Here is a 132599-nt window from a genome sequence, read left to right on the forward strand (position 1 = left end):
TCTAGACTGTGTTCTCTGAAATTAGCATTGAAATCTGTATAGAAAATATCAGACACCCAAGTTTCCAGCCTTGTAGAAGAGGAAACAGATGAGAAACAAAAACTAAAAATCAAAATCCTGTCTGTTATTGCGTTTCACAGGGTGAAGAGAAAACAGTTGCTAGTTCTTCTTTTTGGATCCAGTTGAGCATTCAAAGTTCCTCAAGGAGACATGGCAGGAGATGAGATAGCCCAGAGATGGGACCACACACAAATCAGTGTTCAGGATTTCTCCTATAGGTGGACCATCAGCAACTTCCCTTTTATTGCTGAGGAAGTGCGACAAAGCATTACAAGCCCAACTTTCTCAATAGGAGCCAATGACGAATGGTGTTTGAGAGTATACCCGAACGGAGTCAATGAAGAAAGTGCAGATTACATGTCAGTTTACCTAGTGTTGCTCAACTGTCTGAAGAGTCATGTTTGGGCAAAGTTCCAGTTCTGGATCATAAGTGCCGAAGGAGAGAAAACCAAAGTCATAAGGAGCCCAAGAGCCTTTAGATTCATGCCAGGCCAGGACTGGGGTTACAAAAAGTTTATTCTTCGAGATTTTCTCTTCTCCCGTGCGTTTATGCTTCTTCCAGATGACCAGCTCACCCTTGCCTGCAAGGTGAGCATGGCCCAGGTCTCTTTGAGCCTCTCTGACCAGAACAAGAAGCCAGGAATTCTGGTCCCCAGATGCACATTGGCTGATGAGCTAGGAGAGCTGTGGAAGAATTCCCAATTCACAGACTGCTGCCTAGTGGTAGCTGGCCAGGAATTCTGGGCTCACAAGGCCATCTTAGCAGCTCGCTCTCCAGTTTTCAGAGCCATGTTTCAACATGACATGGAGGAGAGCAGAAAGAATCGCGTTGAGATCCCCGACCTGGAGCCACAAGTCTTCAAGGTAATGATGGACTTCATTTACACAGGAACAACACCAGTCCTGGACAGCCTGGCAGCTGCTGTGCTGGCAGCTGCTGATAAGTATGGCCTGGAATGTTTGAAGGTCATGTGTGAGGATGCCCTCTTCAGGGATCTCTCTGTGGAGAATGGTGCCCACACTCTTCCTGGCTGACCTCCACAGTTCAGGGCAGCTGAAAACCCAGACACTGGATTTCATTACAGCTCATGCTTCTGAGGTCTCTGAGACCTCAGACTGGAAGATAATGGTGGGCTCATATCCCCATTTAGTGGCTGAAGCATACCGTTCCCTGGCTTCAGCTCATCTCCCTTTCTTGGAGCCCCCTTTCAAACGCTTGAAGCGATCCTAGGACCTGGTCAGCTGTGACCTACACTTGTCTCCCAGAAGCCACTGTTGTTACCAATGACACCCGGATAGACTATAGGATGTGTGGAGCATTTCCAGTGAAACTGGGGAAAGACAGCATGGTGGCTCAGGCTATAATACAGCTGCACTGGAATCCCAAATACCTCATGTATTCTAACTTTAAGCCTTGGTTGTCTGATAAAATACAGGAGTTTATTCCATTTTTTTTTATGTCTGCTTAGATTTGCTTTGTGTCAGAGTATGTGGTCAGTTTTAGAGAAGGTGTCATGGGGTTCTGAGAAGACACGTTCTCTTGTGTTTGGGTGGAATGTTTGTAAATGTCTATTAAGACCAGTTGAGTCATATAACATCTGTTATTTCCCTTATTTCTCTGTTTAGTTTCTGTCTAGTAGACCTGTTCATTGGTGAGAGTGGAAAGTTGACGTCTCCCACTATTAGTGTGTGGTTTGATGTGTGATTTAAGCTTTAGTAATATTTCTTTTTCATATGTCGGTGCCCTTGTGTTTGGGGCATAAATGTTCAGAATTGAGACTTCATCTTGATGGATTTTTCCTGTGATGAATACATAATGTCCTTTTTTGATCTCTTTTGATTAATTTTGAAGTCTATTTGGTTACATATTTGGATAGCTACACAAACTTGCTTCCTAAGTCCAATTGACTGGAAGGACTTTTCCTACATCTTTACTCTGATGTAGTGTCTGTCTTTGAAGTCGAGGTGTGTTTCTTGTATGGTATGTAACATAAGGATGGATTCTGTATTAATATCCATTCTATTAGCCTGTGTCTTTTTATAGGTGAATTGAGTCCATTGATATTAAGAGATATTAATGATGAGTGATTGTTAATTCCTGTTATTTTTGTGGTATTGTTGTGTGTTTCCCTTCTTTGGGAAATGTTGGTGTGGGATTATCTATTGCCTGTGCTTTCACGGGTACATCTAACTTCCTTGGGTTGGATTTTTTCTTCTATTGCTTTTTGTGTGGCTAGATTTTTGATAGGTATTGTTTAAAGCTGGTTTTATCATGGAATATTTTGTTTACTCTGTCTGTGATGATTGGAGTTTTGCTGGGTTGGCCTCCATGGTCTCTTGGTGTCTGCATAACCAGGATCTTCTGGCTTTCAGAGTTTCCATTCTGAAGTCAGAGGTTATTCTGATGCGTCTGACTTCATATGTTACTTTGCTTTTTTTTTCCTTTGCAGCTCTTATTATTTTTTCTTTATTTTGTACATTTAGTGATTTTATTTTATGTGGTGAGGAGACACCTTTTTTTGCAGTCTATTTGGTGTTCTGTAAGCTTCTTGTATCTTCATAGGCATTTCATTCTTTAGATTGGGAAAGTGATTCTTCTGTGATTCTGTTGAATATATTCTCTGTGCCTTTGAGGTGATATTCTTCTCCTTTTTCTATCCCTATTATTCTTAGGATTGGTCTTTGGACTTCTCATGGTGTCACAGATTCCCGGGACATTTTGTGTTATGACTTGGCTAGCTTTAATGTTTATTTTTTTTACTGATGCATATATTTCTTTTATATCTTCAATGCCAGAGATTCTCTCTTCGAAATGTTGCTTTCTGTTGGTTATGCTTGCAGCTGTACTTCCTGTTTGTTTACTCTGATATTCTGTTTCCAGCATTCCCTCTCTTTGTGTCTTCTGTATTGCCTCCATTTCAATTTTTGAAGTCTTGAAGTATTTCTTTTACCTGCTTGATTGCTTTTTCTTGGTTTTCTTGGCTTTATTTAAGGGATTTATTGATTTCTTCCAATTTTTTGTTTGTCTTTTCCTTGATTTCTTTAAGGAAAATTTTCATTTCCTCTTTAAAGGCCTCTATCATTGTCTTAAAGTCATTTTTTGGATTGTTTTCTTCTGCTTCTTATATGTTGGGATTTTCAGGTCTTCCCGATGTAGAACCATGAGGTTCTGGTGGTGCCATATTGCTCCTCATGTTGTTTAATGTATTCTTTCCCTGGCATCTACCCATCTCTACCTCCAATCAATGCAAATGGTGTCCATGTCTCAGGGAGCCACTCTTGGTCCAATTGAAGCTGTTGGAGTCTGTCTCAGGGAGCAGTTGTGGTCTCAGAGGATGGGTACTTTTGGGGGGTGAAGCAGGGCTTATAAGTTATAGGTTCCAGTGGGAGATGGTGGTAGTCAGGACTGTCTCCTTAGTTCTGCCTGCTGGCCTGTACCTGGGGATGCAATGGTTGGGGGTCTGGGGTCACTAGTTGTGCCCCTGGAACTAAAGCCTAGAGGCTGGGGTGATCTGCTAGTAGAACAAAGACTCACCTCTTGGTCCAATCCAAGCTGACAGGGAGCAACTGCTGTCTCAGAGGATGGGTGGGTTTGGGTGGTGGAGTGGTCATTGTAGGTTACAGGGTCTGGTGGGGATGGTGGTAGTCAGGCTTGCCTGAAGGAATACTACCTGGGACATATTGTTTCTGATTTATGTTTTATCTTGGTGCCCTTTTCCTTTCATGTCTGTGAAGTATCTTTACTTATTTCTCTGATTAGCCCTTGGCTGAAATCTATTTGATGAGATATAAAAGCAAGTACACAGTTTATTTCTTAGATCCATTTGCTTGGAATATCTATTTCCAATCCTTTACCCTGAGGCAATCCCTACCCATTAGGTTGAGGTGTGTTTCTTGGATGCAGCAGAAGGGTGGAATCTGATTTCATATCTACTCTGTTAGTCTGACTTTTCACTGGGGAATCAAAACCACTGATAATGAGAAAGATCAATAAACAATGATGGTTGATTCCTAATATTTTGTTGTCTATTGTTTGGGTGGTGGAGGAGTCTGTGTGTATGTGTGTGTTTCCCTACTTTTGCTTTTACTGCTCTCGGATTATTTATTCCCTGTATTACTCATGGTTGTAGTGAATCTCCTTAGGTAGGAGTTTTCCTACAACAACTTTCTACAGGATGGGATTTGTACACAAATATTGCTTGAAGTTGGCTTTATGGTGGAATATCTTAAATTTCCATCTATAGTAATTGGCTGGGTATAGTAGTCTGGGTCTGTATCTGAGTTCTCTTAGAGTCTGCTGCACATCTGTATAGGTTCTTTTAGCTTTTAAATTATCTTCAACCCCTGAGATTCTCAGGCTGCCCCTCAATAGTTTTGCAGTTTCCACTGAGATTCCAGAGATAAGACCTGAGATACCAGGGTTCTCAGAGCAAGTCAGAGAAAAAAGAGTGTGGTGGCCAGTGAACTCTTGGAATAGTACAACCTGAGTTTCAGGTCCCCAAGGGTCCCTGTGACCAGTCTCTGCCTAATGCTTTGGAGGGATCTGACACCTGCACCTGCTCTCTCACCTCTGCATGAGGAATCGGATTGACACATTCTGTTTGGACACATAGGAGAGTTGGCCATGGCCAGCTGATTCAGTGTCCAGAATATGTGCGAGATGTCACCATATTCCATGGGGGAAGTACCACTCAGGCTGCAAACTCCATCACCTACACAGCACCAGCTGCCAAAACTAAAACAAGGGTCTAATCCATTAACATTCATAGTGATGGAGAAATGCTAAAGGTTCTAATCCCACTGTTTGGCTTCATAATTCTTCTTGTTAACACAATTGTGTCAGTCCAGAATAAGAAATCTGTGCTTGAGAGCCTATCCTAGATGGTACAGTGTGTTCCTTGGTACAGTGTGTTCACAAACACCAAGTGTAATTGTCCACCTGTGAATACAGACTTTCTATTGGATTAACTCCATGTCCCAGCAGTCTTCTCTGGTTGCTATCCTACATTTCTGAAGGTTCCACTGAGATCCCAGAGACCAGAAACAAATACAGTGGGGTACTCCAAGCTCTATGTAATAGGGATGAGTATGGAGTCCAAGGAGCTCCTAGGGTGTGCTCATCCTCAATTCCAGGCACCCAAGACTCCCTTTGATCAATTGCTGCATTACACTTCAGAGGAATGTGACACTTCCACACAAAAATGAAATAGATTAGAAAGCCATTTGGTCTCTCAATCTGGAGGAATGTCTGGTAAATATACTTTCTGTATGGACACACAGGAGAGGCTGATGAGGCTCCTATCCATGGTTTAGAATTTGTGTGAAACTTTACCAGATTCCCCCTGTGTCTTCAAGTTTAAAAATATTTGTAAGACAGTCCTGGTGGTCTAGTGTGTGTGTGTGTGTGTGTGTGTGTGTGTGTGTGTGTGTGTGTGTGTCATTGTGTTTCTCTCAATTTTATTTTTCTATTATGAATATTATCTCTCTCAGGTAGAAAGATATCCTACTCCAGGTTTAAGATATGTGCCACTTACTGTTGGGGATCTGAGTACATTTGGCTCTGTCAAGTCATCCCAGCACATCACTACCAATGGGAAAAAAGAAAAGCTACACCGTTTCTCTCCATTAATAAGAAACTTTATGAACAAAGCCTAAGCCTACTGCCCAGGGGTTCAAAGTTCCTCTGTGGACAAGTCACTCCTGCCCTCCAGGAGCATGCCCATTGGAGCACAGAGCTCACAATTTAGAGAACTTTTCTTAGAAACAATGGGTCTTGAATTGATCACCCACAAACCCTTCAAATGACAGATATGAAGCTGGGGTACCCACCACCCTGACCCTGAACTCCCTGGTGAAGAGTCACCTATGCTACTAATCAGCCATGTGCTCAAAGTCTACTAAAGGAATCTAAAATCAAAGGATCAAAACCAATTGATTGATTTATCCTGTATTGACAGATAAGCAGTGTTGGAGCCAGACTTACAGAAGAGCCAGACTGGGAATGGCTGAGCTGATTGAATCTGAACTTATTTCTGTGTCTTCTAGGTTTAGAGTGTCTCTCCAAGGCAGGATTAATTGGAGAGAGATGAGATGAAGGGAGCATATTGCTGATCACCCTACAGAAGGGGATCCATCCCAAAGCCCTTCCTCTATGGTTTCTGTTCAATATATTCTGCATTTTATGGAAACAAGAATAATCTCTCACTTTTAAGAAGGAGCAGAATAAGCATCACAGTTCTAAGGATGAAGAGGTCAGAACCTAGCAGTGGAGGATGAAGAATAGGAGCTAATGAGAAGCCAAATCTGGTCAATCTAAGTGGTTGCAAACCATGCCCTTAGGTGGCTCTGGAGGAATGCTTCCAAGTAGAATTATCTGAGAGGCAGGGGAGAAACCACCACTAACGTTTGTTGGAGTCCTCCTGGGACTGTGGGTCTGGATGTAATAAAAAGCAGGAAAGAAGAGATTCATCTTCAAGGGGTTCTTGGTTCTGCTTCCCACTCACCATATGTGAGTTCTTCACCCGACTGACATGTTGTAAAAACTAAGACCACAGAAAAGTTAAAGAAAATACCTCTTCCCTGATGGTTTTTATAGCAGCAATGATTGTAACATCATCACAAGAGTAAATAATAGCTGTGCAAAAGTTGACATGATCCCTCATTGATAAAACATTAACCACAAGAAGCAAAACACACTTGAGATGGCAATTCTTGGTTCTCAACTTGACTACATCTGAAATTAAGGAAACCCAAAAGTGGAGAGGACACCTGTGAGAAATTATTCCTTAAGTTGAAGTAGGTAAACATACTTCAAATGGGGGAATTTTGAGGAAGGGAGACACACACCTTTAATCTGGATCTAGAGACTGAGAGATACACCTTTAATTGGGCCACTTCATTTTATTAATCACGACATATTATTCACCACTTACATATTCTCGCCGATGATCATGTCTCAGCTCAATCTTGCTTGAAAAATTATGCTCAGCCTTTGTTTTGTTTTTTCTTTCATTTAATTTTTGTTTTGTTGGATTTGAGAAATTAAACCACTTAAGAAGGACAGCCTCGACTTCAAGGAAATGTGTTTCCTAGGGTTCCCTTAAACTCCCTGTATATTCCAGGCTGCCACTGCAGATAGCCTTTGCCTCCTGAATATAATTGCAGAAGGACAGCCCTGTTTGCAGTTTCAGAATCTGTCCTCTGGGAAGGGAGTAGTATTAGAGGGAGTGGAATTTGAGGGGGTCTTATGAGTTTGTTTTGGTTTTGGAGACAAGATATCATTTGGTATACCCAGATACACCTTTCATACACCCAGCATTCCTACTGCCTCCGTTTCCCAATTTAGGTCTAAGCTATGGAGGACTACTTAGACTATCACATTTATTACATAAGTGGAGAAATCAGTTACTTTGATGTATTTCTAGATGGGATATTGAATTCTTGTTCACAATGACCTCCTGTAAATATGCAGTTCTCCTAAGCCAGTCAAGGGTATCTTGAACTGCAGTGGTTAACCAACACAAACACAATGAAAAACATCTTTTAGCCTGACTTGGGTTCTCTTTTTGTTTCTGAAAGGGAGTGTCCTTTTATAGCATTGGCTGTCTTGGAACTCACTCTATAGACTATGCTGGCTCAAATATGTAGAGATCTGTCTACCTCTCTCTTCTGAGGCCTGGGCTTAAATGCTTGACTTCTTAAATCATAAGAGAGACAATAATAAGAGGATTGTCAAGGATTTCAGAGATACTGAAAAAGTATTTTTAGGGGCTGGAGAGATGGCTCAGAGATTAAGAGCACTAACTGTTCTATCAGAGGTCCTGAGTTCAATTCCCAGCAACAACATGGTGGCTAATAAACACCTGTAATGAGATCTGGCACCCTCTTCTGGCCTGCAGCCATACATGCAGGCAGAATACTGTATACTTAATAAAATTTAAAAAAAAAAAAGAAAAAAATAATTTTTTAAATGAGGGGAATGTATGTGGTAGCCCCTATGAATGGTGACATCTCTGGGGCTCTGTGTTGGTCTCTGATGTTGGCAGATCTGGCATTCAGCAGCATCTGTAACCATGTCACTCTTGAAAAATGGATATCCATGTTGTTAATTACATGAATAACCCCTATCTCAGCTACCGTGGCTACTTTGATCATGGGCCCATGGAGCAATAACAAGGATGACTTGGGGAAGAGTTTGACTGTCCGACTAATGGGTCATCCTATCTACTTGATTATTGACCTCCTCCTCTGCTGAAGGCATCTTTCATGGGCATTTACTGGGGACAAAAGGATCTTCACATTCTTTGTTCCTTTCCAGATCTGTCCAAATACTTCTTCCTTAAATGTCTTTCCAACTTTTCATTATTTTTTCCTCTTTGTTTTTATTTTTAATTATGTCATACAATACATCCTGAATAGTCTCCCCTCCCTCCACTCCACATAGATGTACTACTCCTCTGATTCCTTTGAGAAAAGCACAGGTCTCCTGGGGATATCAAATGAATACAGCATAAGAAGATGGAGTAAGGGTAGGCACAAACCCTCATGTCAAAGCTCAAGGAGCCAACCCAGAAGGAAGAAAAGGTTCCCAAGATCAGACAAAACAGTCAGAGACTCCCCAATCTGCCTTTGTTAGGAGCTGCACAAAAGCTTTGAGCTAAACAACCCCAGTATGTATACAGAGTACTTAGTATAGACCCATGCAGGCTCTGTGATTGCTTCTTCAGTCTCTGTGAAGCCCCATGAGCTGTGTTTAGTTGAATCTGTGGGCTCTGTTCACCTGATGTTTTGATCCCTCCTACCATCCTGCCTTCCAGTCTTCCTTGAGGTTCCCTGTTGCTGTGGGATGGTCTGTATGGCAAATGTGTTGCTGATTAGTCAATAAATAAATCACTGATTGGCCAGGGGCCAGGCAGAAAGTATAGGCAGGACAAACAGGAGAATAAAGCTGGGAAGTGGAAGGCTGAGTCAGAGAGACACTGCCATCCGCCACGATGACAAACAGCATGTAAAGATGCCGGTAAGCCATGTGGCTAGGTATAGATTAATGGAAAGGGATTAAGTTAAGCTGTAAGAACAGTTAGCAAGAAGCCTGGCATGGACATACAGTTTGTAACCAATATAAGTCTCTGTGTTTACTTGGGTGGGTCTGAGCAGCTGTGGGACTAGTGGGTGACAGAGATTTGTCCTGACTGTGGGTCAGGCAGGAAAACACTAGCTACAAATGGCGCCCAACGTGTGGCAAGAGTTTCCACCAAAAAACTGAGAAAAAAGATTCTAAAACGGAGCTAAAAACAGTTCCTAATTGTCTCTCTCAAATGAGCGGCAGCTGCCGGTTTGAGCTACTTGTGGGTTCCTAGCATGCACCCTCGACCTGCAGTATGGTGGGAATGAGGCCTCTGCAAGTGGCACATTAAGCTATGTGGTGGATTTAGTCTTTCCTAGTCCAAAAAAAAAAAAAAAGAGGTTTCTGGACTACACACTGCTTGGATAAAAGCATAGACCCACAATAGCTCCCAGAGCTGGTGGTAAATGTACCACCGCCAAGTTGGGAAGCTGAGTTGGGCGGAGCCAGCAGCCATAGCTGCTGCAGTTTAAAGCAATAGATTCACAATAAGACAGATTCAGATGTAATAGTTGACAATGTGTGTAAAATATATGTAGGCTTGAAAGAGACAAAAAGGGTGATATATACAGTCATATAGAGAAATACATAGTTTTAAAAAATAAAGTCTTTAAAGAGACAGTATAATTAATATAAAAAATAAGCCACGTAAAGATGAATATTACACAGAGAATCTGGATTGTGTTGTCTTTGCGATTTTTAACTGCAGAAAAACATTTGATCGTAAAAGATGTTGAGTTAAACCAATATGTATATTTTAAAGATACCTTGACTTCAAAATTTGGATGGAAGGATGTGTTGCTCTGGAAAGGAGACTCTGCTTTTGTTCCCACAGAAAGCCAGAGGCTATGGATTTGATCCAGATTAAGATACATCAGGTTTGACCAGCCAAGATGCCCTGAAAGGTCTCCAATGACACCATGGCCCAGATGATCCAACATCCAGAATGGTTTGAAGGCAAATGGCTCAGACAATACAACCTCATAGACTATTCCATAATCCTAAAATTTTCTTTGTGTCCCCATAAGATACAGCGCCCCCCCTCCAGCAAGCAGTAGTAAGAGAAGCTGTGCCCAAATTCCCAAATTATATGTAATTTTACTTTGTTAAAGTTAAAATCTTTCTTTTTGAAAAAAAAAAAAAGAAAAAGAAAAAAAGAAAAGGGGAAGTGCTATGGGATGGTTTGTACTGCAAATGTGTTGCTCATTAGTCAATAAATAAATCACTGATTGGTCAGTGATCAGGCAGGAAGTATAGACAGGACAAGGAGGAGAATAAAGCTGGGAAGTGGAAGGCTGAGTCAGAGAGACACTGCCAGCTGCCACGATGACAAACAGTATGTGAAGATGCCGGTAAGCCACGAGCCATGTGGCAAGGTATAGATTAATGGAAATGGATTAAGTTAAGCTGTAAGAACAGTTAGCAAGAAGCCTGCCACGGCCATACAGTTTGTAACCAATATAAGTCTCTGTGTTTACTTGGTCGCGTCTGAGTGGCTGTGGGACTGGTGGGTGACAGAGATTTGTCCTGACTGTGGGTCAGACAGGAAAATTCTAGCTACACCCTGTGCTCTGCCTAATGTTTGTCTGTGGATCTCAGTATCTGCTCACATCAGCTGCTGAAGAAAGCCTACTGTTGACTGTAGCAGGAATCTTAAAAGCTCTCATTAGTAAAATCAAGCCTGGAAGCCAGGTATTGGGGTGAATACTGGAAGATCAGAGAGACAGAACAGCCACAGCTACCTCATCTTGCCAATTCCTCAGCTGATCCTATTTCCTCAGACTGGAAGCCTCTGAATCCTTATCCAGAATGAATCTCAGCTGAACTGTTGCTAAAAGCCTAAAAGCTTAGCCAGCCAAAAGCTTCTAGTTTCTGGTCTTCACGCCTTATATATCTTTCTGCTTTCTGCCAACACTCCCTGGGTTTAAAGGCTCACTTTCTGGTATTAAAGGCATGAGTCACTATGCCTGGCTGTTTCCAATGTGGCCTTGAACTTACAGAGATCCAGAGGAATTTCTGCCTCTGGAATGCTAGGATTAAAGGCGTGAGTGCCACCATTTTCCAGCCTTTGCATCTAGTGGCTGCATCTAGTGGTCCGTTCTCTGACCCCAGATAAGTTTATTAGGGTGCAAAATATTTTGGGGAACACAATACCACCAAAGTTGACGATTGGGCTAGGTACCAATCTATGAACATAACAAAATTTCATTAGGTTTCCTTTCATTGACACGTGTGTGTGTGTGTGTGTGTGTGTGTGTGTGTGTGTGTGTATGTGTGTGTGTGTGTATGTGTGTGTGTGTGTGTGTGTGTGTGAGTGAAGACACTGAACAAACTTCTGTAGCATGAATCTTAAAAATTCTTATTAATGAAATCAAACCACCGGGCGGTGGTGGCGCACGCCTTTAATCCCAGCACTCGGGAGGCAGAGCCAGTCGGATCTCTGTGAGTTCGAGGCCAGCCTGGGCTACCAAGTGAGTTCCAGGAAAGGCGCAAAGCTACACAGAGAAACCCTGTCTCGAAAAACAAAACAAAACAAAACAAAAATAAAATAAAATAAAATCAAACCTGGGGCCAGTTATTGGGGTCAATGCTGGTAGATCAGAGAGACAGAACAAGCCACAGCTATCTCACCTTGCCACTTCCTCAGCTGGTCCTGTTTCCTCAGACTGGAAGCCTCTGAGTCCTCATCCAGAATTAATCTCAGCTGAACTGTGTTGCTCCAAAGCCTGAAAGCTTAACCAGCCAAATGCTTCTAGTTTCTGGTCCTCACGCCTTATATACCTTTCTGCTTTTTTTTGTTGTTGTTTTGTTTTTTTGTTTGTTTTTCGAGACAGGGATTCTCTGTGTAGCTTTGCCCCTTTCCTGGAACTCACTTGGTAGCCCAGGCTGGCCTATACTCAGAGATCTGCCTGCCTCTGCCTCCCGAGTGCTGGGATTAAATGCATGTGCCACCACTGCCCGGCCTTACCTTTCTGCTTTCTGCCACCACTCCCTGGGATTAAAGGCTTGCTTTCTGGGATTAAAGGCGTGATGAGTCACCATGACTGTCTGTATCCTTGAACTCATGGATTTCTGCCTCTGGAATACTAGGATTAAAGGTGTGTGCTATCACTGCCTAACTAGTACCTTTTCTGTTCTCTGACCCCAGATAAGTTTATTAAGGTACACAATATTTTGGGAAACACAGTACCACATTTCCTCTTTTTGTCTAAAATTTAAAAAAGCTTATAACTAATACAAGAAAAATTATGTCCAATAAGTATATACAATATACACAGTGAAGATTACATTAACGATGTCTAGTCCATTAACATTTGACAGATTCAGATAAAAACTCCTTTATGTATATTAACAATGTCCACTCCAGTAACATTTGATAAACTCAGACCAAAAAATTTTCATTACTTCTTATTTAAAACCAGTAGTTCCTTTTTAAAGGTATGTTCCATAATCTCCCTTTTTATCTTATCATATCCATATTCTCTCTTTTTTCTTTTCATAATACATTCAGTAGTCTACCTTTTGTCATTTTTATATCTTCCCCTTTTTCTTCAGTGTAGATTCAGTAATCTACCTATTTATCCTATTATTTCTTTATCATTTTTCTCAGAGTAGATTCAATGATCTATCTCATCTTATTCTCTTTTTCTTTTTTCTTTCTAGGGGTGAAGATATCTTTAGGGAATCTTGAAAAGAAAATTTTTGGGTTAATTGTCAAGTCCTGTATCATTTGTCCAGTCTCTGCGTAATAGGAAAGTTCAGGGCTTGTCACAAGTCCTTGCTCGAGTAGTCTGTCAGGCTGGATCCTCTCAGCTAGTCATCTTGAAATTGTCCTGACCAGTTTGTAGTCCAAAGTCAATCTTTCCATGGTGTTAATCGGCTTAATGGTTTTATCATAGTCTATGTGGAATCATTGTTTTGGAATTCTGTCATCTTTTTGAACATTTCAAAGTCGCTGTTAGGCGTGGTCATGGTTCCCTGCAGACATTTTTTTGTGTGTGTGCCTCCTCTGTGGTTTGGAGCAATCACAGTCTGATAAATGTCTGTCTCTTTGAACCATAAATGTTCTTCCCTAGAAGAGAATATCTTCACAGCAATCTCTCCCAACCATTTGTCTTGCCAAACATTTCCAAACTGACCTTTGCTGATGCTTTCTTGTAACACGATGGTCCTGGCAATCCTTCTCTGAACAAGCAGTGGTAAACCTTTCTTCCCAGGTAGCAACATCACTGCAGTCATCAACATGATGAGAAGGAGCTGGCAACGTGGAGCAGTAGCCACTGCCTCCATGGTCCCACTGCTGTTTGTGGTTCAGTCTGGGCTGAAGCTTCTCCCAAGCCTCCTAGGCTGGCCTCAAACTCAGGATCCTCCTGCCTCTGCCTCCTTCAGTAAATCCTATTGGCATGCCACCACAAGTGGCTGAGTGTAGCTCGGGCCGGAGCTGGGGCCCACAAGTCCAAAGGCAAGAGGCTTTTTCATGAATTCGTAACACAAACGTTGGGCGCCAGATGTAGCATGAATCTTAAAAATTCTTATTAATAAAATCAAATCTGAGGCCAGTTATTGGGGTCAATGCTGGTAGATCAGAGAGACAGAACAAGCCACAGCTATCTCGCCTTGCCACTTCCTCAGCTGGTCCTGTTTCCTCAGACTGAAAGCCTCTGAGTCCTCATCCAGAATGAATCTCAGCTCAACTGTGTTGCTCCAAAGCCTGAAAGCTTAACTAGCCAAATGCTTCTAGTTTCTGGTCCTCACGCCTTATATACCTTTCTGCTTTCAACCACCACTCTCCTGGGATTAAAGGCTTGCTTTCTGGGATTAAAGGCGTGATGAGTCACCATGCCTGTCTGTATCCTTGAACTCATGGATTTCTGCCTCTGGAATGCTAGGATTAAAGGCGTGTGCTATCACTGCCTAACTAGTACCTTTTCTGTTCTCTGACCCCAGATAAGTTTATTAAGGTACACAACATTTTGGGAAACACAGTACCACAAACTTCAACAGCTGAGCAGATCTGGATGGACTAAAATGGCTTTCTTTAAACAAAAACACTACTGGAATCCACAAGCTGATTTTAAAATTTTAATTCATTTTGTATTTTGGGGGGGTTAGGTACTGTCTACAGAGATGTTTGTGCCCATAGAGACAAGAGGAGAACTGTACAAGGATCCTCTACAAGAGCAACAATTGCTTTTGCCAACTGAGTCATCTCTCCATTCCCACACACTGAGTTTGGAGAAAAATGTCTTCATTCTCTTCCCCTTCTCTTATAATCAAATATTCAGGTTGTTTTTTTCCTTTCTGAGTCCTTGACCATATGTTCTGCTCAGTCTAATTCAGACAAGTTTCTCCAAAGAAACCCTGTTGTAATGTGCTTGGGGCCAGCAATTAATATGAATTCCAGTTTACAACTCATTGGACAAAAATCAAACCAGTACAGCAGCAGGGAAAAGGCTGAGTAGATTGTACCAGAGTCCAGACCTTCCCCTCCCCCAGCCTTCCATTCAACTCATTTCCACCTGTATTAAAGTTTCATCCACCATCTGTCTTTCCCCAGATTCACTGTAAATGCTACATAGGTCCCATAGTCTACCCAGGTGTAATCAATAACTACACTGGCTGCTGCTTCTGGGAGACACATGTAGGTCACAGCTGACCAGGTACTAGGGTTGATTTAGGCGTTTGAGGTGGGCTGCCGGAAAGAGCGGTGAGCAGAAGCCAGGGAATGGTATGATTCAGCTAGCAAGTGGGGACATGACTCCACCATTTTCTTCCAGCCTGAGGTCTCAGAGACCTCAGAAGCATGTGCTGTAATGAAATCCAATGCCTGGGTTTTCAGCTGCCCTGCTCTATGGAGGTCAGCCAGGACAAGAGTGTGGGCAGCATTCTCCACAGAGAGGTCCCTGCAGAGGGCATCCTCACACATGACCTTCAAACGCTCCAGGCCATACTTGTCAGCAGCTGCCAGCAGAACATCTGCCATTCTGTCGAGGTCTGGTGTTTTTCCGGTATAAATGAAGCCCATCATTGCCTTGAAGACTTGTGGCTCCAGGTTGGGGATCTCAAAGCGGTTCTTTCTGCTCTCCTTCATGTCATGTTCAAACATGGCTCTGAAAACTGGAGAGCAAGCTGCTAAGATGGCCTTGTGAGCCTGAAATTCCTGGCCAGATACCACCAGGCAGCAGTCTGTGAATTGGGAATTCTTCCACAGCTCTCCTAGCTCATCTGCCAAGGTGCATCTAGGAACCTGAATTCTTGGCTTTCTGTTCTGGTCAGAGTTGCTCAAAGAGTCGTCAACCATGCTCACCTTGCAGAGGAGGGTGAGCTTGTCATCTGGGAGAAGCCAAGGCACAAAGGACAAGAGGAAGTTTCGAAGGATGAACTTTTTAAATCCCAGTTCAACACCTGGCTCGAACCTAGAGACTATAGTTTTGCTCTCACCGTGGGTTGTCTCTCCATCGGTGCTTAATATCAAGAACTGGAACTTTGCCCAAACAGGACTCTTTAGACAGCTGAGCAACACTAGGTAAACTGACAGGTAATCTGCACTTTCTTCATCCACTCCCTTCGGGTGTATTCTCAAACACCATTTGTCATTGGCTCCTATTGAGAAAGTTGGGCTTCTAATGCTTTCCTGAATTTCCTCCAGAAGAAAACAAAAGTTGCTGATGGTCCACCTGTAGAAAATATTCTGGACGCTGATTTGGGTGTGGTCACATCTCTGGGATGTCTGGTCCCCTGACATTTCTGGAGGTAGTTTGAAGGTTAAACTGGATCCAAAATGAAGAACTAGCAAGTGTTTTATCTTCACTCTGTGGGATACAATAATAGACCTGGTTTAGATTTTTAGTTTCTATTTTTGTTCCATCTTCTATGAGGGTGGAAACTTGGGTCTGAAATTTTCTATCCAGATTTCAATACTAGTTTCAGAGAAGACAGTGTAGGCTACTAGGGACTCTTACATCACTCCATTTTTTTCTAGATTAAATCTTGGGTCAATAGGTACCCAGTTTTCATAATTATAGATAACTTTTGAAAATTTGGAACATTTTGTGCACTCATATCAAAAATGTTATACTAGGGTTCTGCAGAGTAACAGAACATATATAATTAATCTTTCTGTGTATGAACAAAGGGGATTCATTAGAATGACTTAGGGCTGCAGTCCTGCTATTCCCACATTGGCTAGCTGTGAAGGGAAAATCCAAGGATCTAGTACTTACTCAGTCCAGGAGATTGGATGTGTCCCTGGGTCTTCAGTATATGCTGGAATTCTGAAGGAAAATTCTCTAATGCCGGGGAAGGAATGGTCTTGCTACAAGGTGAGGGCAAGCAGGCAAAGAGCAAGAGCTTCCTCCTTCCATGTCCTTTTATATGCTTCCAACAGAGGGTGTGGCCCAATTTAGGGTGTGTCTTCCAGACTCAAGATCTGGATTAAAGGTGTGTGTCTTCAGGCCCTGAGATTCGGATTAGATGTTTGTTTCTTTTAACTTTCAAAGTCTGTATTTGAAGTGTATCTACCTACTTCAACTTAAGCAAAACATTTCTCACAGTTTTGCCCTCCATATTAGGATTTTAGTTAATTCCATGTCTAGTTGGGTTGAGAATCAAGAATAATCACCAAAAGTGTATTTTGCTTTCTGTGGTTCATCTTCTGTAAAATAAGGGTTTGTGTCCATTCCACAGAGCTGTTATCTATTCTTATAGGGGTTTTACACTAATTCCTGCCACTAACATGATCCAGGAGAGGTGTTTTCCTTACCCTGTCAGGGGACTCAGGGTTCACAACATGGAGGTCAGGGAGTAAGAATTCATATACGGTGGGTAAGAAGCAGAGACAGGAGGGAACCCTGAAAGTGACAGTCTTTTTTCCTGCCTTTTATTCATCCAGACTCACAGTCCCCAGGATGGCACTACCAACTTTCGATAGTGGTCTCTCCCTCCCCCTCAGATAATCCTCTTTGGAAACACTCTTCCAGATCCAGTTAAGGGTGTGCTAAGTGCTTCTCAACTCCATCATGCTTACTGCCAAGTTTCAGCTTCTTAATACCTCATAATTTTCATCCTTCACTGGTGAGTTCTGTCCTCTTTAAACTTTCAACTTCCATGCTTACTTTGCTAGGACTGCAAAGAGAGATAGGATAACAGGGTGTGGTATGTAAAATGAAAAAAGAAACTTTAAATAAGTAAGCAAACCATTTTTAAAAAGTGAGACCACATTCTGGTTTCCAAATAGTGCAGAAAATATTCAACAGTTACCAAAGAAGTGGTTTTGAGACTGTTCCCCTTAGAATGTGATCTGTTAAATGCTCCCCACATCTATCATCTCTCTCCAGTTCATCAGGTCTGGAGAGATTCACTAAGCCTAGAAGACATGAAGATACCTCAGTGATTCAATCAACTCAGCAATTCCCAGCCTAGCTCTCCTGAAAGTCTGATTCCAGTGCTGTTCATCCCTCAATACAGAATACATCTATCAACTGGTTTTGATGCTTAAATTTTTGTTTCCTCTTAGGAACCTTTGGCAGGTGACTAACTAGTAACATCAGTGACTATTCTCCATGTGGGTTTGGGGTCAGAGTGGCAGATACTGCTTCCCTCAAATTCTCTGGTCCTGGGCTTTTTTTGTTTTCTGGTGGGGAGACTTTTAGTGATTATGCTATTTTACTAAGTTTGTTTAAAACACATGTCTGACCTTGATTCCATTTTGCTAAGTGGGACCTGTTTTTTTTTTATTTTGTTTATCTTGGTGCCCTTAGATGGATCTGGAAGACTGTTTCCAAGTAGGATTATCTGAGAGGCAGGGGAGAAACCACCACTAAAGTTTGTTGGAGTCATCCTGGGACTGTGGGTCTGGATGGAATAAAAGGAGGAAAGAATAGAGTCACCTTCAGGGGTTCCTGGCTCTGATTCCACCTTACCATGTATGAGGTCTTCACCTGCCATCCATGTTGTGAAAACTAAGACCACTGACAAGTTAAAGAAAACACCCCTTCCCTGATAGTGTTTATAGCAGCAGTCATTGTAATAACATACAAGAGTAAATAATAGCTGTGCAAATGTTGACATGATCCCTTACTGATGGAACACTAACCACAAGAAATAACACACCCTTGTGATGGCTATTCTTGGTTCTCAACTTGACTATATCTGGAATGAACAAAAGACCAAAATTGAGAGCACACCTGTGAGAAATTATTGCTTAAGTTGAAGTAGATAGATCCATGTTAAACAAGGACTTTTGAGGAAGGAAGACACACACATTTAATCCAGACCTAGAGGCTTGGGGATACACCTTTAATTGGTGCTACTTCATTTTTTTGTTTTTGTTTTTTTTTTGTTTTTCGAGACAGGGTTTCTCTGTGTAGCTTTGCGCCTTTCCTGGAACTCACTTGGTAGTCCAGGCTGGCCTCGAACTCACAGAGATCCGCCTGGCTCTGCCTCCCGAGTGCTGGGATTAAAGGCGTGCGCCACCACCGCCCGGCTCATTTTTTTAATAACTACATATTATTCACCACTTACATATTCTCCTTGATGATGATGTCTCTGCTAAACTCTTGTTTTAAAAAATTAAACTAGACCTTTGTTTTGCTTTCTCTTACATTTAATTTTTGTGTGTTTGGGTTTTTGAGTTTAAGCCACTTAAGAAGGACAGCCTCAACTCAAATGAACAGTTTCCCAGGGCTCCCCTTAAACTCCCTGTGTATTCCAGGCTGCCACTGCAGACTTCCATTGCCTCCTGAATATAATTAAAGAAGGACATCACTGTTTCCAGCATCTGAATCTGTTCTTTGAGGACAAGGACATATTTAAGGGTGTGGACCTTGACTGGGGTCTTATTGAGTTTCTTTTGGCTTTGGAGAGAAGTTCTCTTTGGTATGCCCAGACAAACCTATCAAACATCCAGGATTCCTACTTCCTCTGTTTCCCAATGCAAGCCTAAGCCAAAGAAGGAAGATTAAATTATACATTCATTACATATATGGAGGAAATATAGTTAATTTGACCTATTTCTAGATATTTTTCACAATGACCTTCCTGCATATAAGCAATCTTCCTAAGCCTGTCCCACGAGTATCTTGAGCTGTATGGGTTAACCACACACACAATGAAAAGTAACTTTCAGCCTGATTTGGGTTCTTTCCCTTTCTGTTTTTGAAAGGGAGTGTCCTTCCACAGTCTTGACTGTCTTTGAACTCATTCTATAGACCAACCTGGCTGAAAAATAAAGAGATCTGCCTACCTCTGCCTTTTGAGGCCTGGTATCAAATGTTTGACCTCTTGAATCCTTAGAGAGACAATAGAAAAATGATTGGCAAGGGCAGGAATAAGACATACTGAAAAAATATTCTTTTTTTTTTGTTTGGTTTTTTTTGGGTTTTCGAGACAGGGTTTCTCTTTGTAACTTTGTGCCTTTCCTGGAACTCGCTTTGTAGACCAGGCGGGCCTCGAACTCACAGAGATCTGCCTACCTCTGCCCCCTGAGTGCTGGCATTAAAGGCCTGCACCACCACCGCTCGGAAAAAAAATATTCGTTAATTAGTGGAATGTAGGTGGTAGGCCCTATGTACTCTAGCACTCAGAGACTTAGGGAATGTAATCAAGAGTCCTATGGCCTGGGCTGTATACTGAGTTTCACCACAGCATGAAGAGATGGAAGAAAACAGCAGGGAGACAGTAAGACATTTCTCTCCACCTTTGAATTTGGCTTGATTTTCTCTTGCCCCCTGCCCAAAGCAGAATGAGATTTTTCTCATGGTCTCTATGTCTCCATATATGTATATGTATTTACTTCATTGGTTTGTTTTTATTTTAAGACTATCTTGCTGCAGAGCCAGGCTAGCCTTGAACCTACATTCCTTTCACCTCATCTTGGCAGGTAAGAAGATTATGCATGAGCACCACCCATCCTGACTCTAGACCCCTTTAAGGAATGCTCTGGAGAATAAATAAATCTTAAATATTCAATGAGTCTCTGACATCCTCTACTTGATCTCCAGGCAGCATTCTTCTCTCCGTGGTACTATACATATACATGCTGTCATCTGTGGGCAGCTGCATCTGTGTGTTTTGCAGGAGATAAAGTCAGGAATGTCCAACATGTTAGGCAAGTTCTCTACTTCTGAACTATATTTTCACACTTTACCCTCCTTGGGCCTTCCCTTCATTTCTTCCTTTCTTAAAGCTCATCATCACTGTCCCAAAGAGAACTGGTTCGAGCAAGGACACAGAACACTTGGCACTGTAATTCTGAGATGGATGTTACTCATTCTTTGTTGTATGGGGATGATAGACCCCAGACCCAGGGTACTACCTTCTTGGTTGGGCGCCCCAAGAACCCGGACTCCGGTCCAGTTGATGCAAACAGCAAGAGGTTTATTGATGCGGCTGTACAGTCAGTCAGGCTACTCTCCTCCCAAGAGCAGGAGTCGAGCCTACTGTAGCCACATGGGTACTTTTAAAGGAAAAACCCACAAAAGCCGTAAGATTACAATTCCCATACAATTTCGCTTTGATTGATTTATGTCTAGAGGCTAATTTCACAAGATCATGGCCTGATCACAGGGTGGGTACAGTCACATCCGCATGCACATTCTTCCCAAAACCTCAAGGAGGGTATCAGGGTGGGAGTGAAGTTTACACAAAGGTTACAGTGGTCTTTCCTGGAACACTTGCAATTATCCCAGTCACAGTTGAGCACATCTCTTAACAGAAATCTCTTTACATTGTTACATTGTGGCAGGGGTGGCTGAGTCAGTTTGCCCTTGGAACTAGCTTTTTAGTTCCTCATTCTCCTGGGGCTTGGTGGGGTGTGTAAGCCTGAAGGGTTAGGGTCTTTCAGGGACATGGGGATTCACATCTCTAATCTCTCAGCACTCACAGAGTGTAAGACTTGAGGACCAAATTAATAGTAATAATAATGATGATGACGCTTTAAGTATACTAATAAAATAATAATAATGATAATAATAATAATAAAGCCTTGATGTTCTTTATTAATGTTAAAGACAAGTTTTCTATACCATTTGCTAAAAACTAACAGTGTAGTTAAGGTAATTAAATAGAAATTCATGAACTAGGCATGATGTGGTAATGGCTTTAACCACAGTAGTCTGAAGGCAAAGGCTGACTCAACTCTATGTATCTGAGGCTAACTTGGTCCATAGAGCATCTTCTAGGAAAGCCAGACATGCAGAGTGAAAAGCCATCAAAAAAGAAAGAACAAGGGACATAGGAAAGAAATCATGACTACCTACCTCTTTGTGGGAGCCTATAGAGGTTTCCTAGTGAGATCCGTGCTTGCTTTACCTAGCAGGACTGCATAAGAAGATGACTGGACCATGGACCTGGATGCCAGGTGTTTGGAAGGGTCTATACTTGGTTGTATCTAGCAAAGGGGAGGTCTTTTTCTCCTCCCCTTGGCATTGTTATAAAAAGTCATTTTGAATAAAGTTCTGGGCCTTTGGGTATTGACCCAGGTCCTCCTGAAGCTATCTTGTATTTCTGTCTTCCTTCTTCTCAGCTAGGCCTTTCACTCTAAGTTCTGTATTCCTCTCTCCTCCTCATAGGAACCCTGTAAAAGGTGAGGGCTGGTCCCCCACACCTCTTGAATTCCTGCTAAAATATTTCAGACTGCCAAAGCTTTAGAGAACAAAATAGTTTTTCAGAGCTATTCCATCATCTTGGCTGTCTGAACCCAATCTAAAGAGAAAGCTGGGCTCAAAAATGCAGAGATCTGCCTACCTCAGCCTCCTGAGGGCTGAGATTAAATGCTTGGCTTTTTTTAATTCAATTTGTTATTGATTCTTTGTGGGTTTCACAACATACATCCCAATCTCCCTGTTCCTTCATAGCCATCCTCCACCCTTACAGCCTCTCCCACAAAACAAAACAAAATTCAAAAGAGAAACAAAAAAATCAAAACAAAATCAACCAAAATAACTACCATACAAAAATAAAGTCCCAAAGTAGAGGCTGTAGTGTGACATAGTGAGTCCCACAGTGTACCCTTTAGTCCATCTTTACTTTACTTTACATCTTTACTTGTAAGTGTTCATTGCAATGAGTCATTGTTCTGGTCTGAGGTCTCTGGCTTCTCCTACATGGGTCCTCACTGGGACTCCTCTTGGATAACCTTCGTTGTTGCCTTGTGTCATAGAGATCCTTTGTGTCACAGAGATCCTGCAGCTTTGGATCTGTAGGTCTGGCCATTTCACATGCTCCAGCAGTTCATACATGAGGTGAATGTTGGATGAGCCACCTCATAGTCCTGGTTCTGGGCTTGGGTGGTAGCTGGGTTGGTCAGCCTCCCAGCTTTCCCTCATGGACACCAACAAGGTGAGTTCTCTAGCATTGCCATTGCTAGCTCACCCACTGCAGCAGGCAGCAAGGAGTACACTCACCTCTCCTGTCCTCTCACCCTCAGGCTGTCTCACCTGCACCACCACCCCACCAACAAGGTCAGATCTACTTTGTTGTCCTTGTGAGGTATCAGAACTGGTGTCCTGGTGGGGTGTCAGAACTCATTCTCTGGCTTGACGAAGCATTGAATGACTTGAGCTAATCCTCAATACTCACTTGATCTAGGGGACGCCTGAGATTGTAGTCTTGGATCACGTTTGCTTTCTTATTTATTTTTTCTCTCTGCCGTGGTCATGGGAAATAAAGCTTCCCACTCTATTAGCCCTATATCTCCCCTGGATGTCTTCTGTAAATTATCTTTTTTATGGTTTTTCAAGACAGGGTTTCTCTGTGTAGCTTTGGAGCCTGTCCTGGAACTCACAGAGATCCGCCTGCCTCTGCCTCCCAGTGCTGGGATTAAAGGCATGTGCCACTAACGCCTGGCTGTCTTCTGGAAATTCTTAAGCCTCTCAGCTTAATGCCTTACTTGAAGACCTCTAAGCTTGTCTGCCTTTGTACTAAGAAAAGGTCTAAATATCCCTTAGATAATAATAAAAAATGGCCACCTAATGGCTCCTTAGACCCCGATATTTTACAGGAATTATCTAACTTCTACCAGAGAATGGGCAGATGGAAAGAGTTACCTTATATCCAATCTTTTCTTACCTGAGTTCTAAACCCTCCCTTCTTGATTCCTTCTCTCCTTTCCATATGCCCCAATACCTTCTAATAACCTGCTTCCTGAGGAGTGCAGACAAGTTTGGGAGCAGGCAAAGATACATGCAGACAAGTTTCATCAAACTAATGCTGCCCATCCACCTGGGGCCAAGGCTGTTCCCGATCAGGACTCATTGGAATTACAATACCCTAGGTGGTTCTCTAGTTAGGGATTGGTTTACAACCTCGCTCCTGGCAGGTCTTCATAAAGCTGTCCTCAACCAGTAAATTATGAAAAGCTAAAAAATGTAATTCAAGATAATAAAAAAAATCCGTCTCACTTTGTAGAACTGCTTACAAAGGCTCTCTTACACATACGAGTCTTAATCCTAAGAGTCCAGAGGGCAGACAGCTCCTTATGACCCACTTTGTCTCCCAGAGCTTCCCTGACACTAGGGCTAAACTTAAGCATCTGGAGAGAGGGCCTCTGACCCCACACGCAGAAGTCTTAGTGGTAGCATTTAAGGTGTACCATGGGAGAGATGAAAAAGCCCATAGACGTGACTGCCAAATGCTGACAGAAGCTTTCTAACCAGCTGCCTGAAGGCCTCCGGGTCCCTGTATTAAGTGTGGTAGAGAAAGCCACTGGGCTCATGCCTGCCGTGCCCCATGCGGGCCACCTTGTCCAAAGTGCCCCCATGAGGGACACTGGTCAGCTGACTGCCCGTGTACACCTCGTGGCATGGGGACATCAAACAAAGACCACCTGCCAGCCCATCTCCTAGGTTTGGCCATTTGCAAGGATCGAAGGTGCCCTGTTCCCTGCCCAACCACAGGCATCTCTCACAGGGAACCTAGGGTAGCCATTATGGTATCGGGGTGATCCATTTCCTAACTTTTGACACTGGAGCCACTCAATCCTAAGGGAGTTTTGGGGTCCCACCTCTCCTCATCTCCCTATGTCAAGGTAGGGAGATAGCCTTACCTACCTAACCAGACCCTACCATTTAGTTGTATTTTCAGGGGTATCCCTTTCACCCACACATTTTTAGTTGTTCTAATCTGCCCTGTGCCCCTAATGGGAAGAGATTTTCTCGCTAAGGTAGGACCTTTTATTTTGTTTGCTCCTCCCATTTGACTTACCTCAGACTTGTCAGAAGTTCCTTTCCTCCTCCTCCTAGCCACCCATCCTACTAGCTCTAACATTTCACATCCCTTGCCAGCTTCTCAGGTGGACCCCAAAGTCTGAGACACCCAGAACCCTTCTGTATTATCCAGTTGCAAGACCCTACCAGGTAAGTTACCCAAGCTCAGTACACTCTCTCACTCCAGATCCTTAGGGGACTTAAGCCTGGCATTTCTGACCTTCTCAGAAAAAAGCATGTTCCAGCTCCCCCCTCTTGCTAACACTAACCAATAAAATTCTGATAGCAGAGTACTAAACATTATATCATGACTACCAGCTCAAGATTTTAAATTCCCTGTGGCTGCTTCTTAATATGCTTAAAATTTTTTTCAAGCTCCAGAGCCAGCTTGAATCCACCTGGACAAGTCAGATCCACTTCAGATAAGTATAATTCAAACTTTCCTGGTCCTGAGACCCTCCTCCCTCACCCTGGGACCCCATAGGACCCCAACCAAGGTAAAAAAAAATTCTAAACTCCCTCTTCTGCCCTGCCAGCACCTTGTCAGACCCAAACAGTCACAGAGCTTGAAGGAGTAGAAGGCAATGAACTTTTCCCAAAGCAGCAGAGGATAATCCACTACGTCAGGACATCTGGCTACCCCAAAAGCCCTCTTCCCTACTCCCAAAAGTTAACTGATGCTAACCGAGTCAACTGGAAGCAGTTTCAGGAGACACAACATCCCCATTCCTGTTTACCCACCATTTTTTTTTTATAAAAATACAGAGTCTGGAATGTTAGACTGCCTAGCCACTCCCCCAGCTACATGACAACATGCACCTGGCAAGATGCTTAGTCATCCCAGGGCCTTGCACAATACGTAATCCATGCACTGTGTGATCATGTAATTTGCATGAACATGTAATCTATGCACATGCATGGCATAGCTACTTAAGCCCATATGCACATATGCGGGTGAGGGGGACCTATAAAAGTGGGTTCAACTTATTCCTCGCCTCTTCCTACACGGTCATTCCATAGGCCTATGCACATCTTTCTCATTCCCTTCCCTTAATAAACTCTTATATTGGGTTTTGTCATACTTTGTGGCTTTTCTCACAGAGTAAACAGTGCAGCTTAATATTGCACCTTGTAATAAATAGCACTGAGATTCTGAGGTGGATGTTACTCATGTTTTGTTGTATCAGGGCATGGGGGTTCATATCTCTAATCTCAGCATTCCCAGAGTATAAAACTTGGGGGCCAACCTGGTCTACATCAATAATTCTATGCCTGAAAAACTACCTAGTGAGATCATATCACAACTTAATAATAATAATAACAACATAATTATAATAGTACTAGTAATAATAATACTAAAGTCTGTTATTTAAATTAATGTTAAAGACAAACTTTCAATATCATTTATAAGACTAATAATGTGGTTACTGTGATTAAAAAGAAATTCATGAACCAGGCCTGATGTCATAGTCTATGGCTTTGATCACAGTAGTCTAAAGGCAGAGGCTGACTCAACTCTGGGAGTCTGAGTTAACTTGGTCCATAGAGCACCTTCTAAGAGAGTGACAAGTTGTCAAAAAGGAAAAAGAATTAAAGAAACAAAGCAAGCCAGGTGGTGGTGGCACATGCCTTTAGTCCCAGCACTTGGGAGGCAGAGCCAGGCAAATCTCTTTGAGTTCAAGGCCAGCCTGGGCTACCAAGTGAGTTCCAGGAAAGGCGCAAAGCTACACAGAGACCCTGTCTTGAAAAACAAAACAAACAAACAAAAAAAAAAAAACAAAGAAAAATGCATGAACCAAATTACCACTTGAATTCCTGCTGAAATATTTCAGTTGCCAAAGCTTTTGAGAATGAACTGGTCTTTCAGAGCTTTTCGTCATCTTTAAGAAAGTAATTGTGATAGAATGGAGAAATGGTACAGCAGTAAAAGGTGTTAGATACTTTTCCAGAAGACTGGCATCCAATTCACTGTATGCTCAAGGCAGTTGACAATAGTCGGTAACTCCAGTTATCCAGGGGATCCAACAGCCTCTTCTGGCCTCTGAGGGCACCATATGCTCATGGTGCACAGACCCACCTGTGTAACAGGGCCCAAGTGTTAACAGGCTCCCATACCTAAGTACAACTGTCTCCATGATGGAAGTACCATTCAGGGTATAAAACGCAACACTTGTGTAAAAAAACAGCAATCCCTGCCAAAAATAAAACAAAGGCTTAGTCGACCAAAGTCCATAGTTCTCAGAATACCTTAAAGTGTTCAAATCTTGCTTGAAATACAGTAACATTTGGCTTCTGTGGTGCCATTTCTGGCTAATTGTTCTTGTTAACTGAAGTTTGTCCACCCAAAATATGGTTTTTGTGCTTAAAAGCTCACCCTGAGAAAGGCTACTTGCTGCACTGGAATCCCAAACACCTCATGTACTTCTGCCAGCTGGCTAATAGATTTTCTATTGGCTTAATTCCAGTTCAAGCACTACCTCATTCTCTCTCTCTCTCTCTCTCTCTCTCTCTCTCTCTCTCTCTCTCTCTCTCTCTCTCTCTCTCTGACTGTGTTTGCATTTGTGTGTGCTTTTATGTCTTTCTGTGTGTGTTCTGTCAGTTTTGTTTTCTTTTAAGGACCAGTGGCTTTTTCTGGTATGAGGACACTCCTGCCGATTAAGATTTGTGCCTCTTCCTGTTGGGGACCTGAATCCTTTTGGCTGTGCCAAGTCCCCCAGAGAACCACCTACCCGAAATAAAAGTTCTACCTACCCCATTCCTGGAATGAGAGGCTATATGAACAGAGCCTGTAAATTGAGCCCCAGGTGGTTCTCAGTTTCCACATGGGAAGCTGCTCTCAGTCTCCAGGAGCAAGTTCATGGGAGCTCTGGGCTGGCAAGGTAAAGCATTTGCTTTGCAAATGAGGGGTCTTGCAGAAATTGCCTACCTTCATTTCAAATTACACATTTGAGGGAAGCAGTACCTGCCACTCTGACCCTAAACCCACATACAGAATAGTAACTGGGGCTACTAGTTAGCCACCTGCGAAAGGATCCTAACTGAGGAACCAAAAATTCAGAGATCAAAACCAGTTGATTGCCAGGCTGTGATGGCACATGCCTTTAATCCCAGCACTTGGGAAGCAGAGCCAGGCTGATCTCTGTGAGTTCAAGGCCAGCCTGGTCTACAGTGCAAGATCCAGAATGTGCACCAAAACTACACAGAGAAACCCTGTCTCAAAACAAACAAACAACAACAACAACAACAACAACAACAACAACAAAAAACCCAGTTGATTGATTTATCCTGTATTGAGGGGTGAGCAGCATTGGATCCAGACTTTCAGGAGAGCTAGGCTGGGAATTGCTGAGTAGATTGAGTCACTGAAGTTATATTCCTGTTCTCTAGGCTTAGTGAGTCCCTCCAAACATGATGAACTGGAGAAAGATGATAGATGTGGGGAACATTTTACATATCCTCGTTTCAAAGGGGAACGGTCTCAAAACCTATACTTCAGGAACTTTTGAATATATTCTTCTGGAAACCAGAATACTCTCTCACTTTTAGGGCCCTGCAGAATAAGCATGGAAGTTCAAAATCTGAAGAGGACAGAACTCACAATTTAAAAATATAAAATACAAGGTATTGAGAAGCTGAATCTAAACAGTCAACATGACTGAATTGAGAAGTATTTAGGATCTGCATCTAGCACAATAAACAAAATACACTTGTGATGGTTACTCTTGGTTCCCAACTTAATTAGACACAGAATAACAAAAATCTGAACATGGAGGGCAAACCTGTGAGAAAGTTTTTTTCTTAAATTGAAGTAGGTAGATTCACTTCCAATATGAATTTAGAGGTAGAAAGACACAAACATTTAACCCTGATTTCAAGGCCTGAAGACAGACACCTTTAATACAGTCTTGAGTCTGGCAGACACACCCTAGATTGGGCCACACCCTATACTTGAAGCATATAAAAGGACATGGAGGAAGGAAGCTCTTTCTCTTTGCCTGCTTGCCCTCACCTTGCACAAGTCCATTCCTTCCCTGACCTTAGAGAATTTCTCTTTGGAATTCTAGCATTTACTGAAGACCAGCCAACACTTCCAACCTCCTGGACTGAGTAAGTACCTGATTCTTGGACTTTTTCTTCACGAACAGCCAATGTGGGATTAGTGGGACAGCCTTAAGACATTCTAATAAATCCACTTCCTTCATACCCAGAGAGATTCCGTATACATGTGCTGTTACTTTGGAGAACTGAAGTACATTTTTGATACGAGTGTATAAAATGATCCAATTTTTTAAAAGTTGTATTTAATGGTCAAAACTAGTTACCTATTGAACTAAGATTCAATCTAGAAAAAAAAAATGGAGTGATGTAAGGGTTCCTAGTAGCCTAGACTGTCTTCTCTGACTCTACTATTGAAATCTGGATAGAAAATTTCAGAGACTCAAGTTTCCACACTCATAGAGGAAGGAACAGAGGAGAAACAGAAACTAAAAATCTAAATCTGTGTGTATTCTTGTGTCTCACAGGGTAGAGATAACACAATTGCTAGTTCTTCATTTTGGATCCAGTTGAACCTTCAAACTACCTCCAGGAAAAATGTCAGGACAGGATAGCCCAGAGCTAGGATTACACACAGATCACCATCCAGAATTTCTCCTACAGGTGTACCATTAGCAACTTTTGTTGTATTCTGGAGGAAATTTGGGAACACATTAGAAGCCCAACTTTCTTAATAAGTGCCTATGACAAATGTTGTTTGAGAGTAAACCCGAACGGAGTGGATGAAGGAAGTGTAAATTACCTGTCAGTTTACCTAGTGTTACTCAGCTGTCTAAAGAGTCATACTTGGGCAAAGTCTTAAACACTGAAGGAAAGAAAATCCAAGGTGGGGGAGCCAGAAGGGCTTTAGGTTCTTGCCATGCTATCACTGGGGATTCAAAAAGTTCATCCTTTGAAATTTCCTCTTATCCCATGCTTCTTTGGTTCTCGCAGACGATGGGTTCATCCTTCTCTGCAAGGTGAGTGAGGTCCAGGGCTCCTTCAGCATCTCTGATCAGAACACAATGGCAGGGATGCAGGTTCCAAGCTGCATATTGGCAGATGAGCTAGGAGAGCTGTGGGAGAATTCCCACTTCACAGACTGCTGCCTGGTGGTAGCTGGCCAGGAATTTCAGGCTCACAAGGCCATCTTAGCAGCTCACTCTCCAGTTTTCAGAGCCATGTTTCAACATGACATGAAGGAGAGCAAAAGTAGCCGAGTCGAGATTCATGACCTGGAGCCGCAAGTCATTAAGACAATGAAGGACTTCATTTACACCGGAAAGGCACCAGACCTGGACAGCATGGCAGATGTTCTGCTGGCAGCTGCTGACAAGTATGGCTTGGAGCGTTTGAAGGTCATGTGTGAGGATGCCCTCTGCAGGGAGCTCTCTGTGGAAAATGCTGCCCACACTCTCTTCCTGGCTGACCTCCACAGCTCATGGCAGCTGAAAACCCTGGCACTGGATTTCATTACAGCTCATGTTTCTGAGGTCTCTGAGACCTCAGGCTGGAAGATAATGGAGGGCTCATACCCCCACTTGGTGGCTGAAGCATATGGCTCCCTGTCTTCTGCACAGGATACTTTCCTGGAACCCCCACTCAAACGCATGAAGCGATCCTAAAACCTGGTCAGCTATGACCTATACTTGTCTCCAAGAAGCAGTCAGTGTTGTTAACAATGACACCTGGGTAGACTATGGGATTTTTGGAGTATTTTCAGTGAAACTAGGGAAAGTGAGATGGTGGTTCAGGCTTTAATACACCTGTTAATGTGTTGAATGGACAGTTAGAGAGAGGCAGAGACTGGACTCTGGCATATTTTGTGGTTTGATAATTTGTCTCATGAGTTGGAAACTGCAATTCAATTTAGTTGCTGGCTCCATGGACATCCCAATAGGGCTTCTTTGGAGAAACCTGTCTGGATTGGACTGAGAAGAACATATGACCAAGGGCTCAGCAAAGGACCAAACAAAAATGAATGTTTGCTTACAAGAGAAGTAGAAGAGAATGAAGACTTTTTCTCTAAACTCTGTGTGTGGGATTGGAGAGATGAGTCAGTTGCAATAGCAATTGTTGCTCTTGCAGAGGACCCTTTTTTCAGTCCTCCTCGTCTCCACGGGCACATCCATCTCTGTAGACAGTACCTACCCAAATAAAATATGAAATTAATAAGAATTTTAAAATCAGTTAGTGGATTCTGGTGGTGTTTCTGTTTGAAGAATCCTATTTTAGTCTATCTAGCTCTGCTCAGCTGTGGAAGTTTGTGCTGAGTCCTTACTCCTACACACACACAAAATTCAGTGAAATGATCCCTAATGAAATTCTGTTATACTCATAGTTTGATGCCTCGCCCAATCGACATCAGTTAGGCTTTCTCCAGCTTCTGATGAGAACAGATACTGAAGTCCACAGCCAAACATTAGATAGAGCTCAGGGAACCTCAAGGAAGAAAAGGCATGACTGTAGGGTGAATCAAAGGTATCATGTAAAAGGAGCACAGAGATTCAACTAAACAGGGTCCACGGAGGTTCACAAAGACTGAAGAGGGAATCACAGAGCATTCATGGGTCTGTACTAAGTTCTCTGTGTACACACTGTGCTTGTTTAGCTCATGGGTTTTGTGGAAGTCCTAGCAGCAGGAGTATGGAGAGTCTCAGAACTATTTGTCTGATCTTGGAACCTTTTATTCCTTCTGGGCTGGCTCCTCCAGCCCTCATAAGAGGGTTTGTGCCTACTATTATTACATTTTGTTATCTTGTGTTCATTTGATAGGCCCTGGAGACCTGTGCTTTTCTGAAGGGAAACAGAGGAGTAGTGCATATATGTGGAGTGGAGGGAGGGGAGACTATGTTCAGATGGGATTGTATGAGAGAAGAAAAAATAAAAACACAAAAAAGAAAGAACTATTAGAAAGACATTTGGGGAAGAAGTATTTGGACAGAACTGCAAAGGAGCAAAGAATGTGAAGATCATTTTGTCCCCAGTAAATGTCCACAAAATTTGTCTTCACTTTTAACCTGATTACAGTTGCTGCTAAATGCCAAATCTGCCAGGAGGTATCACCGTTTCTTCAGCCTGGCCACCCAACTACTTCATGACAGGATGACTACATTGGGCCACTTCCTCTGTGGAATGGACAACATGGGATAGGATTTACCAGGAAGTATTTTTCTCCAAAGCCCTGACTTGGATGTAGGCACCAGGTGTTAGAAAAGGAAATAGAAAAGAAATCAATCAATCACTATCACCCCTAGTGACATCTTGGGAAAAAAATTGTTATCTGTTTCCATGATTTTAAGTTTTTCTGGCCTGGAAGTTTTGATTCCAGTGTGAGTGGTCAGGTGGGGGCAGTGCTCCTGTTTGGAGCCAGAACAAACAGTTCATTGACCTGGAAGCTCAGACTTCTCCCAAGCCACTTTGAGCTCCTGATGTCCTTAATCCAACAGGCCAAGAAGGAAATAAGTGGGACCTATTCTTTCTGATTTTGCTTATCTTAGTGGTTAGATGCATTTGGAAGTGTATTTCCAAGTAGAATTACCTGAGATGCAAGGGAAAGATCACCACTCTAGTGTGCTGAGTCAATTCAGTACTGTGGATCTGAACGGAATAAAAGACAGCAAAGAAGAGAGTCATCTTCAGGGGTTCCTGGCTCTGTTTCCCACTCATCATGATGAGCTCTTCACCTGTCTCCATATCTTAAAGACTAAGACCACTATCAAGTTAAGAAAAACAAGGAAAAGTGACTACTGAACGTTGCCAAGACAGGGTAAGATTGTCTTTAAAAATTCCTGCTTCTGAAAATGTTCTGTCAGATATTCTAGGTCTGTAGACAAATTGGTTGCCATAATGATGCCAAGGAACTTTAGGTGACTGTCCAGGCTGCCAGCTGTTTCTGTCTATTCTCACAAGAATTTCAGAAAATGCTTGCTTGCATTTTTTTGTTTTCTCTGGTATTTTATGTTTCTTCTCTGGTCTTTGATAGAGTTGAAGACTAGACAGTTGTGGTTAAAATCTTCTCATATCATAGCTATAACATATTAGTACTCGAGTTAGAATCTTCAAGACAGGAGTAATCTCTGTAATTTGGCATTTAACCATGTTCTTGACATTTAGCATGTCTTTCTTGCTTGATATTATTCTTGTTGGTTGTAATTCCAGTTTTGTTTATATTATTACTCTTTGTTTTTCCTGAACAATACTTGATAATCATTCTTATTGTATATAGTTTGCATTAAGATTTGAACCTTTTTATTTAGACTTTAAAGGTTAAATTATATCAGGATTGAATTATACAGTTACAGAGAGACAGCCTGTTTTCCTTTTTCTTTTTTGTTTTTCAAGACAGGGTTTCTCTGTGTAGCTTTGCACCTTTCCTGGAACTCACTTGGTAGTCCAGGCTGGCCTTGAACTCACAGAGATCTGCCTGGCTCTGCCTCCCAGAGTGCTGGGATTAAAGGCGTGCACCACCACTGCCCGCTAGACAGCCTCTTTTCAAACAACCAAACTCAGCAACCTTACAGGTACTGCCAAAAGCTCATGTGAAAGCTAACCTGACTCCAAGGGAAATGTTAGATTTAAGGAGATTTAAAGAAGCTATAGTATCATACGGCATGCATTTTCTATTTATAAAGCAGATGTTAAATTTGTGGTCAACTTGTAATAAATATAGCCCTCAGGACTTGACAGAATTAATTATAGCTGTTCTAGAGGCCAGTCCACAGTTACAATGGAGAACCTGGTTTAAAGAGGAGGTTAAAACAATTGAACAATGATGCAGGGATACAGGTGTGGAAATTACCCAGGATCAGCTTCTTGGAGAGGGCAATCATGCTGATATACAAAGACAATCTTTATATGATAACCAAACCCTAATTCTATGCCACATGGCAGCCATGAATGCATGGGGCAGAAATGAGTAAGCAAAAAAAAAAAATTTGAGTCATTTACCAAAGATATACAAGGCCCCAAAGAATCCTTCACAGATTTCTTACAAAGGTTGTCTTCAGCAGTAAATAGAACAATGCCAGTTCAGAAGCTAGACAGATAATAATTGAATGTTTGGCTTTTGAGAACATGAATGCAGCATGCAAAAGAATAATTAGGCTATTAAAGTCAAGATCAGCATGCTTGGAGGATTGGAATAGGGACACAATTAATATTGAGTCCCATGAACATGATATGTGGATAGGAGGGTGATGTCAAAAGCTTTGAGGAAAAGGAATAATGTCATAAGTTTTAAATGTGGTAAAAAAAGGTCATTTGAAACGAGAGTGTAAACAAGGCATTCCTAGAAACAATGTTTTCAAGGAACAATGGCAAGAGACTGACCATACCTTCTGAATTATGCAGAAGGTGTAGTAAGGGTAAACACAGGACTAAGGAATGTAGATCAGCAAGGGTCAGAGGAGGAAATCCTTTGCCTCTGCTATTGGGAAATTCCCTGGGAGGCCTCATGCAGGCCCCATGGCAAATTCAGTTCAGAACTTTGCTGCCATTGTGGGAGAAAACACTTCTCAGAGCAATTAAATAACCAAATGCAATAGATAACACCACAGCAGTAAACCCCAAAGAGGAGAAGTACACACATACTACCACCAAAAGATAACAGGAATGAACAATCACTGGTCATTAATATCCCTTAATATCAATGGACTTAATTCATCTATAAAAAGACACAGGCTAACAGAATGGATACAAAAGTAGGACCCTTCTTTCTGCTGCATACAAGAAACACACCTTAAATTCAAAGATAGACACAAAGAATAAAAGGCTGGGAAAAGATTTTCCAATCAAACGGTCTTAAGAAGCAAGTGGGTGTAGCCATCCCTAATATCCAGCAAAATTGATTCAAACTAAAATCAATCAAAAGGATCAAGAAGGGCATTACATACTCATCACAGGAAAGATCCACCAAGATGAAGTTTCAATTCTGAACACTTATGCCCCAAACACAAGGGCACCCACATATGCAAAAGAAACATTACTAAAGCTTAAACCACATATAAAACCCCAAACATTAATAGTGGGAGACTTCAACACCCAACTTTCACCACTGGGCAGATCTACAAAATTGAAACTAAACAGAGAAATAAAGGACTTAACTGATGTTATGACACAAATGGACTTAATTGATATCCAGAGAACATTCTATCCTAACCAAAAAAAAATATACCTTCTTCTCAGCAACCCATGGAACCTTCTCTAAAATTGACCACATACTTGGCCACAAAGCAAATCTCAACAGATACAAAACAATTGGAATAACCTCCTGCTTTCTATAAGACCACCATGGTTTAAAGTTAGATTTCAACAACAATAAAAACTACAGAAAGCCTAAAATCTCATGGAAACTGAAAAATGCTCAACTAAATCACCAATGGGTTAAGGAAGAAATAAAGAAAAAAATAAGAGACTTCCTAGAGATCAACTAAAATGAATATACCACATGCCCAAACTTATGGGATGCTATGAAAGCAGTGCTAAGAGGAAAATTCAGGGCACTAAATGCCCACATAAAGAAATTGGAGAAATCTCACACTAGTGACTTAACAGCACACCTGAAAGCTCTAGAACAAGAAGAGGCAAACTCACAAAGGAGGAATAGATGCCAGGAAATAATCAAATTGAGAGCTGAAATCAATATAATAGAAATAAAGAAAACAATACAAAAAAATAATGAAACAAAGTGTTGGTTCTTTGAGAAAATCAACAAGATAGACAAGCACTTATCCAAACTAACCAAAAGGTAGAAAGAGAGCATCCAAATTAACAAAATGAGAAATGAAAAGGGGAACGTAACAAATAACACTGAGGAAATCCAGAAAATCATCAGGTAATACTTAAAAAACCTCTAAGCCACAAAACTGGAAAATCTAAAAAATGGATAATTTTTTGGATAGGTACCACATACCTAAGTTAAATCAAGATTGAGATAAACTATTTAAATAGTCCAATAACCCCAAAGGAAATAGAATCATTCATTAAAAGTCTCGCAACCAAAAAAAGCTCAGGACCAGATGATTTCAGTGCAGAATTCTACCAGATCTTCAAAGAAGAGTTAATGCCAATAATCTTTAAAGTGTTCCACACAATAGAAACAGAAGGAACATTACCAAACTCCTTCTATGAGGCTACAATTACCCTGATTCCTAAGCCAAACAAAGATGCAACAAAGAAAGAGAATTACAGAACAGTCTCCCTCATGAACATTGATGCAAAAGTATTCAATAAAATACAGGCAAGCAGACTCCAAGAACACATCAAAACAATTATCCATCATGATCAAGTAGGCTTCATCCCAGGGTTACAAGAGTGGTTCAACATACAAAACTCCACCAATGTAACACACCATACAAACAAACTGAAAGAAAAAAAACCACATGATCATCTCACTAGATGCTGAAAAGCATTTGACAAAATGCAACACTCCTTCATGATAAAGGTCTTGGAGAGAACAAGAATACAGGGAACATACCTAAACATAATAAAGGCAATTTACAGCAAGCCAGCAGCCAACATCAAATTAAATGGAGAGAAACTCAAAGCAATTCCACTAAAATCAGGAACAAGACAAGGCTGTCAACTCTTCCCATACTTATGCAATGTAGTACTTGAAGTTCTAGCCAGAGCAATAAGACAATATAAGGAGATCAAGGGGATACAACTTGGAAAGGAAGAAGTCAAGCTTTCGCTATTTGCAGATGACATGATAGTATACATGAGTCACCCCAAAAATTTGACCAGGAAACTCACAGCTTATAAACACCTTCAGCAACACAGCAGGATAAAAGATTAACTCAAAAAAATCAGTAGCACGCAGATACACAATTGACAACCAGGCTGAGAAGGAAATCAGAGATACAACACCCTTTACAATAGCCACAAATAATATAAAATACCTTGGGGTAATTCTAACTAAGCAAGTGAAGGACCTATATAGCAAGAACTTTAATTCTCTGAAAAAAGAAATTGAAGAAGATGTCAGAAAATGCAAAGAGCTCCCATGCTCATGGGTAGGCAGGATTAACATAGTAAAAATGGCAATCTTACCAAAAGCAATCTACAGATTCAATGAAACCCCATCAAAGAACAATACTCATCTTCATATGGAAAAACAAAAAACCCAGGATAGCCAAAAGAATCCTGTATAATAAAACAACCTCGGGAGGCATCACGATCCCTGACCTCAAGCTCTTGTTTAGAGCTACAATAATAAAAACAGCTTGGTACTAGCATAAAAACAGATATGTGAAACAATGGAATCAAATTGAAGACTCTGATAATAATCTGCACATCTATGAACATATAATTTTTGACAAAGTAGCCAAAACTGTACAATGGAAAAAAGAAAGCATCTTTAACAAATAGTGCTGGCATAACTGGATGTCAACATGTAAACGGCTGCAAATAGATCCATATCTGTCACAGTGTACAAAACTTAAGTTCAAGTGAATCAAAGACCTCAATATAAATCCAGCTACTCTGAACCTGATAGAAGAGAAAGTAGGAAGTAGTCTTGAACACATTGGCACAGGAGATCACTTCTTAAATATAACAACAGTAGCAGAGACACTGAGAGAAACAATCAATCAGTGGGACCTTTTGAAACTGAGAAGCTTTTGTAGAGCAAAGGACACGGTCAACATGACAAAGCCACAGTGTACACAATGGGAAAAGATGTTCACTAACCCAACATCTCACAGAGGGCTGATATCCAGAATATATAAGGAACTTAAGAAATTAGACATCAAAATGCCCAACCGTCCAAATAAGAAATGGGCTGTAGAGCTACACTGAGAATTCTCAACAGAGGAAGCTCAAATGGCTGAAAGACATTTAAGGAATTGCTCAACATCCCTAATCATCAGCGCAATGCAAATCAAAATGACTCTGAGATACCATTTTACACCTGTCAGAATGGCTAAGATCAAAAACACCGAAACAGCTTATGCGAGAGGATGTGGAACAAGGGGAAATCTCCTCCATTGTTGGTGGGAATGCAATCTTGCACAGCCAATTTGGAAATCAATATGGAGCTTTCTTAGAAAATTAAGAATCAATCTTTCCCAAGATCCAGCTATACCACTCTTGGGCATATTCCTAGGAATTCTCAATCATACCACAATGGCACATGCTCAGCTATGTTCATAGCAGCATTATTTATAAAAGCCAGAACCTGGAAACAACCTAGATGCCCTTCAACTGAAGAATGGATAAATAAAATGTGGTACATATACTCAACGGAGTACTACTCAGCAGAGAAAAACAATGACATCATGAGCTTTGCAAGCAAATGGATGGATCTAGAAAAAATCATCTTGAGTGAGATAACCCAGACTCAGAAAGACAAACATGGTATGTACTCACTCATAGGTGGATACTAGATATAAAACAAAGAATGACTAGACTGCTACTCACAACTCCAGGGAGGCTACCTAGAAAAGAGGACCCTGAGAAAGACACAGGGATTGCCCAATGACAGAGAAATGGATGAGATCTACATGAGCAAACTTGACATGAGGAGGGGTAATGAAGGGCAAGGGTTGAGGAAAAGAGAGTTTAGTGGAGCATGAGAACCCTGCTAAGTCAAGAACAGTGATGGAGAACAAGGAAAAAGTGACCATAATAAAGGAAGACCCCATGGGAATAGGAAGAAGCAAAGTGCTAGAGAGGGCCCCAGAAATACACAAAGATACCTCCACAATAGACTACTGGCAATGGTCGAGAGATAGCCCGAACTGACCTACTCTGGTGATCAGATGGCCAAACATCCTAACTGTCATGGTAGAACTCTCATCTATGACTGATGGAAGTGAATGAAGATCCATGGCCATGACCCAGGTGGAGCTCCGGGAGTCGAATAGGCAAGAAAGAGGAGGGATTGTATGAGTGAGAATTGTTGAGACCATGCTGTGGGATGGTCTGTATGGCAAATGTGTTGCTCATTAGTCAATAAATTAAACACTGATTGGCCATTGGCTAGGCAGGGAGTGTAGGCAGGACAAGGAGGAGAATAAAGCTGGGAAGTGGAAGGCTGAGTCAGAGAAACACTGCCAGCCGCCACGATGACAAACAGCATGTGAAGATGCCGGTAAGCCACGAGCCATGTGGCAAGGTATAGTTTAATATAAAAGGATTAATTTAAGCTGTAAGAACAGTTAGCAAGAAGCCTGCCACGGCCATACAGTTTGTAAGCAATATAAGTCTCTGTGTTTACTTGTTTGTGTGGCTGTGGGACTGGCAGGTGATAGAGATTTGTCCTGACTGTGGGCCAGGCAGGAAAACTCTAGCTACAAAACCATGATTAGAAAGAGCACAGGGACAAATAGCCAAACTAGTGGAAACGCATGAACTATGAACCAGTAGCTGAGGAGCCCCCGAATGGTTCAGCCCCTCTGGATAAGTGAGACATTGGGATTAGCTTGAACTGTTTGGGAGGCCCCTAGGCAGTGTGACCAGGACCTATCCTTAGTGCATGACCTGGCTCTTTGGAACCTGGGGCCTATATAGGGACATTTTGCTCAGCCTGCGTGAAGGGAGGAGGGAACTGGAACTGTATGGACTGGATCTACCAGGCTGAGCTGAATTCCCAGGGGAGTCCTTGCACTGGAGGAGATGGGAATGGGGGTTGGGCTGGAGGGAGGCGGGGGTGGGGTGGTGCAGTAGGAGGGAGGACAATGGGAATCCGTGACTAATACGTAAAATCAAATTAAATTACAAAATAAAAAAAATTTAAAAAACCATGAGACAAAGAGAGAGAAGGAGAGAGAGAGAGAGAGAGAGAGAGAGAGAGAGAGAGAGAGAGAGAGAGAAATAGATCAGTGGAGGGTCTTCCCACAGGGAATGTTAACTAGCCCAACCCTGTGCCAATATTTTGTATGAGAGCTATTGGAAGTTTGGAAAGTTGATTTAGGAACAATTTCCTAAATCTGTAATATATCATTATATGGATGATATTTCACTAGCTGATTCAAATGCAGATAGAAAGAATTTTGGAAGAAGTAAAGAAAATTTTGCCTTGTTGGAGATTACAAATAGCTCCTGAACCTGGCAACAAGTCAAGGAAATTGTAAGGATATGTACTACTTGTTCTTTTTACAGTCAGACTCGGCTACCAGTAGAATGTAACCCAAAAGGGTACTCAGAGGAATGAAATTTGGCAGATGGATGTGTTTCACTATGCCTAATTTTAAATATTGAAATATGTACACCATAACATTGATACTTATTCAGGATTTCAGTGGGCAACTGCTCTGAGTTCTGAAAAAGCTGATTTGGTAATCATGAATTTGCTGGAAGTTATGGCCATTATGAGCATACCTGCACAAATTAAAACTGCCAATGTTCCAACATACGTCTCTGGTAAAACAAAATTTTTTTTGCTTATTACAATATAAAGCATAGTACAGGTATACCACATAATCCTACAGGCTAAGGAACCATGGAAAGATCAAATAAAACTCAAAAGGATATGCTAAATAAGCAAAAAGGGGTAACAATCTCACCCAAAAATAGACTGTGTAATGGTCTATTAACTTTGAACTTTCACGGTGCAAAAGAGAAAGGAACAACAGCTGTGGAGAGACATTGGATAGTAGAAAAAAAAACCCAGAAAATTAAATGAGCCTGTATACTTTAAGAATATGCAGACCTCAGAATGGAAACCAGGATATGTGTTACATTGGGGATGAGGTTTTGCTTTTGTTTCTACAGGAGAAGAAAAGCTGTGGATACCATCAAAATTGATAAAAGTTCAATTGGAATAAGACAACCTCTTAATTAGAAGAGGTGATAGAACATTAACCAGCATGACCATCCAATTTAAACTAACTTATACCACTAACAAATCCCTTTTCATTTAATCAGATATAACTTACCAAAAGGGAACCTCCCCAAAGTTAGGTTTGGGGAAGGGTTTTTGATTTTGACTTTCAGGAGAATGAAGGCTCAGGAATCTGAAGAACACTAGACCAATGGACATATTCATCACAGGAAAAATCCATCAAGATGAAGTTTCAATTCTGAACATTTATGCCCTAAATACAAGGGAACACACATATGGAAAAGAATCATTACTAAAGCTTAAATCACACATCAAACCCTATGCACTGATAGTGGGAGACTTCAACTCCCCACTCTCACCAAAGGACAGGTTGACCAGACAGAAACTTAACAGAGAAATATGGGAGCTAACACATATTATGACTTAAAAGGACTCAATAGACATCTACTGAACATTCCACCCAAACAGAAGAGATTATATCTTCTCCTCAGCACCCCAAGGAACCTTCTCTAAAACTGACCACATACTCGATCACAAAGCAAATCTCAATAGATATAAAAAAATGGAATAATATTCTGTATTTTATTGAACCACCACGGCTTAAAGTTAGAATTCAACAACAACACAAATTACCAAAAGCCTACAAAATTGTGAAAACTGAATAATGCTAAACTGAATCACCACTAGGTCAAGGAGGAAACAAAAATGAAATTAAAGACTGCTTAGAATTCATAGAAAATGAATATACAATATACCCAAAGTTAGGGGACACCAAAAAAGCAGTACTAAGAGGAAAGTTCATAGATCTAAATGTCTACATAAAGAAGTTGACACTAGACACTTAACAGCACACCTGAAATCTCTAGAAGGAAAAGGAGCAAACTCAACCAGGAAGAGTAGATGCCAAGAAATAATCAAATTGAGGGCTGAAATCAAATAAACAAAGAGAACAGTAAAAAGAATCAATGAAACAAAGTGTTGGTTCGTTGAGAAAAACAAGATAGACAAGCCCTTATCCAAACTAACTGAAAGACACAGAGAGAGAGTATCCAAATTAACAAACCCAGAAATAAAAGAGAGACATTAAAAACAGACAACAAGAAAATCCAGAGAATCATCAGGTCATACATCAAAAACCTGTACTCCACTAAATTGGAAAAACTAAAATAAATGGGCATTTTCTGGATAGGTACAATATACCCAAATTGAATCAAGACAAGGTAAGCAATTTAAATACCTATAACCCCCAAGGAAACAGAAGCGGTCATTAAATTCTCCCAACCCAAAGAAGCTATGTGTCAGATGGTTTCAGTGCAGAATTCTACCAGAATGTCAAAGAAGATCTAATATCAATATTCCTCAAATTGTTCCACATAATAAAAACAGAAGGAACATTGTCAAACTCTTTCAGTGAGGCTACAGTTACCCTGATATCCAAAACACACAAAGATGCCACAAAGAAAGAGAAATACAGACCAATCTCACTCATGAACATTGATGCAAAAAATACTCAATAAAATACTAGCAAACTGAATCCAAGAACACATAAAAAAATCATCCATCATGATTTTGTAGGCTTCATCTGAGAGATGCAAGGTACAAAAGTCTGTCAATGTAATCCATCATATAATCAATCTGAGAGAATAAATCCCACATGATCATCTCATTAGATGCAGAAAAAGCCTTTGACAAAATCCAACACCTCTTCATGATAAAGGTCCTGGAGAGATCAGGAATGCAAGGAACATACCTTACCATACCAAAAGCAATCTACAGCAAGCCAAAGGCCAACATCAGATTAAATGGAGAGAAACTCAATGTGATTCCACTAAAATCAGGAACAGTATTCCATTGTGTATATGTACCACATTTTGTTTATCCATTCTTCAGTTGAAGGGCATCTAGGTTGTTTCCATGTTCTGGCTATTACAAACAACGCTGATATGAACATAGCTGAACAAGTGCTCTTGTGGTGTGGTTGAGCATTCCTTGGGTATATGCCCAAGAGTGGTATAGCTGGATCTTGGGGGAGATGAATTCCCAATTTTCTAAGAAATCGCCATATTGATTTCCAAAGTGGTTGTACAAGCTTGCATTCCCACCAGCAGTGGAGGAGAGTTCCCCTAGCTCCACATCCTCTCCAGCATAAGGTGTCTTCAGTGTTTTTGATCTTAGCCATTCTGACAGGCGTAAGGTGGTATCTCAGAGTTGTTTTGATTTGCATTTCCCTGATGATTAGGGATGTTGAGCAATTCCTTAAATGTCTTTCAGCCATTTGAGTTTCCTCTGTTGAGAATTCTCTGTTTAGTTCTATAGCCCATTTCTTAATTGGACTGTTGGGCATTTTGATGTCTAATTTCTTGAGTTCCTTATATATTCTGGATATCAGTCCTCTGTCAGATGTGGGATTGGTGAAGATCTTTTCCCATTCTGTAGGCTGTCGCTTTGCTTTGTTGACCGTATCCTTTGCCCTACAAAAGCTTCTGGCATCCTATTTACTGCATTCATAGGGTAGCTGACCACAGTTGGTTACGCCAGTTTACACTTATTCAGGGGATCCAACAGCCTCTTCTGACCTCTGAGGGCACCATATGCTCATGGTGCACAGACCCACATATGTAACAGGGCCCAGACATTACCGGGGCCTCACACCTAAGTACAGCTGTCTTCATGACAGAAGTACTATACATGGTGTAAAACCCAGCATTTCTGGAAAAAAAAAAACAAAAACAGCAATCCCCTGCAACAACAAAAAAGAAGGCTTAATCCATCTAAGTGCACAGCTCTAGGAATACCTCTAAATGTTCAAACCTTGCTTGAAATACAGTAATATTTTGGCTTCTGTAGTGCCCCTTCTGGCTAATTGTTCTTGTTAACTGAAGTTGGTGAACCCAGAATATGGGTTTTGTGCTAAAAAGCTCACTCTAAGAATGGCTGTTTGCTGCACCAGAATCCAGAATATGTCATGTGGCTGCCAGCTGGTGAATAAAGACTTTCTATTGGCTTAAATCCATGTTAAAGAAGTCTCTTCTCTTCTGTCTCTGTCTCTGTCTCTGTCTCTCTGTCTCTGTCTCTCTCTGTCTGTCTGTCTGTCTCTCTGTCTCTCTGTCTCTCTCTCTCTCTCTCTCTCTCTCTCTCTCTCTCTCTCTCTCTCTCTCTCTCTCTCTCTCTCTGTGTGTGTGTGTATGTGTGTGTTTGTTTGTCTCCAAAACTTTCTATGTGTTTTGTTTCTATGTCAGTTTCGTTTTGCTGTATTGACCGTTGTCTTTCTCGGTTGTGTGAACGCCTAGCTGCATAAGACTTGTACCTTCTCCTGCTGGGGACTTGAATCCTTTTTTCTGGGCCAGGTCCTCCAGAGAACCACCGACCTGAAATAAAAGATCCACCTGTCCAATTCCTGGAATGTGAGACTATATGAACAGTTCTATATTGAGCCCCTGACAGGAGTCTCTTCCCTGATGAGAGAATGCTCCTACTCTGAAGTACCTGCTCCCCTGATCCTAAATACATAAAGAAGAGTCACTGAGTCTACTAGTTAGCCACCTACCAAAGATTCTTAAATGAGGAACCAAACTTTCAGATATCAAAACCAGTTGATTGATTTATCCTGGATTGAGGGATGAGCAGCATTAGAGACAGAATTTCAGGAGAAGTAACCTGGGAATTGGTGAGTGGATTGAATCACTGAAGGTATTGTCATGTCCTCTAGGTTTAGTGAGTCCCTACAGACGTGATTAACTGAAGAAAGATGATAGATATGGTGAGCATTTTATTGATCACATACAAAGGGGAACTGTCTCAAAAGCCCTTTTGGTAACTATTGAATATACTCTGCACCTTTTGGAAACCTGAATACTGTCTCACTTTTAAGGACTAGCAGTGTAAGCATGCAAGTTCAAAGTTTAAAGTAGATAGAACTCACCAGTGAAGGATGAAAATTATGAGGTATTGAGAAGCTGAATCTTGGCAGTCAGCAGGATAGAACTGAGAATCATTTAGAATCTTCTCATAGCACATTCTTAAGTGGATCTGGAAGAGTATTGCCGAGGGTTTGGGGAGGGGCAAGACCACCAATGTAAGTTGGTAGAGTTATTCTGGGGAATATGAGTCTGGATTAAAATGACTGCCACATTCAGAGGTACCTGCCTGGTTCTGCCTCTTGCCCACCGTGTGTGAATTCTTCCATCCTGATCTCCAAGTTGTGAACACTGAGACCCCTGACTGAGAAAGGAAGACACCTCTTCCCGGATCATGTTAGTAGGAAGATTTAGTGTAAAACCCTGAAAAGAGGAAATAACAGCTGTGTAGTAATGGACACCATCCCTATTTTATTTAAGATGAGCCACAGTAAGCAAAATACACTTGTAGTGGTTATTCTTGTTCCCAACTTATGAAGACATGGAATTAACTAAAACCCTAAAATGGAGGGTACACAAGAGAGAAGTGTTTTCATTCAATTGAAGTAGTTAAGATCCAATTCAAGTACAGACTTTGGAGGTAAAAAGACACAAATATTTAATCCGGATCTCAAGGCCTGAAGACACACACCTTTAATCCAGATCTTTGAGCTGGAAGACACACCCTAAATTGGGCCACACCCTCTATTGGAAGCATATAAAAGGATATGGAAGCAGGAAGCTCTTGCTATTTGCCTGCTTGCTCTCACCTTGCAGCAAGTCCATCCCTTCCCTGGCATTAAAGAATATTTAGAACTCTAGTATACACTGAAGACCAGTGGACACATCCAACCTCCTAGACTGAGTAAGTACTGGAATATTGGACTTTTCCTTCACAGCTAGCCAATGGGAGATTAGCAGAGATGGAGCCCTAAGTCATTCTCATCAATCCCTTTCCTTCATACACAGTGAGATTCCTTGTATATGTTCTGTTACTCTAGAGAACCTAGCACAACATTTTTGATGTGAGTGTATAAAATTTTCCAAAATATTCAACAGCTGTGTTTAATTGTCAAAATCATTTACCTATTGACCTAAGATTCAATCTAGACAAAAAATGGAGTGATGTAAGATTTCCTAGTAGCACACACTGACTTCTCTGAAATCAGTATTGAAATCTGTATAGAAAATATCCGAGATCCAAGTTTCAAGCCCATTCTAACAGAGAATCCAGGAAAAACAAAAACTTAACATCTAATTCATGTCTGTTATTGTTTCACAAGGTGAAGAGAAAACAATTGCTAGTTCTTCATTTTTGGATCGAGTTTAACCAGGAGAAATGGCAGGAGATGGGACCGTCCAAAGATGGGACCACACTCAAATCAGCTTTCAGAATTTCTCCTACCTGTGGACCATCAGCAACTTCCATTCTATTGTGGAGGAAAGGCTAGGAAGCCTTAGAAGCCCAACTTTTTCAATAGAGGCCAATGACAAATGGTGTTTGACAGTAAACCCGAACGGACTCGATGAAGTAAGTGCAGATTACCTGTCAGTTAATCTAGTTTTGCTCAGCTGTCTAAAGAGTCATGTTTGGGCAAAGTTCCAGTTCTGGATCATAAGTGACAAAGGAGAGAAAAAGCAAACCAGGAGGAGCCAAACAGCATTTAGGTTTGTGCCAGGCCTTAGTTACGGATTCAAAAAGTACATTCTTCGAGATTTCCTCCTGTCCCATGCACCCCGTCTTCTCCCACATGATCAGCTCACCCTCCTGTGCATGGTGAGCATGGTCAAAGACTCCTTCAGCATCTCTGACCAGAACAGGAAGCCAGGGATTCAAGTTCCAAGATGCACATTGGCAGATGAGCTAGGAGAGCTATGGGATAATTCGAGATTCACAGATTGCTGCCTGGTGGTATCTGGCCAGGAATTTCAGGCTCACAAGGCCATCTTAGCAGCTCGCTTTCCAGTTTTCAGAGCCATGTTTCAACATGACATGGAGGAGAGCAGAAAGAATCGCGCTGAGATCCCCAACCTGGAGCCACAAGTCTTCAAGGCAATGATGGACTTCATTTACACAGGAACAGCACCAGACCTGGACAGCATGGCAGATACTCTGCTGGCAGCTGCTGACAGGTATGGCCTGGAACGTTTGAAGGTCATGTGTGAGGATGCCCTCTTCAGGGACCTCTCTGTGGGGAATGCTGCCCACACTGTCTTCCTGGCTGACCTTCACAACTCAGGGCAGCTGAAAACCCAGGCACTGGATTTCATTACAGCTCATGCTTCTGAGGTCTCTGAGACCTCAGGCTGGAAGGCAATGGTGGGCTCATATCCCCATCTAGTGGCTGAAGCACAACGTTATCTGGCTTCTGGTCATCTCCCTTTCCTGGAGCCCCTTTTCAAACGCTTGAAGCGATCCTAGGACATGGTCAACTGTGACCTTCAATTGTCTCCCTGAAGCAGCAGCCAGTGTTGTTACCAATGACACCTGGCTAGACTATGGGATTGGTGGAGCATTTCCAGTGAAACTAGGAAAAGTCAGCATGGTGGCTCAGGCTTTAATACAGCTAAAAATGAGGTGATTATCAGGTTCAGGGAGGGGAAGCGCTGAGCTATGTTGTATACACTACCCTGTTACTGTAATGGTTTGATTTTTCTCTCCAATGAGTTGAGAACTGGAATACATTTTAGTTGCTGGTCCAAAGCACATTACAACAGTGTTTCTTTGGAGCAACTTGTCTGTATTGGACTGAGCAGAAAATATTGTGAAGGACCCAGAAAGAAGAAAATAAAGTGAATACTTGGTTACAAGAGAAGGGAAGAGAATTAAGGTATTTTTCTCCAAACTCAGTGTGTGAGACTGGAGACATAACTCAGTTGGCTAAAGCAATTGTTATTCTTGCATATGACCCTTGTTCAGTCCTCCTCTTGTCTCCATGGGCACATCCATCTCTGTAGGCTGTACCTGCCAAGTAAAATATCAAATGAATAAAAAATTTAAAATCAGCTTGTGGATTCCAGTGGTGTTTTTGTTTGAAGAATGCCATTTTAGTCCATCCAGCGCTGCTCAGCTTTGGAAGTGTGTGCAGAAATCACACACACACACACACACACACACACACACACACACACACACACACGTCAACCCCCAGTTTGCTCATGGATCTCTCATCCATTTCTCTGTTGTTGTTGGGCAATCCTTGTGTCTTTCTTAGGGTCCTGTTTACTAGCCTCCCGGGAATTGTGAGCTGCAGTCTGGTTATCCTTTGTTTTACATCTAGTATTCACTTATGAGTGAGTACATACCATGTTTGTCTTTCTGAATCTGGGTTACCTCACTCAGCATGATATTTTCTAATTCCATTGATTTGCCTGCAAACCTCATGACGTCATTGTTTTTCTCTGCTGAGTAGTACTCCATTGTGTATATGTACCACATTTTCTTTATCCATTCTTCAGTTGAAGGGCATCTAGGTTGTTTCCAGGTCATGGCTATTATAAATAATGCTGCTATGAACATAGGTGAGCATGTGTTCCCGTGGTATGATTGAGCATTCCTTGGGTATATGCCCAAGAGTGGTATAGCTGGGTCTTGAGGGAGGTTGATTCCCAATTTTCTAAGAAAATGCCATATTGATTTCCAAAGTGGGTGTCCAAGTTTGCATTCCTACCAACAGTGTAGGAGTGTTCCCCTTGCTCCACATTTTCTCCAACATACGCTGTCTTCAGTTTTTTTGATCTTTGTCATTCTGAGGGGTGTCAGATTGTATCTCAGAGTTGTTTTAATTTGCATTTTCGTGATGATTAAGGATGTTGTGCAATTCCTTAAATGTCTTTAAGCCATTTGAGCTTCTTCTGTTGAGAACTCTCTATTTGGAACCTGGGGCCTATGCTGGACCACTTTGCTCAGCCTTGGTGTAGGAATGAAGGGACTGCACTGCCTTGGATGAGTCTACCAGGCTGAGCTGACTCTGCAGGAGAAACCTTGCCTTGGAGGAGGTGGGAATGGGTGTGGATTGGGGGGGAGACTGGGGGCTTGGAGAACAAAGGATGAGGGAATGCATGGCTGATATGTGAAATTAAGTGAGTTATAAAATTATATACATATATATATATGAAACTAGCAATAACACATAAAAAAACATGCAAACACCCGCCCCCCAGACACAGAGACAGAAACACAGAGAGAGCAATACTCAACTTCATATGGAAAAGAACAGATACTCAATTTCATATGGAAAAGAACAATACTCAACTTCATATGAAAAAAAGAAAACTTAGGATATCTAAAATAATCCTTTACAGTAAAGCAGTTTCGGGAGGCATCACCATCCCGGACTTCATTCTCTGTTATAGAGCTATAGTAATAAAAAAAAAAAGCTTGGTTTTAGCATAAAAACCGAATTGAAGATCGATAACATTGGCTTCTGGTGAGAAAGTTCAGTCAACAAGCTACACTTGTTCCATTCCTGGAGTGAGAAACTATATTAAAAATCTTGTAATTGAGACCCAGGCAGGAGTCAGTTCCCCATTGAGAGAATTGCTCCCACTCTGCAGAAGCATGCTCATGGAAGCTCAGGACTTACAGGTGGAGCACTTTTCTTACAAATGAGGGTTCTTGCAGGAATTGTCTACCTTCATTACAAATGACATATTTGAGGGAAGGGGTTTTCTGCCACCCTGGCCCTAAACACATACAGAAAAGTCACAGAGGCTACTAGTTAGCCACCTGCCAAAGGCTCCTAAATGAGGAACCAAAAATTCAGAGATCAAAACCAATTGATTGATTTATTCTTGATTGAGGGATGAGCAGCATTAGAGCCAGATTTCAGGAGAGGTAGGCAAGGAACTGCTGAGTTGATTGAATCACTGAAGGTATTTCCCAGTCCTCTAGGCTTAGTGAGTCAGCTTATGGATTCCAGTGGTGTTTCTGTTTCAAGACGACCATTTTAGTTTATCCTGCTGTGCTCATCTGTGGAAGTTTGTGCAGTGCTTCACTGTTGCATACACACACACACACACACACACACACACACACACACACACACACAATCAATGAGACAATACCTAATGAAATTCTGTTACACTCAGATATTGGTGCTTAGTACAATGGATATCAGCTGGGATTTCTCCAACAGCTGTTGGGAGCAGATACTGAGATCCACAGCCAAACATTAAGCAGAACTCAGTGAACCTCAAGGAAGAGGGGAAGGCAGATTGTAGGAAGCATCAAAGACACAAGGGGAACAGAACTCACAGAGTCAATTAAACAGGGTTCATAGGGAATCAGACTGTAGAGGCAATTACAGAACATGCATGGGTCTGTACTTAGTCCTTTGTTTACATGCTGTGGTTGTTTAGCTCATGGGATTGTGGGAGTCCTAACAGGGGGAGTGTGGTGAGTGCTGACCTGTTTGTCTGATCTTGGGAACCTTTTCTTCCTTCTGGGTTGGTTTTCTAGTCTTGATATGAAGGTTTGTGCCTACTATTATTACATTTTGTTTTGTTGTGTTCAGTTGATATCCTCCAAAGACCTTTGGTTTTGTGTAGGGAAATTGAGGAATAGTACATCTCTGTGGAGTGGAGGGAGGGGAGACTGTGTTCAGATGGGAGTGTATGAGAGAAGAAAAAATAAAAATGAAAAAGGAAAGAAAGAAAAATTGGAAAGACATTTGGGGAAGACGTATTTGGACAGATCTGCAAATCAGCAAAGAATGTGAAAACCCCTGTCCCTTTAAATGCAGATGAAAGATACCTTTATCAGAGGAGGAGGTCATTAATCAAGTAGATAAGATGACCCACTATGTGGACAGTCAGACTCCTTAAGTAGCCATCCTCATTATTACCCAATGGGCCCATGTTCAAATTAGCTGAGGTAGCTGAGATATGGATTATGCATGGAATGACAACATGGATATCCACTCATCAAGAGTGACCTGGTTATAGCTGCGGCTGAATGCCAGATCTGCCAACAACAGAGACCAACACAGAGCCCCAGATATGTCACTGTTCCCCAGTCTGACCAGTGAACAAGGTCATGAAGGATGAATACATTGGACTACTTCCTCTGTGGAATGGACAACACTATGTCCATCATGGAGGAGATACTTATTCTAGTTATATATTTGCATTTCCTGCCTGTAATGATTTTACCAAACCTACCACGCAGCGTCTAACAGAATGCCTTCTCAACTATCATGGTATTCCACACAGTATAGCATCTGACCAGGATACTAAATTCTCAGAGAGAGGTACAACTCTGGCCCACAATCATGCATTCCACTGGTTATTCCAGATTCACAGACTTACTGGAGCAGCTGTTATGAACTTTTGAAGAGAAAGTTACAGAGCCAATGAAGTGGCAGCCACCTGGAGGGTTGGTGTAAGATTAGTCAGGAGGCAGGTTTCTCCATAGCCCAGATCCATGGGACCAGGCACCAGGTGGTAGAAAAGGGAATAGTACCACTCACTATCACCCCTGGCAACCTCTTGAGAAAAAATTTCTTCCTGTTTCCATGACCTGAAGTTCTTCTGGCCTGGAAGTTTTGATTCCACTGTGATAGGTGGTGTGAGCAGTGCTCCTGTTTGGAGCCACAACAAACAGATCATTGAACCAGAAGCTCAGATTTCTCCCAAACCACTTTGAGCTTCTGATATCCTTAATCCAACAGGCTGAGAAGGAAATAACAATGTCAGGTGGGGCGATTGATCAAGATAAACATCGGCCAATTGGATTCTTTCTCCACAATGGAGGTAAGAAAGATTATGGCTGTCAGGTAAGAAATCCTTTATAGCTCCTCATGGTGCCTCATTTTCCAATGATTAAAAGAGGATGGGAAACTGTAACAGCCTAATCCAGGCAGATGACAAAAGGTACAGACACACCAAGAATGAAGAAACATATCACAACTCCAGGAAAGGGGCCAAGATGGGTAGTGATATTCCCACTGAAGGAAAGAACACCAACCCAAATATTTTGAGTCAAATTAAAGAAGCTTTATTTTCTGCCATAATAGGTTTTCTCTCTAATCCCAGCTTTGAGAGGATTGCCAGGAAGATAGGAGATGTGGGGTTTTCATAATCCCAAAAACGCAAGGATAAGTGTTTTCCAACAGTTGGTTAGGTCCAGAGGAATTTTGATGACATAGGACCTTGACTGAACTTTCTCTTCAGGAGGCAATGACTAACAGAAATAGGGTTTGAGGGTATGCATGTCTGGTCGATGAAGAAACTGAAGATTACCTGTCAGTTTACTTACTGTTGCTCAGCTGTCCAAAGAGTCAAGTTTGGGCAAAGACCCTGAATGCACTGGGGCCATTGACACAGACATAGCCCTCAGCAGCAGTCAGGGCCTGGAGGTCTCCACACTCTTTAATTACTTTTATTATACCTTTGAGGTATAATTTGGAATCAGGAATGGTGATGCTTACAGCAGTTCTTTTATTGTTTTGGAATGTTTTAGCTTTCCAATGCTTTCTGTATTTCCATATGATGCTGAGAATGGTCTTTAAAGATATGGAAAGAATTGTGTTGAAATTTTGAAGCAGATTGCTTTGAATCTGTAGATGGCTTTTTGTAGAACGGCCATTTTTAGATGTTAATATTACTAATTCATGAGCATCGGAGAACTTTCCATTTTCTGATATCTTCTTCAATTTCTTTGTCAAAGACTTGAAGTTTTTTTTAAATTTAATTTTATTTCACTTAATTTTTTTCCATAACAGTTTATTTATTTCTTAAAATCAGGTCATTTTCAATTACATTGTGAGTTTGACATTTTTGAAAACCTTCTCGAAAAAACTCACCCAAATAACAAACAACAACAACAACAAACCAACAAAATATTCCCAGCTAATAGAAGTATATGCTGTAATCGTTGTTTACAATGACCTTCCTGTACATAAGCAATCCTCCTAAGCCAATCTCGATGGTATTATGAGATGCAGGCATTAATCACCACACACAATGAAATACAGCTTTCAGGCTGATTTGGGTTCTTTCGCTTTCTGGGGTGATCTCTCAAGCACAGATTCTATATTCTGAATTGGCATAATTCTGTTAATAAGAACAGTTATAGAGGCCAAACAGTAGGGGTAGAATATTTATAGTTTCCCTATCAGTATGGATGTTGATGGATTAGGCCCTTGTTTCTGTTTTGGCAGGTAGTGCTGTGTACGTGATGGATTTTGCAGCCTGAGTGGTAATTCCAACATGGAATATGGTGACAACTCACATTTATTCTGGACACTGAAGCAGCTGGCCATGGCCAACTCTCCTATGTGTCCAAACAGAATGTGTCAATCAGATTCCTCATGCAGAGGTGAGAGACCAGATGCAGGTATCAGATTCATCTAAAGCATTAGGCAGAAACTGATCACAGAGACCTTTGGGGACCTGAAACTCAGGTTGTACCATTTCTAGAGTTCACTGGACACCACACTCTTTTTTCTCTGATATGCTCTGAAAATCCTGGTGTCTCAGGTCTTTTCTCTGGAACCTCATTGGAAACTGCAAAACTATTGTGGGGCATATAATCTCAGGGTTTGAAGATAATTTAAAAGCCAAAACAGCCTATACAGATGTGCAGCAGACTCTAAGAGACCTTCATGCAGACTCAGACTACTATAGTCAGCAAAACTTTCTATAACCAGAGATAGAAAAATTAAGATGTTCTACGACAAAACCAAATTAAGCAATATTTGTGAACAAATCCAGTCCCATAGTAAGTGGTTGAAGGAAAACTCCAACCTAAGGAGGTTCACTATAACCATGAGTAATACAGAGAACAAATCATCTGAGAGCAGTAAAGGCAAAAGTAGGGAAACATAAACAAAAACACAAACATCACCACCACCACCACAAGAACAATAAAGACAAAAAATATTAGGAATCAAACCACATTGGTCATTGATATCTCTCAATATCAGTGGCTTGATTCACAGTAAAATGTCACAGACTAACAGTGTGGATGTGGAAACGGACTGCATCCTTCTGCTGCATCTACAAAATACACCTCAACCTAATGGGTAGAGAATATCTCAGGGTAAAGAATTGGAAATGGATGTTCCAATAAATGGACCTAAGAAGTAAGTAGTAGTTGCTTCCATATCTAACAAAACAGACTTCACAAAAACTAATCAGAAGACATAAGTCCTCAATAAAGGAAAAGGGCACCAAGATAAAAAAAAAATCAGAAACAATAGGTTCCGCTAAGCAAAATGAAATCAAGATCAGATATGTAGTTTAAATAGACCAATAAACTCTATTAAAATTGTACAATAGCTAAAAGTTTCTTCACCAAATAAAGACCAGGACCAGATACATTTGGCACAGCTATCTACCTGCCATTGAAAGAAGAGTTAACGCCTGTCCTCCTCAAATTATTCCAGAAATTAGAAACAAAGGATCATTGCCCAATTTATTTTATGAGTCTAAAATTACACAGAAAACTAAGTCACACTCTAATTCACTTATGAACACTGCTGCAAAAATACTCATCAAATAATTACAAACTGATTCCCAGAATATTCAAAGAATATTTACCATGATGAACTAGATTGTATCCTAGATATGTAGGGATGATTAAATATGCAAAAATAAAAGAAAATATAATTGACCATATAAAGCCCCCAAAGACCAAACCCGGAAAGACGTAAACCTCATGATGATATCATTATATGGAGGAAGAACTGTTTTCAGTATCTAACACTCTTTTATGAAGAAACTCAGGGAGAGATTGGCACACAAGCGACATACCTAAATACAATAATGGCAGTTTAAAACAAGTCCATAGTCAACATCAACTTAAATAAGAGAAACTTAAACAATTCCACTAAAATCTGGAACAAGGCAAGGTTTGACTCTCTCCATATCTATTCAATATAACAAGTGAATTCTTAATAAAAATCATAAGGCAACTGACAATAAAAGGGACACAATTTGGAATGGTATAAGAAAGAATCTTTACTTGTAGAAGATAATATAATACACATAACAAGGAAATTCCTATAGCTAAAAGCTTTCAGAAAATAAAGTTGACCAAAATCTATGGATGTCTTCTTTCTCTTCCCTGTCTCTTGTTAGCAAACATTTATGTTTGTTTTCTCATTTCTGAGTCCTTGACCATATCTTCAGCACAGTCCAATCCAGATAGGTTTCTCCAAAGAAACCCTGTTGTAATGTGCTTGGGGCCAGAAACTAAAATGAATTCCAGATTCTAACTCCTTGGACAAAAATCAAACCAGTACAACCAAAGGGTAGAGGCTGGGTAGATATACCAGAGTCCAAGGCTCCCCATCCCTCAACCTGAAATTGACTCCTTTACATGTGTATTAAGCCTCAGCCACCATGCTGTTTTTCCCTAGTTTCACTGGAAATGTTCCACACATCCCATAGTCTAGCCAGGTGTCATTGGTTAAAAACATTGGCGGCTGCTTCTGGGAGACAAGTGTAGGAAAAGGCTGACCAGAGCCTAGGATCACTTCAAGCATTTACTAGGTTGCCCCTGGGAAGGGCACTGAGTAGAAGCCATGGAACCATAAGCTTCAGCCAATAAGTGGGGATATAAGTCCACCATTGTCTTCCAGCTGGAGGTCTCAGAGACCTCAGAAGCATGAGCTGTAATGAAAGCAAGTGCCTGGGTTTTCAGCTGCTCTGAGCTGTGGAGGTCAGCCAGGACAAGAGTGTGGGCAGCATTCTCCACAGAAAGGTTCCTGCAGAGGGAATCCTCACACATGACCTTCAAACGCTCCAGGCCATACTTGTCAGCACCTACCAGCAGAGCATCTGCCATGCTGTCCAGGTCTGGTGCCTTCCCAGTGTAAATGAAGTCCATCATTGCCTTGAAGACTTGTGGCTCCAGGTCAGGGATCTCAAAGCGGTTCTTTCTACTCTCCTCCATATCTTGTTCAATCATGGCTCTGAAAACTGAAGAGCGAGCTGCTAAGATGGCTTTGTGAGCCCAGAATTCCTGGCCAGCTACCACCAGACAGCAGTCTGTGAAACAGGAATTCTCCCACAGCTCTCCTGGCTCATCTGCCAATGTGCAGTTGGGAACTTGAATTCCTGGTTTCCTGTTCTGGTCAGAGATGCTCAAAGAGACCTGGACTATGCTGACCTTGCAGACGAGGGTGAGCTGGTCATCTGGGAAAAACTGAAATGCATGGGACAAGAGGAAGTCTCGAGCAATATATTTTTTATAACCCCAATTGCTGCGTGGCACGAACCTAAAGGCTCTTGGGCTCCTCCTGACTTTCATTTTCGCTCCTTCGTTGTTTATGATCCAGAATTGGAACTTTGCCCAAACATGACTCTTTAGATAGCTGAGTAACACTAGGTAAACTGACAGGTAATCTGCACTTTCTTCATCGACTCCGTTCGGGTGTATTTTCAAACACCATTTGTCATTGGTTCCTATTGAGAAAGCTGGGCTCATAAAGCTTTCTGGCATTTCCTCAACAATAAAAGGGAAGTTGCTGATGGTCCACCTATAGGAGAAATCTTGAACGCTGATTTGTGTGTGGTCCCATCTCTGGGCTATCTCATCTCCTGCCATTTCTCCTGCAGGTCGTTTGAAGGTTCAACTGGATCCAAAATGAAGAATTAGCAATTGTTTTCTCTTCACTCTGTGAGACGCAATAACAGACAGGATTTTGATTTTTAGGTTTGGTTCTCATCTGTTCTCTCTTCCATGAGGCTGGAAACAGGGTCCCTGAAATTTTCTATCCAGATTTTATTACTAATTTCAGAGAACACAGTCTAGGCAACTAGATACTCTTACATCACTCCATTATTTTCTAGATTGAATCTTAGGTCAATAGGTAACTTGTTTTGACAATTATACACAGCTTTTTGAGAGTTTTGATCATTCATTCTATTAATTCATGTCAAAAATGTTGCACTAGGGTTCTCTAGAGGAACAGAACATATACAAGGAATCTCTCTATATATGACCAAAGGGGATTTACTAGAAGGACTTTGGGCTGCAGTCCTGGTAATCCCACATTACCTATGAAGAGAAAGACCAAGATTCCATTACTTACTCAGTCCAGGACGTTTAGATGTGTCCACTGGTCTTCAGTATATGTTGGTTTTCCAATATTCTCTATTGCCAGGGAAGGGATGGACTTGCTGCAAGGTGAGGGCAAGCAGGCAAAGAGCAAGAGGTTCTTGCTTCCATGTCCTTTTATATGCTTCCAGCAGAGGGTGTGGCCAAATTTAGGGTGTGTCTTTCAGACTCAAGATCCGAATTAAAGGTGTGTGTTTCAGGCCCTGAGATCCAGATTAGATGTTTGTTTCTTTTTACTTCCAAAGTCTGTCCTTGAAATGGATTTACCTACATCAAATGAAGCAAAACACTTCTCACTGTTGTGACCTCCATTTTAGGGTTTTAGTTAATTCCATGTCTTGGTAAGTTGGGAACCCCCAAAAACCACCACAAGTGTATTTTGCACATTGTGGTTCATCTTAAATAAAATAGGGATGCTGTTCATTCCTACACAGCTGTTATTTCCTCTTCTCAGGGTTTTATACTAATCTTCCCACCAACATGATCGGGAAAGAGGTGGTGCCTTACCCTGTCAGGGGACTCAGTGATCACAACATGGAGGTCAGGGTGGAAGAATTCCTATATGGTGGTCAAGAAGCAGAGCCAGGCAGCAACTCTGAAAGTGGCCTCTTCTTTCATCCAGACTCACATTCCCTGGGATGGCTCCACACACTTTCATTGGTGATCTTGCCCCTCCCCCTCAGATAATTCTCCTTGGAAAAACTGTTCTCAATCCACTAAGGGTGTGCTATGAGAAGATCCTAAGTTCTCAATTCCATCATGCTGACTGCCATGATTCAGCTTCTCAATACCTCATAATTTTCATCCTCCAATGGTGAGTTCTGTCCTCTTTAAACTTTGAACTTCCATGCTTACTGGGACAGGCCTTAAAGTGAGACAGTATTCTGGTTGTCAAAGGATACAGAATATATTCAACAGTTACTGAAGAAGGAGTTTTAAAACAGTTCTTCTTAGAATGTGGTCTGTAAAATTCTCCCCATATCTGTCATCTCTCTCTAGTTCATCATGTCTAGAGAGACTCACTAAGCCTAGAGGACTGGGAAATACCTTCAGTGATTCAATCAACTCAGCAATTCCCAGCCTAGCTCTCCTGAAATCTGGCTTTAATGCTGCTCATCCCTCAATCCAGGATAAATCATTCAATTGGTTTTGATCTCTGAATTTTTCTATGGCAGGTGGCTAACTAGTAGCCTCTGTGACTTTTCTGTATGTGTTTAGGGCCAGGGTGGCAGATACCTTTTCCCTCAAATTTGTCATTTGTAATGAAGGTAGACAATTCCTGCAAGACCCCTCATTTGTAAGAACACTGCTCCACCTGTAATCCTGAGCTTCACGAGCATGCTCCTGCATAGTGGGAGCAATTCTCTCATCAGTGAACTGACTCCTGCCTGGGTCTCAAGTACAAGAACTTTTCATATAGTTTCTCATTCCAGGGATGGACTGTGTGTAGCTTTTATTTCAGGTATGTGGTTCTCTGGGGGACAGGGCACAGCCCAAGTGATTCAGATTCCCACTAGGAGAAGGCAAAGTCTTAAGCAGCAGTGGTGTCCACACAACAGAGAAAGCCAACAGTCAATACAGCAAAACAAAACTGACAGTAACAAGGACAGGTCCAAGCTCCACTTCCTGGGGGCCTCCCAAACAGTTCAGGCTAATCAACTGTCCCACTTATCCAGAGGGCTCGCTCCAGTTCAATGGGGGCTCCTCAGCCATTGGTTCACAGTTCCTGTGTTTCCACTAGTTTGGCTATTTGTCCCTGTCCTTTTCCCAATCATGGTCTCACTATCTCTTGCTCATACAATCACTCCTCTCTCTCTCACAGATTGGACTCCTGGAGCTCCACCTGGGGCTTGGTGGTGGATCTCTGCATAGGCTTCCATCAGACACTGGATGAGAGTTCTATCATGACGGCCAGGGTGTTTGGCCATCCGATCACCAGAGCAGGTCAGCTCAGGCACTCTCTTGACCATTGCCAGTAGTCTATAGTGGAGGTATCTTTGTGGATTTCTCAGGACCTCTCTAGCACTCTGCTTCTTCCTATTCCCCTGGGGTCTTTTTCATGGTATCTCTCTTCCCGTTCTCCTACTCAGCTCCTGATCCAGCTAGTACCTCTCACTCTCCTAAGCTCTCTTTCCCCTGACCCTTGTCCTCCATTCTCCCCGCCCCCGACCCCCAGTTTGCTCATGTAGATCTCATCCATTTCTCTGGCATTGAGTGATCCCTGTGTCTTTCTTAGGGTCCTATTTACTAGGTAGCCTCCCTGGAGTTGTGAGTTGCAGTCTGGTCATCCTTTGCTTTACATCTAGTATCCACTTATGAGTGAGTACATACCATGTTTATCTTTCTGAGTCTGGGTTACCTCACCCAGGATGATTTTTCTAGTTCCATTCATTTGCCTGCAAACCTCATGATGTCATTGTTTTTCTCTGCTGAGTAGTTCTCCATTGTGTATATGTACCACATTTTATTTGTCCATTTTTCAGCTTAAGGGCATCTAGATTGTTTCCAGGTTCTGGCTATTACAATTAATGCTGCTATGAACATAGTTGAGCATGTGTCCTTGTGGTATGATTGAGGATTCCTTGGGTATATGCCCTAGAGTAGTATAGCTCTGTCTTGAGGAAGATTGATTCCAATTTTCTGAGAAACCACCATATTGATTTATAGAGTGAGTGCACAAGTTTACATTCCCACCAACAGTGTAGGAGTGTTCTCTTTGCTCCACATCCTCTCCAACATAAGCTGTCTTTGGACAACCCCAACATCCACATTGTAGGGAAAAGGGATCAGCTAAAGAAAGCTACTCTGACCTAAGGGACCCTTAACCAGTGAAAAAAAAACACATCCTAGATTTGGGACCTGAGCCAGTGAGAGAAAAACTTTATCCCTAAAGCTAGAAACAAAGAAACATGCCCTGACTCTGATACCAGTGCCAAATAAACACACTATCCCTAGATTCAGAGACAGTGAAAGAAATATGCCATGGCCTTAGAATTAGAGCCAAAAAGCTAAGAAAAGCCAGTGAAAGAAAGACAGTTTGGCCCTGAAATCAGGGACATCTCTGCCCCTGACCAATGAAACTAACTAATCCCTGAGCAGAAAACCTTGTCCCTGGAGAAACTCTATGCCTAAGAAATCGTATATAAACCACCTCCCTGTTTATTTGTCAGCTGTTCTTTCCCAACCTGGTGGAGGCAGCCACTCTTTTGGATTTCTTGTTCCCAAATAAATCTCTTTCTCAAAAACATCTTGTGTGTGAAGATCTTCATTGACTGGGGGAGAGAAGATAAACCTTGCTAAGATGTCCTGTAGAGGACTGAGCACAAAAAACCTTGCAGAGACATTCCCTTAGGGGGCTAAGTAAGGCGGAGAAGAACAGAACCTTGCTGATACATACCAAGGCAGAGCAGAAAAATTAACAACTTTTCACTGGAGCCAGAGTAGATTGGTAAATTTCTGTAGGGGTTTCCACTTTAGCAGAGTAAAGCAAAAGAAGTAACATCTTGGGCCTCAGAAGAAGCAGAGCTCTGCTGGGAAGCCCTGATAAGTGGGGGCTCAACAAAGCTCAGTTGTAGCAGTTCTCCAGAGGATAGCAGGATTCCTATATCTTGCTGGGAGACCATCCCCCACTACACCATAACTCAAGGTATAGCTAGAGCTATCCTAGCAGCTCAAGGTATAGCCTGACTGTATGAGCATTCAAAATACCATTTCTTTTACAGCTAAATTGTTCCATTACAGCTCCAGCCACCACAGCTGTCTTAGCAGCTCAAAGTATAGGCAGACTCCCCAAGTAGTCAGGATACCTGCACCTTGTCACCCCCAGAGTTGCAGCAGGTACTTACATACCTCATGTATGAACTGTTAGACCATGTGAAGGGCCTGGACCTGCAGATTCAAAGATGCAGGATCTCTATGACACAAGGCAACAACGAAGGTTATCCAAGAGGAGTCACACTGAGGGCCCAGTATTGACAGTGTAGCAGAAGCTAGAGATCTCAAAGCAGAACAATGACTCATTGTAATGATCACTTACAAGTTAAGATGTATGGACTAAAAGAGTGTACAGTGTGACTCTCTGTATCACACTACAGCTTCCACTTTATGACTTTATTTTTGTATATTAGTTAGTTTGGTGTGGGAGACCAGCCCCCACACTTATTTAACCCAGGAACTCTTGAGGATTGAGGAATAAGAAACTTAGTTAGAAATAGAGAAGAGAGAAACAGAAAACACAGGATAGACTCGGGTGGGCCTGGATCCTTATCCAAAGGGGCCCTGACTGTCTCTGACCCAGGGTATTTATAGAGATGCCTAGGGGTAGAGCAAAAGACCTGACCCCACAGCAGAGCCAAGTGCAGATCATTTCAGACACCTGCACTCAGGTGGTCCTAATCATCCTCAATGCGGACCTGTTGGGTAAAGCCTCAAGGAACCTGAAAACAGGCACCCACAGTTTGGTTGTCTTTGTTTTGATTTTTTTGTTTCTCTTTTGAATTTTGTTTTGTTTTGTGGGAGAGGTTGTAAGGGTGGAGGTGAGATATGAAGGGTCAGGGAGATGGATGGATCTGGATTATGATGTGAAACCCACAAAGAATCAATAAAACACTGAATTAAAAAAAAGAAGTCAAATTTCTTGAGTTCTTTATATATTCTGGATATCAGTCCTCTGCCAGATGTGGGGTTGATGAAGACCTTTTCCCATTCTGTAGGCTGTCACTTTGTCTTGTTGACCGTATCCTTTGCTCTACAAAAGCTTCTCAGTTTCAAGAAGTCCCATTGATTGATTGTTTTTCTCAGTGTCTGTGCTACTGGTGTTACTTTTAGGTAGTGATCTCCTATGCCAATGCGTTCAAGACTACTTCCTACTTTCTCCTCTATCAGGTTCAGAGTACATGGATTTATGTTGAGGTCTTTGATCCACTTGGACTTAAGTTTTGTGCACGATGACAGATATGGATCTATTTGCAGCCTTCTACACGTTGATATCCAGTTGTACCAGCACCATTTATTGAAGATGCTTTCTTTTTTCCATGGTACAGTTTTGGCTTCTTTGTCAAAAATTGTATGTTCATAGGTGTGTGGATTAATGTCAGGGTCTTCAATTCAATTCCATTGGTCCACATGTCAGTTTTTATGCCAGTACCAAGCTGTTTTTATTACTGTAGCTCTATAGTAGAGCTTGTGGTCAGGGATGGTGATGCCTTCAGAAGTTGTTTTATTGTACAGGATTCTTTGGGCTATCCTGGGTTTTTTGTTTTTCCCTATGATGTTGAGTATTATTCTCTCCAGGTCTGTGAAGAATTGTGAAATTAGACATCAAAATGCCCAACAGTCCAACTAAGAAATGGGCTATTGAGATTACAGGATCTGCTGTGGGTCTTAGAGAAGGGGAACGCTCCTGGTGGGGGTGGAGTGGATCCTGCCTGATGGCCAGAACCTGGGGCCAAGTTGGGCAGGTCTTCCCCAGAATGGCTGGTGCCCAGGGATGGGATCTAGGCTGAGCCTAGGCACTCACCTCTTGTCTAGATTGGAGGTCCGGGGCAGCAGAGAAAAACAATGACATCATGAGGTTTGATAACAAATGGATGGATCTAGAAAAAAATCATCCTGAGTAAGGTAACCCAGACTCACAAAGACAAACATGGTATGTACTCACTCATAGGAGGATACTAGATGTAAAACGAAGATGACTAGACTGCTACTCACAACTCCAGGGAGGCTACCTAGAAAACAGGACCCTAAGAAAGACACAGGGATTGCCCAATGACAGAGAAATGGATGAGATATACATGAACAACCTAGATGTGAGTAGGGTAATGAATGACAAGGTTTGAGGGAAAGAGAGCTTAGGGGAAGGGGAGATCTCAGCTAGATCAAGAACAGAGAGAGAGAACAAGGAATAAGAGACCATGATAAATGAAGAGCACATGAGAATAGGAAGAAGCAAAGTGCTAGAGAGGTCCACAAAATCCACAAAGATACCTCCACAATAGACTACTGGCAATGGTTAAGAGAAAGCCCAAACTGACCTACTCTGGTGATAGGATGGCCAAACACCCTAATTGTCATGCTAGAAACCTCATCCAATGACTGAGGGAACCAGAGGCAGAGATCCATGGCCAGGCCCCAGGTGGAGCTCCAGGAGTCCAATTGGCAAGAAAAAGGAGGGTTTGTATGAGCAAGAATTGTTGAGATCAAGATTGGAAAAAGCACAGGAACAAATAGCCAAATGAATGGAAATACATGAACTATGAACCAATAGCTGAGGAGCCCCCAACTGGTTCAGGCCCTCTGGATAAGTGAGACAGTTGCCTAGCTTAATCTGTTTGGGAGGCATCCAGGCACTGGGACTGGGACCTGTCCTCAGTGTATGAGCTGGCTGTTTGGATCCTGGGGCTTATACAGGGACACTTGGCTCAGCCTGGGAGGAGGTGACTGGACCTGCCTGGACTGAATCTACCAGGTTGAACTCAATCCCCAGGGGAGTCTTTGCCCTGGAAGAGTTGGGAATGTGGGGTGGGCTGGGGGGAAGGCGGGGTGGAGGGGGTGGTGGGAGGAAGGAGAACAAGGGATCAGTGGCTGATATGTCAAATTAAATTAAATTATAATTTAAAAAAAAGAAGTCAAGCATTTCATCACAGAAAGAGAAAGAAACCAAATCAGCCTTAAAGCTGTATTTCATTGTGTGCGGTGGTTAATGCCTGCAGCTCATGATAGCATGGTTATTGGCTCTGGAGGACTTCTTATATACAGGAAGGTTATTGTAAACAAAGTTTCAAGATCCTGTCTAGAAATAAGTCAAAATAATTATGTTTTCTCCGTGTGTGTAATAAAAGTGATATTGGGCCTGTATTAGGAAACAGAGGCAGCAGGAATGCTGGGTGTTTGATAGATATGTCTTGGCATACCAAATGAGATCTCGTCTCCAAAACCGAAACAAACTCAATAAGACTTCCTCAAAGTCCACATCCTTAAATATGATCCCCTCCCCAAAGGTCTGACTCCTAACCCTAGGAAGATATCATGATAGCTAAAATCTCTTCAGTAAATAAAGCCCAGGACCAGATACATTTAGCACAGATATCTACCTGCCATTCAAAGAAGAGTTAATGCCCATCTTCCTCAAATTATTCCAGAAATTAGAAACAAAGGATCATTGCCCAATTTATTTTATGAGTCTAAAATTACACAGATACTTAAATTAAACTCTAATTCACTTATGAACACTGCTGCAAAAATACTCATCAAATAATTACAAAATGAGTCCCAGAATATTCAAAGAATATTTACCATGATGAACTAGACTATATCCTAGATATGTAGGGATGGTTCAATATGCAAAGATTAAAAAATGTAATTGACAGTATAAACTCCCAAAAGACCAAACCTCAGAAAGACACAAGCCACATGATCATATCATTATATGGAGGGAGACCTTTTTTCACTATCTAACACACTCCTTTATGAGGAAACTCAGGGAGAGATTGGCACACAAGTGACATACCTAAATACAATAATGGCAGTTTAAACAAGTCCATAGTCAACATCAACTTAAATAAGAGAAACTTAAACAATCCCACTAAAATCTGGAATGAGACAAGGTTTGACTCTCTCCATATCTATTCAATATAACAACTGAATTCTTAAGGAGATCTTAGGGGAGCGGGAGATCCCAGCTGGATCAGGAACAGAGAGGGAGAACAAGGAAAGAGAGACCATGCTAATGAAGACCCCATGGGAATAGGAAGAAGCAAAGTGCTAAAGAGGTTCCCAGAAATCCATAAAGATACCTTCACAATAGACTACTGGCAATGGTCGAGAGAAAGCCTGAACTGACCTACTCTGGTGATCGGATGGCCAAACACCCTAACTATCACAGTAGAACTCTCATCCAATGACTGATGGAAGCAGATGCAGAGATCCATGGCCAGGCCCCAGTTGGAGCTCCAGAATCCAATATGCGAGAAAGAGGAGGGACTGTAGGAGTGAAAATTGTTGAGACCATGATTGGAAAAAGCACAGAGACAAATAGTCATATTAGTGGAAATACACGAACTATGAACCAATAGCTGAGGAGTCCCCAACTGAATCAGGCCCTCTGGATAGGTAAGACAGTGGATTAGCTTGAAGTGTTTGGGAGGTCCCCAGGCAGTGGGACCAGGACATGTCCTTCATGCAGAGCTGGCTCTTTGGAGACTGGGGCCTGTGCGGGGACACTTTGCTCAGCCTGGGTGAAGGGAGGAGGGAACTGGACCTGCCTCCATTGGATCTACCAGGCTGGACTGCATCCCCAGGGGAGTCCTTGCCCTGGAGGTAATGGGAATGTGGGGTGGGTTGTGGGGAGGGGGGCAGTAGCAGGGAGGACAGGGGAATCTATGGATGATATGTAAAATTAGATTAAATTATAAAATAAAAATAACAACTGAATTCTTAATTACATCATAAGGCAACTGACAATAAAAGGGATACAAATTGGAAAGGAAGAAGAAAGAATATTTACTTATAGAAGATAATATAATACACATAAGTTAGGTAAACAATTCAACAAAGAAATTCCTATAGCTAATAAAAACTTTAGAAAATTAGCTTGAAAAAATATAAGGGAGTGAAAACTTTGGTTGGGATGCATTGAATGACAAATCTATTTTCAGTAATATTATAATAATAAAAAAATAGTTTACCGATGTACAAATGAGAGACAGACTTGGAAAAAAATCAGAGAAAAACACTTTCAAAGTAGCATCCAATAGTATAAAATATCTTGGGGTTAACGCTAACCTAGCAAGTGAAAGACTTCATAAAAACTTCAAGTCTTTGAGGAAGAAACTGAAGAAGATATCAGAAAATGATCTCCCATGCTCATGAATCAGTAAGATTAACATCTAAAAATGGCCATTCTACAAACAGCAATGTATGGATTCAAAGCAATCTGCTTCAAAAATTTCAATACAATTTATTCCATAAATTTAAAGACCATTCAAGCTTCATATAGAAACACAAAAATCATTGGATAGCTAAACAATTACTAAACAGTAAAAGAACTGCCGGATGTATCACCATTCCTGATTCCAAATTGTACTTCAAAGCTAATAAAATAAAAGCTAATAATAAAAGTAATAAAAGAATATGGTGACCTCCAGGCCCTGACTGCTGCTGAAGGCTATGTCTGGGCCAAAGGCCCCACTGCATTCAGGGTCTTTGCCCAAACTTGACTCTTTGGACAGCTGAGCAACAGTAAGTAAACCAACAAGTAATCATTGCTTTCTCCGTCAACCAGTCATACAGACTCTAAAACAGTATTTCTGTTTGTCATTGGCTTCTGGTGAGAGAGTTCAGGCAAGTTCCTATATCACCAAAATTCCTGTAGAACCCTACCAACCTTGGAAAACACTTAGTCTTGCATGTTTTGGATTATAAAAAACCCACATCTCCTATCTTCCTAGCTGTCTTCACAACCTGGGATTAGGGTGAAAACCTATTATGGCAGAAAATAAAGCTTCTTTAATTTGACTCAAAATATTTGGGTTGGTGTTCTGTACTTCAGTGGGGACATCACTACCCATCTTGGCCCCTTTCATGGAATTGTGACATATTTCTTCATTCCTAGTTTGTCTGAACCACTTGTCATCTGCCTGGATTAGGTTGTTGAAGTCTCTCATCCTCTTTAATCATTGGAAAATGTAGTACTACGAGGAGCTTTAATGAATTTCTTTTTATATTTTTTATTTTATAATTTAACTTAATTTTACAAACCAGCCACGAATTCCCCTGTTCTCCCTCCTCCAGCCAACCCTGCCCTCCCACCAGACCACCCCCCATTCCCATATCCTGCAGGACAAGGACTCCCCTGGTGATTCAGCTCAGTCCAGGCAGGTCCAGTCCCTTCCTCCCTTCCCCCAGGCTGAGCAAAGTGTCCCTGCATAGGCCCCAGGTTCCAAACAGCCAGCTCATTCACTGAAGACAGGTCCTGGTCCCACTGCCTGGGGGGCTCCCAAACCGTTCAAGTTAATCAACTGTCTCACTTATTCAGAGGGCCTGATCCAGTTGGGATCTCCTCAGCTATCATGAATTTCTTTCCTGACAGACATAATCTTTCTTAACTCCATTGTGAGGAAGCAATCCAATTGACCAATGTTTATTTTGATCAATCACCCCCCAACACTGTTATTTTCTTCTAGACCTGTTGAATTAAGAACACAGAATCTCAAAGTGGCTGGGAGAAATCTGAGCTTCAGTTCAATGGAATGTTTGTTGTGGCTCCAAACAGGAGCACTCCCCATACAACCAATCACACTGGAATCAAAACTTCCAGGCCAGAAGAACTGAAGGTCATGGAAACAGGAAGAAATTTTTTCCCAAGAGGTCACTAGGGGTCATAGTGAGTGGTATTATTTCCTTTTTTACCACCTGGTGCCTGGACCCATGGATCTGGGCTATGGAGAAACCTGCCTACTAAGGTATCCTTAATCAGCACTCTGGGGTTGCTGCGATGTAGTGGGTAGCCATTCCAGCTTTGATCTGGAAGTTCCAATCCCCATTGAGGCTCTGGTAACTGCCATGCCTACAAGGCAGGCTGAGAGAGCCCTCTGAAGACCTGAGATCCAGATGGGCGGGCTCTCTTGGTTCCTGGACCCTGGAGGTAGACTGAGCAGAGTTCTCCAGAGAACACTGCCAGATTGCGCTACACCTTTCCCAGACCATGTAACCTATCCCTTCACTTATAAGTTACCACAAAATAAACCTACTTTTAACTACATGGAGTGGCCTTAATAATTTCACCAATACTGCTACTTCATTGGCTCTGTAACTGTGTCTTGAAAGTTCATAACAGCTGCTTCATCAACAGGACCACTCTCTGTCAGCGCCCTCTGCTCTTTGGACCCCTTGACATGCTCTTCCAGCACCCACCCAAACAACAGGCTTTTCTGCTCTGACATTCCAGCATGATGGAGAAAAGCTCCATCATTCTACAGACCAAGAACCTACCAGGAGGTTGTTGAACCTGGTACAACCAGTGGAATCCATGATTGTGGGCCCGAGTTGCACCTCTCTGTCTGAGAATTTAGTATCTTGGTCAGAAGCTATACTGTGTGGAATACCATGAGAGTTGACAATGCATTCTATTAGTCCCTGTGTGGTAGTTTTGGTAAAATCATTACAGGCAGGTAATGCAAATATATAACTAGAATAAGGATCTACTCCAGAAAAGGCAAAGTAGTGTCCATTCCACAGAGGAAGTGGCCCAATGTAGTCATCCTTTCATGACTTTGTTGGCTGGTCAGACCGGGGAATGGTGACATATCCGGGGCTCTGTGTTGGTCTCTGTTGTTGGCAGAGCTGGCATTCAGCAGCAGGTGTAGTAGCAGCTATAACCAGGTCACTCTTGATGAGTGGATACCCATGTTGGGATTCCATGCATAACCCCTATCTCAGCTACCACAGGTACTTTGATCATGGGCCCATTTGGTAATAATGAGGATAGCTTATTAAAGAGTCTGACTGTATACTAAGTGAGTCATCCTATTTACCTTGATTATTGAACTCCTCCTCTGATGAAGGCAATTTTTATGAGCATTTACAGAAGACAAAAGAACTTCACATTCTCTGCTCCTTAGCAGATCTGCCTAAATACTACTTCCCCAAATGTATTTCCATATTTCCAGTTTTCCTTTTTCCTTTTTTTTTTCTTCTCTTATACAGTCCCATCTGATCATAGTCTCCCCTCTCTCCACTCCACATATATGCACTACTCCTCTGTTTCCCTTCAGAAAAGCAAAGGGCTCCTGGGAAGATGAAATGAACACAAGATAACAAAATGTAATAATAGTAGGCACAAACCCCCATATCACGGCTGGAAGAGCCAACTCAGAAGGAGCCAATATCCAACAAAGAATTCAGAGACTCCCCACACTCTTGCCGTTAGGATTCCCACAAACCCCTGAGCTAAACAAGCACAGTAAGTACACAGAGGACTTAGTACAGACCCATGCAGGCTTTGTGATTGCCTCTTCAGTGTCTGTGAGCCCCTAGGAACCCTGTTTAGTTGACTCTGTAGGTTCTGTACCCTTTGTGTCTTTGATGCCTCCTACAACCCTGACTTCCCCTCTTCCTTGAGGTTCACTGAGTTCTGCTTAATGTTTGGCTGTGGATGTCAGTGTCAGCTCACAACACATGTTGGAGAAATCCCAACTGATGTCCATTGGACTGTGTCAATCTGTGAGTGTAACAGAATTCATTAGGTATTGTCTCACTGATTGTGTGTGTGAGTGTGTGTGAGTGTGTGTGTGTGTGTGTCAGTGAAGACACTGCACCAACTTCTACAGCTGAGCACAGCTGGATGGACTAAAATGGCCCTTATCAAACAGAAACACCACTGGACTGCATAAGATGTTTTACAATTTTTATTCATATGATATTTTATTTATTTGAGATGGATGTGCCCATGGAGAAAAGAGGAGGACTGAACAAAGGGTCCTCTGCAAGAGCAACAATTGCTTTTGCCAGCTGAATCATCTCTCCTGTCCCAAACGCTGAGTTTGGAGAAAAACTTACTTCATTCTCTTTCCTTCTCTTGTAATCAAACATTCATCTTTGTTTTCTCCTTTCTGAGTCCTTGACCATATTTTCTGCTCAGTTCACTCCAGTTAGGTTTTTCCAAAGAAACCCTGTTGTAATGTGCTTGGTGCCAGCAGTTAAAATGAATTTCAGATTCTAACTCCTTAGACAAAAATCAAACCAGTACAATAACATGGTAGAGGCTGCATAGATTGTACCAGAGTCCATGGCTCCCCCTTCTTCAACCTGACATTGATTCCTTTACATCTGTATTAAGCCTCAGCGACCATGCTGTCATTCCCTAGTTGCACTGGAAATTTTCTACACATGCCATAGTCTACCTAGGTATCATTGCTAACACCACGACTGCTGCTTCTGGGAGACAAGGGTAGGACAAGGTTTGCCAGGTCCTAGGATCGCTTCAAGCATTTAATAGGGTATTTCAAGAAAGGGCAGTGAGCAGGCATGGAACCATAAGCTTCAACCACTAAGTGGGGATATAAGCCCACCATTGTCTTCCAGTCTGAGGTCTCAGAGACCTCAGAAGCATGAGCTGTAATGAAATCCAGTGTCTGGGTTTTCAACTGCCCTGAGCTGTGGAGGTCAGCCAGGAAGAGTATGGGCAGCATTCTCCACAGAGAGGTCCCTGAAGAGGGCATCCTCACACATGACCTTCAAACGTTCCAGGCCATACTTATCAGCAGCTGCCAGCACAGCAGCTGCCATACTGTCCAGGTCTGGTGCTGTTCCTGTGTAAATGAAATCCATCATTACCTTGAAGACTTGTGGCTCCAGGTCAGGGATCTCAAAGCGGTTCTTTCTGCTCTCCTCCATGTCATGTTGAAACATGGCTCTGAAAACTGGAGAGCGAGCTGCTAAGATGGCCTTGTGAGCCCAGAATTCCTGGCCAGCTACCACTAGGCAGCAGTCTGTGAATTGGGAATTCTTCCACAGCTCTCCTAGCTCATCTGCCAATGTGCATCTGGGCACCAGAATTCCCGGCTTCTTGTTCTGGTCAGAGAGGCTCAAAGAGACCTGGGCCATGCTCACCTTGCAGGCAAGGGTGAGCTGGTCATCTGGAAGAAGCATAAACGCACGGGAGAAGAGAAAATCTCGAAGAATAAACTTTTTGTAACCCCAGTCCTGGCCTGGCATGAATCTAAAGGCTCTTGGGCTCCTTATGACTTTGGTTTTCTCTCCTTCGGCACTTATGATCCAGAACTGGAACTTTGCCCAAACACGACTCTTCAGACAGTTGAGCAACACTAGGTAAACTGACAGGTAATCTGCACTTTCTTCATTGACTCCGTTCGGGTATACTCTCAAACACCATTCGTCATTGGCTCCTATTGAGAAAGTTGGGCTTGTAATGCTTTGTCGCACTTCCTCAGCAATAAAAGGGAAGTTGCTGATGGTCCACCTATAGGAGAAGTCCTGAACACTGATTTGTGTGTGGTCCCATCTCTGGGCTATCTCATCTCCTGCCATGTCTCCTTGAGGAAGTTTGAATGCTCAACTGGATCCAAAAAGAAGAACTAGCAATTGTTTTCTCTTCACCCTGTGAAACGCAATAACAGACAGGATTTTGATTTTTAGTTTTTGTTTCTCATCTGTTTCCTCTTCTACAAGGCTGGAAACTAGGGTGTCTGATATTTTCTATACAGACTTCAATGCTAATTTCAGAGAACACAGTCTAGACTACTAGATACACTTACATCACTCCATTATTTTCTAGATTGAATCTTAGTTCAGTAAGTAACTAGTTTTGACAATTATACACAGCTTTTGAATAGTTTTGCTCATTCATTCTATTAATTCATATCGAAAATGTTGCACTAGGTTTCTCTAGAAAAACAGAAAACATACAAGGAAACTCTCTCTCTCTCTCTGTCTCTGTCTCTCTCTCTCTCTCTCTCTGTCTCTATCTATATATATCATCAAATGGGATTTATGAGAATGACTTTGGACTGCAGTCCTGTTAATCCCACATTACCTATGAAGGGAAAGTCCAGTATTACAGTACTTACTCGGTTCTGGATGTTGGATGTGTCCACTGGTTTTCAGTATATGCTAGAGTTCTAAATACTCTCTATTGCCAGGGAAGGGATGGACTTGCTGCAAGGTGAGGGCAAGCAGACAAATAGCAACAGCTTCCTGCTTCCATGTCCTATTATAGGCTTCAAGCAGAAGGTGTGGCCTAATTTAGGGTGTGTCTTTCAGACTCAAGATCAGGATTAAAGGTGTGTGTCTTCAGGCCCTGAGATCTGGAGTAAGTGTTTGTGTCTTTTTACCTCCAAAGTCTGTACTTGAATTGGATCTACTCACATCAAATGAAGCAAAACACTTCTCACTATTATGACCTCCATTTTAGGGTTTTAGTTAATTCCATGTCTTGTTAAGTTGGGAACCCCCAAAAACCACCACAAGTGTATTTTGCTTATTGTGGTTCATCTTAAATAAAATAGGGATGGTGTTCATTCCTACACAGCTGTTATTTCCTCTTCTCAGGGTTTTATACTAACCTTCCCACCAACATGATCGGGAAAGAGGTGGTGCCTTACCCTGTCAGGGGACTCAGTGATCACAACGTGGAGATCAGGGTGGAAGAATTCCTATATGGTGGTCAAGAAGCAGAGCCAGGCAGCAACTCTGAAAGTGGCCTCTCCTTTCATCCAGACTCACATTCCCTGGGATGGCTCCACACACTTTCATTGGTGATCTTGCCCCTCCCCCTCAGATAATTCTCCTTGGAAAACCTATTCTCAATCCACCAAGGGTGTGCTATGAGAAGATCCTAAGTTCTCAATTCCATCATGCTGACTGCCATGATTCAGCTTCTCAATACCTCATAATTTTCATCCTCCAATGGTGAGTTCTGTCCTCTTTAAACTTTGAACTTCGGTGCTTACTCTGATGGGCTTTAAAAATGAGACAGTATTCTGGTTTTTCAAAAGGTGCAGAATATATTCAACAGTTACTGAAGAAGGGGTTTGAAACAGTTCTTCCTCGAATGTGATCTGTAAAATGCTCCCCACATCTATCATCTGTCTAGTTCATCAAGTCTAGAGGGACTCACTAAGCCTAGAAGACTGGGAAATACCTTCAGTGATTGAATCAACTCAGCAATTCCCAGCCTAGCTCTCCTGAAATCTGGCTCTAATGCTGCTCATTCCTCAATCAAGGATAAATCAATCCATTGGTTTTGATCTCTGAACTTTTGGTTCCTCATTTGGGAACCTTTGGCAGGTGGCTAACTAGTAGCCTCTGTGACTTTTCTGTATGTGTTTAGGGCCAAGGTGGCAGAAACCTGTAGCATGAATCTTAACAGTTCTTATTAATAAGATCAAACCTGAAGCCAGTCATTGGGGTAAATGCTGGAAGGTCAGAGTACCAGAACAAGCCACAGCTATCTCACCTTGCCAATTCCTCAGTTGGTCCTGTTTCCTCAGACTGGAAGCTTCTGTGTCCTCATCCCAATGGCTCTCAGCTGAACTGCTACTAGAAGCCTGAATGCTTAACCAGCCAAAAGCTTAACCAGCCAAATGCTTCTAGTTTCTGGTCCTCACTCCTTATAAACCTTTCTGCTTTCTACCACCACTCCCTGGGATTAAAGGCTGCTTTCTGGGATTAAAGGCGTGAGTCACCATGCCTGGCTGTTTCCAATGCGGCCTTGAACTCACAGAGATCTAGAGGGATTTCTGTCTCTGGAATGCTAGGATTAAAGGCGTGTGCTATCACTGCCTAACTAGTGGCTTTTCTGTTCTCTGACCCCAGATAAGTTTATTAAGGTACACAATACTTTGGGAAACACAATACCAGAAACCCCTTACCTCAAATTCGTCATTTGTAATGAAGGTAGACAATTCCTGCAAGACCCCTCATTTGTAAGAAAAGTGCTCTACCTGTAAGTTCTGAGCTTCCATGAGCATGCTCCTGCAGAGTGGTAGCAATTCTCTCAATGGGGAAATGACTCCTGCCTGTGTCTCAATTACAAGATCTTCTCTTATAGTTTCTCATTCCAGGAATGGAACATGTGTAGCTTTTATTTCAGGTAGGCCATTCTCTGGGGGACATGGCACAGCCAAAGTGCTTCAGATTCCCAACAGGAGAAGGCAAAGTCTTCAGCAGCAGAGGTGTCCGTAAAACAGAGAAAGTCAACAATCAATACAGCAAAACAATACTAACAATAACATGTAGAAAGACTTGCAGAAACACAACAGAAAGAGAGAGAGAAAGAGAGAGAGTGAGAGAGAGAGAATGAGAGAGAGAGAGAAGAGAGAGAGAGAGACAGAGAGACAGAGAGACAGAGAGACAGAGAGACAGAGAGACAGAGAGAGAAGAGACTTTTGAAAATGTATTTAGGAAAATAGAAAGTCCTTCTTAGCCAGCTGGCAAACACATGAGGTATTTGGGATTCCAGTGCAGTAACTAGCCTTTCTCAGTGTGGGCTTTTAAGCAAAATTCCCATATTCTGGGTTGACAAACTTTAGTTAAGAAGACGTTAGCCCGAAGTGGCACTACAGAAGCGAAAAGTGGTACTCTATTTCAAGCAAGGTTTGAACATTTAGAGATATTCCTAGAACTATGGACTTTGGTGCATTAAGCCTTTGTTTTATCTGTGGTAGGGGTTACTGTTTTTTGTAGACAAGTGCTGGGTTGTACAACTAGAATGGTACTTCCTTCATGGAGACAGTTGTGCTTACCTATGGGGGCCTGCTAATGTCTGGGCCCTGTTCCACACGTGGGTCAGTGCACCATGAGCATATGGTACCTCACAGGCTGAAAGAAGCTGTTGGATTGATTTCATGCATAACCCCATCTCAGCTACAACGGCTACTGTGATCATGGGCCCATGGTGCAATACCAAGGATAACTTGGGAAAGAGTTGGAATGTGCATGGAGTGGGTCATCCTATCTACTAGATTATTGAACTCTTCCTCTGCTGAATGCACCTTTCATGGGCATTTACAGGGGACAAAAGGATCTATACATTCTATGCTCCTTTGCAGATCTGTCCAAATACTTCTTCTCCAAATGTCTTTTCAATTTTTCATTTCCTTATTTGTTTTTATGTTTTCTTCTCTCACACAATCTCATCTGGCCATAGTCTCCCCTCCTTCCACTACACAGAGATATACTACTCCTCTGTTTCCCTACAGAAAAGCAAAGGTCTCCTGGGGTTATCAACTGGACACAACATACAAAGATGTAATAACAGTAGGCACAAACACTCATATCAAGGCTACAGAATCCAACCCAGAAAGAAGAAAACGTTCCCAAGATCCGACAAATACATCAGAGACTCCTCATACCCCCTTCTTAGGAGTCCCACTAACCACTGAGCTAAAAAACCACAGCATGTATGCAGAGGTCTTAGTACAGACCCATGCAGGCTCTGTGATTGCGTTTTAGGTCTCTGGGAGCCCCAATGAACTCTATTTAGATGAATCTGTGGGCTCTGTTCACCTGGTGTCTTTGAACCCTCCTATAATCCTGCCTTTCTCTGTTCTTTGAGGTTCCCTGATCTCTGCCTAATGTTTGGCTGTGGATCTCAGTGTCTGCTCCCATCAGCTGCTGGAGAAAGCCTAACTGATGGCAATTGGGCTAGGCACCAATCTATGCGTATAACAGAATTTCATTAGGTATTTTCTCATTGACGTGTGTGTGTGTGTGTGTGTGTGTGTGTGTGTGTGTGTGTGTGAATGAAGACGGCACAAACTTCCAAAGCTGGGCAGAGTTGGACGGACTAAAATGGGATTCTTCAAACAGAAACACCACAGGAATCCACAAGCTGATTTTAGAATTTTTATTCACTTGACATTCTATTTGGGAAGGTATTGTCTACAGAGATGGATGTGCCCATGGAGACAGGAAGAGGACTGAACAAGGGACCTCTACAAGAACAGTAATTGTTTTTGCCAACTGAGTCATCTCTCCATTCCCACACACTGAGTTTGGAGGAAAATGTCTTCTTTCTCTTTCCCTTCTCTTGTAAGCAAACATTCATGTTTATTTTCTCCTTTGTGAGTCCTTGACCATATGTTCTGCTCAGTCCAATCCAGACAAGTTTCTCCAAATAGACCCTGTTGTAATGAGCTTGGGACCAGCAACTAAAATATATTCCAGTTACCAATTCATTGGACAAAAATCAAACCAGTACAGTAACATGGTAGTATATAATATAGCTCAGCGCTTCCCTCCATTAACCTGACAATCAACTCATTTACAGCTGTATTAAAGCCTGAGCTACCATGCTGTCTTTCCCAAGTTTCACTAGAAATGCTCCACACATCCTATAGTCTCCCCAGGTGTCATTGCTAACAACATTGGCTGCTGCTTCTGGGAGACAAGTGTAGGACACAGCTGACCAGGTCCTAGGATTGCTTCAAGCGTTTGAAAGGGGGCTCCAAGAGAGGGAGATGAGCTGAAGCCAGGGAACGGTATGCTTCAGCCACTAAATGGGGATATGAGCCCACCATTGCCTTCCAGTCTGAGGTCTCAGAGACCTCAGAAGCATGAGCTGTAATGAAATCCAGTGTCTGGGTTTTCAGCTGGAGGTCAGCCAGGACAAGAGTGTGGGCAGCATTCTCCACAGAGAGCTGCCTGCAGAGGGCATCCTCACATATGACCTTCAAACGCTCCAGGCCATACTTGTCAGCAGCTGCCATTACAGCAGCTGCCATGCTGTCAAGGTCTGGTGTTTTTCCGGTAGAAATGAAGTCCATCATTACCTTGAAGACTTGTGGCTCCAGGTCAGGGATCTCAAAGCGGTTCTTTCTGCTCTCCTCCATGTCATGTTGAAACATGGCTCTGAAAACTGGAGAGCGAGCTGCTAAGATGGCCTTGTGAGCCTGGAATTCCTGCCCAGCTACCACCAGGCAGCAGTCTGTGAATCGGGAATTCTCCCACAGCTCTCCTAGCTCATCTGCCAATGTTCATCTGGGAACTTGAATCCCTGGCTTCCTGTTCTGATTAGAGATACTGAAGGAGTCCCGGACCACGCTGACCTTGCAGAGGAGGGTGAGGTGATCATCTGGGAGAAGAAGAGGCGCATGGGACAAGAGGAAATCTCGAAGGATGTACTTTTTGAATCCGTAGCCAAGGCCTGACATGAACCTAAAGGTTCTTGGGCTCCTCATGGTTTGAGTTTTCTCTCCTTCAGCACTTATGATCCAGAACTAGAACTTTGCCCAAACATGACTCTTTGGACAGCTGAGCAAAAGTAGATTAACTGACAGGTAATCTGCATGTACGTCATCTATTCCCTTTGGGTCTAATCTCAAACACCATTTGTCATTGGCTCCTATTGAGAAAGTTGGGCTTCTAATGCTTTCTGTTATTTCCTCCACAATAAAATGGAAGTTGCTGATGGTCCACATGTAGGAGAATTTCTGAAGGCTGATTTGAGTGTGGTCCCATCTCTGTGCTGTCCCATCTCCTGCCATTTCTCCTGGAGGTAGTATGAAGGTTAAACTGGATCCAAAATGAAGAACTAGCAATTGTTTTCTCTTTACCTCTGAGACACAATAATAGACATGAATTATATTTTAAGTTTTTGTTTCTCATCTATTCCCTTTTTGATGGGGCTGGAAACTTGGATCTCTTAAATTTTCTATACAGATTTCAATACTAGTTTCAGAGAAGACAGTGTAGGCTACTAGGAACTCTTACATCACTCCATTTTTCATCTAGATTGAATCTTAGTTCAATAGGTAACTGGTTTTGACAATTATACACAGCTGTTGAATATTTTGGAAAATTATGTACACTCGTGTTAAAAAATGTTGTACTAGGTTCTGTAGAGCAACAGAACATATACAAGGAATCTCTGTGTATGAAGGAAGGAGATTTATTAGAATGACTTAGGGCGGCAGTCCTGCTAATCCCACATTGCCTATGAAGGAAAGTCCAAGATTCCAGTACTTACTCAGTGCAGGAGGTTGGATGTGTCCACTGGTCTTCAGTATATACTGGAGTTCCAAATATTCTCTACTGCCAGGGAAGGGATGGACTTGCTGCAAGGTGAGGGCAAGCAAGCAAAGAGCAAGAGCTTCCTGCTTCCATGTCCTTGTATGCTTTCAGCAGAAGGTGTGGCCCAATTTAGGGTGTGTCTTTCAGACTCAAGATCTGGATTAAAGGTGTGTGTCTTCAGGCCTTGAGATCTGGATTTAATGTTTGTGTCTTTTTACCTGCAAGTCTGTTCCTGAATTGTATCTACTCACTTCAACTGAAAGAAAACTGTTCTCTATGGTGGTATTGTGTTCCCCTAAATATTGTGCACCCTAATAAACTTATCTGGGATCAAAGACAGAATGGCCACAATATTAAACATAGAGGATAGGCAGTGGTAACACACACCTTTAATCCCAGCACTTGGGAGGCAGAGCTAGGCAGAAATCCTTGTGTTCAAGGATACAGCCAAGCATGGTGACTCACGCCTTTCATCCCAGAAAGCGAGCCTTTAATCCCAGGGAGTGATGGTAGAAGGCAGAAAGATATATAACGCATAAGGGCCAGGAACTAGAAGCATTTTGGCCTGGTTAAGCATTTGGCTGGTTAAGCTTTCAGGCTTCTAGCAGCACAGACCCATTTGAATGAGGACTCAGAAGCTTCCAGTCTGAGGAAACAAGACCAGCTGAGGATCCGGCGAGGTAAGGTAGCTGTGGCTTGTTCTGGTTCTCTGATCTTCCAGTGTTCAACCCAATACCTGGCCTGGGTTTGATTTTATTAATAAGACCTTCTAAGATTCCCTCTACAGTTCTCACTGCTGTGCCCTCCGTTTTAGGGTTTTAGTTAATTCCATGTCTTGTTAAGTTGGGAACCAAGAATAAATACCACAAGTGTATTTTGCTTATTGTAGTTCATCTTAAATAAAACAGGGATGGTGTCCATTCCTACACAGCTGTTATTTCCTCTTCTCAGGGTTTTACACCAACTCCTCCCACTAACATGATCTGGGAAGAGGTGTCTTCCTTTCCCAGTCAGGGGTCTCAGTGTTCACAACTTGGAGATCAGGATGGAAGAATTCACGCATGGTGGGCAAGAATCAGAGCCAGGTAAGAATTGCTGAAAGTGGCAGTCATTTAAATCCAGACTCATATTCCCCGGCATAACTCCACCAACTTACATTGGGGGTCTTGCCCCTCCCCACCCCCCGGATAATCCTTGGCCACACTCTTTCAGTTCCAGTTAAGGGTGTGCTAAGAGTAGATCCTAAGTGCTTCTCAATTTCTTCATGCTGACTGCCAAGATTCAGCTTCTCAATATCTCATAATTTTCATCCTTCACTGGTGAGTTCTATCCTCTTTAAACTTTGAAATTGCATGCTTACACTGCTGGGCCTTAAAAGTGAGACAGTATTCAGGTTTCCAAAAGGTGCAGAATATATTCAACAGTTACCAACAATGGGCGTTTGAGACCCTTCCCCTTCGTTTGTGATAAGTAAAATGCTCCCCACATCTATCATCTCTCTCCAGCTCGTCATGTCTGTAGGGACTCACTAAGACTAGAGAACACCACAATACCTTCAGTGATTTAATCTGCTCAGCAATTCCCAGTCTACCTCTCCTGAAAGTATGGCTCTGATGCTGCTCTTCCCTCAATCCAGGATAAATCAATCAACTGGTTTTGATCTCTGAAAGTTTGGTTCCACATTTATGAATCTTTGGCAGGTGGCTAACTAGTACCCTCAGTGACTCTACTTTATATATTTAGGATCAGGGGAGCAGGTACTTCAGAGTAGGAGCATTCTCTCACTAGGGAACAGACTCCTGCCAGGGGCTCAATATAGGATCTTTTCATATAGTCTCTCATTCCAGGAATGGGACAGGTGGATCTTTTATTTCAGGTAGGTGGTTCTATGGGGGACCTGGCAAGACAAAAGGATACAGATTTCCAACTGGAGAAGGCAGAAGTCTTAAGCAGCAGGGGTGTCCACAGAACAGAAAAAGCTAACGGTCAATACAGCGAAACAAAACTTACAGTAACACATAGAAAGATTTTCAGACAAACATAAGCACAGAGAGAGAGAGAGAGAGAGAGAGAGAGAGAGAGAGAGAGAGAGAGAAGAAGAGAAGAGAAGAGAAGAGAAGAGAAGAGAAGAGAAGAGAAGAGAAGAGAAGAGAAGAGAAGAGAAGAGAAGAGAAGAGAAGAGAAGAGAAGAGAAGAGGACTCCTTGAACATTGATTTAAGCCAATAGAAATTCTTTTTTAGCCAGCTGGCAACCACATGAGATATTCTGGATTCTGTTGCAGCAACCAGCCTTTCTCAGTGTGAGCTTTTAAGTACAAAATCCATATTCTGGGAAGAGAAACTTCTGTTAACAAGAACAGTTAGCCAGAAGTCGCACTACAGAAGCCCTAATGTCACTGTGTTTCAAGTAAGTTTGAACATTTAGAGATATTCCCAGCCTATGGACTTAGGTGGATTTAGCCTTGGTTTTAGTTGTGACAGAAGTTTGCTGTGTTTTACACAAGTGCCGGATTTTACACATTGAATAGTACTTCTGTCATGGAGACAGTTGTACTTATATGGGAGCCTGCTGATGTCTGGGACTTGTTACACAGGTGGGTCTGTGCACCTTGAGCCTATAGTGACCTCAGAGGTCAGAAGAGGCTGCTGAATCCCCTGGAGAACTGGAGAACTGGAGTTAACGACTATTGTCAGGTACCCTTGAATGCAGTAAATTGGATGCCAGTCTTCTGGAAAGGTATACAGCAACTTTTACTGTAGAACATGACTCCATCCCACCCGTTACTTTCTTAAAGAGGATAGAACCGTTCTGAAATACTAGTTCATATTCTAAAGCTTTGGCATCTGAAATGATTTAGGAGGAATTCAAGAGGTAATATGATTTCATTTCTACATCTTTCTTTCATTTTTTATTTTATAATTTAATTTAATTTTACATATCAGCCACAGATTCCCCTGTTCTCCCTCCTCCCGCTGCCCCCCCCCACAATCACCCCAGCTCACCCCCTATTCCCATCGCCTCCAGGGCAAGGACTCCCCTGGGGATTCAGCTCAACCTGGTAGACTCAGTCCAGGCAGGTCCAGTCCCCTTCTCCCAGGCTGAGCAAAGTGTTCCTGCATAGGCCCCAGGTTCCAAACAGCCAGCTCATGTGCTAAGGACAGGTCTCTGTCCCACTGCCTCAGTGTCTCCCAAACAGTTCAAGCTAATCAACTGTCTCGCTTATCCAGAGGGCCTGATCCAGTCTTTCGTTTTTGATGGCTTTCCACTCTGCATGTCTGGCTCTCTTAGAAGTTATTCCATGGACCAAGTTAGCCTTAGACTGGCAGAGTTGTGTCAGCTTCTGCCATCAGACTACTCTGATCAATGCCATAGACTTTCACATCATGCCTGGTTCAGGAACTTCTATTTATTTACAATAACCACACAATTAGTCTTAAACAAATAATATTGAAAGGTTACCTTTAATATTAATTTAATGAATAGCAAGACTTTTTATTCATCTCAATATTAATTAATTTGACTCAAATATTTTGAGTCCAGTTAAATAAGCTTTATTTCCTGCCATAATAGATTTTCTACTTAATCCTGGGACTAAAAGAATAGCCAGGTTCATAACAAAAGTGGGGTATTTATAACTCCAAAAATGCAAGCCTAAGGGTTTTCTGAGTGTTGGGGAGAGTGTTCCAAAGGAATTTGGGTGATGTAGGATCTTGGCTGAATTTTTTCACCAGGAGCCAATGACAAAGAGAAATAAGTGTTTGAGAGAATGCCTGAACCAGTGGATAGGGAACGCAAAGACTATCTGTCAGTTTACTTATTGTTCCTTAGCTGTCCAAAGAGTCATGTTAGGGCAAAGAACATGGCTTCAGTAGGGCCATAAAGCCAGACATAGCCTTCAGCAGCAATCAGGTACAGGAAGTCACTATGGACCTGGGTCACATGCCTCTTAGAATGGCATGGCCCCTGAAGTAGATTTATGTCTGAGTCTTCCATTGAATTCAGGCAGATACCATGCTCTTTTATTACCATAGCTTTGAAGAACAATATGAAATCAGGAGTGGCAAGACAAACATCAGTTCTTTTATTGTTCAGGAGTATTTTAGCTCTCCAGTGCTTTCTGTATTTCCATATGAAGCTGAAAATTGTCTTTAAAAGATATGGAAAAAATTGTGTTGAAATTTTGAAGCAGATTGCTTTGTATCTGTAGATGGCTTTTTGTAGAATGGCCATTCTTAGATGTTAATTCTACTGATCCATGAGCATGGGAGATCTTTTTATTTTCTGTTATCTTCTTCAATTTATTCCTCAAATACTTGAAGATTTTATCACACAGGTCTTTTACTTGCTTTGTTAGAGTTACCCCCAAGGTATTTTATATTATTTGGGTATTGTGAAAAGTGTTTTTCTCTGATTTCTTTCCCAGTCTGTCTCTCATATGTATATAGAGTATTTTATTACTGAAAAAAGATTCTTCTCTTAAATGGTGCATCCTATCGAGAGTTTTCACTCTCTTAGATTTTTCTCAAGCTAATTTGCTGAAAGTGTTTATAGCTGTAGGAAATTCCCTGTTGAATCATTGACCTAACTTATGTGTAATATAGTGTGTCTTCTACAAATAAAGATTCTTTCTCCCTCCTTTTCAAATTGTATCCCTTTTATTGTTACTTACCTTACTGATTTAATTAAGTCTTTAATTAAGACTTCAATTGTTACATTAAATAGATACAAAGAGAGTGAACAACCTTGTCTTGTTTCTGATTTTAGTGGAATTGTTTGAGTTTCTCTTCATTAAGTTGATGTTGACTATGGTATTGTTTTAAACTGACATTATCATATTTAGGTATGTCATTTATGTGCCAGTTTCTCCTTGACTTTTATCATGAAGGAATATTGAGTTTTGAAAAATGTCCTTCCCGCATTTAATAACATGATAATGTGGTTTATGTCTTTCTGAGTTGTGGTCATTTGTCGGCTTATATGATCAATCACACTTTTTGATTTTGGTATATTGAACCATACATACATATTTGGGACAAAGCCTAATTCATCATGGTAAACTATCTCTGAATAGTTTGGGATTCATTTTGCAATTATGTAATGAGTATTTTTTCATCAGTGTTCATAAGGGAATTGGTCTGTGATTTAGGTATCAGTGAAATTTTACTCATAAAATACATTGGGCAATGATCCCAAGTTTCTAATTTCTGGAATAATTTGAGGAATATGGGCAATAACTCTTCTTCCAGTGGCAGGTAGATCTCTGCATCTGCTTCCATCAGACACTGGATGAGAGTTCTATCATGACAGCCAGGGTGTTCAGCCATCCGATCACGAGAGCAGGTCAGCTCAGGTACTCTCTCGACCATTGCCAGTAGTCTATAGTGGAGGTATCTTTGTGGATTTTGGGTGACCTCTCTAGCACTCTGCTTCTTCCTATTCCCCTGGAGTCTTCATTAATCATGGTATATCTCTCTCCAATCTCCCACACTGCTCCTGATCCAGCTGGGACTTCCCGCTCCCCTAAGCTCTCTTTCCCCTGACCCTTACCCCCATTACCTCCACCCCACCACAAGTTTGCTCATGTAGATCTCATCATCTATTTCTCTGTTGTTGGATGATCCCTGTGTCTTTCTTAGGGTCCTCTTTCTAGGTAGCCTCCTTGGAGTTGTGAGTTGCAGTCTGTTTATCCTTTGCTTTACATCTAGTATCCACTTATGAGTGAGTACATACCATGTTTGCCTTTCTGAGTCTGGGTTACTTCACTCAGGATGATTTTTTTTCTAGTTCCATCCATTTGCCTGCAAACCTCATGATGTCATTGTTTTTCTCTGTGAGTAATACTCCACTGTGTGTAAGTACCACATTTAATTTACCCATTCTTCAGTTGAGGGGCATCTAAGTTGTTTCCAGGTTCTGGCTATTACAAATAATGCTGCATGTGTCCTTGTGGTATGATTGAGCATTCCTTGGGTATATGCCCAAGAGTGATATAGCTGGGTCTTGAGGAAAGTTGATTCCTAATTTTCTAAGAAAGTGTCATATTGATTTCCAAAGTGGCTGTACAAGTTTGCATTGCCATCAACAGTGTAGGAATGTTCCCCTTGCTCCACATCCTCTCCATCATAAGCTGTCTTCAGTGTTTTATCTGAGCCATTTTGACGGGTGTAAGGTGGTATCTCAGAGTCATTTTGATTTGCATTTTCCTGATGACTAAGAATGTTGAGCAATTCCTTAAATGTAGCTCAGCCATTTGAGATTCTTCTGTTGAGAATTCTCTTTTTAGCTCTATAGCCTATTTTTTAATTAGACTGTTTGGTATTTTGATGTCTAATTTCTTGAGTTCTTTATATGTGCCAGATATCATCCCTCTATCAGATGTGGGGTTGGTGAAGATCTTTTCCCATTCTGTAGGCTGTCATTTTGTCTTGTAGACCATGTCCTTTGCTCTACAAAAGCTTCTCAGTTTCAAGAGGCCCAATTTATTAATTGTTTCTCTCAGTGTCTGTGCTACTGGTGTTATATTTAGGAAGTGATCTCCGGTGCCAATGCATTCAAGACTACTTCCTTCTTTCTCTTCTATCAGGTTTAGAGTAACTGGATTCATGTTGAGGTCTTTGATCTACTTGGACTTAAATTTGTGCACGGTGACAGATATGGATCTATTTGCAGTCTTCTACATGTTGATATCCAGTTATGCAGCACCATTTTTTGAAGATGAATTCTTTTTCCATTGTACACTTTGGGTTTCTTTGTCTGAAATCATATGCTCATAAGTGTGCAGATTAATGTCAGGGTCTTCAGTTTGGTTTCATTGGTCCACATGTCAGTTTTTATGCCAGTACCAAGCTGTTTTTATTACTATAGCTCTGTAGTAGAGCTTGAAGTCAGGGATCAGGATACCTCCAGAGGTGGTTTTATTGTACAGGATTCTTTTGGCAATCCTGGGTTTTTTATGTTTCCATAAGTGGTTGAATATTGTTCTTTCCAGATCTGTGAAGAATTGTGTTGGGATTTTGATGGGAATTGCATTGAATCTGTATATTGCTTTTGGTAAGATTGCCATTTTTACTGTGTTAATCCTACCTATCCATTATCATGGGAGATCTTTCCATTTTCTGACATCTTCTTCAATTTCTTTCTTTTAGGACTTAAAGTTCTTTTCATACAGGTCCTTTGCTTGCTTAGTTAGAGTTACCGCAAGGTATTTTTTATATCATCTGTGGCTATTGTAAAGTGTGATGTTTCTCTGATTTCTTTCTCAGCCCATTTATCATTTGTATATACAAGGAATACTGTTTTTTTTTTAGTTAATCTTGTATCCAGCTACATTGATGAATGTATTTAAAAGCTCTATGAGATCCTTTATCTAATTTTGGGGTCACTTATGTATACTATCATGTCATCTGCAAATAGTGAAAGCTTGCCTTCTTCCTTTGCAATATGTTTTCCCTTGATCTCCTTTTGTTGTCTTATTGCTCTAGCTAGAACTTTAAGTACTATATTGAATAAGTATGGGGAGAGCAGACAGCCTTAAATTGTTCCTGATTTTAGTGGAATTGCTTTTAGTTTCTCTCCATTTACTTAGATGTTGGCTGTTGGCTTGCTGTAAATTGCCTTTATTTTGTTTAGGTATGTTCCCTGTATTCCCGATCTCTCCAAGACCTCTATCATGAAGGGGTGTTGCATTTTGTCAAAGGCCTTTTCAGCATCTAGTGAGATAATCATGTGTTTTTGTCTTTCTTTCAGTTTGTTTATATGGTGTATTACATTGACAGATTTTCTTATGTTGAACCATCCTTGCATCCCTGGGATGAAGCCTACTTGAACATGTTTTGATGTGTTCTTGGAGTCTGTTTGCCAATATTTTATTGAGTATTTTTGCATCATGTTCATAAGGGAGAGTGGTCTGTAGTTCTCTTTCTTTGTGGCATCTTTGTGTGGCTTGGGAATCAGGGTAATTATAGCCTCGTAGAAGGAATTTGGTAATGTTCCTTCCGTTTCTATTGTGTGGAACAATTTAAACAGTATTGATATTATCACTTCTTTGAAGACCTGGTAGAATTGTGCACTGAAACCTTCTGGTACTGGGCTTTTTTGTTGGGAGGCTTTTAATGACTGTTTCTATTTCCTTAGGGCTTATTGGTCTATTTAAATAGTTTATCTAGTCTTGATTTAACTTAGGTATGTGGTACCTATCCAGAAAATTGTCCATTTCTTTTAGATTTTCCAGTTTTGTGGAGTTCAGGTTTTTGAAGTATGACCTGATAGTTCTCTGGATTTCCTCAATGTTAGTTGTTCTGTCTCCATTTTCATTTCTGATTTTGCTAATTTGGATGCGCTCTCTCTCTCTCTGCCTTTTGGTTAGTTCGGATAAGGGTTTGTCTATCTTGTTGATTTTCTCAAAGAACCAACTCTTTGTTTCATTGATTCTTTGTTTTGTTCCCTTTGTTTTTATTTTATTGATTTCAGCTCTCAATTTGGTTATTTCCTGGTGTCTATTCCTCCTGGGGAACTTTGCTTCTTCTTATTCTAAGGCTTTCAGGTGTGCTGTTCAGTCACTAGTGTGAGATTTCTCCAATTTCTTTATGTGGGCATTTAGTACTATGAATTTTCCTTTTAGCACTGCTTTCATAGCATCCCATAAGTTTGGGTATGTGGTATATTCATTTTCATTGATCTCTAGGAAGTCTTTAATTTCTTCCTTGACCCACTGGTGATTCAGGTGAACATTATGATTTCTAGGATACTTCCTACTTTCTCTTCTATCAGGTTCTGTGTAGCTGGATTTATGTTGGGGTCTTTGATCCACTTGGATTTGAATTTTATGCATGATGATAGCTATGGATCTATTTGCAATTTTCAACATGTTGATATCCAGCTTTGCCAGCACCATTTGTTGAAGATGCTTTCTCTTTTACATTGTACAGTCTTGGCTTTTTTGTCAAAAATCAGGTATTCTTAGGTGTGTGGATTAATGTTAGGAACTTCAATTTGATTCCATTGGTGCAAATGTTGGTTTTTATGCCAATACTAAGCTTTTGGATTACTATAGCTCCATAGCAGAGATTGAAAGCAGAGATGATGATACCTCAGAAGTTGTTTATTGTAAAAGCTTATTTTAGATGTCCTAGGTTTTCTTTTTTCCATATCAAGTTGAGTATTGTTCTTTTGAGGTCTGTGAAGAATTCTGTTGGAATTTTGATGGATATTGCATGAATCTGTAGATTGCTTTTGTAATATTGCCATTTTTACTATGTTGTTTCTACCTATCCATGAACATGGGAGATCTTTCCATTTTCTGATAGCTTCTTCAGTTTCTTTCTTCTGAGACTTAAAGATCTTGTCATACAGGTCTTTCACCGATTGGTTAAAGTTACCCCAAGGTATTTTATATTATTTGTGGCTATAGTAAAGGGTGATGTTTCTCTGATTTCTTTCTCAGCCTGTTCATTGGTGAGAGTGGAAAGTTGAAGTCTCCCACTATTAGTTTGTGTGGTTTGATGTGTGATTTAAGCTTTAGGAATATTTCTTTTCCATATATGGGTGCCCTTGTGTTTGGGGCATAAATATTCAGAATTGAGACTTCATCTTGATGGATTTTTCCTGTGATGAATACATCATGTCCTTTTTTGATCTCTTTTGATTAATTTAAGTTTGAAGTCTATTTGGTTACATATTCGGATAGCTACACAAGCTTGCTTCCTAAGTCCAATTGACTGGAGAGACTTTTCCCACATCTTTACTCTGATGTAGTAGTGTCTGTCTTTGAAGTTGAGGTGTATTTCCTGTATGGTATGTAACAGAAGGATGAATTCTGTTTTAATATCCATTCTATTAGCCTGTGTCTTTTTATAGGTGAATTGAGTCCATTGATATTAAGAGATATTAATGATGAGTGATTGTTAATTCCTGTTATTTTTGTGGTAGTGTCGTGTGTTTCCCTTCTTTGGGATTTGTTGGTGTGGGGTTATCTATTGCCCATGCTTTCACGGGTACATCTAACTTCCTTGGGTTGGATTTTCTCTTCTATTGCTTTTTGTGTGGCTAGATTTTTGATAGGTATTGTTTAAAGCTGGTTTTATCATGGAATATTTTGTTTACTCTGTCTATGATGATTGAGAGTTTTGCTGGGTTGGCCTCCATTGTTTCTTAGTGTCTGCATAACCTTTATCCAGGATCTTCTGGCTTTCAGAGTCTCCATTCTGAAGTCAGAGGTTATTCTGATGGGTCTGACTTTATATGTTACTTTGCTTTTTTTTTCCTTTGCAGCTCTTATTATTTTTTCTTTATTTTGTACGTTTAGTGATTTTATTTTATGTGGTGAGGAGACACCTTTTTTGCAGTCTATTTGGTGTTCTGTAAGCTTCTTGTATCTTCACAGGCATTTCCTTCTTTAGGTTGGGAAAGTTTTCTTCTGTGATACTGTTGAATATATTCTCTATACCTTTGAAGTGATATTCTTCTCCTTTTTCTATCCCTAATATTCTTAGGCTTGGTCTTTGGACTTCTCATGGTGTCACAGATTTCGAGAACATTTTGTGTTATGACTTGGCTAGGTTTAATGCTTTTTTTTTTCCGATGCAGATATTTCTTCTTTATCTTCAATGCCAGAGATTCTCTCTTCGAAATGTTGCTTTCTGTTGGTTATGCTTGCAGCTGTACTTCCTGTTTGTTTACTCAGATATTCCGTTTCCAGCATTCCCTCTCTTTGTATCTTCTGTATTGCCTCCATTTCAATTTTTGAAGTCTTGAAGTAATACCTGCTTGATTGTTTTTTCTTGGTTTTCTTGGCTTTATTTAAGGGATTTATTGATTTCTTTCAATTTTTTGTTTCTATTTTCCTTGATTTCTTTAAGAGAAATTTTCATTTCCTCTTTAAAGGCCTCTATCATTGTCTTAAAGTCATTTTTTTGAATTGTTTTCTTCTGCCTCTTATATGTTGGGATTTTCAGGTCCTCCCGATGTAGAACCATGAGGTTCTGGTGGTGCCATATTGTTCCTCATGTTGTTTAATGTATTCTTTTCCTGGTGTCTACCCATCTCTTCCTCCAATCAATGCAAATGGTGTCCGTGTCTCAGGGAGCCGCTCTTGGTCCAATTGGAGCTGTTCGAGTCTGTCTCAGGGAGCAGTTGTGGTCTCAGAGGATGGGTACTTTTGGGGGGTGAAGCAGGGCTTATAAGTTACAGGTTCCAGTGGGAGATGGTGGTAGTCAGGACTGCCTCTTTAGTTCTGCCTGCTGGCCTGCACCTGGGGATGCAATGGTTGGGGGTCTGGGGTCACTAGTTGTGCCCCTGGAACTAAAGCCTAGAGGCTGGGGTGATCTGCTAGTAGAACAAAGACTCACCTCTTGGTCCAATCCAAGCTGACAGGGAGCAACTGCTGTCTCAGAGGATGGGTGGGTTTGGGTGGTGGAGTGGTCATTGTAGGTTACAGGGTCTGGTGGGGGATGGTGGTAGTCAGGCTTGCCCAAAGGAATCCTACCTGGGACATATTGTTTCTGATTTATGTTTTATCTTGGTGCCCTTTTCCTTTCATGTCTGTGAAGTGTCTTTACTTATTTTTTCTGATTAGCCCTTGGCTGAAATCTATTTGATGAGATATAAAAGCAAGTACACAGCTTATTTCTTAGATCCATTTGCTTGGAATATCTATTTTCAATCCTTTACCCTGAGGCAATCTCAACCCATTAGGTTTAGGTGTGATTCTTGGATGCAGCAGAAGGGTGGAATCTGATTTCATATCTACTCTGTTAGTCTGACTTTTCACTGGAGAATCAAAACCACTGATAATGAGAAAGATCAATAAACAATGATGGTTGATTCCTAATATTTTGTTGTCTATTGTTTGGGTGGTGGAGGAGTCTATGTGTATGTGTGTGTTTCCCTACTTTTGCTTTTACTGCTCTCGGATTATTTATTCCCTGTATTACTCATGGTTGTAGTGAATCTCCTTAGGTAGGAGTTTTCCTACAACAACTTTCTACAGGATGGGATTTGTACACAAATATTGCTTGAAGTTGGCTTTATGGTGGAATATCTTAAATTTCCATCTATAGTAATTGGCTGGGTATAGTAGTCTGGGTCTGTATCTGAGTTCTCTTAGAGTCTGCTGCACACCTGTATAGGTTCTTTTAGCTTTTAAATTATCTTCAACCCCTGAGATTCTCAGGCTGCCCCTCAATAGTTTTGCAGTTTCCACTGAGATTCCAGAGATAAGACCTGAGATACCAGGGTTCTCAGAGCAAGTCAGAGAAAAAAGAATGCGGTGGTCAGTGAACTCTTGGAATAGTACAACCTGAGTTTCAGGTCCCCAAGGGTCCCTGTGACCAGTCTCTGCCTAATGCTTTGGAGGGATCTGACACCTGCACCTGCTCTCTCACCTCTGCATGATGAATCGGATTGACACATTCTATTTGGACACATAGGAGAGTTGGCCATGGCCAGCTGATTCAGTGTCCAGAATATGTGCGAGATATCACCAGATTCCATGGGGGAAGTACCACTCAGGCTGCAAACTCCATCACCTACAGAGCACCAGCTGCCAAAACTAAAACAAGGGTCTAATCCATTAACATCCATAGTGATGGAGAAATGCTAAAGGTTCTAACCCCACTGTTTGGCTTCATAATTCTTCTTGTTAACACAATTGTGTCAGTCCAGAATAAGAAATCTGTGCTTGAGAGCCTATCCTAGATGGTACAGTGTGTTCCATGGTACAGTGTGTTCACAAACACCAAGTGTAATTGTCCACCTGTGAATACAGACTTTCTATTGGATTAACTCCATGTCCCAGCAGTCTCCTCTGGTTGCTATCCTACATTTCTGAAGGTTCCACTGAGATCCCAGAGACCAGAAACAAATACAGTGGGGTACTCCAAGCTCTATGTAATAGGGATGAGTATGGAGTCCAAGGAGCTCCTAGGGTGTGCTCATCCTCAATTCCAGGCACCCAAGACTCCCTTTGATCAATTGCTGCATTACACTTCAGAGGAATGTGACACTTCCACACAAAAATGAAATAGATTAGAAAACCATTTGGTCTCTCAATCTGGAGGAACGTCTGGTTAATATACTTTCTGTATGGACACACAGGAGAGGCTGATGAGGCTCCTATCCATGGTTTAGAATTTGTGTGAAACTTTACCAGATTCCCCCTGTGTCTTCAAGTTTGAAAATATTTGTAAGACAGTCCTGGTGGTCTAGTGTGTGTGTGTGTGTGTGTGTGTGTGTGTGTGTGTGTGTCTGTGTCTGTGCCTGTGTGTGTGTCATTGTGTTTCTCTCAATTTTATTTTCCTATTATGAATATTATCTCTCTCAGGTAGAAAGATATCCTACTCCAGGTTTAAGATATGTGCCACCTACTGTTGGGGATCTGAGTACATTTGGCACTGTCAAGTTATCCCATCACATCACCACCAATGGGAAAAAAGAAAAGCTCCACCCGTTTCTCTCCATTAATAAGAAACTTTATGAACAAAGCCTAAGCCTACTGCCCAGGGGTTCAAAGTTCCTCTGTGGACAAGGAGGAGCATGCCCATTGGAGCACAGAGCTCACAATTTAGAGAACTTTTCTTAGAAACAATAGGTCTTGAAGTGATCACCTACAAACCCTTCAAATGACAGATATGAAGCTGGGGTACCCACCACCCTGACCCTGAACTCGCCTGGTGAAGAGTCACCTATGCTACTAATCAGCTATGTGCTCAAAGTCTACTAAAGGAATCTAAAATCAAAGGATCAAAACCAATTGATTGATTTATCCTGTATTGACAGATAAGCAGTGTTGGAGCCAGACTTACAGAAGAGCCAGACTGGGAATGGCTGAGCTGATTGAATCTGAACTTATTTCTGTGTCTTCTAGGTTTAGAGTGTCTCTCCAAGGCAGGATTAATTGGAGAGAGATGAGATGAAGGGAGCATATTGCTGATCACCCTACAGAAGGGGATCCATCCCAAAGCCCCTCCTCTATGGTTTCTGTTGAATGTATTCTGCATTTTATGGAAACAAGAATAATCTCTCACTTTTAAGAAGGAGCAGAATAAGCATCACAGTTCTAAGGATGAAGAGGTCAGAACCTAGCAGTGGAGGATGAAGAATAGGAGCTAATGAGAAGCCAAATCTGGCCAATCTAAGTGGTTGCAAACCATGCCCTTAGATGGATCTGGAGGAATGCTTCCAAGTAGAATTATCTGAGAGGCAGGGGAGAAACCACCACTAAAGTTTGTTGGAGTCCTCCTGTCCTGGGACTGTGGGTCTGGATGTAATAAAAAGCAGGAAAGAAGAGATTCATCTTCAAGGGGTTCCTGGCTCTGCTTCCCACTCACCATATGTGAGTTCTTCACCCGACTGACATGTTGTAAAAACTAAGACCACAGAAAAGTTAAAGAAAATACCTCTTCCCTGATGGTTTTTATAGCAGCAACGATTGTAACATCATCACAAGAGTAAATAATAGCTGTGCAAAAGTTGACATGATCCCTCATTGATAAAACATTAACCACAAGAAGCAAAACACACTTGAGATGGCAATTCTTGGTTCTCAACTTGACTACATCTGAAATTAAGGAAACCCAAAAGTGGAGAGGACACCTGTGAGAAATTATTCCTTAAGTTGAAGTAGGTAAACATACTTCAAATGGGGGAATTTTGAGGAAGGGAGACACACACCTTTAATCTGGATCTAGAGACTGAGAGATACACCTTTAATTGGGCCACTTCATTTTATTAATCATGACATATTATTCACCACTTACATATTCTCCGCGACGATCACGTCTCAGCTCAATCTTGCTTTAAAAATTATGCTCAGCCTTTGTTTTCTTTTTTCTTTCATTTAATTTTTGTTTTGTTGGATTTGAGAAATTAAACCACTTAAGAAGGACAGCCTCAACTCCAAGGAAATGTGTTTCCTAGGGTTCCCTTAAACTCCCTGTATATTCCAGGCTGCCACTGCAGATAGCCTTTGCCTCCTGAATATAATTGCAGAAGGACAGCCCTGTTTCCAGCTTCACAATCTGTCCTCTGGGGAGGGAGTAGTATTAGAGGGAGTGGAATTTGAAGGGGTCTTATGAGTTTGTTTTGGTTTTGGAGACAAGATATCATTTGGTATACCCAGATACACCTTTCATACACCCAGCATTCCTGCTGCCTCCATTTCCCAATTCAGGTCTAAGCCATGGAGGACTACTTAGACTATCACATTTATTACATAAGTGGAGAAAACAGTTACTTTGATGTATTTCTAGATGGGATATTGAATTCTTGTTCACAATGACCTCCTGTAAATATGCAATTCTCCTAAGCCAGTCAAGGGTATTTTGAACTGCAGTGGTTAACCAACACAAACACAATGAAAAACAACTTTTAGCCTGACTTGGGTTCTCTCTCTTTTTGTTTCTGAAAGGGAATGTCCTTTTACAGCATTGGCTGTCTTGGAACTCACTCTATAGACTACACTGGCTCAAATATGTAGAGATCTGTCTACCTCTCTCTTCTGAGGCCTGGGCTTAAATGCTTGACTTCTTAAATCATAAGAGAGACAATAATAAGAGGATTGTCAAGGGCAGGAAGAAGAGATACTGAAAAGGTATTTTTAGGAGCTGGAGAGATGGCTCAGAGATTAAGAGCACTAACTGTTCTTCCAGAGGTCCTGAGTTCAATTCCCAGCAACCACATGGTAGTTAAAAACCATCTGCAATGAGATCTGGCACCCTCTTCTGGCCTGCAGGCATACATGCAGGCAGAATACTATATACTTAATAAATAAAATTTTTAAAAAAAGAAAAAAATAATTTTTTAAATGAAGAGAATGTATGTGGTAGCCCCTATGAATGGTGACATCTCTGGGACTCTGTGTTGGTTTCTGATGTTGGCAGATCTGGCATTCAGCAGCAACTGTAACCATGTCACTCTTGGAAAATGGATATCCATGTTGTTAATTACATGAATAACCCCTATCTCAGCTACCGTGGCTACTTTGATCATGGGCCCATGGAGTAATAACAAGGATGACTTGGGGAAGAGTTTGACTGTCCGACTAATGGGTCATCCTATCTACTTGATTATTGACCTCCTCCTCTGCTGAAGGCATCTTTCATGGGCATTTACTGGGGACAAAAGGATCTTCACATTCTTTGTTCCTTTCCAGATCTGTCCAATTACTTCTTCCTTAAATGTCTTTCCAACTTTTCATTACTTTTTCCTCTTTGTTTTTATTTTTAATTATGTCATACAATACATCCTGAATAGTCTCCCCTCCCTCCACTCCACATAGATGTACTACTCCTCTGATTCCCTTGAGAAAAGCACAGGTCTCCTGGGGACATAAAAATGAATACAGCATAAGAAGATGGAGTAAGAGTAGGCACAAACCCTCATGTCATGGCTCAAGGAGCCAACCCAGAAGGAAGAAAAGGTTCCCAAGATCAGACAAAACAGTCAGAGACTCTCCAATCTGCCTTTGTTAGGAGCTGCACAAAAGCCCTGAGCTAAACAACCACAGTATGTATACAGAGTACGTAGTACAGACCCATGCAGGCTCTGTGATTGCTTCTTCAGTCTCTGTGAAGCCCCATGAGCTGTGTTTAGTTGATTCTGTGGGCTCTGTTCACCTGATGTTTTGATCCCTCCTACCATCCTGCCTTCCAGTCTTCCTTGAGGTTCCCTGTTGCTATGGGATGGTCTGTATGGCAAATGTGTTGCTGATTAGTCAATAAATAAATCACTGATTGGCCAGTGGCCAGGCAGAAAGTATAGGCGGGACAAGGAGGAGAATAAAGCTGGGAAGTGGAAGGCTGAGTCAGAGAGACACTGCCATCCGCCACGATGACAAACAGCATGTGAAGATGCTGGTAAGTCATGAGCCATGTGGCTAGGTATAGATTAATGGAAAGGGATTAAGTTAAACTGTAAGAACAGTTAGCAAGAAACCTGCAACGGCCATACAGTTTGTAACCAATATAAGTCTCTGTGTTTACTTGGTCAGGTCTGTGCGGCTGTGGGACTAGTGGGTGACAGAGATTTGTCCTGACTGTGGGTCAGCCAGGAAAACTCTAGCTACAAATGGTGCCCAACGTGTGGCAAGAGTTTCCACCTAAAAACTGAGAAAAAAGATTCTAAAACAGAGCTAAAAACAGTTCCTAATTGTCTCTCTCAAATGAGCGGCAGCTGCTGGTTTGAGCTACTTGTGGGTTCCTAGTGTGCGCACTCGACCTGCAGGATGGTGGGAATGAGGCCTCTGCAAGTGGCACATTAAGCTATGTGGTGGATTTAGCCTTTGCTAGTACAAAAAAAAAAAGAGGTTTCTGGGCTACACGCTGCTTGGATAAAAGTATAGACCCACCATAGCTCCCAGAGCTGGTGGTAAATGTACCACCGCCATGTTGGGAAGCTGAGGTGGGTGGAGCCAGCAGCCACAGCTGCTGCAGTTTAAAGCAATAGATTCACAATAAGACAGATTCAGATGTAATAGTTTACAATGTGTGTAAAATATATGTAGGCTTGAAAAAGACAAGAAGGGTGATATATACAGTTATATAAAGAAACACATAGTTTTAAAAAAATAAAGTCTTTAATAAGACAGTAAAATTAATATAAACAATAAGCCACATAAAGATGAATATTACACAGAGAATCTGGATTGTGTTGTCTTTGGGATTTTTAACTGCAGAAAAACATTTGATCATAAAAGATGTTGAGTTAAACCAATATGTATATTTTAAAGATACCTTGACTTCAAAATTTGGATGGAAGGATGTGTTGCTCTGGAAAGGAGACTCTGCTTTTGTTCCCACAGAAAGCCAGAGGCTATGGATTTGTTCCAGATTAAGATACATCAGGTTGGACCAGCCAAGACCCACTGAAAGGTCTCCAATGACACCATGGCCCAGATGATCCAACATCCAGAATGGTTTGAAGGCATATGGCTCAGACGATACACTCTCATGGACTATTCCATAATCCTAAAATTTTTTTTGTGTCCCCATAAGATACAGCGCCCACCTCCAGCAGGCAGTAGTAAGAAAAGCTACGCCCAAATTCCCAAATTATATGTAATTTTACTTTGTTAAGGTTAAAACCTTCCTTTTTGAAAAAAAAAAGAAAAGAAAAAGAAAAAAAAGAAAAGGGGAAGTGCTGTGGGATAGTCTGTATGGCAAATGTGTTGCTCATTAGTCAATAAATAAATCACTGATTGGCCAGTGACCAGGCAGGAAGTATAGGCAGGACAAGGAGGAGAATAAAGCTGGGAAGTGGAAGGCTGAGTCAGAGAGACACTGCCAGCTGCCACGATGACAAACAGCATGTGAAGATGCCGGTAAGCCATGAGCCATGTGGCAAGGTATAGATTAATGGAAATGGATTAAGTTAAGCTGTAAGAACAGTTAGCAAGAAGCCTGCCACGGCCATACAGTTTGTAACCAATATAAGTCTCTGTGTTTTCTTGGTCGGGTCTGAGTGGCTGTGGGACTGGTGGGTGACAGAGATTTGTCTTGACTGTGGGTCAGACAGGAAAACTCTAGCTACACCCTGTGCTCTGCCTAATGTTTGTCTGTGGATCTCAGTATCTGCTCACATCAGCTGCTGAAGAAAGCCTACTGTTGACTGTAGCAGGAATCTTAAAAGCTCTCATTAGTAAAATCAAGCCTGGAAGCCAGGTATTGGGGTGAATACTGGAAGATCAGAGAGACAGAACAGCCACAGCTACCTCACCTTGCCAATTCCTCAGCTGATCCTATTTCCTCAGACTGGAAGCCTCTGAATCCTCATCCAGAATGAATCTCAGCTGAACTGTTGCTAAAAGCCTAAAAGCTTAACCAGCCAAAAAGCTTCTAGTTTCTGGTCTTCACGTCTTATATATCTTTCTGCTTTCTGCCAACACTCCCTGGGTTTTAAGGCTCACTTTCTGGTATTAAAGGCATGAGTCACTATGCCTGGCTGTTTCCAATGTGGCCTTGAACTCACAGAGATCCTGAGGAATTTCTGCCTCTGGAATGCTAGGATTAAAGTCATGAGTGCCACCATTTTCCAGCCTTTGCATCTAGTGGCTGCATCTAGTGGTCTGTTCTCTGACCCCAGATAAGTTTATTAGGGTGCACAATATTTTGGGGAACACAATACAACCAAAGTTGAGGATTGGGCTAGGTACCAATCTATGAACATAACAAAATTTCATTAGGTTTCCTTTCATTGACGTGTGTGTGTGTGTGTGTGTGTGTGTGTGTGTGTGTGTGTGTCAGTGAAGACACTGAACAAACTTCTGTAGCATGAATCTTAAAAATTCTTATTAATAAAATCAAACCTGGGGCCAGTTATTGGGGTCAATGCTGGTAGATCAGAGAGACAGAACAGGCCACAGCTATCTCACCTTGCCAGTTCCTCAGCTGGTCCTGTTTCCTCAGACTGGAAGCCTCTGAGTCCTCATCCAGAATGAATCTCAGCTGAACTGTGTTGCTCCAAAGCCTGAAAGCTTAACCAGCCAAATGCTTCTAATTTCTGGTCCTCACGCCTTATATACCTTTCTGCTTCTTTTTTTCTTTTCTTTTTTTTTTTTTTTTTTTTTTGGTTTTTCGAGACAGGGTTTCTCTGTGTAGCTTTGCCCCTTCTCTGGAACTCACTTGGTAGCCCAGGCTGGCCTATACTCAGAGATCTGCCTGCCTCTGCCTCCCGAGTGCTGGGATTAAAGGCATGTGCCACCACTGCCCGGCCTTACCTTTCTGCTTTCTACCACCACTCCCTGGGATTAAAGGCTTGCTTTCAGGGATTAAAGGCGTGATGAGTCACCATGACTCTCTGTATCCTTGAACTCATGGATTTCTGCCTCTGGAATGCTAGGATTAAAGGTGTGTGCTATCACTGCCTAACTAGTGGCTTTTCTGTTCTCTGACACCAGATAAGTTTATTAAGGTACACAATATTTTGGGAAACACAGTACCACATTTCCTCTTTTTGTCTAAAATTTAAAAAAGCTCATAACTAATAGAAGAAAAATTATGTCCAATAAGTATATACAATATACACAGTGAAGATTACATTAACGATGTCTAGTCGATTAACATTTGACAGATTCAGATAAAAACTCCATTATGTATATTAACAATGTCCAGTCCAGTAACATCTGATAAACTCAGACCAAAAAATTTTCATTACTTCTTATTTAAAACCAGTAGTTCCTTTTTAAAGGTATGTTCCATAATCTCCCTTTTTATCTTATCATATCCATATTCTCTCTTTTTTCTTTTCATAATACATTCAGTAGTCTACCTTTTGTCATTTTTATATCTTCCCCTTTTTCTTCAGTGTAGATTCAGTGATCTACCTATTTATCCTATTATTTCTTTATCATTTTTCTCAGAGTAGATTCAATGATCTATCTCAATTTATTCTCTTTTTCTTTTTTCTTTCTAGGGGTGAAGATATCTTTAGGGAATCTTGAAAAGAAAATTTTTGGGTTAATTGTCAAGTCCTGTATCATTTGTCCAGTCTCTGCGTAATAAGAAAGTTCAGGGCTTGTCACAAGTCCTTGCTCGAGTAGTCTGTCAGGCTGGATCATCTCAGCTAGTCATCTTGAAATTGTCCTGACCAGTTTGTAGTCCAAAGTCAATCTTTCTGTGGTGTTAATCGGCTTAATTGTTTTATCATAGTCCATGTGGAATCATCGTCTTGGAATTCTGTCATCTTTCTGAACATTTCAAAGTCGCTGTTAGGCGTGGTCATGGTTCCCTGCAGACATTTGTGTGTGTGTGTGTGTGTGTGTGTGTGTGTGTGTGTGTGTGTGTGCCTCCTCTATGGTTTGGAGCAATCACAGTCTGATAAATGTCTGTCTCTTTGAAACATGAATGTTCTTCCCTAGAAGAGAATATCTTCACAGCAATTTCTCCCAACAATTTGTCTTGCCAAACTTTTCCAAACTGACCTTTGCTGATGCTTTCTTGTAACACGATGGTCCTGGCAATCCTTCTCTGAACAAGCAGCGGTAAACCTTTCTTCCCAGATAGCAACATCACTGCAGTCATCAACATGATGAGAAGGAGCTGGCAACGTGGAGCAGTAGCCACTGCCTACATAGTCCCACTGCTGTTTGTGGCTCAGTCTGGGCTGAAGCTTCTCCCAAGCCTCCTAGGCTGGCCTCAAACTTGGGATCCTCCTGCCTCTGCCTCCTTCAGTAAATCCTACTGGCATGCCACCACAACCGGCTGAGTGTAGCTCGGGCCAGAGCTGGGGCCCACAAGTCCAAAGGCAAGAGGCTTTTTCGTGAATTCGTAACACAAACATTAGGCGCCAGATGTAGCATGAATCTTAAAAATTATTATTAATAAAATCAAACCTGAGGCCAGTTATTGGGGTCAATGCTGGTAGATCAGAGAGACAGAACAAGCCACAGCTATCTCACCTTGCCAGTTCCTCAGCTGGTCTTGTTTCCTCAGACTGAAAGCCTCTGAGTCCTCATCCAGAATAAATCTCAGCTGAACTGTGTTGCTCCAAAGCCTGAAAGCTTAACCAGCCAAATGCTTCTAATTTCTGGTCCTCACGCCTTATATATCTTTCTGCTTACTACCACCACTCCCTGGGATTAAAGGCTTGCTTTCAGGGATTAAAGGCGTGATGAGTCAACATGCCTGTCTGTATCCTTGAACTCATGGATTTCTGCCTCTGGAAAGCTAGGATTAAAGGCATGTGCTATCACTGCCTAACTAGTACCTTTTCTGTTCTCTGACCCCAGATAAGTTTATCAAGGTACACAACATTTTGGGAAACACAGTACCACAAACTTCCACAGCTGAGCAGATCTGGATGGACTAAAATGGCTTTCTTTAAACAAAAACACTGCTGGAATCCACAAGCTGATTTTAAAATTTTTATTCATTTTGTATTTTGGGGGTTAAGTACTGTCTACAGAGATGTTTGTGCCCATAGAGACAAGAGGAGAACTTTACAAGGATCCTCTACAAGAGCAACAATTGCTTTTGCCAACTGAGTCATCTCTCCATTCCCACACACTGAGTTTGGAGAAAAATGTCTTCATTCTCTTCCCCTTCTCTTATAATCAAATATTCAGGTTGTTTTTTTCCTTTCTGAGTCCTTGACCATATGTTCTGCTAGGTCCAATTCAGACAAGTTTCTCCAAAGAAACCCTGTTGCAATGTGTTTGGGGCCAGCAATTAATATGAATTCCAGTTTACAACTCATTGGACAAAAATCAAACCAGTACAGCAGCAGGGAAAAGGCTGAGTAGATTGTACCAGAGTCCAGACCTTCCCCTCCCCCAGCCTTCCATTCAACTCCTTTCCACGTGTATTAAAGTCTCATCCACCATCTGTCTTTCCCCAGATTCACTGTAAATGCTACATAGGTCCCATAGTCTACCCAGGTGTAATCAAACTCTACACTGGCTGCTGCTTCTGGGAGACACATATAGGTCACAGCTGACCAGGTACTAGGGTTGATTTAGGCGTTTGAGGTGGGCTGCCGGAAAGAGCGGTGAGCAGAAGCCAGGGAATGGTATGATTCAGCTAGCAAGTGGGGACATGACTCCACCATTGTCTTCCAGCCTGAGGTCTCAGAGATCTCAGAAGCATGAGCTGTAATGAAATCCAATGCCTGGGTTTTCAGATGCCCTGCTCTATGGAGGTCAGCCAGGACAAGAGTGTGGGCAGCATTCTCCACAGAGAGGTCCCTGCAGAGGGCATCCTCACACATGACCTTCAAACGCTCCAGGCCATACTTGTCAGCAGCTGCCAGCAGAACATCTGCCATGCTGTCAAGATCTGGTATTTTCCCAGTATAAATGAAGCCCATCATTGCCTTGAAGACTTGCGGCTCCAGGTTGGGGATCTCAAAGCGATTCTTTCTGCTCTCCTTCATGTCATGTTCAAACATGGCTCTGAAAACTGGAGAGCGAGCTGCTAAGATGGCCTTGTGAGCCTGAAATTCCTGGCCAGCTACCACCAGGCAGCAGTCTGTGATGTGGGAATTCTCCCACAGCTCTCCTAGCTCATCTGCCAAGGTGAATCTAGGAACCTGAATTCTTGGCTTTCTGTTCTGGTCAGAGGTGCTCAAAGAGTCGTCAACCATGCTCACCTTGCAGAGGAGGTTGAGCTTGTCATCTGGGAGAAGCCAAGGCACAAAGGACAAGAGGAAGTTTCGAAGGATGAACTTTTTAAATCCCAGTTCAACACCTGGCTCGAACCTAGAGACTATAGTTTTGCTCTCACCGTGGGTTGTCTCTCCATCGGTGCTTAATATCAAGAACTGGAACTTTGCCCAAACAGGACTCTTTAGACAGCTGAGCAACACTAGGTAAACTGACAGGTAATCTGCACTTTCTACATCCACTCCCTTCGGGTGTATTCTCAAACACCATTTGTCATTGGCTCCTATTGAGAAAGTTGGGCTTCTAATGCTTTCCTGAATTTCCTCCAGAAAAAAAACGAAAGTTGCTGATGGTCCACCTGTAGAAAATATTCTGGATGCTGATTTGGGTGTGGTCACATCTCTGGGATGTCTGGTCCCCTGACATTTCTGGAGGTAGTTTGAAGGTTAAACTGGATCCAAAATGAAGAACTAGCAAGTGTTTTATCTTCACTCTGTGGGATACAATAATAGACCTGGTTTAGATTTTTAGTTTCTATTTCTGTCCCATCTTCTATGAGGGTGGAAACTTGGGTCTGAAATTTTCTATCCAGATTTCAATACTAGTTTCAGAGAAGACAGTGTAGGCTACTAGGGCCTCTTACATCACTCCATTTTTTTCTAGATTAAATCTTGGGTCAATAGGTACCCAGTTTTCATAATTATAGATAACTTTTGAAAATTTGGAACATTTTATACACTCATATCAAAAATGTTATACTAGGGTTCTGCAGAGTAACAGAACATATATAATTAATCTTTCTGTGTATGAACAAAGGGGATTCATTAGAATGACTTAGGGCTGCAGTCCTGCTATTCCCACATTGGCTAGCTGTGAAGGGAAGCCAAGGATCTAGTACTTACTCAGTCCAGGAGATTGGATGTGTCCCTGGGTCTTCAGTATATGCTGGAATTCTGAAGGAAAATTCTCTAATGCCGGGGAAGGAATGGTCTTGCTACAAGGTGAGGGCAAGCAGGCAAAGAGCAAGAGCTTCCTCCTTCCATGTCCTTTTATATGCTTCCAACAGAGGGTGTGGCCCAATTTAGGGTGTGTCTTCCAGACTCAAGATCTGGATTAAAGGTGTGTGTCTTCAGGCCCTGAGATTCGGATTAGATGTTTGTTTCTTTTTACTTTCAAAGTCTGTATTTGAAGTGTATCTACCTACTTCAACTTAAGCAAAACATTTCTCACAGTTTTGTCCTCATATTAGGATTTTAGTTAATTCCATATCTAGCTGGGTTGAGAATCAAGAATAACCACCAAAAATGTATTTTGCTTTCTGTGGTTCATCTTCTGTAAAATAAGGGTTTGTGTCCATTCCACAGAGCTGTTATCTACTCTTATAGGGGTTTTACACTAATTCCTGCCTCTAACATGATCCAGGAGAGGTGTTTTCCTTACCCTGTCAGGGGACTCAGGGTTCACAACATGGAGGTCAGGGAGTAAGAATTCATATACGGTGGGTAAGAAGCAGAGCCAGGAGGGAACCCTAAAAGTGACAGGCTTTTTCCTGCCTTTTATTCATCCAGATTCACAGTCCCCAGGATGGCACCACCAACTTTCGATAGTGGTCTCTCCCTCCCCCTCAGATAATCCTCTTTGAAAACACTCTTCCAATGTTTTATGGAAGGGTGTGCTATGAGAAGATCCTAAGTGCTTCTCAACTCCATCATGCTTACTGCCAAGTTTCAGCTTCTTAATACCTCATAATTTTCATCCTTCACTGGTGAGTTCTGTCCTCTTTAAACTTTCAACTTCCATACTTACTTTGCTAGGACTTCAAAGAGAGATAGGATAACAGGGTGTGGTATGTAAAGTGAAAAAAAACTTTAAATAAATAAGCAAACCATTTTTAAAAAGTGAGACCACATTCTGGTTTCCAAATAGTGCAGAAAATATTCAACAGTTACCAAAGAAGGGGTTTTGAGACTGTTCCCCTTAGAATGTGATCTGTTAAATGCTCCCCGCATCTATCATCTCTCTCCAGTTCATCAGGTCTGGAGAGATTCACTAAGCCTAGAAGACATGAAGATACCTCAGTGATTCAATCAACTCAGCAATTCCCAGCCTAGCTCTCCTGAAAGTCTGATTCCAGTGCTGTTCATCCCTCAATACAGAATACATCTATCAACTGGTTTTGCTGCCTAAATTTTTGTTTCCTCTTAGGAACCTTTGGCAGGTGACTAACTAGTAGCATCAGTGACTATTCTCCATGTGGGTTTGGGGTCCGAGTGGCAGATACTGCTTCCCTCAAACTCTCTGGTCCTGGGCTTTTTTTTTGTTTTCTGGTGGGGAGACTTTTAGTGATTATGCTATTTTACTAAGTTTGTTTAAAACACATGTCTGACCTTGATTCCATTTTGCTAAGTGGCACCTATTGTTTCTGATTTTGTTTATCTTGGTGCCCTTAGATGGATCTGGAAGACTGTTTCCAAGTAGGATTATCTGAGAGGCAGGGGAGAAACCACCACTAAAGTTTGTTGGAGTCATCCTGGGACTGTGAGTCTGGATGGAATAAAAGGAGGAAAGAATAGAGTCACCTTCAGGGGTTCCTGGCTCTGATTCCACCTTACCATGTATGAGGTCTTCACCTGCCATCCATGTTGTGAAAACTAAGACCACTGACAAGTTAAGGAAAACACCCCTTCCCTGATAGTGTTTATAGCAGCAGTCATTGTAATAACATACAAGAGTAAATAATAGCTGTGCAAATGTTGACATGATCCCTTACTGATGGAAGACTAACCACAAGAAATAACACACTCTTGTGATGGCTATTCTTGGTTCTCAACTTGACTATATCTGGAATTAACAAAACACCAAAATTGAGAGCACACCTGTGAGAAATTATTGCTTAAGTTGAAGTAGATAGATCCATGTTAAACAAGGACTTTTGAGGAAGGAAGACACACACCTTTAATCCAGACCTAGAGGCTTGGGGATACACCTTTAATTGGTGCTACTTCATTTTTTTAATAACTACATATTATTCACCACTTACATATTCTCCTTGATGATGATGTCTCTGCTAAACTCTTGTTTTAAAAAATTATACTAGACTTTTGTTTTGCTTTCTCTTACATTTAATTTTTGTGTGTTTGGGTTTTTGAGTTTAAGCCACTTAAGAAGGACAGCCTCAACTCTAATGAACTGTTTCCCAGGGCTCCCCTTAAACTCCCTGTGTATTCCAGGCTGCCACTGCAGACTGCCATTGCCTCCTGAATATAATTAAAGAAGGACATCACTGTTTCCAGCATCTGAATCTGTTCTTTGAGGACAAGGACATATTTAAGGGTGTGGACCTTGACTGGGGTCTTATTGAGTTTCTTTTGGCTTTGGAGAGAAGTTCTCTTTGGTATGCCCAGACACACCTATCAAACATCCAGGATTCCTACTTCCTCTGTTTCCCAATGCAAGCCTAAGCCAAAGAAGGAAGATTAAATTATACATTCATTACATATATGGAGGAAATATAGTTAATTTGACCTATTTCTAGATATTTTTCACAATGACCTTCCTGCATATAAGCAATCCTCCTAAGCCTGTCCCAAGAGTATCTTGAGCTGTATGGGTTAACCATACAGACAATGAAAAGTAACTTTCAGCCTGATTTGGGTTCTTTCCCTTTCTGTTTTTGAAAGGGAGTGTCCTTCCACAGTCTTGACTGTCTTTGAACTCATTCTATAGACCAAGCTGGCGGAAAAACATAAAGATCTGCCTACCTCTGCCGTTTGAGGCCTGGTATCAAATGTTTGACCTTTTAAATCCTTAGAGAGACAATAGAATAATGATTGGCAAGGGCAGGAATAAGACATACTGAAAAAATATTCTTTTTTTATTTTTTTTGGTTTGGTTTTTCGAGACAGGGTTTCTCTGTGTAGCTTTGCGCCTTTTCTGGAACTGGCTTTATAGACCAGACTGGCCGTGAACTCACAGAGATCCGCCTGCCTCTGCCTCCACAGTGATGGGAATAAAGGCCTGGACCACCACCGCCCAGCGAAAAAATATTCTTAAATTAGTGGAATGTAGGTGGTAGGCCCTATGTACTCTAGCATTCAGAGCCTAAGGGGATATAATCAAGAGTCCTCTGGCCTGGGCTTTATACAGCATGAAGAGATGGAAGAAAACAACAGGGAGACATAAAGACATTTCTCTCCACCTTTGAATTTGGCTTGATTTTTCTCTTGCCCCCTGCCCAAAGCAGAATGAGATTTTTCGCATGGTCTCTGTGTCTCCACATATGTATATATATTTACTTCACTGGTTTGTTTTTATTTTTTTTGTTTTTATTTTAAGACTATCTTGCTGCAGAGCCAGGCTAACCTTGAACCTACATCCCTTTTACCTCATCCTCGCAGGTAAGAAGATTATGCATGAGCACCACCCATCCTGACTCTTGACCCCTTTAAGGAATGCTCTGGAGACTAAATAAATCTTAAATATTCAATGAGTCTCTGACATCCTCTACTTGATCTCCAGGCAGCATTCTTCTCTCTGTGGTATTGCACATATGCATGCTGTCATCTGTGGGCAGCTGCATCTGTGTGTTTTGCAGGAGATAAAGTCAGGAATGTCCAACATGTTAGGCAAGTTCCCTACTTCTGAACTATATATATTTTCACAATTTACCCTCCTTGCGCCTTCCCTTCATTTCTTCCTTTCTTAAGGCTCATCATCACTGTGCCAAAGAGAACTGGTTCCGGCAATGACACAGAACACTTGGCACTGTAATTCTGAAGTGGATGTTACTCATTCTTTGTTGTGTGGGGATGATAGACCCCAGACCCAGGGTACTACCTTCTCGGTTGGGCGCCCCAAGAACCCAGACTCCGGTCCAGTTGATGCAAACAACAAGAGGTTTATTGATGCGGCTGTACAGTCAGTCGGGCTACTCTCCTCCTAAGAGCAAGGGTCGTGCCTACTGCAGCCACATGGGTACTTTTAAAGGAAAAACCCACAAAAGCCATAAGCTTACAATTCCCATACAATTTCGTTTCGATTGATTTATGGCTAGAGGCTAATTTCACAAGATCATGGCCTGATCACAGGGTGGGTACAGTCACATCCGCATGCACATTCTTCCCGAAACCTGAAGGGGGGTATCAGGGTGGGAGTGAAGTTTACACAAAGGTCACAGTGGTCTTTCCTGGAACACTTGAAATTATCCCAGTCACAGTTGTTGCATCTCTTAACAGAAATCTGTTTACATTGTTACATTGTGGCAGGGGTGGCTGAGTCAGTTTGCCCTTGGAACTAGCTTTTTAGTTCCTCGTTCTCCTGGGGCTTGGGGGGGGGTAAGCCTGAAGGGTTAGGGTCTTTCAGGGACATGGGGATTCACATCTCTAATCTCTCAGCACTCACAGAGTGTAAGACTTGGGGACCAATCTGCTCTACATCAGGAATTCTAGATAGGCACAACTACCTAGTGAGATCATATCACAAATTAATAGTAATGATGATGATGATGATGATGATGATGCTTTAAGTATACTAATAAAAATAATAAAAATGATAATAACAATAATAAAGTCTTGATGTTCTTTATTAATGTTAAAGACAAGCTTTCTAAACCACTAACTAAAAACTAACAGTGTGGTTAAGGTAATTAAATAGAAATTCATGAACTAGGTAGGCATGATGTGGTAGACTATGGCTTTGACCACAGTAGTCTGAAGGCAAAGGCTGACCCAACTCTATGTGTCTGAGGCTAACTTGGTCCATAGAGCATCTTCTAGGAGAGCCAGACATGCAGAGTAAAAAGCCATCAAAAAAGAAAGAACAAGGGACATAGGAATGAAATCATGACTACCTACCTCTTTGTGGGAGCCTACAGAGGTTTCCTAGTGAGATCCGTACTTGCTTTACCTAGCAGGACTGCATAAGAGGATGACTGGACCATGGGCCTGGATGCCAGGTGTTTGGAAGGGTCTATACTTGGTTGTATCTACAAGGGGGAGGTCTTATTCTCCTCCCCTTGGCATTGTTATAAAAAGCCCTTTTGAATAAAGTTCTGGGCCCTTGGGTATTGACCCAGGTCCTCCTGAAGCTATCTTGTATTTCTGTCTTCCTTCTTCTCAGCTAGGCCTCTCATTCTAAGTTCTGTATTCCTCTCTCCTCCTCATAGGAACTCTGTAAAAGGTGAGGGCTGGTCCGCCACACCTCTTGAATTCCTGCTAAAATATTTCAGACTGCCAAAGCTTTAGAGAACAAACTAGTTTTTCAGAGCTATTCCATCATCTTGGCTGTCTGAACCCAATCTAAAGAGAAAGCTGGGCTCAAAAATGCAGAGATCTGCCTAACTCAGCCTCCTGAGGGCTGAGATTAAATGCTTGGCTTTTTTTAATTCAATTTTTTATTGATTCTGTGTGGGTTTCACATCATACATTCCAATCCATCCATCTCCCTGTCCCTTCATAGCCACCCTCCACCCTTACAACCTCTCCCACAAAACAAAACAAAATTCAAAAGAGAAACAAAAAAATCAAAACAGAAGCAACCAAACTAACTACCATACAAAAATAAAGTCCCAGAGTAGAGGCTGTAGTGTGACATAGTGAGTCCCACTGTGTACCCTTTAGTCCATCTTTACTTTACATCTTTACTTGTAAGTGTTCATTGCAATGAGTCATTGTTCTGGTCTGAGGTCTCTGGCTTCTCCTACATGGGTCCTCACTGGGACTCCTCTTGGATAACCTTCGTTGTTGCCTTGTGTCATAGAGATGCTTTGTGCCACAGATATCCTGCAGCTTTGGATCTGTAGGTCTGGCCATTTCACATGCTCCAGCAGTTCATACATGAGGAGAATGTTGGATGAGCCACCTCATAGTCCTGGTTCTGAGCTTGGGTGGTAGCTGGGTTGGTCAGCCTCCCAGCTTTCCCTCATGGACACCAACAAGGTGAGTTCTCTAGCATTGCCATTGCTAGCTCACCCACTGCAGCAGGCAGCAAGGAGTACAGTCACCTCTCCTGTCCTCTCACCCTCAGGCTGTCTCACCTGCACCACCACCCCACCAACAAGGTCAGATCTACTTTGTTGTCCTTGTGAGGTATCAGAACTGGTGTCCTGGTGGGGTGTCAGAACTAGTGGGACTGGGAAACAAGAGTGCTCAGGATCCATGGTGTGAAATTTCCAAATAATCAGTAAAAATATTTTGAAAAAAACGGGGGAGAATTTGTGTAGAATCCATAGGAGATTTTAGCTGGGTGGGTGGGTGGGTGGGGAAGAAAGCTGCAGCTGGTGTTCTGTTGTAATTCTAGGGATGAGACTGGGGGATTGGGTTTGGAGGGAAGGAGGAAGTTCTTCAGTTGGCTTACCTATTTCTTTGTCTTGTTCTGCTGGTGTGTTCTTAGTGAATGCCTGCTGCTGGAGGCTGGGATGATGGGTTGAGTTGGGGAAGGAAGACTGGGGAAGAAGATCTTTGTGAACCAGTGGGGATAGGGTCTGACAGGAAAGAGACCACAGCAGATTTTCTACTACAGAGGAGAGGATGACACCAGGAAAGTTGAAAGTAGAGGGGCAAAAGTAGAGGTGTGGATCTGCATTCAGCCTACTTGTTTCCCTGGAAAGAGTGCGTTAGCAAGGGTGCTTTGCTGGGTTAGGAGCTCGGACAAAGCAATGAGTCGGGGTGGGGAGGTTAGAAGGGGAAGATGTATGGGATCTGCACACAGGGGTGCAGAGAAGGTTTCAGGGTGCTCTGCTGCAGAGCTGGGGTTGAGAATGGGGGATTGGATCTGAAAGAACAGAGAGAGAAGAGAAGATCTGCAGGCAGCCTACCTCATTTTCTGGCATGCATGGCCTAGAGTTGTGGTTTCCAACCTGTGTGTCCCAAACTCTTTGGTGGTCTAAGGATGCCTTCAAGAGGTAGAATATCAGAAAACCTTCATATCAGATATTTACATTATGACTCATAATAGTAGCAAAATTACAGATCTATGTAACAATGAAATAATCCTCACATGTATTACAGGGTCTGAGCATTAGCAAGGTTGAGAACCATTGACCTAGACAGTGTGAATTCTTCCTGAATCAATGCCCTGCAACATTTTCAATACAAATGAGATTTTTGCTGGCCTGGACCAAAAACACTTCTCTGTCAGATGGAGTATGATCTACTCACATTTGCCTACTTTTTTCAGTTTTCATAAGAGCATTATGGGGCATGTTCTACTCTGCCAATAATAAGTGCTAAGAAGGAAGAGAGAGGCCTCCTGATACTGGTGTGCAGTGAGGAGTCCGCACACACATGCACAGCTTAGCAGAGCTGGATGGACTAAAATGGGGTTCTGTAAACAGAAATACTACTAGAACCCACAAACTGATTGAAAAATTTTTATTTGTGTCGTTTGACTAGGGTTTTGTATACTTACCTAGAGTACAGCAGAGTCAAACCTGACCCCTCAGCATTCCAACTTCTTTACAGTTATAGTAAAGAGGGAGAGGCCTGGTCACTTTTCCCCAGTGCCACTGTAAATGATCCACATATCCCATAGTCTACTCAAGTGTCATTTGTAACATCACTGGCTGCTACTTCTGGAAGACACCTGTAGGTCCTAGCTGAACAGGTCCTTGGATTGTTAGAGGCTTCTGAGAGGGTGCTCCAGAAATGGACCCTGTGCAGAAGCCAGGGAATGGTATGCTTCAGCCACCAAGTGGGGACATGAACCCACCATTGTCTTCTAGCTTGAGGTCTCAGAAACCTCAGAAGCATGAGCTGTAATGAAATTCAGTGTCTGGGTTTTCAGCAGCTCTGAGCTGTGGAGGTCAGCCAGGTAGAGAGGGTGGGCAGCATTCTCCACAGAGAAGTCCTTGCAGAGGGCATCCTCACACATGACCTTCAAATGCTCCAGGCCATACTTGTCAGCACCTACCAGCACAGCAGCTGCCATGCTGTCCAGGTCTTGTGCCTTCCCAGTGTAAATGAAGTCCATCATTGCCTTGAAGACTTGTGGCTCCAGGTCATGTATCTCAACACGGTTCTTTTTGCTCTCCTCCATGTCATGTTCAAACATGGCTCTGAAAACTGGAGAGCAAGCTGCTAAGATGGCCTTGTGAGCCCAGAATTCCTGGCCAGCTACCACCAGGCAGCAGTCTGTGAATCGGGAATTCTCCCACAGCTCTCCTACCTCATCTGCCAGTGTGCACCTGAGAGCCTGGATCCCTGGCTTCCTGTTCTATTCAGCGATGCTGAAGGAGTGCTGGACCATGCTCACCTTGCCAAGGCCCATGGGACAAGAGGAAATCTCGAAGTATGAACATTTTGAATCCCCAGTCATAGCCTTGTATGGACCTAAAGACTATAGGGATCCTCACACCTTGGGTTTTCTCTACTTCAGAATTTAAGACCGAGAACCAGAACTTTGCCCAAACATGACTCTTGGTTTTTTTGTTGTGTTTGTTTGTTTGTTTGTTTGTTTGTTTGTTTGTTTGAGACAGGGTTTCTCTGTGTAGCTTTGCGCCTTTCCTGGAACTCACTTGGTAGCCCAGGTTGGCCTCGAACTCACAGAGATCCGCCTGGCTCTGCCTCCCGAGTGCTGGGATTAAAGGCGTGCACCACCACCACACGGCTCCAAACATGACTCTTTAGACAGCTGAGCAACACTAGGTAAACTGACATGTAATCTGCACTTTATTCATCCACTCCCTTCAGGTTTACTCTCAAACACCATTTGTCATTAACTCCTATTGAGAAAGTTGGGCTTCTAATGTGTTCCCGAATTTCCTCCAGAATAAAACAGAACTTGTTGATGGTCCACCTGTAGAGAAATTCTGGATGCTGACCTCTGTGTAGTCCTAGGACCCAGAAAGGTCCCTGAAATTTCTCCTGGAGGTAGTTTGGAGGTTAAACTGGATCCAAAATGAAGAACTAGGAATTATTTTCTCTTCACCCTGTAGGACTCAATAATAGACACGATTTAGATTTTTTACTTTCTATTTCTCCTCTATTCCCTCTTCTATAAGGCTGAAAATTTGGGTCTCTGAAATTTTCTATCCAGAATTCAATATTAGTTTCAGAGAAGACAGTCTAGGCTACTAAGGACTGTTACATCATTCCAATTGGATCAAAGGTCAATAGGTAACTAGTTTTGACAATTATAGACAACTTTTGAAATTTTGGAACATTTTATACACTCATATCAAAAATGTTGAACTAGAGTTCTCTAGAGGAAAAGAACATATACAAGGAAATCCCTCTGTCTTAACAAAGGGGATTTAATAGAATGACTTAGGGCTGCAGTCCTACTAATCTCACAATGGCTAGCTGTGAAGAGAAAGTCCAAGGATCCAGTACTTACTCAGTCCAGGAGGTTGGACATGTCAGCTGCCCTTCAGTATAAGCTGCAATTCTGAAGAAGTATTCTCTAATGCCAGGGAAAAAATGGACTTGCTGCAAGGTGAGCGCAAGTCAGCATAGAGTAACAGCTTCCTTCTTCCATGTCCTTCTATAAGCTTCCAGCAGAGGGCGAGGCTGAATTTAGAGTGTGTCTCCCATCTTCAAGATCTGGATTAAAAGTGTTTGTCTTCAAGCCTTGAAATCCCAGTAAAATGTTACCTCCAAAGTCTGTATTTGAAGTGGATCTACCTACTTAACTTAAGCACAGAATTTCTCACTGTTGTGCCCTCCATTTTAGGGTTTTAGTCAATTCCATGTCTTGTTAAGTTGAGAACCAATAATAACCACCACAAGTGTATTTTGCTTACTGTGGTTCATCTTCCATAAAATAAGTGATGGTGTCCATTCCTACAAAGCTGTTATCCCCCTTGTCCACGGCCTTCATTGGCTATGGCTGGCCCCTATTGCAGGCTTCAGCCTCTTGCCATTTCCCACAGCTGTGGTCTGAGATATCTTTTGCATTGTGGGACCCCTGTCCCAGGGTTGTGTAAGCCCCACCCTCATTCTCTCACTTGACAAAGCATCGAATGAATTGAGCCTGCCACTGTCGGGCCCCTCTCCTTGGGCTATGCCCTGGCCCTCATTATCTGGCTTGACGAGCCAATCCTCCATACTCACTTGATCTAGGGGATGCCTGAGATTGTAGTCTTGGATTACGTTTGTTTTCTTATTTTTTTATTTTTTTCTCTCTGCAGTGCTCATGGGAAATAAAGCTTCCCAATCTATTAGCCCTATCTCTCCCCTGAATGTCTTCTGGAAATTCTTTTTTTTTTATTTTATCATTTTTCAAGACAGGGTTTCTCTGTGTAACTTTGGAGCCTGTCCTGGAACTCACAGAGATCTGCCTGCCTCTGCCTCCCGAGTGCTGGGATATAAGGCGTGTGCCACCAATGCCTGGCTGTCTTCTGGAAATTCTTAAGCCTCTCAGCTTAATGCCTTACTTAAAGACCTCTAAGCTTGTCTGCCTTTGTACTAAGAAAAGGTCTAAATATCCCTTAGATAACAATAAAAAATGGCCACCTAATGGCTCCTTAGACCCCGATATTTTACAGGAATTATCTAACTTCTACCAGAGAATGGGCAGATGGAAAGAGTTACCTTATATCCAATCTTTTCTTACCTGAGTTCTAAACCCTCCCTTCTTGATTCCTTCTCTCCTGTCCATATGCCCCAATACTTTCTAATAACCTACTTCCTGAGGAGTGCAGACAAGTTTGGGAGCAGGCAAAGATACATGCAGACAAGTTTCATCAAACTAATGCTGCCCATCCACCTGGGGCCAAGGCGGTTCCCGATCAGGACTCATTGGGATTACAATACCCTAGGTGGTTCTCTAGCTAGGGATTGGTTTACAACCTCGCTCCTGGCAGGTCTTCATAAAGCTGTCCTCAACCAGTAAATTATGAAAAGCTAAAAAAATGTAATTCAAGATAATAAAAAAAAAATCCGTCTCACTTTCTAGAACTGCTTACAAAGGCTCTCTTACATATACGAGTCTTAATCCTGAGAGTCCAGAGGGCAGACAGCTCCTTATGACCCACTTTGTCTCCCAGAGCTTCCCTGACATTAGGGCTAAACTTAAGCATCTGGAGAGAGGGCCTCTGACCCCACACGCAGAAGTCTTAGTGGTAGCATTTAAGGTGTACCATGGGAGAGATGAAAAAGCCCATAGACATGACTGCCAAATGCTGACAGAAGCTATCTAACCAGCTGCCTGAAGGCCTCCGGGTCCCTGTATTAAGTGTGGTAGAGAAAGCCACTGGGCTCATGCCTGCCCTGCCCCATGCGGGCCACCTTGTCCAAAGTGCCCCCATGAGGGACACTGGTCAACTGACTGCCCGTGTACACCTCGTGGCATAGGGACATCAAACAGGGACCACCTGCCAGCCCATCTCCTAGGTTTGGACATTTGCAAGGATTGAGGTGCCCTGTTACCTGCCCAACCACAGGCATCTCTCACAGGGAACCTAGGGTAGCCATTATGGTATCGGGGTGATCCATTTCCTTCCTATCGGCGCTGGAGCCACTCACTCAATCCTAAGGGAGTTTTGGGGTCCCACCTCTCCTCATCTCCCTATGTTAAGGTAGGGAGATAGCCTTACCTACCTAACCAGACCCTACCATTTAGTTGTATTTTCAGGGGTATCCCTTTCACCCACACATTTTTAGTTGTTCTAATCTGCCCTGTGCCCCTAATGGGAAGAGATTTTCTAGCTAAGGTAGGACCTTTTATTTTGTTTGCTCCTCCCATTTGACTTACCCCAGACTTGTCAGAAGCTCCTCTCCTCCTCCTACTAGCCACCCATCCTACTAGCTCTAACATTTCACATCCCTTGCCAGTTTCTCAGGTGGAAGCCAAAGTCTGAGACACCCAGAACCCTTCTGTATTATCCAGTTGCAAGACCCTACCAGGTAAGTTACCCAAGCTCAGTACACTCTCTCACTCCAGAGCCTTAGGGGACTTAAGCCTGGCATTTCTGACCTTCTCAGAAAAAAGCATGTTCCATCCCCCCCCCTCCGCTAACACTAACCAATAAAATTCTGATAGCAGAGTACTAAACATTATAATATCATGACTACCAGCTCAAGATTTTAAATTCCCTGTGGCTGCTTCTTAATATGTTTAAAATTTTTTTCAAGCTCCAGAGCCAGCTTGAATCCACCTGGACAAGTCAGATCCACTTCAGATAAGTATAATTCAAACTTTCCTGGTCCTGAGACCCTCCTCCCTCACCCTGGGACCCCATAGGACCCCAACCAAGGTAAAAAAAAATTCTAAACTTCCTCTTCTGCCTTGCCAGCACCTTGTCAGACCCAAACAGTCACAGAGGTTGAAGGAGTAGAAGGCAATGAACTTTTCCCAAAGCAGCAGAGGATAATCCACTACCTCAGGACATCTGGCTACTCCAAAAGCCCGCTTCCCTACCCCCAAAAGTTAACTGATGCCAACCAAGTCAACTGGAAGCAGTTTCGGGAGACACAACGCCCCCATTCCCATTTACCCACCTTTTTTTTTTTATAAAAAAACGAAGAGTCTGGAATGTTAGACTTCCTAGCCACTCCCCCAGCTACATGACCACACACACCTGGCAAGATGCTTAGTCATCCCAGGGCCTTACATAATATGTAATCCATGCACTGTGTGATCATGTAATTTGCATGAACATGTAATCTATGCACATGCATGGCATAGCTACTTAAGCCCATATGCACATATGCGGGTGGGGGGGACCTATAAAAGTGGGTTCAATTTATTCCTCCCCTCTTCCTACACGGTCATTCCATAGGCCTATGCACATCTTTCTCATTCCCTTCCCTTAATAAACTCTTATATTGGGTTTTGTCATACCTTGTGACTTTTCTCACATAGTAAACAGTGCAGCTTAATATTGCACCTTGTAATAAATAACACTGAGATTCTGAGGTGGATGTTACTCATGCTTTGTTGTATCAGGGCATAGGGGTTCATGTCTCTAATCTCAGCATTCCCAGAGTATAAGACTTGGGGGCCAACCTGCTCTACATCAATAATTCTATGCCTAAAAAAAACTACCTAGTGAGATCATATCACAACTTAATAATAATAATAACATAATTATAATAGTACTAGTAATAATAATAATAATAAAGTCTGTTATTTAAATTAATGTTAAAGACAAACTTTCAATATCATTTATAAGATTAATAATGTGGTTACTGTGATTAAAAAGAAATTCATGAACCAGGCCTGATGTCGTAGTCTATGGCTTTGATCACAGTAGTCTAAAGGCAGAGGCTGACTCAGCTCTGGGAGTCTGAGTTGACTTGGTCCATAGAGCACCTTCTAAGAGAGTGACAAGTTGTCAAAAAGAAAAAAAGAATTAAAGAAACAAAGAAAAATGTGTGAACCAAATTACCCCCTTGAATTCCTGCTAAAATATTTCAGATGCCAAACCTTTAGAGAATGAACTGGTCTTTCAGAGCTTTTCGTCATCTTTAAGAAAGTAATTGTGATAGGATGGAGAAATGGTTCAGCAATAAAAGGTGTTAGATACTTTTCCAGAAGACTGGCATCCAATTCACTGTTTGCTCAAGGCAGTTGACAACAGTTGGTAACTCCAGTTATCCAGGGGATCCAACAGCCTCTTCTGGCCTCTGAGGGCACCATATGCTCATGGTGTACAGACCCACCTGTGTAACAGGGCCCAAGTGTTAGCAGGCTCCCATACCTAAGTACAACTGTCTCCATGATGGAAGTACCATTCAGGGTATAAAACACAACACTTGTGTAAAAAAACAGCAATCCCTGCCAAAAATAAAACAAAGGCTTAGTCGACCAAAGTCCATAGTTCTCAGAATACCTCAAAGTGTTCAAATCTTGCTTGAAATACAGTAACATTTTGGCTTCTGTGGTGCCACTTCTGGCTAACTGTTCTTGTTAACTGAAGTTTGTCAACCCAAAATATGGTTTTTGTGCTTAAAAGCTCACCCTGAGAAAGGCTGCTTGCTGCACTGGAATCTCGAACACCTCATGTAGTTCTGCCAGCTGGCTAATAGATTTTCTATTGGCTTAATTCCAGTTCAAGCACTATCCCATTCTCTCTCTCTCTCTCTCTCTCTCTCTCTCTCTCTCTCTCTCTCTCTCTCTCTCTCTCTCTGCCTGTGTGTTTGCATTTGTGTGTGTTTCTATGTCTTTCTATGTGTTTCTGTCAGTTTTGTGTTCTTTTAAGGACCAGTGGCTTTTTCTGGTATGAGGACACTCCTGCCGATTAAGATTTGTGCCTCTTCCTGTTGGGGACCTGAATCCTTTTGGCTGTGCCAAGTCCCCCAGAGAACCACCTACCAGAAATAAAAGTTCTACCTACCCCATTCCTGGAATGAGAGGCTATATGAACAGAGCCTGTAAATTGAGCCCCAGGTGGTTCTCAGTTTCCACATGGGAAGCTGCTCTCAATCTCCAGGAGCATGTTCATGGGAGCTCTGGGCTGGCAAGGTAAAGCATTTGCTTTGCTAATGAGGGGTCTTGCAGAAATTGCCTACCTTCATTTCAAATTACACATTTGAGGGAAGCGGTATCTGCCACTCTGACCCTAAACCCACGTAGAGAATAGTAACTGGGGCTACTAGTTAGCTACCTGCGAAAGGATCCTAACTGAGGAACCAAAAATTCAGAGGTCAAAACCAGTTGATTGCCAGGCTGTGGTGGCACATGCCTTTAATCCCAGCACTTGGGAAGAAGAGCCAGGCAGATCTCTGTGAGTTTGAGGCCAGCCTGGTCTACAGAGCGGGATCCAGAACGGGCACCAAAACTACACAGAGAAACCCTATCTCGAAAAAAAACAAACAACAACAACAAAAAAAAAAAAAAAAAAAACCAGTTGATTGATTTATCCTGTATTGAGGGGTGAGCAGCATTGGATCCAGACTTTCAGGAGAACTAGGCTGGGAATTGCTGAGTAGATTGAATCACTGAAGTTATTTTCCTGTTCTCTAGGCTTAGTGAGTCCCTCCAAACATGATGAACTGGAGAAAGATGATAGATGTGGGGAGCATTTTACAAATCCCATTTCAAAGGGGATCGGTCTCAAAACCCATACTTCAGGAAATGTTGAATGTGTTCTTCTGGAAACCAGAATACTCTCTCACTTTTAAGGCCCTGCAGAATAAGCATGGAAGTTCAAAGTTTGAAGAGGACAGAACTCACAAGTTAAAAATGTAAAATACAAGGTATTGAGAAGCTGAATCTAAACAGTCAACATGACTGAATTGAGAAGTATTTAGGATCTGCATATAGCACAATAAACAAAATATACTTGTGATGGTTACTCTTGGTCCCCAACTTAATTAGACACAGAATAACAAAAATCCGAACATGGAGGGCAAACCTGTGAGAAAGTTTTTTTTCTTAAATTGAAGTAGGTAGATCCACTTGCAATATGAATTTGGAGGTAGAAAGACACAAACATTTAACCCTGATTTCAAGGCCTGAAGACACACACCTTTAATCCAGTCTTGAGCCTGGGAGACACACCCTAGATTGGGCCACACTTTCTGCTGGAAGCATATAAAAGGACATGGAGGAAGGAAGCTCTTTCTCTTTGCCTGCTTGCCCTCACCTTGCAGCAAGTCCATTCCTTCCCTGGCATTAGAGAACTTTTCTTCGGAATTCCAGCATCTACTGAAGACCAGAGGACACATCCAACCTCCTGGACTAAGTAAGTACTGGATTCTTGGACTTTCTCTTCACAGCTAGCCATTGTGGGATTAGCAGGACTGCAGCCCTAAGTCATTCTATTAAATCCCCTTTGTTCAAGCAGAGAGATTTCCTTGTATATATTCTGCAACATTTTTAATATGAATGAATAAACTCATCCAAACTATTCAACACTTGTTTATAAATGTCAAAATTAGTTTCCTATTGACCTAAGATTCTATCTAGAAAAGAAATGGAGTGATGTAACTGTCCCTAGTAGCCCAGACTGTCTTCTCTGAAACTAATATTGAAATCTGGATAGAAAATTTCAGAGACACAAGTTTCCAGCCCCATTGAAAAAGGAACATAGGGGAAAATAGAAACTAAAAATCTAAAAAATATCTGTAATTGTGACTCTTAGGTTGAAGCAGAAAAAAACAAATCCCAGTTCTTCATTTTGGATCAGCTTTAACTTTCAAACCATCTCAAGCAGTTATATCAGGGGACCTTGTAGCCGAGAGCTGGGGATTCACTAAGATCAGCGTCCAGAAATTCTCCTGCAAGTGGACCATTAGCAACTTCTGTTTCTGCTTGGAGGGAATGTCGGAAGTCATTGAAAGTTCCACTTTCTCACCAGGAGCCAATGACAAATGGTATTTGAGAATATACCCGAATGGATCCAATATAGAAAGCAAAGATTACCTCTCAGTTTACCTACAGTTGCTCAGCTGTCCAAAGAGTCACGTTTGGGCAAAGTTCCAGTTCTGGATCATAAGTGCCAAAGGAGAGAAAACACAAACTATGAGGAGCCCAAGAGTCACTAGGTTCAGGCAATTCTTTTTTTTTTTATCAATATATAAAAATCCTTTAAACAAGAGTAGAAATATATATATACAATGTTTTGTAACAAAATTACCTTAAATTTTTATCAATATACAAAATATTTTAGATTAATAGTTTTTTTAGTTTAAAATAGATTCAATAATCTACAATATTATCTTATCATTGCTATATTCCCCTAAATGATAACAAACATCCATTACCCACCAAATAACCAAAGACCACCCACACCCCCCAACTCTTGAGAATGTGGGCATCATTTTCTCTAGACTGCTTTCTGCTGTCTGTGGATGAATCATCTTTAGAGTCCCAGAGAGAAAATTTGAGATAATGACCAAGTCCTGGTAAGGCCAGTAGTAACCTTTGTTGATAGATATCACCTGCCAAGATTCAGGAGGTCTTCGCTGGAGGAAGACACCATGATAGATGAGGTCATCATGGGAATAGGAAGAGACAGGGTGCTGGGGAGGCTCTCAGGAATCCACAAGGTTGACCCCACCTTGGTCTGCTGGCAGTGGTCCAGAGGGTGCCTGGACCGGTCTACTCTGATGACCAGCCTAGCAAATAACCTAGCTGTCATCATAGAGCCTTTGTCCAGTGACAGATGGAGGCAGATGCAGAGATCCACGGCCAGGCACCAGGCTGAGTTCCAGGAATCCAGCTGGTGAGAGAGAGGAGAGATACTGCAGGCGAGGGACGTCGAGATCATGGTGGGAAGACATGCAGAGATGACCGGCCACACCAGTGGAAACCCATAAACTGTGGACTGGTGGGTGTGGAGCCCCCATGGGACTGGACTAGGCCCTCTGGACACAGAAGACAGTTGTTTGGCTCGAACTGTTTGGGGGGCACCCAAGCAGGGGGATCGAGATCTGTCCCTGGTGCATGGGCAGGCTTCTGGGAATTTGGGCAATTCTTCTGAAATGGATTCAAAAAGTTCATCTTTCAAGATTTCCTCTTGTCTCATGCACAGCAGCTTCTTCCAGGTGGTCCAGGACTCGTCCTTCAACATCTCTGATCAGAGCATGAAGTCAGGGATCCAGGTTCCCAGATGCACATTGGCAGATGAGCTAGGAGAGCTGTGGAGAGAATTCCTGATTCACAGACTGCTGCCTAGTGGTAGCTGGCCAGGAATTCCAGGCTCACAAGGCCATCTTAGCAGCTCGCTCTCCAGTTTTCAGAGCCATGTTTGAACATGACATAGAGGAGAGCAGAAAGAACTGGGTTGAGATCCCTGACCTGGAGCCACAAGTCTTCAAGGCAGTGATGGACTTCATTTACACTGGGAAGGCACCAGACCTGGACAGCATGGCAGCTGCTGTGCTAGCAGCTGCTGACAAGTATGGCCTGGAGCATTTGAAGGTCATGTGTGAGGATGCCCTCTGCAGGGACCTCAATGTGGAGAATGCTGCCCATACTCTCTACCTGGCTGACCTCCACAGCTCATGGCAGCTGAAAACCCACGCACTGGATTTTATTACAGCTCATGCTTCTGAGGTCTCTGAGACCTCAGGCTGGAAGATAATGGTGGAGTCATATCCCCACTTGGTGGCTGAAGCATATGGCTTCCTGGCTTATTCAAGAGGCCCTCTCCTGGAGCTTCCTCTCAATCCTCTGAAGAGAGCTTAGGACCCTGGTTAGCTCTGACCTCCTCTTATGTTCCAGAAGCACCAGCCAGTTGTTATAAATGACTCCTGGGTAGAAAGAGATCTGTGGAGCATTTACAGTGAATCTGGGGAAATGAATCAGGGTGGCTCCTGTTTTAATACAGCTGTATGTAAGTTAGAATGCTGGCGGGACATGCTTGACTCTGCTATACTTTAGCTAGACAAAATCTTACCCAAATTAAATATAACATGTGTTGTATGATATTTTGTTTGTTTTCTGACAAATATAGCTTGCCTGGACATCAGAGGGCCGAGCTAGCCACTAGATAACCACAGAGGTCAGACAGTGGAGGCACACACCTTTAATCCCAGCACATGGGAGGAAGCAGGAAGATTAAGAGTTGAAGGCCACCCTGGGCTACACAAGATTGATCCAGTCTAAAAAAGAAACAGAGCCTGGTGTGGTACCCACCTTTAATCCTAGCACAAAGGAGGTAGAGACAGGAATATCAGGTGGATAAAGATAGGATCTGGAACCGCAGTAGATCAGAGGATCCAGAGAAATAAGAACTCACTGGTGGCTGCTCCTCTGATCTTTCAGCTTTCACCCTCAATATCCAGTTTTTATTGTTAAGAATAATTAGGTTTTCTTCTTCTTCCCCCCCCCCCAGCAGGGTTTCTCTGTGTAGCCTTGCGCCTTTCGTGGAACTCACTCGGTAGCCCAGGCTGGCCTCGAACTCATAGAGATCCACCTGCCTCTGCCTCCCGAGTGCTGGGATTAAAGGTGTGCACCACCACCGCCCAGCTTTTTTAATAACTTTTTGGGGGGGAGGGGGTTTTGTTGTTGGTTTTTTTTGTTTTTTGTTTTTCAAGACAGGGTTTCTCTGTGTAGCTTTGCGCCTTTCCTTGAATTTGCTTTGTAGACCATGCTGGCCTCGAACTCACAGAGATCTGCCTGCCTCTGCCTCCCAAGCGCTGGGATTAAAGGCGTGCACCACCACCGCCCGGCAAGACTAATTAGGATCTCACTTCAAACATGAATAAAAATTTTTAAATCAGCTTATGGATTCCAGTAGTGTTTCTGTTTAAACTTGAGTCTCTGAAATTAAATAAAGAACATTTCACCCAAACACAAAAGAATATACCTTCTTCTCAGCACCTCATGGAACTTTCTCTAAAATTGACCACATAGCAACACAATCAAGCTGCAATCCACAGGCCCAGAGAAGCTAAGTAACAAGGAGGGCTCTAGGGCAAATGCATGGATGTCCCTAGGAAGTGTAAATAGAATAGAGTTTGCAGGTGGACTGGGGACAGGTGGGGATGGAAACAGGAGAGATCAGGTGGGAGTGGGAGGGATGGAGGGAAAGAATATTGGGAGAAACAACTGGAATTTGGGAGTACTTGGGGGAGGCAATGTGGAAACCTAGTGCAGTGGAAACTTCATGAAACCCATGAAGGTGACCCTAGCAAGGACAGCTAGTGATGGAGGATAAGAAGCCTGAACTGGCCATCTTCTGTAATCAAACAAGGTTTCCAGTGGTGAGACTGGGACACCAATCCAGGCACAAAACCTACGATCTTCAACATGTCCTCCTGAAAGATATGCTGGGGCAATGGTAGCTCAGAGCTTGTGGGAGTCACCAAAAAATGACTGGTCTAACTTGAGGCCCAAACCAAGAGAGAGAGCCCATGTCCAACACTGCCTGGATGGTCAGGAACCAGAAGCTGCATGGCACAGAGACCTAAGGTAGAATCAAACATGATTGAAAAAGAAAAGGGTTAATGAAATGATTCTTAATAATAGTCTGCTATACTCATACATTGGTGCCTACCCAATTGTCATCAGAGAGGTTTCCTTCAGCAGCTGATGGGAGTAGATGCAAAGACCCACAACCAAATATTAGGTAGAGCTCAGGGAACCTTGCTGAAGAGGAGGAGGTAGGATTGTGAGAGCCAAAGGGGTCAAGGGCACCAGGAGAACATGTCCCACTGAATCAACTATGCAGGGCTCATAGGGGCTCACAGAGACTGGAGCAGCAATCACAGCCTGCATGGTTCTGCACAATGTCCTCTTCATATATTTTATGGTTGTTTAGCTTGAGGTTTTTGTGGGACTCCTAACCATGGGAGTAAGAATGTCTCTGACTCTTTTGCCTGCTCCTAGGACCCTTTTCCTCCTACTAGGCTGCCTCATCCAGCATTGATATAAGGGTTTGTGCCTAGTCCTATTGCATCTTGTTAAACTGTGTTCATTTATATCCCTGGGAGGCCTGCCCTTTTCTGAAGGAAAACAGAGGAGCAGTGGATCTGGGAGAGAGGAGAGGTGTGGGGAGGGTTAGGAGAAGTAGAGAGAAGGAAGACTGCAGTTGGGATATATTCTATGAGAGAAGAATAAATAAAAAGAAAAGGGAAAAATGTCACTAAAAAAAAGGCCAGAACCAGATGGTTTTAGCACAAAATTCTACAAGATTTCCAAAGAACAGTTAACACCAATAGTCCTCAAATTACTCCACTAAATAACAACAGAAGGGAACATTGACCAATTCATTTATGAGGCCACAGTTATCCTAATACCCAAACCATATAAGGACCTAAAAAAGAAAATTACAGACCAAATTTCCATATAAACATAGATGCAAAAATGTAACATAATTCTATATAACTCTTAGCAGAGGCAACATGATAAAACGTTACTAAAATTCTTGTTCATTTTTTTTTAAATCTTTCAGATATTTTTAAGAACATATAATGAGAATATCTGTTAATGGCACTCATAATTTATCTGGAGTATAGATATAAATTTGTAAGTGTTATCATAATTGTGAGTATCCCTTGTAGCCAGAAGTTTCTCAGGTCCTGCCCCCACCATGGTCCAGACAAATCTCTCTCACCCGCAGTCTGCAGCCACTCAGACCCAAGTAAACACACAGAGGTTTATATTATTTACAAACTGTATGGCCTATGGCTTTAGCCACTTGCCAGCTAGCTCTTTCATCTTAAATCAACCCCTTTCTATAAATCTATATGTTGCCACATGGCCATGGCATTACCTGTCTGCTGACATCTTGTTATTCCTTCGGCAGGGGGCTCACATCTCTCTAGACTCCACCTTTCTCTTTCCTATCTCTCTCCTTGGGTTTCCCACCTGCCTCTAAGCTGCCTTGCCTTAGGCCAAAGCAGCTTATTGATCAACCAATGGGAACAACACATATTCACAATGTACAGAAAGACATCCCCCAGTAGTCCCTTCATGGTTGCCATATGATACCAGCTAGAGGAAAGAGAGCCTCTTCTTTAGAGTTATGGTCCCTGGTAGGTTAACTATGCTCCTATGGTTTGCCCCATACCCATAAGTCAATGGACAGCACAAATTGGACTACATGGGTTATTATTTTTTTTAGAGGACTAGGGTGCATATGATCAGATACACTGTTTGCTTGTAGGACGTTATCAAAAAATTAGTAAAATCATGGTATGTTTAAAATCTAAAAAGATATTAAATTAGAAGGGGGCTGGTTGAGAAGAGAAAGGAGGTTAGCCAGAAGAGGGGAGAAAGAAAGGGTAAGGTAGTAAATATGATGGAAATGTGTTATATTCTTAGGGCATGTATGAAAGTGCCCTAAGAAAATACATTATCTATATAGCATATGCTAATAAAATTGCTTAAGACATAAATCTTATGAGAAAAGGTTTATAAGCAGTTAGGTTAATCATAACCAAAATGTTGTTTATAAAGGTTCATAGGTGTATTAGAGCTTCATATCCACAGCAATTACACTTTCTTTAAAATGTAGTTTTTAATCCCAGTCCCTGACAAGCAGAGGCAGGCAGACCTCTGTGAGTTCAAGGAAACCAACCCTCCTCAATAAAGGAGTTCCAGGCTAGTCAGAAATATACAGTGAGACCAAGTCTAAAACAAAAACAACAGTTTACTTTTAGAAAATAGGAAAAAAGTTAACTTTAGAAGACAGAAATTTAATGCCTATGCTTCCTTTTAATTGTGTATGGCTTTTAACATTTAAATTTATGTTTAGGCTAAAGTCCTTTAACAGCTTCATAGCTCTAGTTAGGTGTGGCTATCATGAATGTGAGATACCCTTATATACTAAATAATAAATCTGTGTATGATCTGTTAGGTTTTGGACTTGGAGCTTTCAAGCTCTAGGTCAGGGCAGTCCAAAGAGGCTCCCCTGTAGCTAGTCTTTCTTTGTCCCTCCAGCCAGCTCCCAAATCATGACATAGAGACTTATTATTAATTATGAAAGCTCGGGCAATAGCTTAGACTTGTTTCTAACTAGCTCTTGTAACTTTCTGTAAATCTATGTGCTGCCCTGAGGCTCATTTACCTCATCTACATACTGTCCATTCTGCTCTAAGTCTCACCGTGTCTCTTTGAATCTCCTCCCTTCTTCTTCCCAGCATCCTCTGTGCCTGGAAATCCTGCCTAGCTATTGGTCATTCAGCTTTTTATTAAACCAATCATAGTGACATATCTTTACACAGTATAATCAATTATTTCTCAATACTCCCCAAATAATTTAGGCTATTACTAATGCCCTTGGTGTGCTTCCCAGAAGTTGAAGGTGAGTTTCTATTACTGAAGACACTATGCACTTCACACATAGGATTTGGAGGAACTATTTGCAATTTTTAAAAATATAATTTCACCACTTTTTCCTTCTCAAGCAACTAAACTCAGCAGGTGGCACATATATTTATATGTATGTATGTATATATGTATATTAAAGTAAATATATATGTATGTATAAATTAAAGTAAAGGAGGCTGTGAATTTAAGAGGGAGTGAGGTGGGAGTTGGGTACGGACATAGAAAGGTTGAAGGGTATTCTGATGGAAGGTCCACCTCAGCCCCTGGTGCCCTGGTATCTGTACACCCAAAGAGTATGGAATGTTCTGGTGGAAGCCCCACCTCTCTGCCCAGTTTCTGCCCCCCCAGAAAGTCCCACCAAACACAGCTCCTCTCCCAGAGATGCTCAAGACCACTCCCACAGGATATTTAAACTGCACCCCAGAAAACAGATATGTGGTTTTTAGTCTCTCTTCCTTGACTCTTTTGGGGGGTGGGGGCAGGTGCTGGAAAATCACCCCGAAATGCTTTACCTGTTAAAACAGGGCTTTTTCTAATTTGGTCGGATTTGGATTGTTGTGTCGGTAGAGAGGCTTATTGGGGTGCAAAATGATCTCAGTACTCAGGAGGCAGAGCAAGGCAGATCTCTGTGAGTTCGAGGCCAGTCTGGTCTACAGAGCAAGATCCAGGACAGGCACCAAAGCTACACAGAGAAACCTTGTCTTGAAAAACCAAAAAAAAAAAAAAAAAAAAAAAAAAGAGGCAAGGTCAGCTATCCCAGGGCCAGTAGGGGATGGGGCCAGCTCAGCACAGCCCTCAGATTTCAACACACATGATTCCTATGACCCCCTGTGCTAACACAGGCCATAGACATGAACACAGACCCTAGCTGCAGCAGGAACACGAACCCAGATGTGGCCCTTGGCAGCAGCTCAGGCCCAGGCATAACCATGGCCCCTGTGGCAGCACAAGCCACCCAGATCAGTGTGGCCTCAGCAGCAGCAAAGTCCTAGGACACCAACAGGGTCTCAGGTGGCTGACCAGACCCCTGAACATCTGCACAGCTCTCAGTAGTAACAGGAGCCATAGACATCAACTCAGTCCCTGGTTACTGCAGGGCCAGAGGACCCAGACGTGGCCCTAGGCAGCATTTTGGACCCAGACAATACCATCATGACCCTGTGTAGCAGTACAGGCCACCCAGGCCAGCATGACCCCAAAGCCCTCAGACCCCAACATGGCCACAAGTTGCTGCCTAGACCCTAGGCATCTGTGTGACTTTTGGTGGTACCATGAGCCATGTACATCAACACAGACCCCTGACTGTGGTAGACCCAGACATGGTGCATGGCAGCAGCCCTGGCCAAATGTCACTACACTCCCAGGTGGCAGCACAGCCACTCATATAGGCATGGCCCCCATGGCAGCATGGCTCTCAGACACTAACATGGCCCCAAGTGGAGGCCCAGACCCCTGGTATTAACATGGCCTTCAGTGGTATCAGGAGTCACAGACATCAACACAGTCCCTAGCTGCAGTAGGGCCATAGACCAGATATAGCCCTCAGCCGCAGCCTGGTCCCCAACATCGCTATGGTATCTGTGACAGTGCAGGACACTCAGATCTGGTCTGGCCCTGGCTGCAGCATGGCCCTCAGACCCCCACCTGGCCTCAGGTGATGGTTCAGACCCCAGGTATTTGCACAGCTTTCAGTGATATCAGGAGTTACAGGCATCAACACAGACCTTGGCTGCAGTAGGGCCACAACCCAGACATGCCCCAAGTGGCAGCACAGGACACCCAGATTAGCATGGTCCCTACAGCAGCATAGCTCTCAGATGCCAACATGGACTCATATGTCTGACCAGACCCCGGTCTTCCACAGGGCCTTCAGTGGTTACTGAAGTCATGGACATCAACACAGACCCTGGCTGCTGCAGGGCCATAAACCAAGACATGGCCCCCAGCAGCAGCTCAGGACTGTATTTCATCATGTCCCTCAGGGGCAACACAGGCCACCCAGGTCAGCATGGCCCTAGCAGCAACACAGCTCTTGGACACCAAAATGGCCACAGGTGACAGCCTAGACCCCAGGAATCTGCACAGCCTTAGAGGCAATATGAGACATGGATGTCAACAAAGACCCCGCTTGCGGTAGGACCATGGACCCAGATATGGCCCTAGGCAGCAGCCCAGGTGGCTAGCAGGCCTCCCACATCAGCCCATTCCTTACCACCCTCAATTCTTTAGAACTGCCTCTAACCACAGCACGCAAATCATTCCACCTCTCTTTCTCTCCCATTTCTCCACCATATACTTGCTCGTCATAATGGCACCCACCTACCCAGCACCACAAGGCACTGGGTGGGGCTGTGGATGCCTTCAGCCAGCCTGGAATGCGAGGACTCAGGCTAGCCTAAGGGTGTCTTTTGCCTGTCTGAGCCACGTGGTGTCAGCACTTTTTTTTTTGAAACAGGGTCTCAGTATGGATTCTTGGCTGGCCTAGAAATTACTTTGCAGACCACGCTAGCCTTGAACTCACAGAGATCAGTATGCCTCTGCCTCTTGATGCTAGAATTAAAGGCACTCACTACCACGTCTGACCAAAACAAGGTTTCTTAAGTAAAACTCTGTAAAGAATGCTACTTATCTTTTCCTGACACTTCACTCATTGTCAGAATCTTCATACAATAGCTTCATTGGTCTGTAATTAGGTGTCTAACATAACAAATCCTACAGTTTAATAAACAAAATTCAACAATGAAGCTAACTGTGGTGGTTTCTATAAGAATGGGCCCCACAGGTTCATATATTTGAATGCTTGGTCATTAGGGGGTGGCACTACTTGACAGGGATTAAGAGGTGTGGCCTTATTGGAGGCCTTGTCACTAGGGGTGGGCTTTGAGGTTTCAAATGCTCAAGCCAGACTCAGTGTTGCTCTCTCTTCCTACTGCCTCAGCTATTTTTCTAGCACCTTGTCTGTTTGCATGCTGCCATGCTTTCCACCATGCTGATAATGGACTAAACCTCTGAAACTGTGAGCATGCCCCATTTAGGAGTTGCCATGGTCATGATGTCTTTTTACAGCAATAGAACAATGACTAAGACACCAACATCCTGTAATTAACAATTTAGAGGAAATTTTATTAGAATGCATTAATACTCATGAAATCCTGCCTTTGATGATAGCATGAGAACGTATACTTCTCCCCAGGTGCTTTGGCTGTAAAATGGAGTTAATAATGGACACCTCACATAGTTAACCTAGTGATTAATGAAGAGAACTTTGAGCTAATGACTAAAAAAACGAGACTTAAAACCATGATAAGTTATAGAAAGTCTAGAGAGAAAAGGTACTATCCCTCTTTCCAAATGTTTCCCCTCATTTCCTCATGCTCTAACTACTTTTGAATGTGAGGTGGAGGAGAAGGCTTTTATTAGCATATGACCACACCAGGAAGGGCCAAGTCTGATGACCAAAATCTGTCTTGAAAAAGCTTACAGCAGACTAGCATAATCTAGAGAAGAGAAACAAGGGCAAGGACTTGGGAGTAGGTAAGGCTCTCTTGGTCTGGCTGTGGACTTCCCTGTCATCAGCTTGGTTCATTGTCTGAGGATCAGCCTTGCAGAGCCATGTTAGTACCAAGAAGGTCTCTGTTGCCTGAGGAGTAATTTCTGCCCTTTGTTTTTGTTCAGCAATTGAGTGTGTCATTCCTGGGAGCTAAGGTAAGTGTAGGAGAGAAAGGCTTGGGAGAATTCAGAACTCAAAGGAAGGCTGCTATGGAATAATCCTTCTGTACACTGTGTGAATATATGTTGCTATGATTGGTTTTTCTTATTATTATTTATTTTTATTTTACAAACATCTGTGTTTTGCCTACATGTATGTCTGTGTGAGAGGGTCAGATCCCCTAGAACTGGAGTTACAGACAGTTGTGAGCTGCCATATGGGTACTGGGAATTCAACCCGGGTCCTTTGGAAGAGCATTTGGTGCTCTTAAGTTCAGAGCCATCTCTCCAGTCCTACTATGATTGGTTTAATAAACAAGCTGACTGGCCAGTAGCTGAACAGGATACAGTTAGGCAGGACAATCAAAATGAGGACTCAGATGAAGAAGGCTGGAGTCTGAGGAGTCACCAGCCAGACACAGAGGGAACAGGAGATGAACGTGCCATGTTAACAGGTACTGTCACATGACAGAGTGTAAATAAGGAATATGGGTAATTTAAAAATGTAAGAGCTAGTTAGTAATAAGCCTGTGCTATTGGCCAAGCATTTATAATTCATATTAAGTCTCTTGTGCTTATTTGGAAACAACTGCCAGGACACAGGAAAACTCCACCTACCGAAGGCAATAAGGTAGAGTCTGAAACAAAATGGAATTAGGTAGGTCAGTACTTGGGCCCTCTTTCAAATCCCCACTGTCAAGCTATCATTCTATTTTTTATAAAGCATTTATTGATTTATGTTGTGTGTATGTATGTAAATGTACATGTTCATGTCATAGCACACATGTGGAGATCAGAGGACAACCCATGAGATTCATTCTCTTCTTCCATTATGTGGGTCCTAGGGGTTGAACTCTGGTCATTAGGCCTGGCAATGGATACTCTTACCCACTAAGCCATCTTATCAGCCCCCATTCCATTACTATTGGAGTGATCTGAAATATAAGACCCAGTTATGACTTCCCCTTTTTCTTACCCATTCCTCAGTCTTGAGGGACTTGGAACACAGTGCCTTGACTTGACTGTCTATTGCTGGACTGGTACATAGATCACATCCAGGGCACCTGAAGCATGTATGTCAAGAGAAACCAGATGCTCATGCCTGTAACCCCCATCACTTGGAGAGCTAAGGAAGGAAGACCAACAGTTGAAGAACATCCTTGGATATATAATGTGTTCAAAGTCAACTTAGACAAAGTGAGACCCTACCTTGGGGAGGACTTCCTTTTTCTCCCCTTAGTAACTGCTTTCAAGTGCCTATGATCTGTGCTGGGTACTGCAGATGCAGAAGGAAACCAAGAGACATTTAAAAAAAATGGTTTCCTGAAGGAAACAGGCAGCTTACAAATTTAGAGTGAATTACCCCTGTGAGAATTTACCTAAAATGAAAACTTAACGCAGGTCTAACTCAGATTAAATGATCATGTACATGAAGCCATTATCATAATGACTGTCGCAGTGTAAACACCTTGCCCAGGGAAGACCTTACCAAGAAAGGGAAGGCTACACTGACTCCGCAGGAAGGGAGAGCTTAGCTATGGGAGAAGCTGGACCAAAGCAGCAAGCAGAGGACCGACACTCTCGAAGACACCACAATAGAAAAGACTGTTGGATATTCAAAGAGTTGAAAAGAGACCTGGAAGGCCAAGACATACACCAATAAATGAAACCATCTACCAGACCACCCCAGAAAGAAAGAAAATGACTGAGAATATACAACTCTAAATACTGGATCAAAATACCAATGATGCAAATTAATTGCAATGGCCACTTCCTCCTTCCAACAACCTCCTCATCTGCCATCCCCTCCCATCACTCAAGGGAAGATTTGCCTGTCCCTGACCCAGAACCTTACTTTGGTGCCTTGCCCTGTGCTTAACAATTCAAGGGTGTATCCTGCCTGAGGGATGTCTGGTGAGAACACATCCAAGCGAAGTGCAAAGAAACAGTAAAGGGGCAGCAACAGCGATTCAGTTTAGCCTCTCATCTGAAAGAATGCCTTGGCTACCACACAGACAGACAAGATACATGAAATGATGTCTAAAAATTACTTTTTATTAACAAATAGAATTATCTACATTCAATACAACATGAAGTCTGAAGTATGTTCACAGTGGAATGGCTAAAACAAGCTGACTAATATATGCATTACCTCAGATGGCTGTTTGTAGTAGCGACACTCTATCAAGCATAAAATACACTTGTATTAATTACAGTTGCCATGACATTATATGATAGCTCTATTTAACTTAACCTTTCTTAACTGAAATTTTGTATTCTTTAACCAACATCTCCCCAATCCCCAATCCTCCGCACTGGATCTGATAACTGCCATCCTAATCTCTGCTTCTATAAGTTCTACTGTTTTAGATTATACTTATAAGTGAGGTCACATCACATTTGTTTATCAGTGCCTATTTCATTTAACATGTCCTCCAAGTTCATCCATGTTGCTGCAATAACAGAGTTTCCTTTTCATAATTCTTATATTTATTTACTTATTTACCTGTGTGTGTGTGTGTGTGTGTGTGTGTGTGTGTGTGTGTATACCACATGTGTCACAGAATATGTGTGGAGGTCAGACAATAATTTGAAGGAGTCCTTCTCTCGTTCTACCGTGTGGATGCTGGGGATTGAACTCAGATCATCAGGCTTGGTAGCAAGTCGCTTTATCTATTCAGCCATTGGGCTGACATTTTTTACTGTTGGGCTTGAAGAGGGTAAGTTGGGGGGCCTTGTGCTACTAAGATTAGTGAGGAGGATAAGCACATACACACAGACACACAGACACACACACTATCTCATGTATCCCAAGGTGGCCTCAAATTCAACAGGTGGCTCAGCATAACATTGAACTCCTGATCTTCCTATCTCTACTTGCTGACTGCTGAGACTGTAGGCCTGCCATACCACATCCAGGCTTAAAACCTGGGCTAAGTCATGATGGTGCTGTGAGCAACAACTTCCATCTGCTCCTCAAATCACTGCCCTGTCTCCATGTTGTTTCTCTGACTTGCTCATTCTCTGTGTTATTTCTATTTCCTAGATTACCTCAAATTCCAGAGACGACGAGCCCTGAAGGCCTGCGCCCTATTATGGGAACCAGAACTAACCCTCAAGAGATAATGATTTTGAGGTTGCAATCAGAACCTTAAAGGGTGAAACAGAACACAAGGATCCACCAGACCAGAGCTTAAGAGTGCTACAAATTTCTGGGATAACTTGCATACCTTCCCCAACCACAATTTGGTTTCTACCCTATACAATCTTGCAGCTATTCCAAGTACCTCGATGACAGTTCTCAGGATGTCATTAGGCCATTGTCCTTCTGACCTTGGGAACTTGGAAATAAGTTCCTTAATCCCATTTCTGTTTTACCACCTCTCTCTCTCTCTTGCTCTCTTTCTCTCTCTCTCTCTCTCTCTCTCTCTCTCTCTCTCTCTCTTGCTCTCTTTCTCTCTCTCTCTCTCTCTCTCTCTCTCTCTCTCTCTCTCTCTCTCTCTCTCTCTGTTGTTTGGAATTATGGTAAGTAACCAACTCTAGCTCATTAGGAGCCTTCAAGTCAGATATCCCTGGCTCTAGCCGCTAACAAAAGAGAAAACTTTCAGATAAAAATGGGTGTCGTGTAAAGCAAAGGATAACCACGCTACAATCCACAACCCCAGAGAAGCTAGGTAACAAGAAGTTCCCTAAAAGGGACATGCATCGCCCTAGGAAAGGGAAATAGATAAGATCTCCTGGGTAAGTGGGGGTGGGTGGGAGACACGACATGAGGGAATGGGAAATGGGATGGTCGAGTTGTGGGATGGTCAAGTTGGGTAAGGGACAGAGAAGGAGAGCAAGGAAAGAGATGTCTTGATAAAGGGAGCCATTATGAGGTTAGGGAGAAATCTGGTGCTAGGGAAACTCCCAGGAATCCACAAAGATGACCCCAGCTAAGACTCTAAGCAATAGTGGAGATGGTTCCTGAACTGGCCTTCTCCTGTAATCAGATTGATAACTACCCTAATTGTCATCATAGGACCCCCCATCCAGTAAGTGATGGAAGCAGATGAAGAGATCCACAGCTAAGCACTGGGCTGAGCTCCTGGAGTCCAATTGAAGAGAGAGAAGAAGGATTATGGGGGGGGAGGGGAGGGCCTCAAGATCATGATGGGGGAAACCACAGAGACAGCTGACCGGAGCTAGTGAGCTCACAGACTCTGGACAGACAACTGGGGAATCTACATGGGACTCAACTAGACCCTCTGAATGTGGGTAACAATTGTGTGGCTTGGGCAGTTGGTGGGGCCCCTGGCAGTGGGACCAGGATTTATCCCTAATGCATGAACCGGCTTTTTGGAGCCCATTCCCTATGGAGGGATACCTTGCTCAGCCATGATGCAGGGCTGAGGGGTTTGCTCCTTCCTCAACTTGATATGTGTTGCATGAATTCTAAATGGTCTTATAATAAAAAAACAGAGCCAGGTATTAGGGTAAATGCTGAAAGATCAGAGGATACAAGCCACAGCCACTTCTCACCTCACCAACTCTTCAGCTGTCTACAGGAACCCTCAGACTGAATGCCTCTGAGTCTTCAGCCGAAAGGGTCTCTGGTTCCTGTCTTCCTCTTGCCTTATATGCCTTTCTCCGCCCAGCCATTTCACTTCCTATCTCAACATTCCTAGTGCTGGGACTAATGGCGTGTGTACTTCCCAAACACTGAGGTTAAAGGTGTGTGCCACCACTGCCTGGCTCTGTTTCTCCCCTAGACTGATCAATCTCATGTAGCCCAGTGTGGTGTTGAACTCACAGAGATCCAGATGGATCTCTGCCTCCCGAGTGTTAGGATTAAAGGTGTGTGCCACCACTACCTGACCTCTATGTTTAACTCTGTGGCTGGCTCTGTCCTCTGATTTTCAGGCAAGCTTTATTTCTTAGATTACAAATATCACCACAGATATGCCAGACTTTGTTGACTCCCCAAGGGAGGCCTTACCCTCTCTGAGGAGTGGTTGGGGGTTCGGGAGGAGGAGGAAAATGGAAGGAGGGGAGGAAGAGGGAACTGTGGTTGGTATGTAAAATGGAAAAAACATTAAATTTAAATAAAATTTTAAAAAATGGGTGTCTTTTGTGGGAGACCAGCTGGAAGACTGGCTCCCACATTTTACCCCAGGGTACTCTTGAGGAGAGAGGGATAAGAGATTTAGATAGAAGGATAGAGGGGAGAGAAACAGATAAAAATACAGGATAGCCTGGATCCTTATCCACCAGCCCCTCTGGCTCTTCTAAAGGGCTATTTATAGGAATGCCAAGGGGTGGAGCAAAAGACCTCCCCAGCACAGCCAAGTGCAGAACCTTTCCAATCACCTGGTAACCATGCACATGGTCAAGCAATCCTCTAATGCAGCTCTGCTGGGTAAAGCAAGCTCAGATCTCACTAGGAAACTTTTGTGGGCCTC

General features: G+C 42.3%; 5 protein-coding genes, 1 long non-coding RNA gene and 2 pseudogenes across 7 annotated transcripts; 3 read left to right on the forward strand and 5 right to left on the reverse strand.

The window, feature by feature from the left end:
* Positions 1–210: 210 nt before the first annotated feature.
* Positions 211–1291, forward strand: LOC131913798 (speckle-type POZ protein-like). Its single transcript, XM_059266581.1, is given in 2 exon segments — positions 211–1070; positions 1072–1291. Coding segments are annotated over 2 exon segments (1080 nt in total).
* Positions 1292–14858: 13567 nt separating this feature from the next.
* On the reverse strand, positions 14859–15929 carry LOC131913799 (speckle-type POZ protein-like). The gene has a single exon (XM_059266582.1). It carries the CDS (start codon positions 15927–15929, stop codon positions 14859–14861), a length of 1071 nt encoding a protein of 356 aa, XP_059122565.1.
* Positions 15930–54580: 38651 nt separating this feature from the next.
* Positions 54581–55657, reverse strand: LOC131913800 (speckle-type POZ protein-like). Its single transcript, XM_059266583.1, has one exon. The coding sequence runs from the start codon at positions 55655–55657 to the stop codon at positions 54581–54583; it is 1077 nt and encodes a 358-aa protein (XP_059122566.1).
* A 12601-nt stretch (positions 55658–68258) lies between these two features.
* LOC131913802 (speckle-type POZ protein-like) lies at positions 68259–70216 on the reverse strand. The gene is given in 4 exon segments (XM_059266584.1): positions 68259–68315; positions 68489–68515; positions 69190–69352; positions 69354–70216. Coding segments are annotated over 4 exon segments (1110 nt in total).
* Positions 70217–74535: 4319 nt separating this feature from the next.
* On the forward strand, positions 74536–90846 carry LOC131913252 (uncharacterized). 2 transcript variants are annotated; one of them, XR_009379846.1, is made up of 3 exons: positions 74536–74719; positions 77651–77784; positions 90562–90846. It is a non-coding gene; the product is annotated as an uncharacterized LOC131913252 (long non-coding RNA). The 2 variants fall into 2 exon arrangements; XR_009379845.1 differs by lacking the exon at positions 90562–90846 and adding an exon at positions 90019–90186.
* LOC131913251 (speckle-type POZ protein-like) lies at positions 74558–76179 on the reverse strand (annotated as a pseudogene).
* An 8297-nt stretch (positions 90847–99143) lies between the features above and the next one.
* Positions 99144–100215, reverse strand: LOC131913803 (speckle-type POZ protein-like). The gene is given in 2 exon segments (XM_059266585.1): positions 99144–100124; positions 100126–100215. Coding segments are annotated over 2 exon segments (1071 nt in total).
* A 9989-nt stretch (positions 100216–110204) lies between these two features.
* On the forward strand, positions 110205–118860 carry LOC131913804 (speckle-type POZ protein-like; annotated as a pseudogene).
* Positions 118861–132599: the final 13739 nt, after the last annotated feature.

This window comes from Peromyscus eremicus, chromosome 6, assembly GCF_949786415.1.
Source record: "Peromyscus eremicus chromosome 6, PerEre_H2_v1, whole genome shotgun sequence".
Taxonomy (NCBI): domain Eukaryota; kingdom Metazoa; phylum Chordata; class Mammalia; order Rodentia; family Cricetidae; genus Peromyscus; species Peromyscus eremicus.

What these genes read in the sequence shown, in the direction of transcription:
- LOC131913799 (XM_059266582.1), bottom strand. Translation starts at nt 15,929, where the DNA reads ATGTCAGGGGACCAGACATCCCAGAGATGTGACCACACCCAAATCAGC.
- LOC131913800 (XM_059266583.1), bottom strand. Translation starts at nt 55,657, where the DNA reads ATGGCAGGAGATGAGATAGCCCAGAGATGGGACCACACACAAATCAGC.